General features: G+C 47.3%; 3 protein-coding genes and 2 long non-coding RNA genes across 7 annotated transcripts in view; 3 read left to right on the top strand and 2 right to left on the bottom strand.

Annotated features, from left to right (window-relative positions):
* The window catches only part of LOC135976343 (uncharacterized), a 9,550-nt gene extending 8,520 nt beyond the window's left edge, over positions 1-1,030 (top strand). The window contains exon 4 of one of the 2 annotated variants that reach the window (XR_010593495.1): positions 714-1,030. This is a non-coding gene — a long non-coding RNA (uncharacterized LOC135976343). The remainder of the gene's footprint in view (positions 1-713) is intronic. The other variant, XR_010593494.1, reaches the window with a different exon arrangement.
* Positions 1,031-12,127: 11,097 nt separating this feature from the next.
* On the top strand, positions 12,128-16,994 carry LOC135976411 (uncharacterized). Its single transcript, XM_065571849.1, has 4 exons — positions 12,128-12,341; positions 14,297-14,590; positions 15,807-15,851; positions 16,866-16,994. Exons 1-4 carry the CDS (start codon positions 12,128-12,130, stop codon positions 16,979-16,981), a joined length of 669 nt encoding a protein of 222 aa, XP_065427921.1. The 3' UTR covers positions 16,982-16,994.
* A 2,426-nt stretch (positions 16,995-19,420) lies between these two features.
* LOC135976333 (uncharacterized) lies at positions 19,421-23,568 on the bottom strand. The gene is made up of 2 exons (XR_010593488.1): positions 22,735-23,568; positions 19,421-19,836 (listed from the first exon to the last, which is right to left on the bottom strand). It is a non-coding gene; the product is annotated as an uncharacterized LOC135976333 (long non-coding RNA).
* Positions 23,569-50,754: 27,186 nt separating this feature from the next.
* LOC122173117 (uncharacterized) lies at positions 50,755-66,603 on the top strand. 2 transcript variants are annotated; one of them, XM_065571424.1, is made up of 6 exons: positions 50,755-51,172; positions 52,341-52,385; positions 55,258-55,282; positions 61,614-61,663; positions 62,655-62,686; positions 66,302-66,603. In XM_065571424.1, the coding sequence occupies exons 1-6, from the start codon at positions 50,782-50,784 to the stop codon at positions 66,371-66,373; spliced, it is 615 nt and encodes a 204-aa protein (XP_065427496.1). In that variant the 5' UTR covers positions 50,755-50,781; the 3' UTR covers positions 66,374-66,603. The 2 variants fall into 2 exon arrangements, 1 of the variants encoding a protein (XP_065427496.1); XR_010593476.1 differs by lacking the exons at positions 50,755-51,172; positions 52,341-52,385; positions 55,258-55,282 and adding an exon at positions 59,002-59,060 and having other exon boundaries at positions 66,302-66,358.
* Positions 66,604-87,891: 21,288 nt separating this feature from the next.
* Positions 87,892-113,817, bottom strand: LOC112060610 (butyrophilin-like protein 2). Its single transcript, XM_065571431.1, has 6 exons — positions 113,761-113,817; positions 108,934-109,089; positions 107,074-107,424; positions 105,196-105,543; positions 92,839-93,189; positions 87,892-88,147 (listed from the first exon to the last, which is right to left on the bottom strand). The coding sequence occupies exons 2-6, from the start codon at positions 109,052-109,054 to the stop codon at positions 88,038-88,040; spliced, it is 1,281 nt and encodes a 426-aa protein (XP_065427503.1). The 5' UTR covers positions 109,055-109,089; positions 113,761-113,817; the 3' UTR covers positions 87,892-88,037.
* Positions 113,818-143,040: the final 29,223 nt, after the last annotated feature.

Raw genomic sequence — 143,040 nt, 5'->3', positions numbered from 1 at the left:
GTCTTCTATGATTCTATGCTAACTTATCCCTTTGAGCTTTTAGTAATTGACTGTAGGACAATCTTGCAGAGATTTTTGTGACTCATGTGAATTCCAAAACTGGTTTAACCCTCTCAATATTATAGAATCATAGAATCTCAGGTTGGAAGAGACCTCAGGAGGTCATCTAGTCCAACCCCCTGCTCAAAGCAAGACCAATCCCCGGACAGATTTTACCCCAGTTTCCTAAACAGCCCTCTCAAGGATTGAACTCACAACCTTGGGTTTAGCGGGCCAATGCTCAAACCACTGGTTCTTTTGACCCAAGCTATTAGCCAATAATCTAGGTCTTGTGCATAGTAAGATTGAGAGGTGAAAGTGGTGACAGAGACAGGTATGTTCATAGATGCAACCCCATTTATTTACATAACATCACTTCCTTTGATCCCAGTTCCAAGCCTCTTTCCAGCTAGCACTCTGCCCAAAAGCTCTTTCTTTCCAACTGGGGGACAAAAAAGGGCCAGACCAAGGCTGGGGAGGGGGAAATCTGAGCTTCATGGCTCAGAGAGGTTAATGTAGGAAGTGAGGACAATGGTGTTTCCCAGCCTAGATGCCCATTAAACTGCTTGTGCTGTACATAAAGCAGTGCTGTCAGATGGACATTTTCTGGCTTCATTTCTCTGGTTTTAAGCTGGCTTAGTAGAAAAGTAACATTACTGTGTTTTATCTTAAAGCATCCACCACCCCAGAGAGAAGAGATGCCAACATACGCAGCGATCACTCTGCAGCGGGGCAGATGTCGTTAATGCTCCAGTTGCTGAAATGCAGTGCTCGTCACAGCCCAGCCACATCAAAGATCCTCCCGAAATCAGAAGCAACTGTAGCGGCCGTGCTTTGAGAAAGTGGGAGACCTTCTCTGGGGCCACAGGTAGACAATGCACAGTGACCCGAAGTGCTGTAGGACACTGGAATATTCTTAGGGCAAATGCTGCTTGTTTTCTATTTTAGAAAAAAAAGTTTCTTCCGAATAAAATTGGGAAAAATACGCAAACTCTGTATTCCTACCCCCTGACTCTTTATATCAACAGCTCAGCTCCCAAGTCCTCTCAGCTCTGTTTAGAGATTCCATTGCCAACCCAAAGCGTACAAAAATCATGAGGCAGCCACCCCAAAATCCCAAGATTGCCCTTAAGAATTCATGAGATTTTTTTTAAATTATGCATTTTGCTTGCTTTTATTTGACTTCTGGTGTTTGCCCTTTTGGAGATCAGGTTTTCCAGGTGTTCTTCACAACCAGGAGGGCTAGAAATGTACACATTTCAACAAAACCCAAGATTCTCACATAATCCCAGCACTTCAGGAGTTGGGCTTTATGAAAAACAGCAAATATTATGACATGTGCTGTGAAATCATGAGAACTGACAATAGCATCAGGGTCACCTTTGAATTTGCAGGTCTGTTTAAAGTCATGCAGCTTTGTAGGGATGTGATGAAATATAAATAACAAACAAAAAGTATTAGTCACAAGCTATGGCGTAGTGAAACTGTTTGTTAGCCTCATCCAGAGTATGCAAGAGAACGTCAGGTCAGTATTTGGCTCCATGGAAAGCAGTCACTTCATGAAGCAATTACATCGCTTTGGTGTATGGGTTTGAGCTGATATTTGGCATGCATTCTAGACTGACAGCTGTTGTCAGTAGCTACCGGTGTGGTGCTCTGCTCTTGTTCGATGATTATAACAGTCAGCTGCGAGCGTGTTCCCTCTGTGTGCTGACACAGCAAACCCCGAGTGAACCCCCAAAGACCACAGACTCTAGTAAGGTATGAAGGAACCCAAGCCAGGTTTATTGTCAAACGAAGCACAGTAATAGTTTCCCGTAGACTCTACAAGACATACTATGAATTTGTACCACCTGGCAAAGGACCAGCTCAGTCAGTGGCGGGACTTTCCACTGCCCCCTAGGCCAGACAAAGATGTGCACTCCAGGACCTACTTTTATACAGTTACAGGACAAATTACTCATCCCTACTGACGTTTTGAGGTCAGCCCCTTGACTCATTGGGGGCTGTCTCCCTCTTTGATCATGTTGTTTCAAACAAATCTATCCATCATGCTGTCCTTTTGACCCTGCCTTTAAGATGCACCTGCCTGTTCCTTGTTATCTCTGTGGAGTGTTCTGATGCTATCTTAGCACAAGTTCCTCTTATTAGCACTTATGTGTGGATGCACCTGCTTCTGGCAGCCTTCTTCTGGCCAACTTCTGTGAGTGGGGCCTGCCTCTGGCTCACAGCCCAGCTTTTGCTTAGCAATGCCTGGAAGTACTTTGGTTCAGGCTTCAGGCCTCAGACTGGGCCTTTGATACAAGAGTTTATGTTTCAGGGCCTCATCTTATTACAATGGCCAGATTTCTGTAAGTGCCAGCACCCAGCAGCTGATAAAAACTCTCATTTGAGAGACATGATTGACAGCTACTGGGTCCTGGGTGGTTTGGAAAAATCTAGCCACTGCATTTGGAGTACAATCTGGAGTACTGTGTCCAGTTTTGGGCCCCACACGACAAGAAGGATGTGGAAAAATTGGAAAGAGTCCAGCAGAGGGCAACAAAAATGATTAGGGGGCTGGAACATATGACTTATGAGGAGAGGCTGAGGGAACTGGATTGTTTAGTCTACAGAAGAGAAGAATGAGGGGGGATTTGATAGCTGCTTTCAACTACCTGAAAGGGGGTTCCAAAGAGGATGGATCTAGACTGTTCTCAGTGGTACCAGAAGACAGAACAAGGAGTGCAGTGTGGGAGGTTGCAGTGGGGGAGGTTTAGGTTGGATATTAGGAAAAACTTTTTCACTAGGAGGGTGGTGAAGCACTGGAATGGGTTCCTTAGGGAGGTGGTGGAATCTCCTTCCTTGGAGGTTTTTAAGGTCAGGCTTGACAAAGCCCTGGCTGGGATGATTTAGTTGGGACTTGGTCCTGCTTTGAGCAGGGGGTTGGACTAGATGACCTCCTGAGGTCCCTTCCAACCCTGATATTCTATGATTCTATGATTTAGGAACCTAACTGAGAGCTGATCTCCGGACAAATCTGGCCATGTTATGAGCTTTCCAATGAGCAAAATAGGCCCTGCTGCTGGTACAGTCAGCACCTGAGCAATGTCTCTGGATCATGCTGCAGACACTGGTATATTTGGGAATCATAGAGTCCTTGGGCCTGTCACTTCATCTCTCTGTGACTCAGCTCCCCATCTGTGAAATGGGGATAATAATTCTGCCTTGTCTAAAGGGACAGTTTTAAAAGTCCCTCTGGGATTTAGGAGCAGAGGTGCCTGATTCTGCTCTGTGCCCACTGCCTTGTGCTTCTAAATTCTTCAGATGCTTTTGAAAATCCTCACTTAGATTGGGAACTCTTCTGGGCAGGGGCTGTCTCTCACTAAGGGTTCATCTGCACAGGGAAATGGACCAGCAGAACTACAATAGCGTAATTGAATCACTGCAGTTTTCCTGAGATAACTCCCTGTGGGGACACTCTTCTTCCGGAATGAGAGAGCCTTGGGCAGTGTTAGTTTACATCATTTCCAAAGTGACATAAGCTAAACTGGATGAGGCCCCTCATACACTGGAATAAGAGTGTCCCCATGGGGAGTTATCCCGGGACAGCTGTAGTGGGTTAGTTGGACCAGTATAGTTCTGCTGGTCAATTTCCCCACGCAGACCAACCTTTAGTGTCTGCGCAGCACCCAGTGCAAACGGGCCCAGACTTTCGCTGGGTTCTGCAGTTGGGGCTCAGCTGACAGGTGCTGGACGAGGAGCAAGGAACAAGGTCTCTGTCCCTGCTAGAGTTGCCAACTTTCCAATTTCTGAAAACTGGACACCTCTGCTCCGCCTCCTCCCCCCACTCTTCTTCCCCTGCCCGCCAGGCCAGGGACCGCCACACTCCCCCCAAGCTACCCACGGGGGATGGGAGATTCTCTCTCCATAAGCCACAGGAGGAGCTGGGACTAAAGTCAGGAGTCCTGACCTCCACCCCACCCCCCTGCTGTAACCCATTTGCCCCCATTCCCCTCCCAAAGCAAAGGATGGAACCCAGGAGTCCTGCCTTCCGGCACCCCCTGCTCTAACCACTACACCCCAAACCTCTCCAAGAGCTAGGGAGATGGACTGTTTGGTGTATTGATTGTGGTCACAGAAGAGGCTAATGTTGTTCTGGGAAGTATTAACAGGATTGTCCTATGTGAGATATGGGAGGTCATTGTCCCGTTCTTCTGGGAACTGGTGAGGTGTGAGCTAGAGGACTGTATGCAATTCTGGGTATCACAGTTTAGGAAAGATGTGGCCAAATTAGAGAGAATCCAGAGGAGAGAAACAAAAATGATGAAAGGTTTAGAAAGCCTGACCTATGAGGAAAGGCTAAAAACACTGAGCATATTTAGTCATGAGAAAAAAAGACTGAGGGGAGACATGACACCAGTGTAGTGCTGAGATAAAGAGGACAGTGATCAATTGCTTTCAGTGCCCACTGTAGATAGTACAAGAAGTAATTGGCTAAATCTGCAGCAAGGGAGGCTTAGGTTCGATAGCAGGAAAAACTTCCTAATGATAAGGGAATTTAAGCTCTGGAACTTCCAAGGCAGGTTGTGGAATCCCCATTGTCGGAGGTTATTAAGAACAGATTGGACAAACCCCCTGTCAGGGATGGTCCAGGTTCACTTGACCCTGCCTCCGCGCAGAGGGATCGATTTGATGACATCTTGAGGTCCCTTCCAGCCTGACATGTCTATGATTGTACGATTACCAACTATTGTTTGTGTTGCTAAGTGCTGCTGGTGCTGTAGCATTAGTAATGCTGCTAGTGTTGCTGTTCTCAGAGCTCCAACATCAGCAGCACTAGCAGACAGCTCAGTGTGTTGATTCATCAAACTTTGATGTTACTTGTAAGAACGAGCACAGACTCGTTCAGTGGCGAAGATGCTCGGCCAGGTTTATTGTCAACAACACACAATCCTAGTGCCCTATAAGAACTACAGATCCACTAACACACGTATGCCTGTGACAATGTACCAGTTCAATCAGCACACCAGAGTGCTGTGTCTAGACTAGTACAAAGGTGCCTCTCCTATGACTTCTCCTTTTACACACTGATATAAAGAAGTCACGTATTCCACTTTAGATCTTCTCAGTTACTACCCTTATCACCACCGTTTCTCCTTGTTCCTGCTAGTTCAAACATCCTTATCCATTATCTTGTCATCCCCCCTTTGTCTTTAGGAGCAGTAGGTGTGTTCCTGTACCACCTCTTAAGCCTGTATTTATGGAGTTACTTTAAAACTCTGTGTGTCTCTGTACCATCCTCTCCGGTCAGGAGTGTGATTACTTGATTAGCCAATACCCAGTGTGTTACTATTCTGTCAAGGCCAGGCCTACTTTGGTTCTCAGCCTTTGGTTCATGCTGTCAGTTTTGCCTAGGGCTCCATCATGGGTGGCCTGTAATGGAGGCTGGGGGAAGCTAAGCCACCCCAAACCTCTGCTAATGCTCCCTGCCAAAGCCTGGGGCCAGGCCACGGTGAGGCTCAAAGCTCCTCCAAGTGGCTGGGGCTTAAGGCTCCTCTGGCTGGCTGGGCTGGCTGGGGCGGATTACACAGGCCAGCTGGGGAGGCTCAGGAAGGTGGGCCGGCTGGGACTCAAGGCAGTTCGGGGAGGCGGGCTGGGATAGCTTGGCCAGTAGGGCAAATGATCAGGGCAGCTGGGACGGGTGGATGGGGCGGGACTCAGGTGGCTCAGGCCGGCTGGCTGGGGTTCCTCTGGCTGTGGTGGGGGACTCAGTGCTCCTTTGGCCCTGGCGGGCAAGAGCGGGGGGCGGGTGGGCAGAAGAGATTAGGTAGGGGACTAGGATCCCTGAACGGGGTGGTTCACGTGTCGCCCATGGGCTCCAGCAAGACCTGCACCCACACGCCCACATTTGTCACACAGGCCTTCAGGTTAATCTGCATTAACCCCCAGGAGATCACAGGGGATCCTGTGGGCATAGGGCAGAACAGAGCATTGGCAGATTCTACCTGCGATTCTTGAGGGCTTAAACATCCTTGAGGGCTGGGGTGGGGCGGAAAATGGAATTTTTTCCCTGTGCAAAATTTACACAAATTTTCCTTGAAATTTTCAGCAATGAAATTTTAACTTTTAATCAAAAAAATGATAACCTGAAAACTGGCAGGCTGCGGGCAATATTAGGTTTTGGCCACTTCCAAAATATTTTGGGCTTTTGGTTTTCCAACAACAAATGAAATATGTTCAAAGAAAGGAGAGACTTCCACAAATAAAAAAGTAAAATAAAAAAAATCATTTAGTCAAAATCTAGTTTTCTATCCAAAAGAAAAGATCTTGATGTAAAATTCTCAGCTGGACCTGGTGCAGTCGTCTTTAAATGTCTTTCCTCAGTGTCATTGGTGTGCTGATGCTGTACAGTTAGGTATCATATAGCACAGTCCCTGCCCTGAAAATGTGCCATGGTTTGTCCTCTGGAGTGTTAAACTTCCCAGTATCCTTTGTTACAGTCTATCCTGGGCATGTCTGTGGCCTGGCCTAGCTTCCCAGTCAGTCTGTCAGTGTCGGGCCTTCGGTACACACCAGATCTTCATGCTACACTGAGCTTCCTGAAATTTATGTCAAGACCACATCTGGTCCCTCTTCCCCCTTCACTGTTAGGTGGTTCAGCCATCCCAGATTGTGCATCTTCTTCCCTTTCTCGGTCAGACTGTGGATCACCATCTCTGGTACCTATTGCACTTCTGCTCAGAGGGAGAGTCCCCACACCCAGACTTTGGGGCTGTCTCTATAAAAAATTCAACCAGAATCCCAAGTCCACATCCCCAGACTCTGGGGAAGGTCAGATTAGGATCCACAGCTGGAGCTAAAACTCAGGGCCCATCTCCAGTTGCTCTGTCCCAGTCCAGCATCTCCCTTCCCCCTGGTCCCCTCTTGTACTGATCAGCCACAGTCATCTTAGTGTTTAGAAATGTGAGCTTGTTTGGAGTCTTTAACCCGAGAGGGGACGTCTCTTTCTACCAGACAGGCTCTAGCTCAGCCAGAAGTTAGCAGCTCAGTGCAGGGATCCCTGGGGGAGACTCTCTGGCCTGGGCTGTGAAACTGCTCTGACTAGATGGCCCCATTTGTCCTTTCTGGCCTTTAAATGTACGACTCTGAAAATAAACTCCCCTGGAAACCTCATGAGAACAGACTAAATGGAGAGCGAGAGAGAATGAGGCAGGTTAATGTTTGAGGACAAAAATAACATTGTAAGAGCGGGTTCTTCAATCCCACATCACAGCATGTGATACACCCCCACCTACACCCCCGCCCCGCTGGGCTGCTAGATTGGGGTCAGGCCTGGGAGAGCTCACTGCTGGGCGGGGGAAGAAGAGTCTGCACAGGAGACTCTGCAGATTCTCAGGGCGCTGTCGGCTCATCCTGCGGTTCCCTCTCTGCACAGCTGCAAGAGCAGCTGATCTGTGTGTGCAGAGTCACTGAGCAGGAGCCGCTACTCAGGGCACCAACTCTCCTCTCCCTTCCCTCTTCTGAGCAGCAGCTGATCGCTCCCTAGTCCTGCTGCATCTGGCTTCATTAATATCCCCACCAGGGCTGGAGAGTCGGGCCTAATTCTCCCCTTCCTGCCCTGGGGTTTGGGCTGGCGAGAGAAAGGGAAAATCCAGCCCAGAAGCAATAGGGGATGGGACTGTCTGTGAAAGCAATTAAATCCCCTGCAGCAGATTTCTCAGCTTGTGTGTCTGATGTATTCCCTGTTTCCCAGTCCCGCCGCATCCAGGCTCTTCCCCTCTTTGGATGAAATAGCCCAGAGTCCTTGGCCTTCTAGGCAGGACCCAGGCTTTTGGGACTGCTGGGGACTAAGGGGAGGAAGAACAATCTTGTGCCTAGGGCAGTGGACGGGTGCTCAGGAGCCCTGGGTTCAACCCCTGACACAGCTGCAGACTCCTGTGTGTCCTGCGCTCAGTCACTTAGTTTCTCTCTGTGCCTCAGTTTCCCCATCTGTGAAAGGAGGATGAACTTCAGGAGTGTCTGAGGATAAACCCATTAATGATTGTGAGGGGTCAGATACTCCAGTGACAGGAGATGTACAAGGAAATGGAGAGCATTGATGGGAAGAGCATTTTATGCCAGAGCTTCTCTATAGAAAGGGAAATTTAACAGTGTAATTAAACTGCTCTAGCTTTGCTGGTGTAACTCCCACGGGGACACTCTTATTGTGGAATCAGAGTCTTTGTCAGGTTTATTCATAGATTCTAAGGCCAGAAGGGACCACTGTGATCATCTAGTCTGATCTCCTGTATAATGGAGGCCAGAGAACTGCCCCCAAATAATTCCCATTTGAACTAGAGTTTCTCTTTTAGAAAAACATCCACACTTGATTTAAAAATTGCCGGTACTGGAGAATCCACCACAGCCCCTGGTAAGTTTTTCCGATTGTTAATTATCCTCACTGTTAAAAATATACAGCTTATTGTTAATATTGCTTTCAAAACAATATAAGATAAACCAGAAAAAGGCTCTTATACCAGAACCCGGGTGTGCACAGGGACTTACACTGGTATAACTGGAGCGGTATAAATTCACCCCTTAGCTAATACTAGATAACTTAGCTGATACTAGATAACTTCCCATGAACTACTATAGCAGCAGAGGTTGTGTGTTTCATGGGCAGGTGCTGGGTCTAGTTCAGGTGCTTTGGGAACATGTCAGGGTGCCCACAGCTTTCACACAGCTGCCTCTATTGCCTCAGCAGGAAAGTTCACCCTGCAGGGAAGGTTGCAGCGGGCAGCTGAGAACTGGACTGGCTGCTAAGTGTCCGTGCAGTGTGGTTGTGCCAGAGGAGCTTTATCACAAAATCCTCATCACAACTGGCACTGATCACCCTTGACTGCAGTTTCACCCGAGGACCAAGGATAGAATGGGCCATGGGGACACAGCCCCTTGCACCCTACAGCTGGTCTCACACACAGATTTGGTACATGCATAATTGGCACAAGCAATTCTGGCCAAACCTTCCAAAATAGCCAGTGGTTTTGGGAGCCCAACGTGAGACACCTTAAGGAGTGACAGACAGACTGCACTGAGCCCCCACCTGCTGGAAATCAGCCCCTTTAAGGTGGCTTAAATGGGGTCCCCAAATTCACCTAATCGTTTTTGAAAGTCTTGGTCTCTATGCTTAACCATGTGATAAACCAAGCACGGTATTTAAAAATAATATTGTGTCTATCTACCCCCATATACATCCTCTTTCTCTTTGTCTCTTTGTCCATTGATCTATCTATCAGTCTCTCCCTCTCTATTGCAAGCTCTGTGCAGCTGATTCCTTTCTAGTCTCTATTAGCATAGAGAGGAAAGGCTGTCATTTCTTCCCTGTGTGGAGCCGTCTCTCTGCTCCTTTCAGGGTCTGTGCAGTGAGGCAGCTGCAGGGTCTGTGCAGCAGGAGGAACTCACTCTGCAGATGCTCTTGCTTCAGATATAAGCTGCATTTGCAGCTCAGGGGAGTGGGGGAGGGCAGGGTGAGTTCCTCTTCTTCACATCCCATTTTCCACTGTTCATGATCCTGTCATCAACCTCCCCTTCACCCTCCCATGATGGAGACTTTCCCTGTTCCTGTTCTTGTGGTGGGTCTGGGTTGGGGTGACTTCAAGTGACTCCGGAGCCATTTCTCTGTCACAAGAGAACCGACCCTCTTACACAGGGGCCTGATCCCAAGGCCAGTGGAGTCAGTGGAGTCTTTCCATTGACACCAAGGGGCTTTGGATCAGGCCCTTTCTGGGCAGCATTGTCTGAGCTACAAGCAGGGCCCGGCTGCCATCCAAGGGTGCCAGCAGCTCAGCCTGACCCACAGCCCCGGGGGTCACTCTGGGTTAAAGCCACCACATTGTTCTCATCGGAAAATGACAGATTTTATCAAACATTTTCATTTTACAAATTAAAAATTACAACTGTTGGGGGGAGGGTGGGTTGTAAAAACAAAACTGGAAAATTAAAATAAAAAATAAAAAAAACCAGATAATTTTTTTAGTTTTCAGGTTTTGGTTTCCCCTCCCTCCATTTTTACCATTTTGCCACCAAGAGATGGGAAAAAATATTTTTCACAAAAGGTTTTGAAACAATCATTTTAAAAAACTTGCCACAAATATTTACTCTTTTCCACACTGGCGTTTTCTGGGCACTGCTTATGACAAGTAGCGTCAGACTCTGCTCCTCTGACCCTCACCTGAGCAGTGCTGACCATCCCCAGAGCATCTGAGCTCCCCCCACGCACCCCTGTCCTGTCCAGCTGCTCTGCAGAGCTGACTCCATCCCAGGGATGAAATGTGCCCAGCCACCATCCCAGGACAATCCACTTCTGCATCAATTACTATGAAAAGTTGCTGTGCCAAACTGCACTGCTTTGTACTCCTGACAGATTTCCCTTGAAGCCCCTCTGCTACTTGGCTTCCCGCAGAGGTGTTAATGTCTGTTCACAAGACTTTCTTTCTGTAAGTGGGAAAATGGTCCTGCTATTGTGGGGAACTTTCCTAGCATATACACTACCCTGGTGGAATTGCCTAGTGAAAGGATCTGAGTCCTCGCTCCCACTCCCTTTACCCAAAGGCCTGTCTGACCTTGAGGACTCCGACTCTCCCATGTGGCAGAGACCTTGTAACCAGGACAAGGCAGGGCCCAGAATTCCTGGGGGGCTCCTGCCCAGGCCCTGGCTGTGCTGCAGGGACGGCACGGATTGGACACTTGCTCTGGCGGTGGCCACACCCCCTCAGGCTCTACGTGGCAGGACCCTTCTTCCCAGCGTCAGTCCCCCATAAGGCCTGCAAGGCCTCTTGACAGGTGGCGTCTCCCTGCGCTGGGCCCTCTGCCTAAGATTCCCCGTCGCACTCCCCAGCTGCTCACCACACCCGGCTCCAGACTCCCACAGCTCCAGCTCCAGCCGCAGCGCTGCTGTTGCTCTACCTCCTCTGGCCTCTCTGGCCCTGGTTGCTGCCCTGTCCTCTCAGCACGGATCTGCTCCTTGGGCTACTTTTCTGGCTTTTCTCCCAGCACAGAGCTGCCCCCTTGACTGCTTCTCTGGTTCTCTCTGGCTCTGGTTGGTGCAGCTCTGTCCCCAGCTCAGCTTGGGCTCCTGCTCTCTCCTTAGCTCTGCCCTACCCTGACCCAGGGCAGGTACAGTTCACATGGAGGATGGGACCTCCCCTGGCCTCCTGACTCCCTCATTAGTCTGCCTTCCCTGTCATTCAGGCTGACCTGGGGGGTTGGCCTCTCCTCACTGCTCCTGAGGTCCTGATTTTCCATCGATGCTTCTGCTTGGTATTGGGAGCTACCCAACCAAAACCCCACATCAGTTTTAGTAAGGGGCCAACAGTCCCTTACATTTCTATTGCACATTTTTCTTTGGCTTTTTCCCTGGTCCTCCACTTGTTTAATCACACTGATTTCAGCTCCTCACCTGCTCACAGGTCACTTCTGGATGTTCTTTCTCAACTGCCTTTTGTTCTTCCTTCCCTGGAAGTGGGGGGTGACTTGAGAAGGAACCAGGATAGTGGGAAGGGACATGGTGCGGGTCTCTCAGCAGGGACAGCAGACTCCTCTGCAACCCAGAATGGGGAGCAGGGGCAGTCAGGGCAGAGCCTGCAGAAGTGGCTAGAGCTGGGTGTGGAGGATGGGGTAGGTGGAGACTAAGCAGGTGGGGAAGCCAGTGTAGTCCCACGTTCAGTGTTTTTTGGGGGTGAAATTCACCCTTGTGCAGAGTGTCCAGCATCAGGCCAGACCCCATTTATGTCCCCTTAACACCAGAGGTTGAATTTCCCCCTGGGGGAGCTGGGTCCTTCTCACCAGAGACTAGAGACCAGGATGGAGGCAAAAGATTCAGACTCATCCAATATCCCAGGCCCCCCAGTCACCCAGTGACCTTTCACCCTGACCCAAATGTGCCTTTAGCCGGGGGGCTGTATCAGTCCCCAGGCAGTGAGATGGGATGGGAGCTGTTTCCTCAGTGATATGTTCAGACTCAAACAAGCAAACCAGGCCCCTTCGGTTCTCAATCTTGCAGCCCTAAATAGAGACGCTGTGGCCGGAGCACGGAAAGGGGGCGGCACAAGGCAGGAAATGGGGAGCGATGATGATTATCAGACCCAAGGAGGAGACAGAGGAGGTCAGAGAGAGGCTGCAGCATCTCTGCTGCCTGAGCCCTGCAGACCCCAGGGCCTGGAAGCAGAGAAAGGTGCTGGCTGGAGCATCCAACGCGGGGGAGCAGACGGGGGCAGATCGGAGCAGAGAGAGAGAGACCAGAGCTTCCCTTCTGCTGAAGTCAGACAGAGTAGAGGGGACAGGTGGGAGCAGGGAGCAACTGTGGATTGTACCCTCCGGACCCCATCAGAAACAGAAGCTGCTCGGCTGTTTCCATCCTGATCGGCTCCCACCACCGCCCTGATGATCCTGTCTCTGTGCCTCTTGCTTCCCAGTGAGTATGTGGGAATCCTGTGCTAATTCGCAGCAGGCTGGGGGGAAACAGAATCAAGAGCAGCCCTTGGCCGAGGCTATTGGCAAATCCTCTTCAGTGGGTGAGAAATGGGAACCAGTGTAAACACTGAGTGTGACAGTTACTGGGCCAGTTCCCCAGCTGGTGTAAATCAGTGTAGCTCCACTGGAGTCAATGCCGGTTTACACCAGCTGAGGATCTGGCCCTCTAGAGAGCTGAAGGAAAAGTTGGTCCCAGCTCAGCCAAGGTCTGTGTGTGAGCGAGGAACCTGCCATGCCCCAGATCTAACGTCCTGCCTGGTTTGCTTCTTCACCAAAACACAAATCAGGAATTTTTTCCTATTAAAGGAAGTTTTTGTCCCTAAAGAGGGACCTCAGAAAAGGGGGGGATTTTATCTCCAGCACTAACCACATGTCACCTTTCTGTTCCCAGCGCTGAGTCCCAGCAACCAGGAGATTTGCTCAGCTCCAGGTGAGTCCGTCTGTCTGTCTGTCCCCAATCTACCCATGGCATTTACCCCTCCCCCCTTGGGCCGCTCCCTGTTCACTGTGGTGCCAGCAGAAATGGCACGGGAAGGAAGACGGGGCTGTCTGGGATCTGACCAGGGTGCAGATCTCTTGGGCGACCCCTCCCTGTCCTACTACCTCTCAGCTCTGCTCTGACCCGAGGCCAGTGTGAGATGCAGGTCAGAGAGTCACATCCACAGCCCGTCTCATCCCCGGGGCACTGGCCCTGGGAAGCAGAGAACGCAACGGCTCTGACTTCAAGGGATTTAGCTTCCCATGGCACCAGCTCCCAACCCTTTCCGGGCGCAGGTCTCTGCCCTGGAACTCATCCCCCACATGGACTCAGCCTGCGCCTCATCCTTAAATGTCAGCAGCACCGTTAATAGTCAGCCCTGGGCGGGCAGGTGGCGCTCGAGAGGGTACGGCAAGAAGGGACCATTATATAATCCAGGCTGAGCTCCTGTATGAGCCAGGCCAGGGAGCTGCACCCAGCGACCCCTGTGTCCAACCCAACACGGGCTGGTGGAGCTGTTTCTTTGCTGGCTGCCTGGGCAAGGCAGGAGCAGGGGGCTCTGCGGGGGTGGGGAAGGTGTTGGGCAGATATTGACCTACCCAGAGACAGCAGCAGTTATCCTGCGAGTTCAGAGCTGGGTCCCATCGCCCTAGTGATTCCCAGGAAAGGGGGATCCGTTCCCTGCCACTTCTCCAGGACACTCCCTTAGCCTGGGCCTGGAACTGCTCCCGGTGCCTCCTGTGCCAGCTGGGGATTGGGGGTGGGAGGGGCACAAGGACAAGGAGGATGTTAGAGTTGACATCAGAGGGGCTAGGGACTGGACACGGCTCCTTGACTGTCAGTTGGTGAGTTCCATGGGGTAGGAAGTGACCTTCACTGCATGGGCTGGCAGAGCAGACTGAGGTGTTGGCCATTCCCTGCCTAGACAGCCCCTAATGGCCAGGGGCTGGCCACACTGAGGGGTCACTTCTCTCCCAGCCGTACTGCTCCAGATGGGTCAGTGGAGTGCCAGCACCAGGGCCTCTTATTCTAGGAGAGTGCGCAGCACTAGACAATGTGAACCAAGCCCAGATGAGCCTCCAGGCTCGTTCATAACCCAAATGATCCCAGGGAATAAAGCTTCCGGTCACCAGAGAGAGATTGTCCCCCAGTCTGCCCAGCTGTCTGTAATCAGAGCCTCCATCTGAGATGTGTCACAGACCCACCCACCATTTACCTCCTGGCCCATCAACAGTGCTGGGTGCCAGCAATGCCCCACTGACAGTTGTGACCCATTCGCCTTTCCAGGCACTCTCCCTGCCCCCACCCTCCACCTGAGCCAGACGTCTGCCCGGCCAGGGGACTCCGTGCAGCTCCAGTGCTCAGTGTTGTCCCAGCTCCTGGCCACCCGCGTCATCTTCTGCAAGGACAGGGAGGAGGTTTCATCCCAGAGGGGCTTGGAGAAGAAGGCCATCTACGACTATGACCATGTGGTGCCTGGAGTCAGTTCTGGGAATTACACCTGTGGGTACGAGATCAAGGACAGTGAGAACCGGGTGACCAAATCCCAGCTCAGCCCTGCCCAGCGCCTCAGCCTCACTGGTAAGGCATGTGTGTGTGTGTTCCTATGTTTTTCTGTGTGTGTGTGTGTGTGTCCATATCCTATCTCTGCCCTGCCCAGCAACTCAGCATCACACGAAATGGAGGGGAGGGGGGATGAATGGCAGAGCGAGAACAACAATTCAGTAAGAAACTCCTGAAAATCCAAATGCTGAAATTCATCAAAATCTGAAACGAAAAATTTCTAACAAAACATCTTTGTTCAAAATTTGACACAGGGAACCCCACCCCCAATTTTCACCCATCTCAGCTCAGACGGCCCAACCCTGACAGGTAGGGGATATCATAGAAATGTCAGGCGGGAAGGGACCTCAAGATTCCATCAAGTCCAGCCTCCCTTGCACTGAGGCAGAACCAAATAAACCTGGACCATCCCTGATAGGAGTTTGTCCAACCTGTTTTATAAACCTCCAATGACAGGGATTCCACAACCTGCCTTGGAAGCCTATTCCAGGGCTTCGCTAGCCCTATAGAATCATAGAATCGTAGGACCAGAAGGGACCTTGAGAGATCATCTAGTCCCATGGCCTGCACTCATGGCAGGACTAAGTATTATCTAGACCATTCCTGACAGGTGTTTCTCTAACCTGCTTTTAAAAAATCTCCAATGATGGAGATTCCACAACCTGTAGTTAGAAAGCTTTTCCTACTATCTGACCTAATACTCCCTTGCTGCAGTTTAAGCCCCTTACTGCTTATCCTACCTTCAGTGGCACTGAGAACAATTGATCCCCATCTTCTATAACTGGAATTAGCATATTTGGAGACTGTTATCAGGTTCCCCTTCAGGCTTCTTTTCTCAAGACTAAACATGCCCAGTGTTTTTAACCTTTCCTCCTAGGTCAGGTTTTCTAAACCTTTCATCATTTTTGTTGCTCTCCTCTGGACTCTCCAATATGTCCACAACTTTCCTGAAGTGTCACAACCAGAACTGGACCCTGTACTACAGCTGAGGCCTCATCAGTGCTGAGCAGAGCGGAACAATGACCTTCCGTGTCTTACATACAATGTTAGCCCTTTTCACAACTATCTTGTACTGCTCACTCAGCTTCAGTTTGTGAGTCACTCTTACCTCAGGCCCCTTTCAGCAGCACATCCACCAGCCAGTTGTTGCCCATGGTGTAGCTGAGCTAATGCAGCATATGGGCCTGGAATGGGGGCATGCTCTGCTCTGATCTCTTATGTATTTATTGCCTAGGTGATGACTCCAGCAGCGGCAGTGTCGGGGGTTCCTCCCCACAAGGTAAATGAATCTGAATCATTTCTTTATCCTGGGGATTCTATTGAAGGAAAGATGGGTCCTGGGCTGGGCAACCCCCAGTCTGAGTGTAATCGCGGTGACGATGGATGTAGAGCTAAACACACAACCACAGAACAGGGTGACAGGCTCATCCAATGCGGCGCATTCTCCCTGCAGCTCTCCCGGGCATTCACCAGCATTGCTGAGCTGGGAAACATCTTTGCAGGCAGGAAAATGGCTCTGTCAATGGGGGAATCCCAAACCCTTCTGATGGGCAAGTTTCATCTGGAGTTCACTGATTCCCTCTGCTAAATCCGCAGTCAGTGAATTATTTCCTCCCTCTGCACTCACTGTATTTGGTGTTGTTCTGGCAGGAGGCACCAGACGCATCATCACACCTGGGCTCACAAGTTCTGTCTCTCCAGGTAATTAGTTATTTATGCTCTGTGCTCCACAAACAGCATGTGGGCAAACCCCTCTTTCAGAAATCTCAGCCCTGCACCAGTGCCTGGTTCCCAGGCAGCAACCACGTCCCAGGAACTGACTTTTGCAGGACCCCAACCTGGCTGTTTGCCTCAGCTCCCCACAAAGCATTTGTATCAGCAAACCAACCCACCCTATCCTGAGGACACAGCTGGTGCCAAGGCCTCGTGCTGCCCTCTGCCCAGGGCGGGGTCGACCCCGTGGTGAACTGTCATCTACACTGGAGAGGGGCGATAGGGCCTGGGTTGCTGCGTCTGTCACTGGCTCTTGTGCGGCCGTTGCACAGAATCCTGGTGCAGCCTGAGCAAATTGGGGCAAGAATGACCCTGTGCTGGGGGAAAGGAGGAGGCTCCCCAACAACCTCCCATCAGGGGAACGTGCTCCCCTGCAGCATGATCTCCCCTGTTAGACCCAGGCCTCTGGGAGCGCACACCGGGGACCCCATTCCAGAGCTGCTGCTCTGTGTCTAGTGCTAGCACTGCAGTCCCACATGATTTGCATACGGCCCTCACCATGTCCCTTTCCATGTTGCAGGGCCAGACATGTTGTCCATCATCATCTGGGCCACTCGCTGCACCCTGGTTTTGCTCCTCCTGGTGTCTGCACCCGTCATCACCTTCATGTTGGAGAAACGGAGCCTGCAGGGCTAGAGGAGACTCGTGGGGGGAGCGTCAGCATTTTGCAGGGGGAGGTAATGGGGAATCGCCATTGATCAACTGTGAGCAGGAGGGAGGGTGAGGAGGGGGCTGGGGAGATACCAGTGACCAGTTCTGAGTGAGAGTTAGGGAGACACCATTGGTCAGTGCTGCAGAATAGGCCCCTGTGGTAACAGTTTTTGCCCAGGTAACTCTTCCAGCCCCCTTCAGTCCCTCTCCCTTCCCCCATCAGGGATGTTGTCAGTCACTGACTAGGGTTGCCAACTTTCTATTGGCTGAAAACCAGACCCCCTGCCCACTGCTTCCCCCAAGGCCCTGCCCCTTCTCTGCTTCTTCCCAGGCCCCGCCCTTTGCTTGCTCCTCTCCCACCTCCCCAAATCACTCTCTGCTCTCCCCCCCACATTTCTCATCTCTGCATCGTCTCCTGCCCCGTGCCCCGCTGGGCTCCCTCTGCTCCAGGGCTGGGCTGGGAGCTGCTGCAGCCTGAGGCAGGGCCTGCCTGCAGGTAAGAGGCAGCCCCAGCTAAGTAGAAACTGGCATGGGTTAATGACCTGGTGCCTCGCCCCCTCTTCCAGTAACTGGACCTTCAGGGTCCGGTCAGTACACCTGACTGGACACTGCTAGGTCTCCTTTTTGACCAGACATTCCAGACAAAAACTGGGCACTTGGCATTGGCAACCCCCTGCCCTGCATCCTACAGACCTCTGCTCACTCCCAGCTAGGCCAGGGCCACACCGACCTCTGTCAGATTGTTGCCAGCACAGAGTGCCCGAGGCAAAGCAACAGCGGGTCCGTTGCCCGGTGTGCTTCGCGTCAATAAACACACCAGGTGGAGAAGCAAACAAAATTTATTTGGGATCCCAAAGCGGTGCAAGGAGACAGGCACGTCTCAGATCAAGCACATTAACAGAAACAGTTTTTCTTCTTTTATACATTTTGCAGTTAAGCCTCACCCCCCCCCTTTCCCCTCTAGCCCGCCCTTTCTCCCCCCCTTTCCTCCCTCTACCCCTCCCGTCCCTGGTAATAGTTAAGTCATTCTTGGCAGCTATAAGCCTAGCTTGTTAGTAACTTCTTTAAACCGTTATCTTGTCCTTTTTCCCTTCAGCCAGAAACATGCAGGCCTCATTATTACTGCTTGAGCAGGGGGTTGCACACAGATAACTGGTTGCTTACATATTCCAATTGCACCTGGCTGTTGAGGTTGATTAGAGTTTAAACATGGGAGGATAGAGTTTGGTTCACTTAGGCCTAGTGCAGGAAGGCTTCATTGACACTTTGTGGCCTTTCACCCTCCCGAGTTACCTAGGGTGATGCCTAGTGACGTCAACAACTCCCTCCTTTGAGAATACTCAACAAGCTTTTGGCTGAGTTTTCTCATATTCTGTGGACAAGATATGATTAAGTGCTATGAAGCTGGGGTTTTCAATGAGAGGGTATGCCGGGATTTTTGAGGAACGGGGGGGCACAAAGCTTACGGAGGAGCATCTTAAAACAAGCAATCAGGAGGAGGGTGACCAGGCACAGTACCACACCGGTGAGGAGGAGACGCACAAGGCCACCGCCCAGTCCTCCTAGGTTGGGCAACCAACTTCAAAGGGAATCGAAAACTGTGGGTTTCCTTTCCTGGGCCTTCCACTGCTTGAAAGCCTGTTTGGCCGACAGGACGTGCTTGTTAATGTCCTGTGAGTTTTCCGGGACCTAAGTACAACATTCATTCCCAATAAAGGCACACACCCCGCCCTGGGAGGCTAAAACATAATTTAAGGCCTGTCTGTTTTTCAGGGACAGCAACCGGAGCTGGTATAGCTCTGAGTTAAGGCTCTTCTCTATGGCCAAGGTTTCATTGGCGAATGTGGTGAGAAACACAGAGAGCCTGCGATAAAATTGGGTTAGTCGTCCCACCCCATGGGATGGGAGGAGGATTATACCCAACCTGTCTCCTTCCTTAATGGGCTCTGAGGTGGCATACAAAGATTTACGCTGCCTGGGGCAGCCAGGGGTTGTCCCTTAATGCATACTGGGATTTAATGGTACAGTTTTGTCACAAGGGGGTACCCGAGGTATTTCTTCCCCTACTGAACCATCCCCAACAGATATCTGACCAATTTTGGGGGACCACTCTCCAGGGTAACCCTGCTGCGTGGTGCGGGATTTGGGAGCATACCCAGCAGTTAGAGAGGTTAAACTCTTGGGCAAAGCAAACCTTCAAGGACTTATATGTGTTTGTTTCCAAGTTAGTAGGGATCCCTTTCCAACCCACATGTGCCTAGGGGGAAACAGGAGGTAACGAAAGGAGTGTCCCTATGGCAAAGAGTACCACTGTGACAGACCCTGGACCTGAACTCATGCTGGGCAGGTGACCCTAGGGCCTAACAATTACAATTCCCCAAATACCCACAAAATATCAATTACCAATAGTAGGCAGATTAAAAACAAAAGGACCAGGCCACCAGGTTAGGCCGGCCCTGTGAGAGTAAACACAACCAACGCTTAGAGTTTTCACGGGGAGTGCGCTGCGACTGTCCAAAGAGACCACAGGGCATTCCCAGCAGGCCTTATTGTCTTTTGAATAACAGTTTAAGTCTCAGGTCGTCGCTGGTAGTCTTTTTCCGTAGGCTGGACGGTCCACCGTTCAGGAGCGGGCACTGCCTTCAGACGGGAGTGATTGAATCCAGTTCTTGTGTCCCTTGACCTTTGCTGCTGTGTGGGAGACCAGCAGGATGGTGTGGGGTCCCTTCCACTTCTCTTGGAGAGGCTTGTCCTTCCAGGTCCAAATGAGAACGGAATCGCCTGGCTGCAAGGAATGGACAGGGGCATCCAGAGGGAGAGGCTGCAAATCTCTGGTATACCTGTGGAGAGAACAGAGAACAGCAGACAGACAGCACATGTACTGAGATAAAAAGCCACACCCCATTTCCCACTCCCCTGCCAGAACCGGTGTACCGTTCATAGGCCATGCCCTTCCAAACATAATCTCGAAGGGACTGAGCCCTAACCTGCACTTTGGGAGAGAGCGCATGTGGAGCAAAACAAGGGGTAAGGCATCAGGCCATCCGCTGAATCGATCCACCAAGATGAAAAGGTATTTGAATCCTTGGGTCAGGGGGAACTCAGTAAAGTCTATTTGCCAAACCAGCCCCAGGCCTGGGGTAGGTTCCAGAGTGGCTGGTGGCACTGACACTCCTGGTCGAGGGTTGTTCTTTTGGCAGACTAGACATTCAGCCTGTACCTGGGAGGCCAGGGGTCTAAGAGCCTCCCTGCCAGTGTATAATTCTTTGTTTCTTCACCAGGGTCAGTTCTTAATGTCTTTTGTAGTCAGGAATTCCTGGACTTTGTGGTTTCAATGAAGCAAGTGTTCCTTCTTCTCTTTTCCTGAAACAGTGTGGTTCAGCATCATACAGAGGAGAGGTTACTAGCACATCACCCTGTCTTTAAATAGGCTTATCATCAGTTGGAGAGTCCTCCCGAGGTGGAGGGGTCTTTTTACAGTGAGAAGCCTGGGTTCAGGTGGGCAGTCCTTGGTACTTCACAGCAGTGTTGGTGGTTAACAGGACTTGGAAAGGGCCTTTCCAGTGTGGAGCCAAAGCAGTTTTTCGTTGATGGACCTTACGTAGACTCAGTCTCCTTGTTTCAATGAATGGCAGGGCTGCTAGGGTCTTTGGGTAGCACTTCTTTTATCTGTGAGAAAAGAAACCTAACACATTTCATTAATGCCTGACAGTGTTTTGCAGATCTCATAGTTGCTTGGGCACATTCAGGCCCCCCCTTTTCTTGGCTGTCGGCCAAGTCTTAGCTCTGGGCAGTGTCCTTGGATGGGCCAGCATCTAATCTTTGGACTGAGCTTGCTAGCTATATTTTTTTCCCTCAGTTAACTCGTTCTGTTCTTTTTCCTTCTCTCCTTCTTGGCTTCTTTTAACTTAGAAAGGAAACTTCCACTCTTCACTCATACACCTTTTCCCAACAATGAACACATACACGTTGCCATTATCCAGCAAAATAACTTCTATACAGAGCTTTGGAGCAACAAACCAGGACGAGCACACCCACTTTTGAGGAGTCCAACAAAGTTCAGGAGGCTTACAGTGGCTTTAAGGCAAGGGATGAGACCCACAGCAGCAATTAACAAGTCATCCACATATTGCAGGAGGAGGACCCTGTCCTCATTGTCCTGCTCCTCCAAGTCTCTGGCCAGGGCCTGGCCGAAAAGGGTGTGGGAATTTTTAAATCCCTGGGCCAACACTGTCCAGCAAAGCTGCTTTTTAACCCTCCTTTTGTCTTCCCACTTGCTCCACTCTGGGGCTTGCATGTCTGAGGGCTCAATTGCAAGGGTCATTATCCAGGCATTCTCTGCAGGTAAGGTGAGGTTTATTTCATCTTGGGTGAAATGCAGGGTGGCTCCTAAGCAACAAAGCAGGTCCCGTCCCAGTAGAGGTGTTGGACAATCGGGGAGGAAAACCAGTTTGTGAGATAGAGTTCTGTTTCCCAAAGCACATTCCGCTGGGGCATATACTGGGCACTTGGTTCCTTTCCCTGTGGCACCCACCACAGTGAGGGACTCTGACACAGGCAGCTGCAGAGGTTGGTTTACGGCTGTTCGTGCAGCTCCAGAGTCTATTAAAAAGTCTATGTCCGAATCTCCCACCCTCATGTTTACTCGGGGTTCCAGGGGCAGGATAGTCCGTCTCCCCTGACACTCCTATTCTTGATCCTCCGCTGCCATCATAGGGGTACCTTCCCTTTCGGGGCACTCATTTTTCCAATGTCCCTCCTTCCGGCATCTGGCACACTGGTTGCGACCCAGACACCTTTCCTGTGAGCCAGGGCGCCCACGTCCTCTCATTCCCTGGCCCCTTCCACCTTCCTGGAATTTTCCCCTGCCACCAGCCTGTACTGCTGCGACCATCATTTTCGCTTGCCTCTTTTCCTTTTCTTTAGACACAACCTGATTACGCTCCATCTCAGACAGCAGGGTCCGCATAAGGACATTACAATCATCCCAGTCAGGCTTACAGCTAGCCAGGCACCCTTCAAAGACTGAGATAAACTTGCTTGGGTTCGTAGAGAATTCCCCTGCCTGTGCCTTAAAGGCTGCTAGGTCCACTGGGTTAAAAGGCACATGGGTGTAAACCTGCATAGTAGTGGCCTGATTCCTATCTGAGCCATGTCTGGACACCACGGTCTCAGTGATCAACGGATAAAATTCCACTGAGGGGGCAATCTCTGGGAGCTGAGACACCTTGTCTTTATATTGTGGGGGTGTGATAGCCGAAGGGGACACCGGACCTGCCATTACAGCTGTGGGGGGGTTCTGGGGATTAACAGTAGCTACTACCGAACCTGTCGGAGTCAAATCACACTTTTGCAAAATATCTAACCTATCTCTTAGCAACATAAACAACTGTACATACAAATGTTCATTCCATTTACCCGTTTGCTGACAAAACAGAAGTAATTGAAGGATCGTGTTATAATTAAGTGATCCTTTCGGTGGCCACCTTTCCTGGTCCTCTAGCTGATATTGAGGCCAGTCTACTGTACAGAACCTTTTCAGTTTACTTTTAACCAACGGATCCGATCCAAACACTTTCCAGTTCACCAGAATGCATTCCAAGGGTGTACACCTTACCCTGCCTGCCATACTCTGTCCCTGCCCCATAGGGAGACACTGGGCGTCCCCAGGTCATAACAGGTAGACACTGGGCGTCCCCAGGTCAAGACAGATAAAGTCCCCACTGGACTGTTCCTACCTTATCCAAGGGTCCGGTTCTGCACCGTCGCCCTATCCATGGGACCGGTTCCCCACCGTCGCCCGCAGCTGCTTCTCCACTACTCAAGCGCGTTGCACCGTTGTGCCCTCCGGGGTCGACCAAACCACGTCTCCACCGAGGCCCCCGGTAAAGTCACCGGTGCGCGCTGGGCGTCGGTCGTTGCCGCAATCTGTCGACCTCCGAGAGGGGTCCGGGCAAGGCTAAATTTTAGCCTCGAGCCCCACGTTGGGCGCCAAAACTGTTGCCAGCACAGAGTGCCCGAGGCAAAGCAACAGCGGGTCCGTTGCCCGGTGTGCTTCGCGTCAATAAACACACCAGGTGGAGAAGCAAACAAAATTTATTTGGGATCCCAAAGCGGTGCAAGGAGACAGGCACGTCTCAGATCAAGCACATTAACAGAAACAGTTTTTCTTCTTTTATACATTTTGCAGTTAAGCCTCACCCCCCCCCTTTCCCCTCTAGCCCGCCCTTTCTCCCCCCCTTTCCTCCCTCTACCCCTCCCGTCCCTGGTAATAGTTAAGTCATTCTTGGCAGCTATAAGCCTAGCTTGTTAGTAACTTCTTTAAACCGTTATCTTGTCCTTTTTCCCTTCAGCCAGAAACATGCAGGCCTCATTATTACTGCTTGAGCAGGGGGTTGCACACAGATAACTGGTTGCTTACATATTCCAATTGCACCTGGCTGTTGAGGTTGATTAGAGTTTAAACATGGGAGGATAGAGTTTGGTTCACTTAGGCCTAGTGCAGGAAGGCTTCATTGACACTTTGTGGCCTTTCACCCTCCCGAGTTACCTAGGGTGATGCCTAGTGACGTCAACAAGATCTTAGCCCTGTCCCAGCCAGACAGCCCAGCCCAGCTCCTTCCTTCTCTATAAATAATCCCTCTTGCAGAGGGGCTGTAAATTTAGAGGAGGTGGATAAGCTAACGGTTAAGGTACCAAGGTAACGCTTGAAGAGGATTGAGGTTCAATTCCCAGCTCTGTTACAGAATCCTTGGGCCTGTTGGGGTCCACTAGGCATAGCTACCAGGTTACTCAAGAGAGTGGAAGGCCAGTAGTGCCGAGGAAGCTCTCTTGCTCTGGGCCTACGTGACCACAGAACTCCATCTTGTGAACTCTCACCTACTTCCATGCTAATTGCTTTGATGCTGAAGCAGAATATGTAATGGTCAGCTTTTCTAGCAGACAACTGCACTAGCAAACATAGGGGGAGGAAAAGGCCTGCTTTGTCTTAGCTTGCAAGCCTACTACGTAGAGTCTACAAGGTCAAAGATAAGCATGGGAACTTTTCTAACTGTAACTGCTTAAGGAGGGAGGGGTAAGGGGGAAAAGCCAGACAAAGCTTACACAGAAACAGTTTGGAGTATAAAAGGTAAAATTTGTTTGTATTTGTTGCGCTTGATTTGAGACATACTGGTCTCCTAGTGCCTTTTCAGAGCTCTGAATAAACTTGGCTTGCTTTCTCCCCTCGGTGTCTTTATTGGTGCCAAGCACACCGGGCAACGAATCACTGTTGTCTCCTCGGGTCCTTTGGGCTGGCAACAGTTTTGGTGTCCCTGGGTGGGCTCGAGGCTGAAATTTAGCCTTGCCCGGATCCCTCCTGGCGGCCGACGGATTACAGCGACGACCGATGCCCAGCGCGCACCGGTGACTTCATCGGGGGCCTCGGCGGAGATGTGGTTTGGTTGACCCCGGAGGGCACAACGGTGCAACGCACACAGACAGTGGAGAAGCAGCTGCGGGCGATGGTGGGGAACCGGTCCCGTGGATAGGGCGATGGTGCAGAACCGGACCCTTGGATAAGGTAGGAACAGTCCAGTGGGGACTTTATCTGTTTTGACCTGGGGATGCCCAGAGTCTCCCTGTTTTGACCTGGGGACGCCCAGGGTATCCCTAAAATATGGGGCAGGGACAGAGTACAGCCGGCAGGGTACAGTGCACACTCTTAGAATGCATTCTGGTGAACTGGAAAGTGTTTGGATCAGACCAGTTTATTAAAAGTAAATTGAAAAGGTTCTGTACAGTTGATTGGCCTCAGTACCAGGTGGAGTGCCAAGAAAGGTGGCCACCAGAAGGATCACTTAATTACAACACGATCCTTCAGTTGCTTTTGTTTTGTCAGAGAACAGGTAAATGGAATGAACATCTTTATGCGTATACATTTATGGTATTAAGAAATAGGACTGATATTTTGCTCAAGTGCCATTTGACTCCAACATACTTGGTAGTATTTGCTGCTAAACCCCAGAACCTTCCCACTATTGTAATGCCAGAATCGGTGTCCCCTTCGACTCCTCCACCCCCACAGACTTCAGAGAGTACCCCCCCGGTGGGATTGTATCCGTTGATTACTGAGAGTGTGGTAGCCCATCCAAGAACACAGGAACGGGCAGCCCAGATAGTGTCTGTATATTCACATGTACCTTTTAATCCAGTCCACCTAGCTGCATTTAAGGTAGAAGCAGGGGAATTCTCAACGAATCCAAGCAAGTTCATTTCTATCTTTGAAGGGTGTCTAGCTAGCCATAAGCCTGACTGGGATGATTGTTTCAGAGTAACAGCCGTGTTAGTCTGTATCCGCAAAAAGAAGAACAGGAGTACTTGTGGCACCTTAGAGACTAACAAATTTATTAGAGCATAAGCTTTCGTGGACTACAGCCCACTTCTTCGGATGCATATAGAATGGAACATATATTGAGGAGATATATATACACACATACAGAGAGCATAAACAGGTGGGAGTTGTCTTACCAACTCTGAGAGGCCAATCAATTAAGGGAAAAAAACCTTTTGAAGTGATAATCAAGCTAGGCCAGTACAGACATTCTGTTTATGCTCTCTGTATGTGTGTATATATATCTCCTCAATATATGTTCCATTCTATATGCATCCGAAGAAGTGGGCTGTAGTCCACGAAAGCTTATGCTCTAATAAATTTGTTAGTCTCTAAGGTGCCACAAGTACTCCTGTTCTTCTTTTTGGGATGATTGTAATATACTTATGAGAACCTTGTTGTCTGAAGTGGAGCGGAATCAGGTCATAGCCAAAGCCAGGGAGGAGGCACAAAAAAGGTATAACGAGGATAGGGAAGGCAAGCCCTTGCCAGACATCGCTGTCCCCCTAGGGGACCCCCGGTGGAATACGAATGAGGAGGGGGATTTGAGGCTGCTTAACTCCTATAAGGAACTGCTTATGCATGGTCTCCGACACTCAGCTGTCAGACATAACAATTGGGCAAAGCCTTATGAACTAATCCAGGACTCGAAAGAAAGTCCAGTGGCTTTCCTGCAGCGTATTCGGGATACCATCAGGCAAACTACTAGTGCAAACCCAGATGATCATACAACTGAGGCAATTATAAAGGGTATCTTCACCAGCCGTGCGGCCCCTGATATGAAAAGGAAATTGCAGAAAAAAGGAGGATTTAATGGGAATGTCTATGGCTCAGATTTTGGAGACTGCAAACAGGGCTTATAGCCTTAGAGAGGGAGAGAAGGAGAAGAGGCAAGTAAAAATGATGGTAGCAGCGGTGCAGGCCGGCGGCAAAGAAAGGCCACAGAAAGGTGGAAGGGGCCGGGGAATGAGAGGCCGTAGATGTGGGCGCCCTGGTCCCCAGGAAAGGCGCCTGGGTCGCAACCAGTGTGCCATATGCTGAAAGGAGGAACACTGGAAAAATGAATGCCCTGAAAGGGAAGGTACCCCTATGATGGCAGCGGAGGATCGAGATTAGGGGTGTCAGGGGAGACGGACCATCCTACCCCTGGAACCCCAAGTAAAAATGCGGGTCGGAGATGCGGACATAGATTTTTTAATAGACTCTGGAGCTGCATGAACCGCTGTAAACCAACCCCTGCAGCTGCCTGTGGCAGGTTCCCTCACTGTGGTGGGTGCCACAGGGAAAGGAACCAAGTGCCCAGTATATGCCCCAGCGGAATGTGCTTTGGGAAACAGAACTGTATCACACAAGCTGGTTTACTTCCCTGATTGTCCAACACCACTACTAGGACGGGACCTGCTTTGTTGCTTAGGTGCCACCCTGCATTTCACTCAAGATGATATAACCCTTACCTTACCCCCTGAGAATGCTTGGATAATGACCCTTGAAGTCGAACCCTCAGCTATGCAAGCCCCAGAGTGGAGTGAGTGGGAGAAGCAGGTTTTTCCTCTAGTCTGGGCATCAGGGGTCCCAGGAAAAGCAAACCGTCAAACCCCTGTGCATATTCAGCTCCTCCCAGGAAAAAGCCCAGTGCGGATCAAACAGTATCCAATTAAAAGGGAAGCCAGAGAGGGACTACAAGAGACTATAGATCGGTTCCTAGAGTGCGGTGTACTACGAGAATGCCAGTCAGCTTGGAACACCCCCATTCTGCCCATACAAAAGCCCAATGGCACGTATCAGTTGGTACAGGACCTCAGGGCAGTTAATGAGCGGGTTAAGACTCTGCACCACCTGGTTCCAAATCTGTATACATTGTTGGCCTCTATAGGGGGGCAATATACCCATTTCTCAGTCCTAGATTTAAAAGATGCTTTCTTCACGATTCCAGTTGACACCCAGTCTCAGGAGATATTCTCCTTCGAATGGGACGACAAATGAAGGGTTAAAAAGCAGCTTTGCTGGACAGTATTGGCCCAAGGATTTAAAAATTCTCCCACTCTTTTCGGCCAGGCTTTGGACAGAGACTTGGAGGAGTGGGATAATTCAGACAGAGCCCTCCTGCTGCAATACGTAGATGATTTGCTGATTGCTGATGTGGGTCTAATTCCTTGTCTCAAAGCCACTGTGAGCCTCCTAAACTTTATTGGAATGTGAGGATACAGGGTATCTCAAAGCAAAGCCCAAATTGCTCTTTCAGAGGTTCAATATCTGGGATTTCACATCAGGCAGGGAGAGAGACAGCTCTCAAATGAAAGAAAGGATGCTATCTGCCAAGTTCCCATCCCCAGCAACCCTAAACACCTCAGAGCATTTCTGGGCATGGCAGGCTTTTGCAGAATATGGATTCCAGAGTTTGGACTGTGGGCTAAACCTCTGTATGAATGTGTTAAGGGAGCGGAACATGAACCCTTTCACTGGTCCCCAGAAGCAGACGGCATTTAAAATCTTGAAAAGGAAGTTGATGGAAGCCCCAGCCCTGGGTCTGCTGGATCTATCTAAGCCATTCCAACTGTATGTGCATGAACGGAAAGGGGTAGCTTTGGGAATGCTTACCCAGCTATTAGGTGCCTGGAAATGACCGTGGCATACTTCTCTGAACAACTGGATCAAGTTTCAAAGGGATGGCCAGCCTGTTTGAGGGCGGTCGCAGCTACTGCTCTAGTGCTTCGGGAAGCTGAAAAACTGACACTGGGAGGAACTGTGCAAGTGTATGTTCCCCATATGGTCCAAGCCTTGCTGGACAGTAAGGGTGGTCTTTGGCTCACACAGGCTCGGGTTGCTCGGTACCAGGCGAAGCTGTTAGAGAATCCTGAAGTCACCCTGCAAATCTGTCCCTCCCTTAATCCAGCTACCCTGCTACCAGAGACAGAAAAGCAGGAACATGACTGACTAGAAATCATAGATGTTCAGTATTCTAGCCGCCCAGATTTAAAAGATTAACCACTCCCAAATGCTGACTTGGAATGATATACAGATGGAAGTAGTACTGTTGTGGATGGGCAAAGGAGAGCTGGTTATGCGGTTGTGTCTCTTCATGATACCTTGGAAGCTGAGAGTTTACCGTCGGGAACATCTGCCCAGCTTGCTGAACTAGTGGCCCTAGGTCGTGCACTCGAGCTGGCAAAAGACAAACGGGTCAATATCTTTACTGATTCAAAGTATGCTTTTGGGGTATTGCATGCTCACGCTGGTCTGTGGAAGCAAAGGGGAATGCTAACAGCCCAAGGCTCTCCGGTCAAGTATGGGTCTCAAATTCTCTGGCTTTTAGAAGCGGTACAACTCCCCTCAGCAGTAGCAGTGGTACATTGCAAAGCCCATCAAAGGGAAGATCAAGATGTAACCAAGGGCAATGCCAGAGCAGACAGGGAAGCCAAGCGAGCTGCTAACCTGAAATCACCACCTGAGGAGAATGCACAAATGCATACCCTCATCCCATCAGTGGGTGAGCTTGCAGCCCCTCAGTACTCCCAAGAGGACAGAAACCTGGCTGACAGTCTCAGTCTCCAGGAAAGGAGGGATGGCTTTATTCCACAGAGGGAAAAATCCTCCTGCCCAAGGGCCTAATCCGACCAGTGTTGCAAAAACTGCATCAAACCACACACACAGGCAGAGAGGCTCTTACCCAGCTTATGAATAAATATTTTCTAACCTCTGGACTTAAACCCCTAGTATCACAGGTACAAGCTGAATGTTTAATCTGCCAAAAGAACAACCCTCGACCAGGAGTAGCAGTGCCACCAGCCACCCTGGAACCTACGCCAGGCCCAGGATTGGTGTGGCAAATAGACTTTACTGAGTTTCCCAGGACCCAAGGGTACAGGTACCTTCTCGTCTTAGTGGATTGATTCAGCGGATGGCCTGAAGCCTTCCCATGTCGCAACAACACTGCCAAAACAGTGGCTCTTAAGTTTGTCAAGGAAATCATTCCTCGCTTCAGCCTCCCCCAGTGGATGGAATCTGATAACGGAACACACTTCACATCTCAAGTTGTTCAAAAAATATCAAGTGCTCTGCAAATCCCCTGGAAACTCCACACACCCTGGCGACCACAAGCCAGTGGAGTAGTGGAACGCACAAATCAGACACTCAAGCGACACCTCTCAAAGGTCTGTCAGGAGGCCTCTCTTAAGTGGCCTGATGCTTTGCCCCCTGTGTTACTTCGCATTCGTGCTTTCCCTAAGGGCAGGATAGGGCTTAGTCCCTTCGAGATTATGTTTGGAAGAGCATGGCCTATGAATGGTACCCCAGTTCTGGCAGGGGAGTGGGAAGTGGGGTGTGCTTTCTTGTCTCAGTACAAGTGCTCTCTGTCTGTTGTTCTTTCCTTTCTTCACAGGTACACCCAGGGCCGGCTTTAGGCCGATTCAGCCGATTTGGCTGAATTGGGCCCCGCGCCAAGAGGGCCCCGCGCTGCAGCTATCAACCCCGCCCCGCCCCCAGCTCACTTCCCCGGCCCCTCCTCCCCTCCCCTGAACGCCCCGCCTCCTCCCCTGCTTCCCGCGAATCAGAGATTCGCGGGAAGTCTGAGACGAAGCAGGGGCGGGCCAGCAGCACGAGGTAAGCTGGGGTGGGGGCGGGAGAAGGGCTCCGGGGAGGCGCGCCCATCCCGCAGGCCCCAGCGGCTCTGGCCCGGCTTGGCTCCAGCCCGGCCCAGTCCCCGCGGCTCGGGGCCCCCCGTTCCCCCCGCGGCGCCGCTCGTCTCGGGTCCCCCTCTCCCAGCGCAGCTTCCGCGGCGCGGCTGGGATCCCCCCATCCCCGGCCCCCCGGTGGCGCGGCTCGGGCCCCCCCCACCCCCGGCGCGGCTTCCACGGCGCGGCTGGGACCCCCGGCGCGGCCCCCGCGGCGCGGCTCGGATCCCCCCAGCACCCCGCGGCGCGGCACGGCTCGGGTCCCCCCCCCGGCGCGGCTTCCGCGGCGCGGCGCGGCTCGGGCCCCCCCCACCCCCGGCGCGGCTTCCACGGCGCGGCTGGGACCCCCGGCGCGGCCCCCGCGGCGCGGCTCGGGTCCCCCCAGCACCCCGCGGCGCGGCGCGGCTCGGGTCCCCCCCCCGGCGCGGCGTGGCTCGGGTCCCCCCCCCGGCGCGGCTTCCGCGGCGCGGCGTGGCTCGGGTCCCCCCCCCCCCCGGCGCGGCTTCCGCGGCGCGGCTGGGATCCCCCCCACCCCCGGCGCGGCTTCCGTGGCGCGGCTGGGATTCCCCCCAGCGCGGCTCCTGCGGCGCGGCTCGGGTCCCCCCGTCCCCGGCCCCCCGGCAGCACGGCGCAGCTCGGGTCCCCCCGGCGGCGCAGCGCGGCTCGGGCCCCCCACCCCACCCCTGGCGCGGCTTCTGCGGCGCGGCTGGGATCCTCCCCCCCCACCCCCGGCGCGGCTTCTGCGGCGCGGCTGGGATCCCCCCCCCTCACCCCCGGCCCCGGCCCCCCCGCGGCGCGGCTCGGGTCCCCCCGGCGGCGCGGCTCGGGTCCTGGGGGCGGGGCTTGCAGCAAGCCCCGCCCCCAGGAATCGGGCCCCGCTCTTGGTAAAGCCGGTCCTGGGTACACCAAAGATTCACAGCCTCTTCTGCTGGGGAGGAAAAGACCTGCTTTGTCTTAGCTTGCAAGCCTACTACGTAGAGTCTACAAGGTCAAAGATAAGCATGGGAACTTTTCTAACTGTAACTGCTTAAGGAGGGAGGGGTAAGAGGGAAAAGCCAGACAAAGCTTACACAGAAACAGTTTGGAGTATAAAAGGTAAAATTTGTTTGTATTTGTTGCGCTTGATTTGAGACATGCTGGTCTCCTAGTGCCTTTTCAGAGCTCTGAAAAACTTGGCTTGCTTTCTCCCCTCAGTGTCTTTATTGGTGCCAAGCACACCGGGCAAAGAACCACTATTGTCTCCTTGGGCCCTTTGGGCTGGCAACAGGCCTGTGACTTCCTCTCCTCGGACCTCAGCTCCCCATCTGTGAAATGGGGACAATAATTCTGCCTTGCCTCAGGGGAGAATTTTCAAAGCCCCTCAGGGATTTAGGAGCACAAATGCATGACTGTGCTCTGTGCCCACTGCCTTGTGTTTGCAAGGCCCTCAGGTGCTTTTGAAAATTCTCCCCTAGACTGTGAACTCTTCCAGCCGGGAACTGTCTCTCACTAAGGGTTTGTCTGCACAAGCAAATCGACCAGCAGAACTATACTCTAAATAATCACTGCAGTGATCTCGGGATAAGCCCCTGTGGGGACACCCTTATTCTGGAATTAGAGAGCCTTGGTCAGGGTTAATTTACACCATTTTCACCTTGAGGTAAACTGGAAAAAGCCCCTTATACACTGGAGTACGAGTGTCCCCACAGGGAGTTATCCCTCGATAGCTGTAGTGGTTTAGCTAGGCCAGCATAGTTGCTGGTCAATTTCCCCATGCAGAAGCATTAGTGTCTGTGCAGCACCCAGTGGAAAGGGGCCCTGACCTTGACGGGGGTCTCCAGGGGCTGCTATAATGTATATAGTCACAGTAAATTGCAAAAGGGGGCTCGGTGGACAGGAGCTAAGGAACGAGGTCTCTGTTTCTGATTTGATATTCTGTCCTGTGCATAAATTGTAAAGTCAGTGGCTTGACCACACTCTGGTTCCGTATGAAATGTATTCAGGAGCCCAAATAACCAATATCAGTCAGGTTTATTGCTCTAAGCCAACAGTAATATAGTGTGGGGAGAAGGTTCAGTAAAATACCAGTCTGTGGGAAGCCTCTTGTGCAGCGTTGTTACATTCCCCTTACACAAAAGGTGTGTTCCCCAAGCTACACCCCTAATGCCATCTTTTTATACCCTACCTGTTTACAGGTACAAGGTACTGTGTATGGCCTCTGACACTAGATTTAACCAATCAGCTTTCTACCTTCTTTTTCTGGTACTATGGTGTACCCCTTATTTATTTTTTCTAAACACATGGTACCAAAGAGCATAATGGAACCTCCTAGGTCTGTACTAGGCTGGAATAATCATATGTCTTGTCCTCTTCCTTTGACATTCCAGTACAGACCTGTAAGAGTAACTCCCTACCTGTTGCTTTGATAAAACACTAACATATACTGGTCCTGACAGTTTTCCTATTTATAAGCCAGATCTTACTTCAGGAAATGCAAGATGTGATAGGATACTTAGAACAAGTGAACAGGACTATAAAAAAAGGTGTAGGCCAACTTAGACTATATTATTGCTCTAATATTTGTGCTTAGTAATATTATTTATGCTTAATGCATACTAATGTATATTTATCTATAGAGATACATATAGATATAGATATAGTGAGGATCATACATATTGTTAATATGAGAGATATAGATGTTAGCATATATTGGTCAACAGTACCCTACTGGGATATTCTTCTGTCTCCAGTGGATGCTTGGGATTCAGATATTAGACTGTGAGCTCTTTGGAGCAGTGGCTGTCATTTGCTCTGTTTGTACAGCGCCCAGTGCAATGGGGCTCTGACCCAGTTGGTCTCTAGGTGCTACCACAATAGAAATGTTAAATCAGAGAGTGCAGAGTGTCTGAGTGAAAGGTCCCATCTCCTGTTAATTATTTGGGCTTCACTTGTTAGTTTAATTGGAGTTTATTTCCTGATCAGTGTAAAGTTCCCATCAGAGGAGTCACAGGACGATAGGCCAGAGAACAGTGACTGGGGCTAATCTGTGGGTGGATGTGGGAGCGTTTGCTATCACTGGAAGGGCACATGTCCCCTTGGATGTCTCACATCTATACAGGGTCTTCAGCGATACGCACTTGGCTGCATTTCACACCTGGAATTGTCAATGGTGCTGCCAGGGTTCCACTGTGGAGTTATTAGACAATGTGCAGTTCTTAAAGTAGTGGAACAGAGATAAGAAAAAAGCCCTGGCAATATTTCATCTCTGACCCCTGCAAGCTTGTCCTGGTGAAGGCACCTTCCCATCCACTAGATGACACTGTGCACCAATCCCAGTGGAAAACTCCATCTTACCTGAGTTGGTCCAATAAAACATCTCCTGCCTTCTCTCTTTATTTTTTCTAGTCACATATTAATCATGCCATCTACTGACCAAAGCTATAATTGCAACTGTGCACATTTGTCACAGTTTTTGTCTCTACACTCCTGCTGTCTGGTTCTGCTCCTTCAGTTCTAACCCCTCTGACATGCCCCATTCAGTGGGGAATCTCATGACAGCCTCAGCTAAAAACAGAGAGCCATGGTTGCAACCCTCCAATCTCAGCCAGAAATGAAATGGGATATGGGGCCTTTACAATAGAGGGGACTCAGGCTCTTATCCAGTCCTAAACTGGGGGAACTGGCTGACCTAGTGGGGTATGCAATAAGACACAAACTGTACAATCAATACACCAAACAATCAGAGGTTATCAAATACAATCACTACACCAAATATCAGGGTTGGAAGAGACCTCAGGAGGTCATCTAGTCCAACCCCCTGCTCAAAGCAGGACCAAGCCCCAGACAGATTTTTGCCCCAGATCCCTAAATGGCCCCCTCAAGGATTAGAGCTCACAACTTTAGGTTTAGGAGGCTAATGCTCAAACCACTGAGCTATCCCTCCCCTCAAAGAGAATTTGGCGATGATGGGGATTGAACCCAGGGCCTCATACATGCAACGCATACACTCTACTACTGAGCTACATCCCCAGCTGGGCTAAAGATGATAACCCAAGTATATGCATCATCCTTTCCATTGTCAAAACACAAATGTCTTTAACACAACCCTAGCTCATAACTACAGCTGCACCCTAATCCAAACAGATTCCAGCCCCCGCTTATATTTTGCTTCCATTCTCAAAGGTGTCACTTTCATGCACTGACAAGACATAAGACTTCCCATTGCAGAGGGTGGGAGGAGGGATCTTGGGGCTAACGCTCAAGGCTTGGTGCATTACTGGGTTTCATTCCCAGCTGTGGCACTGATTCACCTTGTGAACTTTGATCAGTTCCCCTCCTGTCTGGGTGCCCAAATTTGCACATCTAAAGCCAGGGCAAATTACATCTGTGCGCTTCATACTGGTGTTAATAACCAGAGCAAATCTGAAAGCAGACATGGAAATGAAAACAAACCATTGTGTGAGCAGAGCCAATGTCTGACTGTATAATAACAAAGCAGCATCTGCAGCCCCAGCATCGGCAAGACATCCACAATATATACAAGCCCATGTGTAGAAGAAGCAACAGTATTGGGGGGGGGGGGGGGAAATTGCAAACCAGTGCTGACATTGGCAAACACACAATAGAAATATTATTTAAAAATCCAGCATGCTCACCTCACTGTCTCTGCTCCTGCTCCTGCTCGCTGCATCCTTAAAGGTCTGGGCTGCTGCTCCCCGGCATTCCCTCACATCTTGAGTTCAAGGGCCCAGGCTTCTGCTCGGGGCACAGACTCTGGGATGGGATGTGGCCTCCTTTCCTCCAGCAGCACATTCAGGGTGTGGCCACTGCTGTGACTGCCCCTGCTCCCCTCAGTCACATGTAACAGAGTGGGGGGGTCCTAGCATGAGGGGGTACACAATAGCATTGCTCCCCCCACTATAATTGGCTTCAGCTACTCACTCTCTCTTGTCTAGGAAAACAGGGGGGCCCCTTAGGGGGCAAGGCCCAAACCCACAGACCTGCCCTTATCCCAGGCGTGGGATTTATAAAAAAAACCAACCCCCTGAGCGATGACTTTGGGGGAGACAAGGAGTTTCTGCTCTGGGACAGAGTTAGGGAAACAAAGCAGAGAAATACAGGGAGGTCTCCCCCAAACAGTGAAGTCACCTCCCCTGTCCCAATGAACAGCCTCACCCCACATGGGAATTTCACTCTGAGGAATTTACACATGAAAAAAAATGGGGATTCTCATCCCACTTAACTTGCTATTAACAACACACCCAGCATTCAAGAGTAACCTTACAATAACAATCCATTGTGACCCCAGTCCCAGCACTCACAAGCAACAATCCAGTGTGATCACAGCCTTGCACTCACAGAACACTACAAAAACAAATGACCAAGAGTGGCCCCACAGCTCATAAAAAGACCCTATGATAACAAACTAGTCTGCATGCAGCCCCAATATATGAGTAGCCTCAGTACTTATGGAAAACCCTACAATACTAATCCCACATGATGTCCCAGTGCTCATGGATGTACCTACAAAATAAATGAAAATGTTACCCCAGCAGTCCCAAACCTTCAAACAAACCCCTTTGTGTGCAGTCCTGGCACTCACAAACAATCCCACAACAAACCACTTTGCGTTCTCCGAAGTAGAGCTGGGCGAAAATTTCTGGATGAATAGTTTACTCGCTGAAGAATACAGCTTTGGCCAATGCAAAACTATACACAAATTTAACCTGATCAGTTTTAGCTGGGCAAAAGTTTTTAATACGTTGTTCAGGCTGCTTCCAAAGTGTGTGTTTGATCCCTAAACACCAGCGAATAATTTGCTATTCCTTTAACCAAAGAACATGAGAACTCCCCAGGCTGGAGATTAAGGCACGCAGGAGGTAGGAGACACTGACTCAAATCTTCTCTCTTCCTCATTCAGAGTGGGAAGGGATTTGAATTCTTAGCTCCTACTGCCCAGGTGAGCCCCTCAATTCCCAGCCTATAGAGTTTTCACTTGCTTGCTCTTTGGCCAATTAATAGTTAAGTAGTTATACAAAGTGGAAAGGCCTCCACAGGAGAGCAGCCCACCCCAGAACAGCCTGTGGCCTGGCGTTAGAATGCTGAATTCAAGACCCCCCCTTCGAAGTGGGTTGCAAATGTGAGTCTCAGAGTCCCACATCCCAGGAAAGTGCCCTCACCCCGGGGCAAAGGTTGGGAGGGGCAGACACTGTTAGGAAGCTGCCCTGAATGAAACATTTTTACTCCCCGAAGCAGACTTTCCCGATTTACCGAGAAGTTCCAAATGTGTTTGAAACCAACCTGAATATCTGCTCTGATTTTTCAGGTTGCTGCCAGCCTGAAACATCAACTATTCACCCAGCTCCACCCACAGGTGACCTGCAATAACACACAGTCGCAGTGACATCGCAGAAGTCTGTAAACACAGAACCACGATCTGCAAAACGCCCATCGGAAATGGATGAAACCCAGACACTGACCCTGGGGCTGAGGCTCCCTGAAGCCTCAGTGTTGGGGATCACCTCTTCTGAAGGCAGCATGTGTGGGGGGGGTGTCTCTGCTGTACACGTCCCACTGGCTTCCCCAGGCCTCTGCCGCTTGGGGGTCCCAGCATATCCCATGTGACATGAGAGATCTCCTGACATGGCCTCCTCTCCCTATCAGTGGATCCCTGCCCCAGGATGGGAGGAGCTGGAAAAGACGGGGCTTTAATTATGCTCTAAGGAGCAGGGTTATGTGCAGGTGCGGGAGACCCCCTGGAACCCAGGGACAAAAAGGGCGACTCCTCTGTATCCTATCTGGGCTCTCCCTGTTTCTCTTTTGCTCCTCTCCCCTCCCACATCCTGTTTCCATCCCCTGTTCTCCTCCCCATTTCTACCCCCCTTCCCCCTGCCTAACCACATGGTAAGGCATGCTGGGGCAGCAAGGGGCTGAAGAGGAAAGAGCCAGTGGCCACCACTGCCAAAGGACAGACTGGCTATCAGAACAGGTGGGATTCAAACTCACCAATGACAAATACAAAGGATCAGCCTTAACTCTCAGCCACCTCTTTACACAGTGGGGCATTTTTCACATGAGCTGTTATTTCATCCAATGGGACCATGCACACAAGTGAATGTAGAGAAGGAAACATAAACTGGCCTGCAGGCATACCAAGCCCATAGCCACATCATGCAGGATGTCTGAGTGGGTAAGGCCCTAGACTACTAATCTATTCATAGAATCATAGAATATCAGAGTTGGAAGGGACCTCAAGAGGTCATCTAGTCCAACTCCCTGCTCAAAGCAGGACCAATTCCCAGCTAAATCATCCCAGCCAGGGCTTTGTCAAGCCGGGCCTTAAAAACCTCCAAGGAAGGAGACTCCACCACCTCCCTAGGTAACGCATTCCAGTGTTTCACCACCCTCCTAGTGAAATAGTTTTTCCTGATATCCAACCTGGACTTCCCCCACCGCAACTTGAGACCATTGCTCCTTGTTCTGTCATCTGCCACCACTGAGAACAGCCGAGCTCCATCCTCTTTGGAACCCCCCTTCAGGTAGTTGAAGGCTGCTATCAAATCCCCCCTCATTCTTCTCTTCTGGAGACTAAACAATCCCAGTTCTCTCAGCCTCTCCTCATAAGTCATGTGCTCCAGACCCCTAATCATTTTTGTTGCCCTCCGCTGGACTCTTTCCAATTTTTCCACATCCTTCTTGTAGTGTGGGGCCCAAAACTGGACACAGTATTCCAGATGAGGCCTCACCAATGTCGAATAAAGGGGAAATTGTGCACTGCTGTCCCCATTGGTTGTGGGCTGTCAAATCTTCATTTTGTGGAGGAAGCTGCTGGGTCAATCTTCTGAACCTCTTCACCCAGCTAAGCTGTATGGTCACCAAAAGAAGAGTAAAAGCTCCCCACAAATTGGATGCCAATGCACTTCCTATACTAGGTAGGACTCAAACCTTGCTTAAAATAATGATAAACAAGCATGAAGCCTCTACACCACTGGTCTGCATGAAGGGCTCTCCTTCTATGTCTGCTCTAGTCTTGGGTGCCTGGCCTTGGCTAACCAAGGGACATCTGATGGGGAAGGGGCTTTTTGCCTGATCAAGTGACTGGTTAAGATGCTGGATTGCCAATCTGTTGTTGCTCTGCGTGGCTGGGTTCAAAGGGTACCAAGCACATCACAGTGGATCACAAATTGAATGCGAGTCAACAATTTGATGCGGTCACAAAAAAGGCTAATGTTATTCTGGGAAGTATTAACAGGAGTGTCGTATGTGAGATATGGGAGGTCATTGTCCCGTTCTTCTGGGAACTGGTGAGGTGTCAACCAGAGGACTGTACACAATTCTGTGTATCACACTTTAGGAAAGATGTGGCCAAATTAGAGAGAATCCAGAGCAGAGAAACAAAAATAATGAAAGATTTAGAAAGCCTGACCTAGGAGGAAAGGTTAAAAACCCTGGGCATGTTTAGTCTTGAGAAAAGAAGACTGAGGGGAGACATGATACCAGCCTCCAAATACATGTAGTGCTGTTATAAAGAGGACAGTGATCAATTGCTCTCAGTGCCCACTGAAGGTAGGACAAGAAGTAATGGGCTTAATCTGCTACAACGGAGGTTTCAGGTAGCAAGTAGGAAAAACTTTCTAATGATAAGGGAAGTTAAGCCCTGGAAGAGGCTTCCAAGGCAGGTTGTGGAATCCTCATTGTCGGAGGTTATTAACAACAGGCCAGACAAAACTCTACCAGGGACGGATTAGGTTCACTTGATCCTGCCTCCGTGCAGAGGACTGGACTTGATGACTTCTTGAGGTCCCTTCCAGCCTGACATTTCTATGACTGTATGATTACCAACTGTTCATGTTCCTAAGTACTGCTAGTGTTGCTGTTCTTGGAGCTCCAACATCAGCTGCACTAGCAGACGGCGCAGTGTGTTGACTCGACAGTGTTCAATTTTACTTGAAATAAAGACCACAGGCTCAGTTCAGTAGTGAAGATGCTCGGCCAGGTTTATTGTCAACAAAGTGCCGTCATAGTGCCCCATAGGAGCTATAGATCTATTAACACATGTATGGCTGCAACAAGGTACCAGTTCAATCAGCACACCAGAGTGCTGTGTTTAGACTAGTACAAAGATGCCTTTCCTATGACTTCTCCTTTTATACACTGATATAAAGAAGTCACGTATTCCACTTTAGATCTTCTCAGTTACTAACCTTATCACCATCCTTATCCTTGTTCCTGCTAGTTCGAACAAATATCCTTATCCATGATCGTGTCAGCCCGTCTTTATCCTTAGGAGTGGTCGGAGTATTCCTGTACCATCTCTTAAGCCTGTATTTATGGAGTTACTCAAGAACTCTGTGTGTCCCTGAACCATCCTCTCAGGTCAGGAGTGTGATTGCTTGGTCAGCCAATACCCAGTATGTTACTATTCTGTCAAGGCTTACTTTGGTTAGCAGCCTTTGGTTCATACTGTTAGTTACACCTAGGGCACCAGCATGGGCAGCACGTAATGGAGGCTGGGGGAGGCTAAGCCACCACAAACCTCTGCTAATGCTCCCTGTCACAGCCCCAGGGCTGGGCCATGGTGGGGTTCATAGCTCCTCCGGCTGGCCGTGGCTTGGGGCGCCTCCGGCTGGCTGTGATGGCTCATGCAGAGCAGCTGGGGAGGCTCAGACAGGCAGGCCGGTGCATGGGCCAGAGCTCAGGGCAGCTATGGTGGGTGGCTTGCTGGTTGGGCAGGCCGGGACTCAGGGTGGCTCAGGCCGGCTGGCCGGGGCTCCTCTGGTCGCAGTGCGGGATTTGGTGCTCTCTGGCCCTGGCAGGCAAGAACGGGGGGTGGGACCTCGGGCAGAAGGGGTGAGGTAGGGGGCTAGCCTCCCTGAACAGTGGTTTCATGCACCACCCATGGGCTCCAGTAAGACCTGCACCCACATGTCCACATTTCTGACAGAGACCTTCAGGCTAATTAACCTCTAGGAGATCACAGGGGAGTCCTGTGGGCATAGGGCAGAACAGAGAATTGGCAGATTCCACCTGCAACCCTTGAGGGCTTAAGCATGGTGCACTCTGGGGCAGGGCGGAAAATGGAATTTTTTTCCGAGTGCAAAATTTACATGAATTTCCCTTGAAATTTTCAGCAATAAAATTTTAACTTTTCATTAAAAAACTGATAACCTGATAACTGGCAGGCTGCGGGAAATACTAGGTTTTGGCCACTTCCAAAATATTTTGGGCTTTTGGTATTCCAAGAAGAAAATCAAAAAAATTCAAAGAGAGGAGAGACTTCCACAAATAAAAATGTAAAATAAAAAAAAAAATATTTAGTCAAAATCTAGTTTTCTATTTAAAAAAAAAGTCTTGACATAAAATTCTCAGCTACGCCTGCTGCAGTCGTCATTATGAATGAGTTCTTTCCTCAGTGCTACTGGTGTGCTGGTGCTGTACAGTTAAGTATCATGTAGCATGGGCCCTGCCCTGAAAATGTGTCATGGGTTATATTCTGAACCGGAGTGTTAAACTTCCCTCTATGCTTTGTTACAGTCTATCCTGGTCATGTCTGGGGCCTGGCCTAGCTGCCCAGTCAGTCTCTCAGGCCTGGTCTACACTACGACTTTAATTCGGATTTATCAGCTTTAATTCGAATTTACCCTGCAACCGTCCACACAACGACGCTATTTATTTCGATATAAAGGGCCCTTTAAATCGATTTCTGTACTCCACCTCGATGAGCGGAGTAGCGCCAAAATCGATTTTAACATTTCGAATTAGGGATAGTGTGGCCGCAATTCGATGGTATTGGCCTCCGGGAGCTATCCCACAGTGCATCATTGTGACCGCTCTGGACAGCAATCTAAACTCGGATGCACTGGCCAGGTAGACAGGAAAAGCCCCGCGAACATTTGAATTTCATTTCCTGTTTGCCCAGCGTGGAGAGCACAGGTGACCACAGATAGCTCATCAGCACAGGTAACCATGCAGGCCGATAATCGAAAAAGAGCACCAGCATGGACCGTACGGGAGGTACTGGATCTGATCGCTATATGGGGAGAGGATTCAGTGCTTGCAGAACTTCGTTCTAAAAGACGAAATGCCAAAACTTTTGAAAAAATCTCCAAGGGCATGATGGAGAGAGGCCACAATAGGGACTCAGATCAGTGCCGCGTGAAAGTCAAGGAGCTCAGACAAGCCTATCAAAAAACAAAGGAGGCAAACGGTCGCTCCGGGTCAGAGTCGCGGACATGCCGCTTCTACGCCGAGCTGCATGCAATTCTAGGGGGGGCTGCCACAACTACCCCACCTGTGATCGTGGATTCCGGGTCGGGGATAGTCTCATCAGCTACACCTGAGGATTCTGCCGATGGGGGAGAGGAGGAGGAGGAGGAGGAGGATGAGCTTGCAGAGAGCACACAGCACTCCGTTCTCCCCAACAGCCAGGATCTTTTTCTCACCCTGACTGAAGTACCCTCCCAACCCTCCCAAGCCAGTATCCAAGACCCTGACCCCATGGAAGGGACCTCAGGTGAGTTTACCTTTTAAAATACAAAACTTGTTTTAAAAGCAAACGTTTTTTAATGATTACTTTGCCCTGAGGACTTGGGATGCATTCACGGTCAGTTCAGCTACTGGAAAAGTCTGTTAACGTGTCTGGGGATGGAGCGGAAATCCTCCAGGGACATCTCCATGAAGCTCTCCTGGAGGTACTCCAAAAGCCTTGCCACAAGGTTTCTGGGCAGTGCATCCTTATTCCGTCCTCCATGGTCGGACACTTGACCACGCCATGCTTGCAGCAAGTAATCTGGTATCATTGCCTGACAAAGCCTGGCAGCGTATGGTCCCGGTGTTTGCTGGCATTCAAGCAACATCCGTTCTTTATCTTGTTGTGTAATCCTCAGGAGAGTGATATCACTCATGGTAACCTGGTTGAAATACGGGAACTTAATTAAGGGGACAGAGGTGGCCGTTCCCACTGGGCTGTTTGCCTGTGGCGGAAAATAAATCCTTCCCTGCAGTTAGCCAAGCGCAGATGGGAAATTGGCCCTGAGCTTTTCGCGTTTGGCTAGCAGGGATCTTCCCTGTTACCAGCCACGCTGTGGGGGGAGGGGTACCATGATCATCCCAGAGAATTCATGGCGGGAGGCGGGGGTGGGGTGGTTAGTTTGTTTTCTGCTGCTGCTGAATGTTAACAAAAAACCGCAGCACTCTACAGGCTATGCTTGGTATGTGGGAAAGGAGGGCGCAGAAGCTGTAAGACAATGGCTTACCATGGCCGCATGCAAGCCGAATTCTGTTGCCCAGACCTGTGATCTCTAGCAGCAAAGCCACAGGCACTCAGCATTAAGAGGCAAAATGCGACCTTGCACAGAAATCACATGTGCTATGTAATGTGAATAGTGTTGGTCACCGTGAAAGAGTATAAGCATTGTTCTGCAAAATGTATCTTTTTAAACAATTCTCTCTTTTTTTCCCCTCCCTACAGCAGCTGCAAATTCCTCAAGCCTCCCTCCTCCATCCCAAAGGCTATCACAGATAAGGCGTCGTAAAAAGAAAACGTGAGACGAGATGTTTTCAGAAATTATGGAATCCAGCCGCAGTGACAGAGCTCATCTGAATGAGTGGAAGGAAACGGTTGCAAAGTATAGGAAAGAAGCCAGTGAACATGAGGACAGGAGGGACCAACGTGAAGACATGAGGGACCAACGTGAGGACAGGAGGGACCAACGTGAGGAGAGGAGGGACCAACGTGAGGAGAGGAGAGACGCTCGAGATGAGAGGTGGCGGCAAGAAGATCAGAGGAGGCAGGATGCAACGCTGGGGCTGCTGCGTGAGCAAACAGACATGCTTCGGCGTCTGATGGAGCTTCAGGAACGGCTGCAGGAAAACAGACTGCCGCTACAGCCCCTGTTCCACCCTCCCCACTCCCCATGTTCCGTATCCTCCTCACCCAGACGTGTAAGAACGCGGGGGGGGGGCGGGGGGAGGCTCCGTACACCTTCCCATTCCACCCCAGTAGACAAGTAGACAGCCCAAGCAAAAAGGCTGTCATTTTTTTAACCTTTTTTTAGTGGCCTTTTCCTTCCCACCGATCCTCCTCCCAAATCCCACCCGGGTTCCCTCCCTCTTTTTCTAATCTATTAATAAAGAATAAATGATTTTTAAATGATAGTGACTTTATTTGGTTTGAAAGAAAGCTGGGGGAAGGGGGAGGGTGGGTTCCTTACAGAAAATGAGTCAATAAAGGGGGCGGGTTTTCATGAAGGAGAAACAAACAGATATTTCACACTGTAGCCTGGCCAGTCATGAAACTGGTTTTCAAAGCTTCTCTGATGCACAGCGCTTCCTGGTGTGCTCTTCTAATCACCCTGGTGTCTGGCTGAGCGTAATCAGCAGCCAGGCGATTTGCCTCAGCCTCCCACCCCGCCATAAAGGTCTCCCCCTTACTTTCACAGAGATTGTGGAGCATGCAGCAAGCAGAAATAACAATGGGGAGATTTCTTTGGCTGAGGTCAGAGCGAGTCAATAATGATCGCCAGCGACCTTTTAAACGGCCAAATGCACATTCTACCACCATTCTGCACTTGCTTAGCCTGTAGTTAAACAGCTCCTGACTCCTGTCCAGGCTGCCTGTGTATGGCTTCATGAGCCATGGCATTAAGGGGTAGGCTGGGTCCCCAAGAATAACTATTGGCATTTCAACATCCCCAACGGTTATTTTCTGGTCCGGAAAGTAAGTCCCTTGCTGCAGCCCTTTAAACAGAGTAGTGTTCCTGAAGACGCGAGCGTCATGAACCCTTCCCGGCCAGCCCGCGTTGATGTTGGTGAAACGTCCCTTGTGATCCACAAGTGCTTGCAGCACCATTGAAAAGTACCCCTTGCAGTTTATGTACTCGGTGGCTTGGTGCTCCGGTGCCAAGATAGGGATATGGGTTCCATCTATCGCCCCACCACAGTTAGGGAATCCCATTGCAGCAAAACCATCCACTATGGCCTGCACATTTCCCAGAGTCACTAACTTTCATAGCAGCACCTGAGTGATTGCTTTGGCTACTTGCATCACAGCAGCCCCCACAGTAGATTTGCCCACTCCAAATTGATTCCTGACTGACCGGTAGCTGTCTGGCGTTGCAAGCTTCCACAGGGCTATCGCCACGCACTTCTCAACTGTGAGGGCTGCTCTCATCTTGGTATTCTGGTGTTTCAGGGCAGGGGACAGCAAGTCACAAAGTTCCATGAAAGTGCCCTTACGCATGCGAAAGTTCCGCAGCCACTGGGAATCGTCCCACACCTGCAACACTATGCGGTCCCACCAGTCTGTGCTTGTTTCCCTTGCCCAGAATCGGCGTTCCATGGATAGAACCTGCCCCATTAACAACATGATCTCCAAAGCACCGGGGCCCGCGGTTTCACAGAATTCTGTATCCGTGTCCGTGTCCATGTCCATGTCCATGTCCTCATCATGCTTGTCGCTGCGCTGCCGCCGCCGCTGCCTCCTCGCCTCGTTTTTCTGGTCCTGGCTCAGCATAAACTCCATGAGAACGCGCGAGGTGTTTACAATGTTCATGACTGCTGTCTTGAGCTGAGCGGGCTCCATGCTTGCCGTGGTATGGAGTCTGCAGTGTTCACCCACCCAGGAAAAAAGGCGCAAAATGGTTGTCTGCCGTCCGTTGCTTTCATGCAGGGAGGGAGGGAGGGAGGAGGTGAGGCTGTACCCAGAACCACCTGCGACGATGTTTTTTGTCCCATCAGGCACTGGGATCTCAACCCAGAATTCCAATGGGCGCGGGAGACTGCGGGAACTATGGGATAGCTACCCACAGTGCAACGCTGCAGAAATCGACGCTAGCCCCGGTACTTGGACGCACACCGCCGAATTAATGTGCTTAGTGTGGCCGCATACATTTCGACTTTATACAACCTGTTTTCCAAATTCGAATTATATAAATTCGGATTAATCCCGTAGTGTAGACATACCCTCAGTGTCAGGCCTTTGGTACAAACCAGATCTGCATGCTCCACTGAGCTACCTGAAGTCTCTGCCAAGACCAACAGCTCTATCTGGCCCCTCTTGCCCATTCACTGTTAGGTAGTTCAGACATCCCAGACTGAGCATCTTCTTACCCTCTTCAGTCAGAGGACTGAACTCTGGATCATTGTATCTGGTACCTATTGCTCAGAGGGAGAGTCCCCACACCCAGACTTTGGGGCTGTCTCTAAAATAAACTCAAACCAGAACCCCAAGTCCACATCCCCAAACTCTGGGGAAGGTCAGATTAGGACCCACAGCTGGAGCTAAACCTCAGGGCCCATCTCCAGTTGCTCTGTCCCAGTCCAGAATCTCCCTTCCCCTTGGTCTCTTCTTGCACTGATCAGCCACAATCATCTTAGTGTTTAGAAATGTGAGCCGGTTTGGAGTCTTTAACCCGAGAGGGGACGTCTCTTTCTACGAGACATGCTCTAGCTCAGCCAGCAGTTAGCAGATCAATGCAGGGATCCCTGGGGGAGACTCTCTGGTCTGGGCTGTGCAGGTGCATTGACTAGATTGTTCCATTGCTCCCTTCTGGCTTTTAAATGTACGACTATGAAAATAAACTACCCTGGAAACCACATGAGAACAGAGAGAGCGAGAATGAGGCAGGTTAATGTGTGAGGACAAAAATAACACTGTGTGAGCAGGTTCTTCAATTCCACATCAGAGCGTCTGACATGCCCCCGCCCCGCTGGGCTGCTAGCTCGGGGTCAGGCCTGGGGAGAGCTCACTGCTGGGTCGGGGAGCTCACTGCAGGTTCTCAGGGCGTTGTCAGCTCATCCTGCAGTTCCCGACCTGCGCAGCTGCATGGAGCAGAGAATCTCTGAACAGGAGTCACTACTCACAGTACCAACTCTCTTCTCCCTTCCCTCTTCTGAACAGCAGCCAATGGTCTGACTCCATTAATAAACTGTGCAGGGTTGGGGAGATGGGTCTAATTCTGCCCTGCCTGCCCTGGAGTTTGGGCCAGTGGAGGGAGGCAGGATCTAGCCCAGAAGCAACAGGGGGTGGGACGCTCTGTGAGATCAATTAAATCCCCTGGGGCAGATTTCCCAGGTTGTGTTTCTGATGTTTTCCGTATTTCCCAGTCCTGTCCCAACCATGCTCTTCCCCTCTTTGGCTAAAATAGCCCAGGGTCATTGGCCTTCCAGGCAGGTACCCAGCTGGTCATTGTCACCCAGCTTTTGGGACGGCTGGGGGCTGAGGGAAGAAAGAACAATCTTGTGCCTAGGGCAGTGGACTGGTGCTCAAGAGCCCTGGGTTCAACCCCTGACTTGGCTGCAGACTCCTGTGTGCCCTGCACTCAGTCACTTAGTCTCTCCGTGTGCCTCAGTCTCCCCATCTATGAAAGGAGGATGAACTTCAGGAGTGTCTGAGGATAAACCCATTAGTGATTGTGAGGTGTCAGATACTCCAGTGACAGGAGATGTACAAGGAAATGGACACCATTGATGGCAAGAGCATTTTGTGGAATCAGAGCCTTTGTCAGGTATATTCATAGATTCTAAGGCCAGAAGGGACCACTGTGATCATCTAGTCTGACCTCCTGTATAACAGAGGCCAGAGAACTGCCCCCAAATAATTCCCATTTGAACTAGAATTTCTCTTTTAGAAAAACATCCACACTTGATTTAAAAATTGCTGCTAATGGAGAATCCACCACAGACCTTGGTAAGTTTTTCCCATTGTTAATTATCCTCACCGTTAAAAATGTACAGCTTATTGTTAATATTGTTTTCAAAACAAGCTAACATAAACCAGAAAAAGGATCTCTTATACCAGAACCCAGGTATGCACAGGGTCTTACACTGGAATAATTTGAGTGCTATAAATTCACCCCGTAGCTGATACCAGATAACTTCCCATGAAGTACTATAGCAGCAGGGACTGTGTGTTTAATGGGCAGGTGCTGGGTCAAGTCCATCTGCTTTGGGAACATGTCAGCGCTGCCCACAGGAGGAAATGATAAAAGTTCACCCTGCAGGGAAGGTTGGGGCAGCTGAGAACTGGACTGACCGCTCAGCGTCCGCACAGTGTGGTTTTGCTAGAGGAGCTTTGTCACAAAATCCCCATCAAAACTGGCACTGATCACCCTTGATTGCAGTTTGACCCGAGGGGAAGACTTTCGTTCTGTAAGTCAGGGAATGGTCCTGCTATTGTGGGGAACTTTCCTGGTGTACACACTACCCTGGTGGAATTGCCTAGCAAAAGGATCTGAGCCCTCACTCCCACTCCCTTTACCCAGAGACCTGCCTGACCTCGAGGACTCCCCTTCCACTCTCCTGTGTGGCAGAGTCCTTGTAACCCTGACAAGGCTATGCCCAGGTTTCCTGGGGGGCTGCTGCCCATGTTCTGATTGTGCCTCAGGGATGGCATGGATCAGACATTTGCTCTGGCGGTGGCCTCATGCCCTCAGGCTCTAGGTGGTGGGACCCTTCTCCCCAGCATCAGCCCCCACAACAGGGTTATGATTCCCCTCCCCCAAGTCTGGCCTGCAAGGCCACTTGATTGGTGGCATCTCCCTGCGCTGGGCCCTGTGCCCAAGGGTCCCCCTTGCTCTCCCCAGCTGCTCACCGCACCCGGCACTGGACTGCTGCAGCCCCAACTCCAGCCCCAGCGCTGCTGCTGCTCTACCTCCTCTGGCCTCTCTGACCCTGGTTGCTGCTGCTGTCCTCCTAGCATGGACCTGCTCCCTCGGCTGCTTCTCTGGTTCTCTCTGGTTCCGGTTGGTGCAGCTCTGCTCCCAGCTCAGCTCGGGCTACTGCTCTCTCCTTAGCTCTGCCCCACTCTGACCCAGGGCAGACATCAGCCTGCCCGCCCTGTCAATCAGGGTGACCTGGAGCGTTGGCCACTCCCCATTGCCCCTGGGGACTGTCAGTCTCAGGGTCCTGATTTTCCATCAACCCTTCCCCTTGGTACTGGGAGCTACCCAACCAAAAACACACATAAGTTTTAGTAAGGGTCAATAGTCCCTTACATTTCTATTCCACATGTTTCTCTTTGGCTTTTTCCCTCGTCCCCCACATCCTTAGTTACGCTGATTCCAGCTCCTCACCTGCTCAGAGGTCACTTCTGAATGCTCTTTCTCAACTGCCTTTTGTTCTTCCTTTCCTGGCAGTGGGGGTGACTTGAGAGGGAACCAGAATAGGGGGAAGGGGCCTGGTGCCGGTCTATCAGTGGGGACACCAGACTCCTCAGCAGCCCAGAATGGAGAGCAGGGGCAGTTAGGGCTTGATGGGCAGAAGTGGCTGAAGCTGGTTGCGGAGGACAGGGAGGGTGGAGACTAAGCTGGTGGGGAAGCCAGTGCAGACCTGTGGTAGGTATTCTCTGGGGGTGAAATTCACCCCTATGCAGAGGGTCCAGCACAAGGCCCAGACCCCATTTATGTCCCTTTTTAAGCCCAGAGGGTGAATTTCCCCAGCGGGGAGCTGGGTCCTTCTCACCAGGGACTAGAGACCAGGGTGGAAGCAAAAGATTCAGACTCATCCAACATCCCAGGCCCCCCAGTCACCCAGTGACCTTTCACCCTGACCCAAATGTGCCTTTAGCTGGGGGGCTGTATCAGTCCCCAGGCAGTGAGATGGGACAGGAGCTGTTTCCTCAGTGATATGTTCAGACTCAAACAAGCAAAGCCCCTTCGGTTCTCAATCTTGCAGCCGTAAATAGAGACGCTGTGGCCGGAGCACGGAAAGGGGGCGGCACAAGGCAGGAAATGGGGAGCGATGATGATTATCAGACCTAAGGAGGAGACAGAGCAGGTCAGAGAGAGGCTGCAGCATCTCTGCTGCCTGAGCCCTGCAGACCCCAGGAGCCTGGGAGGAGAGAGAGGTGCTGGCTGGAGCATCCAACGCAGGGGAGCAGACGGGGGCAGATCGGAGCAAAGAGAGAGACCGGAGCTTCCCTTCTGCTGAAGTCAGACAGAGCAGAGGGGGCAGGTGGAAGCAGGGAGTGACTGTGGATTGTACCCTCCGGACCTCATCAGAAACAGAAGCTGCTGGGCTGTTTCCATCCTGATCGGCTCCCACCACTGCCCTGATGATCCTGTCTCTGTGCCTCTTGCTTCCCAGTGAGTATGTGGGAATCCTGCGCTAATTCACAGCAGGTTGGGGGGAAACAGAACGAAGAGCAGCCCTTGGCCGAGGCTGTTGGGCAAATCCTCTTCAGTGGGAGAGAAATGGTAACCAGTGTAAACACTGAGTGTGAGAGCTACTGGGCCTGATCCCCAGTTGGTGTAAAGCAGTGTAGCTCCACTGGAGTCAATGCCGGTTTACACCAGCTGAGGATTTGGCCCTCTATAGAGCTGAAGGGAAAGTTCCCAGCTCAGCCAAGGTCTGTGTGTGCGTGAGGAACCTTCCAAGCCCCAGATCTAATATCCTACCTAGTTTGTTTCTTCAACAAAACACAAATCAGGATTTTTTTCCTATTAAAGGTATTTTTGGTTATCTCACCTCAGAAAAGGGGGAGATTTTATCTCCAGCACTAACCACACGGCACCTTTCTGTTCCCAGTGCTAAGTCCCTGCAGCCAGGAGATCTGCTCAGCTCCCGGTGAGTCCGTCTGTCTATCTGTCTCCAATCTACTCCACAGCATCCAGCCATCACCCCTTGGGCTGCTCCCTGTGGTGTCAGCGGAAATGGCACAGGAAGGCAGACGGGGCTGTGTGTAATCTGTGCAGGGTGCAGATCTCTTGGGCAACCCCTCCCAGTCCTGCTACCTCTCAGTTCTGCTCCGACCCGAGGCCAATGTGACACGCAGGTCAGAGAGTCACATCCACAGCCCATCCCACTGCCCTGGGAAGTAGAGAATGCCATGGCTCTAACCATAAGGGATTTAGCTTCCCATGGCACCAGTTCCCAGCCCTTTGCGGGCGCAGGTCTCTCCCCTGGAGCTCACCCCCCACATGGACTCAGCCTGCACCTTGTCCTTAAATGTCAGCAGCACCGTTAATAGTCAGCCCTGGGCAGGCAGGTGGTGCTTGAGAGGGTACGGCCAGAAGGGACCATTATATAACCCAGGCTGAGCTCCTGTATGAGCTGGGCCAGGGAGCTGTACCCAGCGACACAGTGTCCAGTCCAGCAGGGGCTGGCGGAGCCGTTTCTTTGCTGGCTGCGTGGGCAAGGCAGGAGCAGGGGCACTGCAGGGGCAGGGAAGGTGGTGGGAAGACACTACCCAGAGACAGCAGCAATTCCCCTGCAAGTTCAGAGCTGGGTCCCATCGCCCTGGCGATTCCTGGGAAAGGGGGATCCGGTCCCTGCCACTGCTCCAGGACCTTCCCTTAGCGCGGGCCTGGATTGCTCCCGGTGTCCCCTGTGCCAGCTGGGGATTGGGGGCAATAGGGCACAGGGACAGGGAGGATGTTAGAGCAGATGCCAGAGGAGTTAGGAACTGTACACGGCTCCTTGACTGTCAGCCAGTGAGCTCCATGGGGTAGCAAGTGGCCTTCACTGCATGGGCTGGCGGAGCAGAACGAGGTGTTGGACGTTCCCTGCCTAGACAGCCCCTAATGGCCACGGGCTGGCCACGCTGAGGGGTCTCCTCTCTCCCAGCCATACTGCTCCAGCTGGTTCAGTGTGGTGCCAGCACCAGGGCCCCTTATTCTAGGAGAGTGCGCAGCACCAGACAATGGGAACCAGGCCCAGATGAGCCTCCAGGCTCGCCCATAACCCAAATGATCCCAGGAAATAAAGCTTCCGGTCACCAGAGAGAGATTGTCCAGAGGTGAGCTGGAATCAGAGCCTCCATCTGCGACATGGCACAGACCCACCTGCCATTTACCTCCTGGCCCATCAACAGTACTGGGCACCAGCAAAGCCCCACTGACAGTTGCGACCCATTCGCCTTTCCAGGCACTCTCCCTGCCCCCACCCTCCACCTGAGCCAGACGTCTGCCCGGCCAGGGGACTCCGTGTGGCTCCAGTGCTCCGTGTTGTCCCAGCTCCTTGCCACCCGCATCATCTTCTGCGAGGACGGGGAGGAGGTTTCATCCCAGAGGGGCTTGAAGAAGAAGGCCATCTACGACTATGACCATGTGGTGTCTGGAGTCAGTTCTGGGAATTACACCTGTGGGTACGAGATCAAGGACAGTGAGAACCGGGTGACCAAATCCCAGCTCAGCCCTGCCCAGCGCCTCAACCTCACTGGTAAGGCATGTGTGTGAGTGTTCCTGTGTTTTTCTGTGTGTGTGTGTGTGTGTCCCTGCCCAGCAACTCAGCATCACATGAAATGGTGGGGGGTTTAGGGGTGAATGGCAGAGCGAGACCAACAATTCAATAAGAAACTCCTGAAAATCCACATGCTGAAATTCATCAAAATCTGAAGTGAAAAGTTTCTAACAAAACATCTTTGTTCAAAATTTCACACCGGGAACCCCATGATTTTCACCCATCTCAGCTCAGACGGCCCAACCCAGACAGGAGGGGGACAGGAATATCATAGAAATGTCAGGCGGGAAGGGACCTCAAGATTCCATCAAGTCCAGCTCCCTGCACTGAGGCAGGACCCAGTAAACCTGGACCATCCCTGATACGAGTTTGTTCAATCTGTTTAATAAACCTCCAGTGACAGGGATTCCACAACCTGCCTTGGAAGCCTATTCCAGAGCTTCACTAGCCCTATAGAATCATAGAATTGTAGGACTGGAAGGGACCTCAAGAGATCATCTAGTCCCGTGCCCTGCACTCATGGCATGTCTAAGTATTATCTAGACCATTCCTGACAGGTGTTTGTCTAAGCTGCTTTTAAAAAATCTCCAATGATGGAGATTCCACAACCTGTAGTTAGAAAGCTTTTCCTACTATCTGACCTAATCCTCCCTTGCTGCAGGTTAAGCCCATCACTGCTTATCCTACCTTCAGTGGGACTGAGAACAATTGATCCCCATCCTCTATAACTGCAATTAGCATATTTGGAGACTGTTATCAGGTTCCCCCACAGGCTTCTTTTCTCAAGACTAAACATGCCCAGTATTTTTAACCTTTCATCACTTTTGTTGCTCTCCTCTGGACTCTCCAATTTGTCCACAACTTTCCTAAAGTGTCACACCCAGAACTAGACCCTATACTACAGCTGAGGCCTCACCAGTGCGGAGCAGAGCGGGACAATGACCTCCCGTGTCTTACATACAGTGTTAGCCCTTTTCACACCTACGTCGCACTGCTGACTCAGATTCAATTTGTGAGTCACTCTAACCCCAGGCCCCTTTCAGCAGCATGGCCACCAGCCAGTTATTGCCTATGGTGTAGTTGTGCTGTGTATGGGCCTCAATTGGGGCCATACTCTGCTCTGATCTCTTGTGTATTTATTGCCTAGGTGATGACTCCACCAGCGGCAGTGTCGGGGGTTCCCCCCCACAAGGTAAATGCTTCTGAAGAGTTTCTTTATTCTGGGGACTCTATTTAGGGAAAAGTGGGTCCTGGGCTGGGCAACCCCCAATCTGAGAGTGACAACGGATGTAGAGGAAACACACAACCACAGAACAGGGTGACAGGCTCATCCAATGCGGCTCATTCTCCCTGCAGCTCTCCCAGGCTTTAACCAGCATTGCTGAGCTGGGTAACATCTTTCCAGGGCAGGAAAATGGCTCTTTCAAAGGGGGAATCCCAAACCCTTCTGATGGGCAAGAGTTTAATCTTGAGTTCACGGACCCCCTCTGCTAAACTGGCAGTCAGTGAATTATTTCCTCCCTATGTACTCACTGTATTTGGTGTTGTTCTAGAAGTAGGCACCAGATGCATCATCACACCTTACTTCAGAAGTTATTTCTCTCCATGTAATTATTTACACTCTGTGCTCCAGTCCTGGAACAGAGGTGTCACCAACAGCATGCAGGCAAACCACTCTTTAAGGAATCTCAGCCCAGCACCTTGGCAGCAACCTTGTCCCAGGAACTGACTTTAGCAGAGCCCCAAACTGACAACTCCCCCCAGAGCGCTTGCATCAACAGACAATACCCAAGGAGTATGCCTGCAAAGGCTGCATGCAGGGCTTGTACAGCAAGGAAAAGATGGTGTCAGACTTTGTGTAACAGCGCCACCTAGTGACTTCAGCCAGAACAATACTCATGTTATCTGTGCCTCAAGAGCTCCTGGGGACATGACATTTCTGTCCTGTGAGAAATCAGGATGAAAAGTCAAAATTTCAAATTTTTAATTGAACAGAAATTCAGCAACATTTTGATTCTGAAAGACTGAAGAGCCTTGTCAAAAGGTTTTGATTTTGAACAAACAGCTTTTTCTGATGGAAAACTCTTCCACTGGGTATTTTTCTACAAGCTCTGCACACGTCTCTGCATGCTGTACAGATCTCTCACCCTCACTCAGGAAAGCTCTCAAGCGTGTACTCAAATCCAACCCTAGCCAGGACAGCACCTATGTATGTGCTTAACTTTAAGCACCTGCTACATTGCTGGACCTAAAATGGTTGTTTGAAGTTAAATTTGTACCTGGGCGCTGTCCTGAATAGTGATATTTCCCTAAAGCAGGGCAGTTCCCACAGGGATGTTTCCTGCCTTGAGGAGCTCGCCCTTACAGCTGGGGGAAAATCCAGGTTTGTTGCCACAAAAAATTGTGAAGAAAACTATTTCATTCAAAACTTGTGATGGGAAATTTCAGTGTTCTGATGAAAAAATATTAATGAAGCTCAACAAAAAAATTTCATTTGGCCTCATTTTGAGTAGACAGTTTCCTTTTCTGGGGGGTTTTGGAACCAAAACGAGACAAAACTGTCAGTTCAAAATTAAACTAAATGTTGTCTTTCATTTCAAAATTGTGTTTGTGGAAAGACTAAGAAGGTCCTTGCACATGAATTGTTTCAGGGAAAGTTTTTGATTAAAGTTAAACTGCATTTTGATTTAAAAAAAAAAGTTTGGCAAAAAAAAGTTTTTGGAAAAACTTCAACGAACTTTACTCACAAAGAACAGCCAATAATGTCGCCCTGCAGATAACCGTGGGGTGAGCTCCCCGGGTATGTTCATGAGGACATTAGGGGTCTCTTACCACAGGGCTCAGCCAGCTCCAGCCAGTAGGGACTTGCCCGTGGCTGCTTGGAGGGGCCATTCACAGTGAGGTTCTTTCCTAGGGCCGGATCTGAAGGCCTCTAAACCTCTAAACCTCCTGTTGGGAATTACAATCCCTGTCGTCGTGGTTCTGGCTGTGGTGCTTTATCTGCTGGGAAAGAAAGGTGGGTATGACAGTGAGGCCAAGCAGTGTTAGCAAATCTACAGACAGACGTGGCAGAGACAACCCCTTAGATCCCCTGTACCCAGTGTGTCTGGGATGGTGGGAGAGAGATGCTCAAAGACACAGTGAAATTGATAATTTGTTTTTGGGAGGCTGACTGGGGAGAAAGATCAAAGAGAGGGGTTACCATTGTGATTAATTATTTGTATTGCAGTAGCACCCTCCCAGTCAGGGATTGGAGCCCACTGTGCTAGGTGCTGTACATTATTTATAAGGTATATTACTGTAGTGCCCTGGAGCCTCAACCAGGGATCAGGACTCCACTGTGCCAGCTGCTGCACAGATCAGTAATGAAGGGGACAATCCCTGCCCCACAGAGGGTCATAATCTAGGACTCAGCCAGGGGCATGTGTACGGATGGAATATCGACACACAGTTAACTAAGGCTGCAATTCAGGAAGGCATCCCCTAGTCAGGAAGGGCCCTTACATCTGTGCCCGCGTGTAAGTTGTTTCTTGAATCAGGATCTAACAGCTCTGGAAATAGAGCTCTGGACACAGCTCTGCCCTGCCAACCTTTCCTCACACAGCGTCCACAGCCCCAAGCTTTCAAAGAACTCGTGTCACCCCGACAATCTCAAGACTGGCTTAAAACTCATGGGATTTCCAACAAGTCACCAGTGTGGGGTCTTTGTGTTTGCCTGGGGGATTTGATCTTTGGGGGCCTTTGGGTCACATCTTCAGACTTTTCTCCCCAAACACATGGGTTATAAACTTTTTTTTTTTTTTTAATGAAAGCCGAGATTCTCAGTGAAGCCCCTGACTCTCAGACCTGTGGCTTTACCTAGAACATGAAATGCCATGAGATTGCCACTAAAATCGTTAGACTTGGCCACACCACTCCCAGGGGAAGTCAGTGCGGCTGGTGCAGGAGAGAGCTCAATATGATGATGAATTTGGGCCGTCACTCAATTTCTCTCTCTCTCTCTCTCTCTCCGTCCACGAGGAAACATGGCCACATCTCTGATCACATTGTCTTACTGCTTCCAGTTGTGTCTCTACCAAGGGATCAAAGGTAGGAGGAGATTTATTCCCTCTCCCATCTCGTTTTCTTTCTGGGTCTGTTCTCTCCACACGAAGTAAGGGCCAGTAGCCGCTCCAGGGTCCAAGTGGAGATCAGCTCTCCTGCTGCAGGAGAGGGAAGGGAGGGGGTTAAGTCTGGTTGTTGTGCAGGAATTTTTGAAAAGGCCAGAGAAGGATGGATTTTAACGAGGAAGGTCGTGGAATCTCCATCCTTAGAGGTTATTAAATCCCGGCTTGACAAAGTCCTGGCTGGGATGATTTAGTTGTGTTTGGTCATACTTTGAGCAGGGGGTTGGACTTGATGACCTTCTGAGGACTCTTCCTACCCTATTCTTCCATGTTTCTATGATTCCCTGGTCAGGATGGGATCTGGGGGTTAGGAGGAGACACTTTAAGGAAGGGGTTTGCCAAAGAGGCGTGTTCCCATCAAGTTCACCAGCAGCAGAGTGTGTTTGAAAATTGCCCTGAGGTGTTTGAAAGAATGAAAATGACCCCGTTTTACACGCAGGGGGTGTCAGGGCTACTCACCCACAAAGCAACACTGAGTGACCCAGTCAGTTCCCTAGAACCAGGTCTGTTCTTCCGGGTCGGGGCTAGGAGTGGCCATGCCTGGCTGGGAACCAAGGGTCTCCAGTCCATCCAGCTGCTGTGGGTAACATGCAATGTTAACTCCATCAGCTACAGCTGCATGGGCAGCATGTGAGTCCCCCATTCAGGGAAACTAGCCCTGGCTCTACCCCTTCCTCCCAAGGCCACACCTCCCCCCCCCCCTTCTGTCCCCATCCCCCGCTGGAGCCTTGAGCCCCCCACCATGGCCAGAGGAGCCTCTTCTCAGCCACGCTGAGTCCAGGCCCACCGGCTGGCCCAGGTCACTGTCTGACCTGCCCTAGCTGCCCCAGACTGCCAGCTGGCCCACCTGCCCTGCCCGCCCTAGGGCCTCAACCCCAGCTGGCTTCGGGGGACAGGCTGAGCGAGGGTGGGAAGAGGAGCAGCATGGGTGGGGCCATGGGGGAAGAGCAGGATGCGGGAAAAGGGCCTTGGGGAAGAGTGTGGGCGTGGCCATGCTCAGCTGTTTGGGGAGGTTTAGCCTCCCTGGTCTGATACCTGCCACCCATATGCAGCTGGTTTAGTGCCAGGCAAGGCTCGCCCATAAACACCCACAGTGGGTTCACTCACAGCATTCGTGAATTTGGTGCAGATCTGTGTGTGGGGCGGCTGAGGCGCTGCTCCCACCACACGCCTTCTGGGGAGAGCCAGGAGGCAGGGACGCCTGTCAGGGCCAGCTACAGGCACCAGCCGACCAAGCACATGCTTGGGGTGGCACCTTGGGCTGGGGCGGCACTCGGGTTTTTATTTATTTATTTATTGGTTCGTCGGGGCAGCACTGGAGGGTTTTCTTTTTGTTTCCGTGGCACGGTGCTCAGGGGACGGGGCTTCAGGCGGCACAATGCTCAAAGGGGGGGCTTCAGGTGGCGTGACGCTCAGGAGGGCGGGGGCTTGGCGCGGCGCTCAGAGCGGGGGGGGCTGGCGCGGCACGACGCTGGGGGGGTGGGAGCTGGCACGGCGCTCGGAGGGGAGAGGGGGCTTGGCGCTTGGAGGAGGGGTGGGGGTTGGCACGGTGCTCAGAGGAGGGGCTGGGGCTGGCGCTTGGAGGAGGCGTGGGGGCTGGCGCGGCGCTGGGAGGGGGCGGGGGCTTGGGGTGGCGCTGGGGGGCGGGGGTTGGCGTGGCGTGGTGCTGGGGGGGTGGGAGCTGGCGCGGCGTTCGGAGGGGGTGGGGGTTGGCGTGGTGCTTGGAGGGGGGGCGGCGCCTGGCGCGGTGCTGGGAGGCGGGGACTGGCACTCGGAGGAGGGGCGGGGGCTGGCGCGGCGCTGGGGGGGCAGGGGCTGGCGCTCGGAGGAGGGGCGGGGGCTGGTGCGGCGCGGCGCTGGGGGGGGGGCGGGGGCTGGCGCGGCGCTGGGGGGTTGGGGGCTGGCACTTGGAGGAGGGGCGGGGGTTGTCGCGGCACTCGGAGGGGGGCGGGGGCTGGCGCGGTGCTCGGAGGGGGCGTGGCTTCAGGCAGCATGGCATTCTGGGGGCGTGGCTTCAGGCGGCGTGGTGCTGGGGGGGCAGGGATTTCGGCAGCACTGGGGGGGGTACGGCGGCGCGGCGTTCGGGGGGGGGGGGCAGCACTCTTCTTTTTTGCATGGGGCGGCAAAAAAGTTAGAGCCGGCCCTGATGCCTGTGGGGGTTCAGAGCGTGCCTTACATGTGAATAACACACAGGCAGATGGGGAGCTTCCAAGTGCTCCTGGCTCCCTATCTGCCCATTACCCCTCACAGAGACCCTTCAAGGACCCTACAGAGAGTCTCTAAGGGTCACTTCCAATTGCTCTGCAGCCAGCATCTGTCACTCAGGGCTCCCCTCGACGACTGCTGCCTTCCCCCTCTGACCCTTCTGCAGCCCTCTGGGCTCGCTGCAGCCCTTATGAGGGCCACGGGGCCCATACACTCGTTCTAAGCCCTGTGGTTGGGGCAGACAGAGCCAGGTGGGAGACCAGGGAGTCCATGGGGTGCCCAGCTGCACACAGAGAGGGAAAGGTGCATGGGGAGACTTGAGGCAGTGTCCAGGCTCTGCCAGTGTCCGGCCCAGCCTGGGTTCCCAGTGCAGCGACTGGTGGGGGTAGGGGGTGTTAACTCTGTTCCCCTAAAAACCAACCCAGGGTCACACTTGTGTTAGTTTTATTATGATGCCGCTGTTGGGTCAGATAGAAAAGAGATGGAGCTTATTCATACATGCACACATTCACCGCATTCATACCCTCATGCACCCACCCACTTACACAGGCGGAGAGTTACCGGAGACAGCATGGAGACCGAGAAGCCGAAGCGTGGTTGATCTGGTGTGTCCACCTGCGGTCACGAATCCAGGCTGCTGAGCAGGTAAAGGAGCAGCAGCTGCTTGTGTGCATGGCTGCTTCCTTTCTCTGGAACTGGGTGGCTCCTGTCACATACACTGAGGTTTACTTCTGTGTCCGTCACCGAGAAGCATTCCCAGACCAGTTCCTTTCATGCATACCAGGTTCTTCTTCTCTTTACAGCACTTTGTGATTGCCTTCTCAGGGCAGATTATATCAGACACATCTGGCTCCTGTCTCTGGGCTCCTTTCTCCTTGCAGTTCCTCTCCGCCCAGTCCCACATACACTCCCTTGTTCACACTCTCTCTGATTGTGTGATGGGATACAACACAGCTTGGAAATTATACAAGTGGTAACTTGAAAAGGTTTCAGAGCTTGCAAAGGTTACAAAACTTAAAAGGCTATGCTAACAATCACTGAAGTTACAAAAACTGCAAAAAGGTTGCAGAACTTAATAACGCAAGTTACAGATCTTACAATCGCATTTGAGCAGAGGCTTTACATAACAGGGGGGACACGACACACAGACTCTCAGTACCGGGAGTCCTCTCCCCTGACTCCCAGCTGTGTATGTTCCCTGCCTGCCTCCTGCGCCCCACATCCGTCGGGCTCTGTAGCTGCCTTTCCCCAAACATTCCTTCCCTCCCTGCTCCTCTCCAGGGCTGGCTCTAGGCAGCAGCAAAGCAAGCAGGTGCTTGGAGTGGCAAACAGGGGGCTCTGGGAGCTGTAGTTCCTTGGTTAGCTCCCTGCCTATAGAGCCAATCTGAAGCAGGGAAACAACTACATTTCCCAGCATTCCCTCTGTCGTAATTAACAGGAAAGGGAGGGGGAAGGAGTGTAGAAGTGAAACCTCATGATGCAGCTTGCTGTAAATGGTAGGAACAGAGCCAGCTCTAGGTTTTTTGCTGCCCCCCACCTCAGCCCTGGGCTCTCCCCGCACCCCTGTGTTGCCCCAGCCCTGGACTCTCCCCTGCCAACATCCCCTGCCGCCCCAGCTCTGGCCCCCACCTGCATCTCCTGTCGCCCCAGTCCTGGGCTCTCCCCCCACCCGCAGCCCCTGCCACCCCAGCCCTGGGCTGTCCCCCCCACCCGCACCCCCTGCCACCCCAGCCCTGGGCTGTCCCCCCACCCGCACCCCCTGTTGCCCCAGCCCTGGGCTGTCCCCCCACCCGCACCCCCTGCTGCCCCAGCCCTGGGCTGTCCCCCCACCTGCACCCCCTGGTGCCCCAGCCCTGGGCTCTGGCCCCCACCCGCACCTCCTGCCACCCCAGCCCTGGGCTCTTCTCCCCCCCCCCTGCACACGCACCCCCTGCTGCCCCAGCTCTGGCCCCCAATGCACCCCCTGCAACCCCAGCTCTGGGCTCTTCTCTCCCCCCCCCCCCCCCGCACCCGCACTCCCTGCTGCCCCAGCTCTGGCCCCCACCTGCACCTCCTGTCGCCCCAGCCTGGGCTCTTCTCCCCCCCCCCACACCCGCATCTCCTGCCACCCCAGCCCTGGGCTCTTCTCCCCCCCCCCCACACCCGCATCTCCTGCCACCCCAGCCCTGGGCTCTTCTCCCCCCCCTGCACCCGCATCCCCTGCTGCCCCAGCTCTGGCCCCCACCTGCACCTCCTGCCACCCCAGCCCTGGGCTCTTCTCCCCCCACACACACCCACACCTCCTGCCGCCCCAGCCCTGGGCTCTCCCCCAAAGAAAGAATTGGCTGGACTAAATGGACATTGCACCTCTCTATCTGAAGCCTAGCAACGCAGGTACATGGATCCCACTAGAATTTAAAATGAAAAGTAAGGGACGTGAGGCTCTACTAGACTGGGCAGCTTTAGATACAGTACCAGGCACGTAGGAGGATTTACACTTCTGAGCCATGGAAGCAGAAATGGACTTTTCTTTTCCAGATTTAGCTAATATTCAGAAAGGGAATCTAGCACCTGCCTTCCAGATTTGAATACCCTCAAAATTCAGGCGTGCTCAAGCTCAATTTGGGCAGCTGTTACTTCATTTCTCCCAAATCAAATATACTGATCCACTGTAACTTGCTGTAGGAAAAAGTAGAATAAATTGAGCAAGAAATGCTTCCCAGTGGTTATTAGGACTGGAATTGCTATTTTCAACAGCCATTGCTTTTTTTATTAATTATTATTATTATTATTATATTTAAATTTTAGTTTTATTTGTTTAAAAGGAAGACATTGATATTGCATTGGCAAATTCCCCATAGAAACAAAGAATGGAACAAAAGAATAATAAAGGCACCTCAACTTTTCCTCATTTATGTAGGACAGTCTTATAATATGCATCCAGATATCCTCCAATCACACAAGCTGAAAATTGTTCCACTTTACTGCAGTTCTGTAACCATATGGGAACCAATCCTGTCTGTGTTCTGTGCACATCCAAAATTCCTGCTGAATGACCCACCCTGGGAGCGAGTTACTAGTGACCCAGGGCTGGGGCGGCAGGAGGGTGCAGTGGGCGGGCGGGGGCGGGCAGCCAAAATTTTTTTTGCTCGGGGCAGCAAAAAACCTAGAGCCGGCCCTGCTCCTCTCATATGACCAGTCTCTTGAATCTTCAGAGCCCCCTTTCTGGCCCAGTCTGATAACCAGCTCCTATGACCCACAGACACCCCCACCCTGCCCTCCTGGGTCATGGGAGCTGGTTATCAGACTGGGCCAGAAAGGGGGCTCTGAAGATTCAATTCCACATTATGCAAAGACATTAAAGTCGAGCCTTAAGGATGAACATTCAGCCTTTCTACATTGTGAGCAGACCGGGGTGAAAAATGCAGTTTTATTAGGGTGAAAAAATTTCAAATAAAAATTTTTCTTTGAAATTTTTCAGAGAAAATGTGGGGTTTTGACAAAAGAATTCAAAATGTCCATTCGAAAGAAAACAAAATGAACATTTTTTTAAAGTATTTTTTTTCACTGAAAATTTCATTAAATCAAACAATTTTGTCCAAACATTTGACTTTGGTTAAAATATTGTTCATGAAAAAATTTTCCGTTAAAAAAGGTCACCCACTTGTAACTTTGTGAAAACGACTGAGTTCTCTTCAACTTCTGTCCTGAGATGTCAGGGATTTTTGGTTCCCCCCAGTCTTAACTCCATGCTGACCTAGTGGGATTTTGAGTGGTTGGTTTCTTGGCCATTTTGCTGAAGTAGAACAGGATGTTCAAGTCTCAGCCTTATTAGACTTTCCCTCCATAAATAGTGAAGCTGCCGTGTTCCCTGATTATCCAGAAGTAGGGCTTGCTGCCTTTCCCCTGAGTGTGAGCTGAATGGAGATGTAAGGTCCTAGCAGCAGAACCAGCCATGGGAAGAAAACTCCTCACAGCTGGATCTCTGAAAACAGACTCAGTGTCACCAAGGTGACACACAGAGAGCACATGGCATCACTGATATCCCCTGTCCTTATTACTCCCCACAGGGAACGAGTCCAGCATGACACCAGCAACACACCTGAAGATCATATTGAATGTAAGAGCTTTTGTAGAGTATTGGGGTTACCGGGGTCACCTGCAGAAGAGGGAGAAAGGCGGGGTTTGGGGTAAATGTGTTAATTGGTAGGGGATGGACAGATCCCAGGTCAGACTGTCTGGCCAAGAGTTAAAACAACAAACTGCCTGTGATCAAAGTGAATGAGGAGAAAAAGTTCTCGGCGTCCCAGGGCTTGTGCATCTGAGTCCCTAAGGTTCCTTTGTCCCACCCTTTGCCTGTAATCCCCTGTCCTGCATTGCCATGGCTTAGGGGACTGCAGCAAATTGTTACTGCTTCGCTTCCTTCATGGAAAGGACACATCCTGGGGAAAGCTCCCATTGGAAAGTGTTCCACAGTCTTCCCTGGGAGCTGGGTGCAAGAGTGCCTCATAGGCATAGTTTAGGTGCCTCATGCGCCTGGTCTTTTCTTTGAGCTGGGCTCTCTGACTCTCCCATGATGCACCACTTTCTCCCCTCTTGGTGACGGGAAATAGTACGTCATGGGAGTCCCCGCTTGCAGTGAATCACGGGAGATGAAGCCCAGCCAGCCAGGCCAGCCTGTACAGGAGAATATGAGCATGAGGCAACTGTACTACAAGTCCCATGCAGAACCATGCTGGTATTCTGAACCAGAATATTTCTGGGTTTGGCCAAAATAGTTCAGTTTGGGGGTATTCATTTTTTGAACAAAATTTTGAAATTTTCTGCTGAAAAGCCACCTCTGTTTGTGACAAAATAGGTCTGTGGAAACCCAAACAGACAGTTTCTACTGAACATCTTCAAGAGTCGCATTAAATCCTTCTGCTTCGGTATCCTCTAGCAACCCTGATCAGGATCAGGCTCCATTGTGCTCAGTGCCGCCCACGGGGGAGCCCTGCCCTGCCTGGGGGAGAGGTGGGAGCCGGGGGGTTATAATTTGTGCTCAGCGAGGTGCCTTCCCTTAAGGGCATTTACACCCACGTGACAATGTGTAACTGTCATTCTCTCTCCAGATGCCTCCGTGAATTGGCTGGGAAGCACCAGGGTGAGTCTCAGCTTTTATTAATGACAAAATGAAGTGATAGAAAAGAGCAATTTGTTTGCCTGTTCCAGCTCGGCAGTGACCCGTGTGCTTGGGACATGGATTTACTCAGGATTCCCAGGCTTCAGGTTGTGTCTGTTACTCTGGTCTCACTGCTGGGGCCACAGATCTCCACCCAGGAGCAGGTAGATGCCTCCCATAACTGCTGTTGGCCTGGCCAGTCAGGCCCTGCCCCCCATGGACACACAGACACGCATCCAGGCAAGAGGAAAACATCCTTCCCAAACTCCACACTGCAGCAATAGGGGAGAAACCCCCATGGCCTGAAAATGTATCAGCTATAGAGGGGCTTTTCCCACCAGCCTCTGCAGTCAGACAAGTAACCAAGGCAGAGATGTTCAAGGTTAAAACTTCCCATTAAAACTCCTGGGAACTGGACATTCCAGTCCCATAGGCGGGTTTGAAAACCTCCTTTGAAATGTTACCAAGTGGGAATCGGCTCCAGTGAGACAGATCCTGTAAGTGAAGCCCCAGCACCATTTGCTGGTAACCCCCCCACCACGGGCCTCCCAAAGGGGAAGGAAGACAGGAAAGGGGTGAAATCCTGGAGTTTCACATTTACTTCAGTGGGGGCAGGATTTCCCCCTATGGGTCTCCATGTGATGGAGGTGTCAGTGGGGCGTGCACAGCCTCACACTGCTAGTAGCAGCTGTGCAGTGATGCACACACCCTGGGTATCATGTTAGTGGCAGGGAAAGCTGCTAACACAGAGCTTCCTGCCTCCAACTGCTTCCTTACGATAATTATTTGTCCATACTTCAGCTGATACTGGCAATGAATAACCTCTAAAGATGGATGGGAGGAGTTTGGGTCACTGAAGTTCAGTCCTAGTATTATTATTATTTTTAATGTGTAACATTTTATTGTGTGTTTAAAGCAGTGTCACAAAAGGAAGAGCTGTGTGCTGCTATCATGGGAGGCATAGCTGGTCTCCTTAAAGTTAAGGTTGAAGTTAGCATCCCGTTATGAGTCTGATTTTCACACACACCACCACAGATCTATTCCAGCAGTTATGAATTTTGATAACCACATCAAATGACTGTGTAGATCTTTTCCTGAAAATCTGGGGCAAAGAACTCAAGTGATCTCAGAGAGTTGGACTCTCATTCACTTTTCAGAGATTTTCCTAAAATTACTTTGGCTGTTCTTATACTAACAAACACCAATTTATTCTTTAGAGATTTTAGTAAATGATTGTAGGACAGGGTATTTTTACAGAGACATTTATGACTCCTGTGAATTCAGAAGCTGGTTTAACTCTATAAAAATTATATATATAGGTTTCCCTTTGACCCAAGCAGTTAGTCAATATTCTGGGTCTTGTGTATACTTACACTGAGAGGAGAAAGTGATGACAGAGCCAGGTATGTTTGTTGATGCAACCCTACTTATTTACATAACATCTACAAAGTCCTGTTTCCCTGAACACAACAGGAACCAAACAACAGGAGGCACTTTTCTTTGATCCCAGCTTCAAGCCTCTTTCCAGCCAGCACTCTGCCCAAAAGCTCTCTCTCTCTCAGCTTTCAGGATCCTGCTACAAGTTCTCCTCTGTTTGTGTCTGGCTTTCTTGTTGCTTCCTCTGGTTGCTTCTGAGCTGTTTCTGCTGCTTTTCTCACACAGTCTGACCCTAAGGAACCCTGAGCACATGCCCCTGCCATGCCCAGGCTTTTCTGCGGTCTACTCCTTGGACGGTGGTTTTCCATTGCTTCAGCTGAAACCAAATAAAGTGACATTTAATGGTTCCCTTATTTAGCTTGAATAGAAGGTGGTTATCACAGCCAACAATTTTAGTAAGGTACTGCGATTGCTCATAGATCAAAGACATGCTTGTTGGGAGCCAGACAATCTCCAACATAACAACAAAATAATAAAAAAGTGCTTGGAACCATTATAAATATTGTCATTAATAACATCAATCATTAAGATACCAAACTGGACAGGAAACAACTACACTGCCTGCAGCACAGATTAATCCTTATTTCGGATAAGATAAGTTGTGAAAAAGGCTAATGCAGTCCTAGAATGCATCAGGCGAGGTATTTCCAGTAGGGACAGGGAAGTGTTATTACCATTATACAAGTATCAAGGGGTAGCCGTGTTAGTCTGTATCTACAAAAACAACAAGGAGTCTGGTGGCACCTTAAAGACTAACAGATTTATTTGGGCATAAGCTTTCGTGAGTAAAAACCTCACTTCACTCTACGCATCCGAAGAAGTGAGGTTTTTACTCACGAAAGCTTAGGCCCAAATAAATCTATTAGTCTTTAAGGTGCCACCAGACTCCTTGTTGTTTACCATTATACAAGGCACTGGTGAGACCTCAGCTGGAATACTGTGTGCAGTTCTGGTCTCCCATGTTTAAGAAAGATGAATTCAGACTGGAACAGGTGCAGAGAAGGGCTACAAGGATGATCTGAGGAATGGAGAACCCACCTTCCGAGAGGAGACTCAAAGAGCTTGGCTTGTTTAGCCTAACCAAACAAAGGCTGAGGGGAGATATGATTGCTCTCTATAAATATATCAGAGGGATAAATACCAAGGAGGGAGAGGAATTATTTATGTGAAGCAAATGTGGACACAATAACAAATAGATATAAACTGGCCATCAACAAGGTTAGGCTTGAAATTAGATGAAAGTCTCTAACCATCAGAGGAGTGAAGTTCTGGAACAGCCTCCCAAGAGGAGCAATCGGGGTAAAAAACTGAACTGGCTTGATAAGTCTATGTGGGGGATGGTATGATGAGACTGCCTACAATGGCATGTCACCAATCTGCAACTGCTAGCAGCAAATATCCCCAACGGCCAGATATGGGACACTAGATAGGTCAGGCTCTGACTTACTATAAACAATTTGTTGCCAGGTGTCTGGCTGGTGGGTCTTGCCCACATGCTCAGGGTCTAACTGATCACCATATTCAGGGCCAGGAAGGAATTTTCTCCCAGGTCAGATTGGCAGAGACCATGGGGTGTTTTTGTCTTCCTCTGCAGCATGGGGCATGGGTCACTTTCAGGTTTAAAATAGTGTAAATTGTGGAGTCTCTGTAATGTGAAGTCTTTAAATCATGATTTGAGGCCTTCAGTAACTCAGCCAGAGGTTAGGGGTCTGTTACAGGAGAGGGTGGGTGATGGTCTATGGGCTGCAATCTGCAGGAGGTCAGACTAGAGGATCGTGGTGGTCCCTTCTGACCTTAAAGTCTATGAGTCTATAATAACAGCCCATCACAGGGAGAACCAGGCACTACCTCGATGGGGCAGCTGGCATGGAGAGAGGGAGAAGTGCTCCTCTGCCCAGCTGGCAGGTGTCATGGCAAAGCCCAGCTGTCTGGGGAGCAGAAAAGGGCCAGTCCAAGGCTGGGGAGGGGGAAATCTGAGCTGCCTGCCTCAGAGAGGTTGATGTAGGAAGTGAGGCCAATGGTGTTTCCCAGCCTAGATTCCCATTAGAACTGCCCCTGATGTACGTACAGCAGTGCTGTCAGACGGACATTTTCTGGCTTCATTTCTCTGGCTTCAGGCTGGCTTAGCAGAAAAATAACATTACTGTGTTTATCTTAAAGCATCCACGGCCCCAGAGAGAAGATACATCGACATACGCGACCATCGCTCTGCAGCGGGACAGATGTCATTAATGCTCCACTTGCTGAAATGCAGGAGTCGTCAGTGCGCAGCCGCATCACAGAACCTCCAAAGGGGCCGTGCAGCAAAGAATTGGGGGACCTGCTCAGGGGTCACAGCAGGACAATGCACAGCACCCAAAGTGCTGTAGGACATTGGAATATTCTCAGGGCAAATGCTGCCTGTTTTCCTTCTGGAAAAAAAGTTTCTTACAAATAAAATTGGGAAAAATACCCAAACTCTGTATTCCTGCCCCCTGCCTCTTTATATCGACAGCTCAGCTCCCAAGTCCTCTCAGCTCTGTTTAGAGATTCCATTGCCAACCCAAAGTATACAAAAATCATGAGGCAGCCCCCTCCCCCCCGCCCCGCCCCAAAACCCAAGGTTGCCTTAGAATCATAGAATCATAGAATATCAGAGTTGGAAGGGACCTCAAGAGGTCATCTAGTCCAACCCCCTGCTCAAAGCAGGACCAATTCCCAGCTAAATCATGCCAGCCAGGGCTTTGTCAAGCCGGGCCTTAAAAACCTCCAAGGAAGGAGACTCCACCACCTCCCTAGGTAACGCATTCCAGTGTTTCACCACCCTCCTAGTGAAATAGTTTTTCCTGATATCCAACCTGGACCTCCCCCACCGCAACTTGAGACCATTGCTCCTTGTTCTGTCATCTGCCACCACTGAGAACAGCCGAGCTCCATCCTCTTTGGAACCCCCCTTCAGGTAGTTGAAGGCTGCTATCAAATCCCCCCTCATTCTTCTCTTCTGGAGACCAAACAATCCCAGTTCCCTCAGCCTCTCCTCATAAGTCATGTGCTCCAGACCCCTAATCATTTTTGTTGCCCTCCGCTGGACTCTTTCCAATTTTTCCACATCATTTTGTAGTGTGGGGACCAAAACTGGACACAGTATTCCAGATGAGGCCTCACCAATGTCGAATAAAGGGGAACGATCACGTCCCTCGATCTGCTGGCAATGCCCCTACTTATACAGCCCAAAATGCCGTTAGCCTTCTTGGCAACAAGAGCACACTGTTGACTCATATCCAGCTTCTCGTCCACTGTGACCCCTAGGTCCTTTTCTGCAGAACTGCTACCTAGCCATTCGGTCCCTAGTCTGTAGCAGTGCATGGGATTCTTCCGTCCTAAGTGCAGGACTCTGCACTTGTCCTAGTGAACCTCATCAGGTTTTTTTCGGCCCAATCCTCTAATTTGTCTAGGTCCCTCTGTATCCGATCCCTACCCTCTAGTGTATCTACCACGCCTCCTAGTTTAGTGTCATCTGCAAACTTGCTGAGAGTGCAGTCCACACCATCCTCCAGATCATTAATAAAGATATTGAACAAAACCGGCCCCAGGACCGACCCTTGGGGCACTCCGCTTGAAACCGGCTGCCAACAAGACATGGAGCCATTGATCACTACCCGTTGAGCCCAACGATCTAGCCAGCTTTCTATCCACCTTACAGTCCATTCATCCAGCCCATACTTCTTTAACTTAGCGGCAAGAATACTGTGGGAGACCGTATCAAAAGCTTTGCTAAAGTCAAGGAATAACACATCCACTGCTTTCCCCTCATCCCCGGAGCCAGTTATCTCATCATAGAAGGCAATTAGGTTAGTCAGGCACGACTTCCCCTTCGTGAATCCATGCTGACTGTTCCTGATCACTTTCCTCTCCTCTAAATGTTTCATAATTGATTCCTTGAGGACCTGCTCCATGATTTTTCCAGGGACTGAGGTGAGGCTGACTGGCCTGTAGTTCCCCGGATCCTCCTCCTTCCCTTTTTTAAAGATGGGCACTACATTAACCTTTTTCCAGTCATCTGGGACCTCTCCCGATCACCATGAGTTTTCAAAAATAATGGCTAATGGCTCTGCAATCTCACCCGCCAACTCCTTTAGCACCCTCGGATGCAGCGCATCCGGCCCCATGGACTTGTGCACGTCCAGTTTTTCTAAATAGTCCCGAACCACTTCTTTCTCCACAGAGGGTTGGTCACCTTCTCCCCATGCTGTACTGCCCAGTGCAGCAATCTGGGAGCTGACCTTGTGCGTGAAGACAGAGGCAAAAAAATCATTGAGTACATTAGCTTTTTCCACATCCTCGGTCACTAGGTTGCCTCCCTCATTCAGTAAAGGGCCCACACTTTCCTTGATTTTTTTCTTGTTGCTAACATACCTGAAGAAACCCTTCTTGTTACTCTTAACATCTCTTGCTAACTGCAACTCCAAGTGCGATTTGGCCTTCCTGATTTCACTCCTGCACGCGTGAGCAATATTTTTATACTCCTCCCTGGTCATTTGTCCAATCTTCCACTTCTTGTAAGCTTCTTTTTTGCATTTAAGATCAGCAAGGATTTCACTGTTTAGCCAAGCTGGTCGCCTGCCATATTTACTATTCTTTCTACACATCGGGATGGTTTGTTCCTGCAACCTCAATAAGGATTCTTTAAAATACAGCCAGCTCTCCTGGACCCCTTTGCCCTTCATGTTATTCTCCCAGGGGATCCTGCCCATCTGTTCCCTGAGGGAGTCAAAGTCTGCTTTTCTGAAGTCCAGGGTCCGTATTCTGCTGCTCTCCTTTCTTCCTTGTGTCAGGATCCTGAACTCGACCATCTCATGGTCACTGCCTCCCAGGTTCCCATCCACTTTTGCTTCCCCTACTAGTTCTTCCCTGTTTGTGAGTAGCAGGTCAAGAAAAGCTTTGCCCCTAGTTGGTTCCTCCAGCACTTGCACCAGGAAATTGTCCCCTACACTTTCCAAAAATTTCCTGGATTGCCTGTGCACCGCTGTATTGCTCTCCCAGCAGATATCAGGGTGATTAAAGTCTCCCATGAGAACCAGGGCCTGCGATCTAGCAACTTCTGCTAGTTGCCAGAAGAAAGCCTCGTCCACCTCATCCCCCTGGTCTGGTGGTCTATAGCAGACTCCAACCACGACATCACCCTTGTTGCTCACACTTCTCAACTTTATCCAGAGACTCTCAGGTTTTTCTGCAGTTTCATACCGGAGCTCTGAGCAGTCATACTCCTCTCTTACATACAACGCAACTCCCCCACCTTTTCTGCCCTGCCTGTCCTTCCTGAACAGTTTATATCCATCCATGACAGTACTCCAGTCATGTGAGTTATCCCACCAAGTCTCTGTTATTCCAATCACATCATAGTTCCCTGACTGTGCCAGGACTTCCAGTTCTCCCTGCTTGTTTCCCAGGCTTCTTGCATTTGTGTATAGGCACTTAAGATAACTCATCGATCGTCCCTCTTTCTCAGCATGAGACAGGAGTCCTCCCCTCTTGCGTTCTCCTGCTTGTGCTTCCTCCCAGGATCCCATTTCCCCACTTACCTCAGGGCTTTGGTCTCCTTCCCCTGGTGAACCTAGTTTAAAACCCTCCTCACTAGGTTAGCCAGCCTGCTGGCGAAGATGCTCTTCCCTCTCTTCGTTAGGTGGAGCCCGTCTCTGCCTAGCACTCCTTCTTCTTGGAACACCATCCCATGGTCGAAGAATCCAAAGCCTTCTCTCCGACACCACCTGCGTAGCCATTCGTTGACTTCCTCAATTCGACGGTCTCTACCCCGGCCTTTTCCTTTCACAGGGAGGATGGACGAGAATACCACTTGCGCCTCAAACTCCTTTATCCTTCTTCCCAGAGCCACGTAGTCTGCAGTGATCCGCTCAAGGTCATTCTTGGCAGTATCATTGGTGCCCACGTGGAGAAGCAGGAAGGGGTAGCGATCCGAGGGCTTGATGAGTCTCGGCAGTCTCTCCGTCACATCGTGTATCCTAGCTCCTGGCAAGCAGCAGACCTCTCGGTTTTCCCAGTCGGGGCGGCAGATAGATGACTCAGTCCCCCTGAGGAGGGAGTCCCTGACCACCACCACCCTCCTCCTCCTTCTGGGAGTGGTGGTCGTGGAACCCCCATCCCTAGGACAGTGCATCTTTTGCCTTCCAATCGGTGGAGTCTCCTTCTGCTCCCTTCCCTCAGATGGGTCATCTAGTCCACTCTCCGCATTAGTACCTGTAGAGAGAACATGGAAATGATTGCTCACCTGTATCTCCATTGCTGGTGCATGGATGCTCCTCTTTCTCCTTCTGGAGGTCACATGCTGCCAAACCTCCTCACAATCCTTCTGTCCCTGCTGCGCCTGCTCTGAATCTTCAGAACATTGTGGCCGTAGAGGCATCTCCTGACGTCTGTCCAGGAAATCTTCATTTTCCCTTATGCAACGCAGAGTCGACACTCGTTTCTCCAGCCCTCGAACCTTCTCTTCCAATATGGAGACCAGCTTGCACTTTGTACAGACAAAGTCGCTTCTGTCCTGTGGAAGAAAGACAAACATGGCACAACCTGTGCAGGTTACAACAGCTGATCGCTCACCTTCCATATCACCGTCCTCTTAAGAGCTTCCTCAACTGCTGCAGGAACTACTCAGAGAAACCTGCAGATGAAAGCCTCAGTGCGCTCTCCCCAGGCAAACTCCCGCTGTTAGCCTCTGCTGTTCGCTGCTCAGCTGGTTCGCTGCTGACTGCCCTTATATACCAGTCAGGCCCACTCAAGGCCCACCTGGAACAAAGCACTCCCAATTCACACTTTTCAAACAAACAAGCAAGCAATCAAGCACACGGTCAAACTGACCAACTGTCCCAGCAGCAGGCACTCAGATACTCACCAACACAGCCCCCCTAATGCAGCACTTAGCGAACCTCCTCTTGGACAGCTCCCAGGCAAACTCCCGCTGTTAGCCTCTGCTGTTCGCCTTAAGAATTCATGAGATTTTTTTTAATTATTCATTTTGCTTGCATCTATTTGGCTTCTGATGTTTGACCTTTTGGAGGTCAGGTTTTCCAGGTGTTCTTCACAACCAGGAAGGCTAGAGACGTACGCATTTCAACAAAATCCAAGATTCTCACATAATCCCAGCAGATCAGCAGCTGGTCTTTAAGGAAAACAGTCAATGTTATGAGATGTGCTGTGAATGATGAGAACTGACAACAGCGTCAGGGTCCCCTTTGAATTTTCAGGTCTGTTTAATGTCATGTAGGTTTCTAGGGATGTGATGGAATATAAATGTCAAGCAAAAAGTATTAGTCACAAGCTATGGTTTGGTGAAACTTTGTTTGCCTCAGCCAGAGAGTGCAGCCATATGAATGCAAGAGAACATCATGCCAGTATTTGGCTCCCTGGAAAGCAGTCACTGCATGAAGCAATTACATCACTTTGGTGTCTGGGTTTGAGCTGATGTTTGGCAGGAATTCTAGACTGATGGCCAGGTTTCTAAGTGCCAGCACCCAGCAGCTGGCACTCATTTAGGTGCCTGAGAGCCCAACTCTGGAAAATCTGGCTATGAGCTTTGAAATGGGTGATATTGGCCCTGCTGCTGGTACAATCAGCTCCTGAGTGATGTCACTACAGACTCCTTCAGTTTCCCCCTTCCTTCCCCAGGACGGTGATGCTGTCAGTCACTCTGCCCTGCAGCCTGCAGAGCTCTGCTCACTCCCAGCTGGGCCAGGGCCACACCGAGCTCTGTCAGATCTTAGCCCCCATGAATGCCCCAGCCAGCCAGCCTGCCGAGCCCAGCCCAGCCCAGCCCAGCCCAGCCCAGCCCACTCCTTCCTTCTGAGGATGGGCTCATGGTTAAGGCACCAGCATGGGACTTCTGGGAGACAGGGATTGAATTCCCAGCTCAGCTACATGTAAGGTGACTTTTAGTCCCTTACTAAAACTCAGTGGAGATTTTTTGGTTGGGTAGCTCCCAGTACCAAGCGGAAGGGTCAATGGGAAATCAGGACCCTGAGACTGACAGTCCCCAAGGGCAATGGGGAGAGGCCAATGCTCCAGGTCAGCCTGATTGACATTGCAAGCAGGCTAATGCGGGAGTTAGGGTGCCAGGGGGTCCCATCCTCCGTGTGAGCTGGAGCTACCTGGGCCAGAGTGGGGGCAGAGCTAAGGAGAGAACAAGGAGCCATGGGTGGTGGGTGACCCAAGGGCTTGGGGAGGGTAGCCCCCAGCCGGCCCACCCCTTCTGCCTGGGGCCCCACCACTCCCCCCTTGCCCAGCCAGAGCCCAGAGGGTCCCCCCCCCACCGCATCAGTCCCAGGCTGCCCAAGCTCCAGCCCCCAGCCCAATCCCCAGAGCGGCAGGCAGACAGCTGGGCACTGCCCCCAGTACTGTGGGTGGGAGCATGGCCCCCAGCCCTGAAGCACCTTGTGGGCAGGTGGTGCGAGCACCAGATCCAGCCGCCTGGCACCTCTGGCTGCAGGCCGGCCCCCAGTAGCCCTAGCCCGATGCTAGGGCGCCGGAGCCCTCCCAAAAGTGGAGGGGGGCCGGGGACCCTTGCCTGGGTGGAGGCGAAGGCGAAGGCAGGCAGCCCTCTGCCTGTGTCCCAGGCCCCCCCGCCCAGGGCAGGTGGAGGGACCCAGGCTCCCCATAGCTGCCTGTGCAGCTCTCCCCGACCTGGCTCTGGACGGGGGCCTCGGATCCACAGCCCAGCCATGATAAGAGCTGGGCAGGCAGCGGTGGGGAGCCATGGCGGCCCCCAACCTGCCTGGGGTGTGGGCTGAGAGCAGCCCCCAGCCTGTGTCCCTGCCCGTAGTTTGCCCCCCTCTGATCTAGTCTGTCCTCCTGTATAGAACAGGCTATTGAACTTCTCCAAAATAATTCTTAGAGCAGAGCTTTTAGAAAACCATCCAATCTTGATTTAAATCTTGTCACTGATGTAGAATCCACTCTGAGCCCTGGAAAATTGTTCCAATAGTTCTGTTGTCTCACAGTTAAAAATTTACATTTTATTTCCAGTCTGAATTTCTCTCACTTTAACTTCCAGCCATTGGATCATTGTACCTTTCTCTGCTAGACTGAACAGTCTGTTGTGAAATATTTCTTCCCAATGTAGCTATCTATACACTGTGATCAAGTCATCTCTTGACCATCTCTTTGTTAAGCTAAAAAAATTGAGCTTTTCAAGCCTATCACTATGAGGTGTGATTTATAATCCTTTAATCATTTTTGTGGCTCTTCTCTGAACCCTCTTCAATTCATGAACACCATTGTTGCTTTGTGGGCACTAGAACTGGGCGCAGGATTCCAGCAGCAGTTGCTCCAATGCCAGATAAAGAGGTAAAATAGCCTATCTGCTCCTGTTCAAGATTCCGCTGTTTATGCATCCTTGGATCATGTTAGCCCTTTCTACCCATACTGGGTGCTCGTGTTCAGCTGATTATCCACAGCCACTTCCAAATCTTTTCAGAGTTGCTGCTTCCCCGGATAGAGTCCCCCAGACTGTAAGCACCTAGGAACATTCTTTGTTCCTAGGTGTATAACTTTACATTTAGCTGTATGAACACATATAGTTTGCTTGCGCCCAGTTTACCAAGCAACAGAGGTGAAAGTAAGCCAGTACAGTCCGGTACACATACCGGCAAGAGCCGGTACACAGCCGACCATACCGGCAGGGGGCAGCTTTCCCAGGCCGGCAATTTAAAAGGGCCCAGGGCTCCCGGCAATGGCCAGAGCCCCTGGCCCTTTAAATCACTGCCAGAGCCCGGTTGCCACTACTGCTGCCATCAGGCTCCGGCGGTGATTTAAAGGACCCGGGGCTCCCGGCTGCTGCAGCCAGAGCCCTAAGCCCTTTAAATCACTGCCGAAGCCCCGGGGTAATGGTGGTGATTTAAAGGGCATGGGGATTTAAAGGCCCCGCCACTTCCAACTCAGGCCCCGCCCCTTCCGGTTGAGCCTGCCCCCGCTGCGTACCAATAAGTCCCTTAAATTACTTTCACCCCTACCAAGGAATCCAGATTGTTCTGAACCACTGACCTATCTTCTTCATTATTTACCACTGCCCCAACTGTTATGTCATCTGCAAACTTGATGAGTCATGATTTTATATTTTCTTCCAGGTCTGATAAAGATGTTAAATAGTACAGGGCCAATAACTGATCTCTGTGAGACCTCACTGGAAACCCACTGGCTTGATAACAATTCCTCATTTGCAATTATATTTTGAGATCTATTAGCCAGTTGCTAATCCATTTAATATGTGCAAAGTTAATTTTGTATTCTATTTTTTAATCCAAATGTTGTGTGGTACCAAGTAAAATGCCTTATAGAAGTCTAAGTATATTATGTCACACTATTACCTCTATCAAACAAACTTGTAATGTCATAAAGAAAAACAAGATATCTTTAGCTTGACAGGATCTATTTTCCATAAACCCATATTGATTTGTATTACTGATATCAGCCTCTTCTAATTCTTTATTAATCAAGTGTTGTATCAGCCGCTCTATTATCTTTCCCAGGATTGATGTCAGGCTGACAGACCTATAATTACCAGGGTCATCACATTTACTCTTTAAAAAAATTCACTTTCTCCTGGTCTGATGGAAGTTCCCAAGTGCTCAAAGACTTATTGAAAACAAAAGAATTCATCTTACTCAGCTCTCCTGGCAGTTGCTCTGAAGCAGAACAGTACTACAGTCACTGACATTCATTTTCTTTTCTGATAATGTTTTTAAAAATCCATCAGCTCTGTAAAAAGGATGTTCAGGCAATGGGGCTCAGTCGCACAACTGTTATTTGTGCAGGTAATTCTTTAGCCATCCTAACAATCCCATTAAAGTCAATGGGATTTATCACATAAGTAAAGGCTACAGAACTGGGCTCTTATTCTCAAAAGAGTTTTGCACACAGGAAGAGTGGCAATAACATGACTATGTACGCTGTGTTTCAGTGGGAGCTGGGCACCTATTTCCCTTAAGCTCATTGGAAATATCACAGGCTAAAATGATAGAGACAGTGAAATATTACAATGACCACTATGTGCTGGGACAATCAAAGATACAAAGTAGGTAGCAATATTGGTTCACTTTATTATGTAAATTCTTCCCCAGCTGTTCATTAGCCAATTTATAGTCAATTGTCTGCATTGCAATCCCCTGCTTCACTCAGCCCTTTAGATTGCATCCAGCCAAAAGTGAGTGCTGGAGTCTGTTTATTGTGGTTGCAGTCTCAAGCACTTTATGTAAGTGACTACCTGTATCATAAACACGGGCACCATAAAGAAGTTTTGAGTTTGTATCTTAAACATCATCAAAGAATGAAAATGTGATCATGCATAGTGTGTACTAGAGCTGATCAAAAAGCTATTGATGAATAAATTATTTGCTGAATATTGTTCATCCATTTAGGAAATGACAACAAATCACAATCACAAATAAAATTACCAAAACTCATCAGATAAATGATCTATTGTGATTCTATTAGCCAGCTCTCTTGTATACTATTATTGAGTCCTGCCTCACAATTATTGTGTGATAGGGAAGTACAGGGTTGAATGTGTTCACTTATGATTGTTGTCTCTCTCCTAGAACTGATGCAAAAACTAAATGAGTCAAATTCGCACCTTCTGTAATTCCAATGACTTCAGTAGAGTTAACACACATATAACCTCTTTTAAAAATAGCACCAATGATAATAATCTCAGCATTATGTCAAGTATCCTGCATCTGACAAACTGGGTATTCACCCACGAAGGCTCATGCTCCAGTATGTCTGTTGGTCTATAAGGTGCCACAGGACTCTTTGCCGCTCAGCATTATGGTGAGTGTAAGTACAAAATACCAGATATATGAATCTATCTAAGTATAAAGATATTGTCATAAGGAAGACAGATTATTATAATGATTTTACAAGTGTGTATGTATCACCAGTGCCATCTGCTGAATGGAATCAGAACTGTTCAACTCTCCCTATATGTCTAGTAGCTATTAAAGACTTTTGTTGAGATGAAGTGTTAGGGGCCTATGCTATAGGGAGAGTAGGGTGTGGGTACCATGTCTGCTGTTGGCATGAAGATTCGATTGGCTGTGGTATGCAAGACGGTAACAAATTTGAAGTCCTTATTAGACTGGAAGCCCCTTAGAGCACAGGCTGTATTTTTGTTCTCTGTGTGTATAGCAGCTAGCACAGTGGGGGCCTTGGCCATGACTGGGGCTCCTAGTGTTACCATAATACACCTAGTAAATAGTGTACAATGTCTAGCACAATGGGGCCCTAGTCAATTTCTCAGGCACCTAGGTGATACCATAATACACCTAAAGAAGAAGAAGAAGAAGAACAAAGTGCGCACATCTTTGTTTCAATGTACTAAGCAAGACAGACTCATGATCAGGGGAGAATATTTCTCAATCCCTTGGGTGCAGGGATAGTGATCCATGTGATTTACTTGCTGAAGTAGAGACAGAGTCTCACAGGCTGGTGTTTGACCATGTTTATTGGACTTCACCCTCAAAATGCCACAGACAGATTTGCCAGAACACTCACCCTAGAGATCCAGCTGCACCTCATGGAGAACATTGTGTAAATACCTGCATTTCCGGAATCCTGATAAATCGTCACTCAGTAGTTAATAGCCGTCTGTTTTCATGACTCACTATGTTGCCCAGTTATTTCAAAGAACAGTGTGAAGAACATGTGAAGTAGTCAGGTGTTACTTATGTTTTTATTAATTATTATTATCATTATTCTTTGTAGACTGCCAGCAGCATGATCTGTGCTTTTCAGAAAATTAAGACAAATATCATCTAAATTGACAATTTCCTGTTCCATGCAAAAAATAATGTTTAAGCAGAGACATTTGGCAACTTTGTTTTACTTAGTTTCATAATTTCTCTTTAGCCACTTGTATGCTTGTTTAGTATTTATGTAATCTGATTTTCTATTTCTATGTTGTAGTGATGGTTATTTTTTTGTGTATTTAAGAATTATGAAAAAAAAATTAACGTAAAAATGATAAAATTGAAAAAAAAATGTTTGTGAAAATTGTTCCAGCTTTTTTCATGCATCTGTACTTTGAGGAGAGGACTACTTTTTATTGACTGTAAAAATGAAATGTGTTTTAAGGAGCAACTTGCAGTTAGATAGCGTGGAGTCACTTTGGATCATTGGTCTGTGAGGTGTTTGACGACAGGGGTCACATGGGAAAAAGTCATGGGTGAAAAATGGACATGAATGTTCCAGTTGCAGATGGAGCAAAGAGGTGTGTAGGGAGTGAAAAGAAACTAAACTGGAGAGGTCAGACAGGAGCTGAAAATTAGGACAAGGATCGCAGAATGCAAGAGAAACTCAGTGAAAGAATATGGAGAGAAGGGTGGACTTAGAACAGCGGATAAATCTTATTAAGCAGCATTTTGGATGGATGGAAAGATGAGGGAGTCCAGTGAGAGTCTAGGAGGTTGCAGAGATGGATGTTGTAGTAGTCAAGCTGACAGCTGGATTTTGATGGTGTCAGTGGAGTAGAAATAGCCAATTTAACTGTGGTGGTACACTGGGCAGAATCTGACACCACCATCTACCAGTGTGGGAGAAAGATAAAGAGAAGGAAAGCTGTATGGTGGGGGATAGATTAAATATGGAGGTGATGTGGTTAATAAAGAAGGGATGAACAGAGCAGGGATTTTGAGAAAAGTTGAGTTGATTTTGCATAATATTAAGTTTGAATGGCTGGTGCTCAAACTCCAAGAAGTGATGTCTGCAAGGCAGTCAGAGATGTGTGACTGAATGAAAGGGAGAGATAAGGGGTAGGGAAATTCATCCATTAATCTTTGGCTAGCAGAAGTTGTGTGTTCAAATGATGTCCCACAGTGAGATAGCAACAGTGAGAAAGCTGAACCCTGAAGGATGCCAAAGGAGATCTCCGTCCAGTCTCCAATAGGGGGGTGATGATTATGAATTCTGTAAGTAGGCAGGTATGTATGATCGACTTCTCTATTGTGCTGACACATTTACTAATAATATCGATTCAGTGATTTAAAATAAAACAGAAATGTTAGTCATTCAAAGAAAAAATATGCTACCGTTCATTTTTAGAAAGCAGCTTTTTCTCATTTATAGATGAGCTGTGTCTGTCTACACTAAGCATTTTATTTACCTGATTAATTTGCCCTTGTCTCTGAATCTAAAATAATAAGCAAATCAAAAATAAAAACAAATGCATATTACTGGGGTAATGATTGGCTTTTGTTTAGGGAGTTCATAGATTCATACAGTCCAAGGCCAGAAGGGACCTTTTTGATGATGTAGTTTGACTTCTTGAACAACACAAGCCTTAGAACTTCCCCAAAATAGTTTCTGGGTTCCAAGTTATGAAATGGGTTGTAGTAGTTTATTCCAGGGTTAAACCTGCACCCAATCTTTGGAAAATAGATATGAAAATAGCTTCTAAAATAATAACCTAGGGAATTTAAAAACAAAGATCTCCATAAAAAATGATCTGTCTTCAATTTGCTGTATTTAATCTTGGAACTGTAAACTCTCATAACAACTTGATTGAGCCTGTTAACCAGACAGTTCTTCTGGAGGCACACATACACATGCACCAGACTAATGATTAACTATAAGAGTTTTTTGCATTTTCACCTAGGGTGCTCAGCACCAGTTTTTTCCAAAATAAATCGTATTTAAATCAATGTAGAATCTCAGGCAGAACATATTTGGTACGTGTTATGGCATTTATCAAATAAACATTATAATTTACAACTATATTTCTAATTTGGTTTCAAATCATTTGGTTACAAATCAAATCATTCATATTGTGTGGGCCAAATTCTGCTCTCCATAACACTGGTGTAAATCCAGTGTAAATTCACTGATTTAATACTTGAGCACAAAACAATTATTTTTACTATATCTGAATTTTTGGATAGTTCACTGTGTGTTTATGTATAACTGAGAGCAGGCCTTGTTTATAGAGCTGGTTACAAAATATTTTTAATTTCCAATGGGTAAAAACTGAATTTTGTTGAAAAAATCAAATTTCAGAGAAAACCCAAAAGTTTTTATTTATTAGTGCTCAGTTTGTGTGACTACTATAAATTTTCCACAGAAAGTAAAAAAAAGTTTGAAAATAGTATTGTTTAGTCAAGAACCCAATTTTCTGAAGAATAGTTGATTAAAAATGTTTTACCCAACCAACCTGTTTGGCCCTTGTTGGAAAATGCAGCATTCCCAGGCTTTCAGAAACAGCTCACCTACAAACTTGGACATCAGAATAGATTTCATTGACCGAGGAATATGTCTAGGACCAAGACTGTGTCTCTACCAACAGTGCCAGAGGATATTTTAAGTCAATCTGGACAGCCTATCTACACATCTTCCACATGTTTGGTTTCTCATCCTCTCCTAGAACACAGGTCTTCTAACCCTCAGTATTGTGCCCTAACTAATAAACCACATGCATTAGAAACAGGATTTAGAACCTATCCTCTGAAATAATTTCTCATTGGTCATTAACCAGTCAACAAATATATCACTACAACACCCATGTGGACCAGTGCATGATAAATACAGCTGAATCTTACATTTTTGGGGGCAGCCTAGTGCTTGGCTAATGACAAATAAACTTCTTTGCCTCTGAATAGAGTTAGGAGTTTCATAATGTGATGGGGGAATGGGAGCATCCCATGAATAATATTGTCCAGTGAAGATGCTGTGTTGGAATTGGATATGGCATTAGAGTTGAGCCATTTCTCTGCACATTTGGGTAAATGAAGAAGTGAGTTGGGTTGCAATGAGAAATAAATATATTAGACTCTATTAAAATTAATGAAACCTTAGATTTGTTATGCCTGTGATTTTCTCTTCATCCTGGCAATGATTAATACTTCATTAAAATATGTCCAATACTGAACTTTGATTACCTCTTATTAAATAAGGTGTCTGTAGAAAAGTCAGTATCTGAATAGCTGTCATCCACTGGAATAAGGAATCCATTGCTGGGCAGACATTCAAAATACCAATATGTGAACAAACTTCTCAAAAGGCAACATGCTGGGGCAGGTATTATGATGTTCTCCCAGGGCCTTGAAAGGCAAACACAGTTTGTTTCAATGTTATTTAATTTTTTTAAAAAGGGCAATACATTAGCCAGCAATGTTGTAATCCTCATTCCTATTGACTGGCCTTTCTATTTGTTACTGTAAACCCATCCAATTTATAGTTTCTTACAGAGGTTCGGAGTTCTGCCCATGTGCTGAACAGAGCAAAAAATCATTGTTAAGAAAATGTAGTAAATGTACATGGGTCAGATCCTTAACTTGGATCAATGGGGCTATATTTACACCCCAAAACACCCCTTTGCTTGAAACAACTTCCATATACCCTTCCTGCTTAAACCTTCCCATTGAGAGGGAGTACGAACATAAAAATTTTCAAAGCACATTCAGAAGAACCTGAAAATGGCAGTGAATTATCCTCCATGCTATTTCAGATCAAGATCTGATTGTAATTCCCTAATTAAATCAGGAGCTAGACTTGCAATCATCTATCTATCTGAGATTATTTTTTCACTCAAATGTGATTTCTTACATGCACAGCAGGAAGCGGTACCTGTTTTTTGCCTTTGAGGAATCTTTGAACCTTTAAAAATGCAGTTTATTACCATTGAAGTTTGTACTTTCAGTTTACACATTTTTATAGTTACACCTCTACCTCGATATAACGCTGTCCTCGGGAGCCAAAAAATCTTACCGTGTTATAGGTGAAACTGCGTTACATCGAACTTGCTTTGATCCACCGGAGTGTGCAGCCCCGCCCACCGGAGCACTGCTTTACCACGTTATATCCGCATTCGTGTTATATCGGGTCACGTTATATCGGGGTAGAGGTGTATTTACTAACCAAATACAGTAGTAAAAATGAAAGTCATTTTACTTCAGAAAACAAGCAGGCAGCCAAGCTCACGTGTGATCTGAGTCTGTTACACCAGAATGCACAAAAAGAGACAGGTGTCTAAGTCCCTATTTTAGGCACCTAAGCCCTGGTTTCAGCACCGCTGTGATTTACTGCACCTCTTACACCCAACCAAAACCCTGCAGGTGTCTAAACTCACTTGGTACTTATGTTTCTGCAGGAAAAGTTCCCTCTGCCTCTATGTTCCTGCCTCTGGCCATGTTCACTGTGTCCTCCCTCTAGGCATGAAGAAGCCGATCCTAAGCCCCAGAGTAATTCACAAACCAGGAGAAGATAGGCGGCTGACAGCCTAAGTTGTGTGCAGGGCCTGATTGGGTGGGTGTGCTCACAGGCTACCTAATGGATCAAGTCCCTCCAGTGAACTCATACAAAATAGCCAATGGGGTAGAAGTAGGGCAACCCCCATAACTGTACGCCCAATGGTTAGGGTGCCCATCTGGGTTGTAGGAACCCCCTGGTTGAGGTCCCACATTCATCTGCAAGGCAGACGGGACTTGAGCTGGGATCTGCCACCTCTCAAGTAAGTGCTGTAACCACTGATGTATGGGATAATCTGGTGTGAGTCTCCTTCAAGTTCTCCTGTTGAAGCTTGTCCACTGATGGCTAGTAATTATTGAGTAAGTGGAGTAGGGAGACTGGATCCTGTGGAGGATTTAAAGGAAAAGGAATTCTGATGGGGTGATTGTTAGTGGTTTCTGCTCTTTTGTGTTGTTTTTAGGACTGAGGAATGGGTCCTATAAGAATTTTTCAATAAACTCTGCTGGGATAGTTGCCATAAGGAACATCACTCCTGTATTATAAAATGAGATTTTCCCTCTTCCCTACCCAGACACACACCAATTGCTGAAAATGATGCATCCTTCTTGTCAACCTTAGAATTTTCTGTGCTTGAAAAAAGCTCTTCATGGGATCTCTGCAGAGACCAATATCACTCCTCAGGGAGTTTCCCTTTCTTCTCTCTTTTCATGCTCTCCCTCACAGCCTGCCTGAGCATGCCCAGCTCCCAGTCCACTTTGTCTCCCACCTCCCCTGCCCAGTACTGCCTCCCAGCTACATACCCCACCCTCCCAACCATGAGCAGGGCCCCAGAAGCTGTGGACCGCTCAGGAGACGCAGGTTCATGCCAGACACTTTCCCGATCCTTAGACACTTTGAGTTCTGGGTGTTTGCAATCCAGACTCAGAGTGATGGGAACTGGGAAGAGAAACTACACGTATGGCAGCATGTAGGGTACACACACTGCACACACACACCCCAGCATGGGTACAAATAGCAATGTTGATGGTGAGGCACAGCTTAGGAGGAAAAGACATGCCAGAGCCTTAGGGTATATACCCTACAGGGCTCGGTACCTGCCCAGGCAATGCATCTCACATCTAGAGTGCTATGTTTAGAGTGTAGTACCCAGCTGCCTCCCTGCTGCCAGAGCCCTTCCCTGCCACAGGGAATAGCTGCGACTATGCGGAAATGCTCTGGCAGCGGGAGGCAGCAGGGAAAGCCTCCAGCAGTCTCCACTGCCGGAGCCTTTCCCCACTGCCAGAGCCTTTCACTGCCACGTGTAGCTACGCACCACAGTGTTGACACAGCCTGCTTTTCACTGCAGAGTACACCTAAGCATATCCTACATACTGTGTAGACAAGGCCTGAGAGTACGTTTGAGCAGCTTAGGCCCACTTAATGGCCAAAGGTTTCTTAGTGCTGATCTCCCAGGAAGAGCTTTTGACACAAGAAGCTGACTGGGTATTTGTTCCCCAGTGTCTGTAACCGTCACAGCTGAAACATTTGTATGAACCACAGTGTCAGGGAAAGTCTGCACGTTTCAAGATCAGAGGGTGCAGTAAACACCATCATCTCCTCTCATTAGATTATCACTCTCAGGGGGCTACATCACAGTGTTACTTGGACTCTCTCTCTCATGAGATCTTTAAGCTGAGAAATCTGGGCGGCCATTTTAAGTATAGACTGTGTGTGTGTGTGTGTGTGCAGTGTGTGTACCCTCCACGCTGCCGTATGTGTAGACATAGCCTTGGATGGGCACAATATTTCCTCTTCTGACTGAAAATCACTGCGGCTGCCACTGCAAACCCCTGACAGGGTTACAGTCTGTGCAGTTGGCAGGACTCAATGTCTAAAACAGCATCTGCTTTCTCACACATCCCTCTCTCATATCAACTCCCCATTGGACACAAATGGGCCAGCTCCCCATCTAGTGTAAATCAGATCACACCTGAGGGATTGATTAGGCTTGATGGGCAACCCATGACTGAGGACAGAGCCCAGCTGGACAGGAGCAGGCAGGGCTGTTATAGGGCTGGGAAATTAGCAGTAGAAAGCGGTTACAGGGTGGAGGTCTGCAGTTACTCCCTGGGCTTAGAGAGGTAAAGGAGGAGACCCCAGGGGAGAGGAGAAGCCCGGGATCTGGGCCCTGAAGTAAGGATAACCTCATAGGGTGCTGGAGCAGAAGCCTGAGTGATGTGGACTAAGAAATGACTCAGGGAAATGGTGGCAAGGTTTGGGACTGTAGGGTCCTTGAGCTGGGGCCCGGATTCCCCTACCAGCCACAGGGGAAGTGGCATTGCCATGGATTGGAGGGCTGCTGAGAATGATACCCAGACAGCCAGTCCAGTGAGAACTTGATACCCTGGAAAGGGAAAGCTACAGTGACCTGGCCGGAGGACCACACCAGGAAGGGGGAGCCCTACAAGTCCTGGAGCATGAGAGGGGCCACAGACTGGACAAGAGATGGAAGGGGGGCTTAGACCGGGTGGAGTTATGCCCCATACAAGCCACAAGAAGGTGCCCCAGCAGTGAGTAGAGAACCCCATGCATAACTCCTAACACTTTCAACCTGCTTGGGGTTATTTCCTGTTTGTCACTGCCCCTGGGAGGAGACACAGAGACCGTCAGCGATGGCTGGACTATTGTCATGTTTAAATCTCATTGGCCCCATGGTGGCTTCTGCCTGACCTAACTGACCCTGTGTCCCTGGCATTCAGTAGGACTGAGATGAGGGTCAGCAGGGTCAACCCCCAGCCCATATATCCAAGCTAATGCTGCCAGTACTAGGGCTGGTTTGGTCCTGGGTCAGTGCAGCTAAACACCAGCCCTTTCTCAGGGGAGCATGTACAGCTACAATCCATCCCAATGGAGCTATTCACAAAGGAAGGACTGCTCAGGGCAAGGAAAGGGAGCTGAACCTGGCCTGCATTTTATGCTGGCTGCAGAGTGGAGACCCTGGGTACAAATCTGTTCCCATTCTGCCAGTGGTGTTGGTGAGAGAAGGGTTGTGGCCTCTGCAGAGAAGGCTGGTGTGACCCAAGGCTTCTTGATGCCAGCTGGCAGAGGACATAGGGGTACGCAGAGGTGGAGGGATCCCATGTGTTCACTAAAAGGGGTGATGCAAAATCATTGCAAGATGCAGGTACGGAAAATGTGTGAGGAGTTATGTATATATGGTGAAAATTATGTTCTCTAGGCCTTGTAGTTACAGGCAGGTCACTCAAAGGCAAACTTCTCCAGACAGGGGGTGGAAGACACTTAACTCCCTGGTAGAGCACTGTGTATTGTATGTCATACAATACAAATCGATTAGCACATTGGGGAAAATTGTAATGAAGAGTTTTTCTTGACTTCAGAAGGAAATTTAGAGGAAGAGGTAAACAGCGGGGGAGGGAAGTCCCTGTTTTCAGGTGAAGATTGGATTGGGCCAAAAGAAACCTGATGAGGTTCAACAAGGACAAGTACAGGGTCCTGCACTTAGGATGGAAGAATCCCATTCACTGTTACAGACTAGGGACTGAATGGCTAGGCAGCAGTTCTGCAGAAAAGGACCTAGGGATTACAGTGGATGAGAAGCTGGATATGAATCAACAGTGTGCCCTTGTTGCCAAGAAGGCTAACGGCATTTTGGGCAGTATAAGTAGGGGCATTGCCAGCAGATCGAGGGACATGATCATTCCCCTCTATTCAACATTGGTGAGGCCAATGTGTCCAGTTTTGGGCACTACAAGAAGGATGTGGAAAAACTGGAAAGAGTCCAGCGGAGGGCAACAAAAATGATTAGGGGTCTGGAGCACATGACTTATGCGGAGAGGCTGAGGGAACTGGGATTGTTTAGTCTGCAGAAGAGACAAATGAGGGGGGATTTGATAGCTGCTTTCAACTACCTGAAAGGGGGTTCCAAAGAGGATGGATCTAGACTGTTCTCAGTGGTACCTGATGACAGAACAAGGAGTAATGGTCTCAAGTTGCAGCAGGGGAGGTTTAGGTTGGATATTAGGAAAAAGTTTTTCACTAGGAGGCTGGTGAAGCACTGGAATGGGTTACCTAGGGAGGTGGTGGAATCTCCTTCCTTAGAAGTTTTTAAGGTCAGGCTTGACAAAGCCCTGGCTGGGATGATTTAGTTGGCAATTGGTCCTGCTTTGAGCAGGGGGTTGGACTAGATGACTTCCTGAGGTCCCTTCCAACCCTGATATTCTATGATTCTAAGATCAAAAGTCTGTTCTGGTATCTGGGTGTGCAGACAGATAACCTGGCATCCTTCAGTCTGTGAGGACAAACTGCCAGTGGGCTTGATTTTATGAAAGGGGAATCTTGGCCATTATGGTTGAAAATGTTGGGAAAGGACTTGGGGTCAGCTATCCTGTAGGACACAGGGGAACGTCCTGTGAATTAAGTTTAGGCTTTAGAAAGTGGGTTATGATTTTTGTTTTATATGTAACTATTTGCTTCCAATATTCTTACTTACAATCATTTCAATCTCTGTTCTTTGATGATAGATTTATTCTTGTTCTCACTTGCTGTATATCTCAGTGCTGTGTGTTAAGCAGAGTGGTGATCCTGAGTTGAATCTTGTAAGCTGGTGTGTGCTGCTCCTTTGGAAGGAGAGGATCTGTGTGTGTCCAATGGAACAGAGGCTGGGCACTCGAGAAGGATACTCTGAGGACTCGGGGGTTGGCGTGAGCCTATCGCTAACCTGTACAGAGAGAGTGAGGCCTGTGGAGGCCTGGAAGGCCGTGATTGAGTTCCCAGAGGCTGGAGGAATCAGGGAGCTGACCCACAGTGGATACAGACAAGACTCCTTCATGCTGAGGGAAGGTGGCAGCCAGGTGCCTCGTATCCCTGGGAAGCGTCACAACTGACATTTAGACAGAGGCCAGCAACTGAGCTGTGGAAAGCTGTTTTAAAGAAGCAGTGCGGTGTTGTGGGTAGGGCTCTGAGCTGGGCCTTGGAAGGCCAGAATCCTATTCCTGGGCAAGTCACTTTTCTTTGCTGTGCCCTTATCTTCCCTCCTCCTCTATGTCTGTTGTGTATCTCTAGACACTAAAGCCCAGATCCTCAAAGGCATTCAGGTGCCTAACTCCCACTGAAATTAATACCGTGGAGGTTCTGGGCCTAAGCTCTGTGTCCTTGTGCAGTGCCCAGCATAACAGGGCCCCATTTGGTTATAGCTTCCAGGAGTTACGAAAGTATAAATAACCAAAGTGACTGCAGCTGGACCCTGATATCTTGAAGCTAAAATGCAGTGGCTCCTTTAACTCGGAACTGGTTTTGTAGCCCCTGCCTGGCAGTGAGTTATTGCCTGGACAGGCCTCCTAATAACAGACATTCAAGAGTGATGAAGTTGATGATTGAAGGAAAAATGACAGATAACATTTAATTAATATTGATAATTTATCCACAGACCCATCAGACAAAGTGCCGGTGCGGTGTGAATACTGCAAGATAGCCTCTCTCCACACTCCTAAAAAGTAGCCTCTTTGGTTCAGACATGTTTTATTCTGAATAGTGATTTGGGGTTTAGAACCAGTTCCTTTCCTCCGGGGTCCCTTTAACCTCACACTTCAACCTATTCAGTATCAGAAGTGTGGGGTTCTTTGTGCCTGTTCAGTGCCCAAATGACTGATTATTTACCATGGGAATTACCTGCTTGGGGGGCCTGTGCAACCACTAGCAAATAGCCTAGTGGCTTATGGGACTCAGCTGGGACATGGAAGGCCAAGATTCGTACCCCTGCTCTGCCTGATGTGGAGCAGGGACCCGAACTGACTTCTCATACCCCAGGTGAGTGCCCTGACCACTGGGCCATTTGCTATGTTGGGCTGTGACTCGCTTAAGCTCTCCTGTTGGAGCACACAGAGCCCTTTGAGGGGGAGGGAGGAATAGGGGCACATAGATTCCTAGTCATGGGGGGAGGGGAGAATCGGGGGCACATATAGCCCTGGCATGGTAGGGAGGTTTCAGGGCATGTGAATATTAGAAATAAAAGTTTTGAAATTGTCACAACTTTTTGTTTTGACATTTTTGAATTGACAAATTCCACTTTTCCACTGTGAAATGACTTCACATTTCCAAATGGAAACTAATTATACTAAAAAAATAAAATAAAATATTTTCAATGGTCAGACTCAAAACAAAACATTTTGAAAATATCAGAATGAAACATGTTTATTGACCCAAACCAATTTTGGGGGGGTTCACTAGCATTTCTGGGATTTTTGAATTTTGTCCAGTTTCTGGAGCTAAGAACATATGAACACTATAATGGCCATGCTGGGTCAGACCCATGGTCCATCTAGCCCAGTAGCCCTAGTCTTCCAGCTGTGGCCAGTGCCATGTGCCCCAGAGGGAATAAACAGAACAGGGCAAATATCTAGTGATCCATCCCGAGTCGTCCAGTCCCAGCATCTGGCAGTCAGAGCCTTTTTGAAATTTCAGACATTTTCATGGGGGTGGGAAAATAGTTTCCTTACCAGCTTTAGCGATAATAATCATAACAGAATCCTGAGCCTTTTGATGTGGTGCGGCCTCTGTTTATTGCATTATTGGATCAGTGTCTAACAAAACTACGAGCAATGTGACATTCGTTACACAGTGTCATTGTCCCCCTTAGTGTCAATATCCCCCAGAAGTTTCTGGCCATTCTGCTCCTCTGTTATTCTTTCCTCTCCTTCATTTTACTCTTCTTTGTTCTCTTAGCGGGGGCTTTCCTGTGACCTTGGCCATCTCTTCTGAATTCTCCTCTCCTCTGTCTGTTTCCTGTTGCTGTGAGGGGTGTAGCAATGACAGGTGTGAGAGAGAAAGTGATCTGGGCCCATAGTAGAGTCTGAGAATGTTACTTCGCTCATCACCCAGTTCTAATTAGGAGCTTATCCTGGACATGGCAAAAAAAATTAGGGCCTGAGCAAGAGATGTTTGGGAGAGAAATAAGTAGAGTTCTTCACTGAGCTACTCACTTATCAGGGCCACCCAGAGGGGGGGCAAGTGGGGTAATTTGCCCCAGGCCCCGGGCCCCGCAGGGGCCCCCATGAGAATATAGTATTCTATAGTATTGCAACTTTTTTTATGAAAGGGGCCCCTGAAATTGCTTTGCCCCAGGTCCCCTGAATCCTCTGGGCAGCACTGTCACTTATGGCTGATACTCCAGCATGGAGCTCCCTTTGTCCACCATGACATCACACCGCATATGACAACAAATTAAAGGAAACAATTCATTTGTTGCCCACAATTAACATGAATCAGTCCCAGCCCAGCCTTGGGCACCTTCACTAGCTGATGATAAGAGTGCATCTTTTGACACAGGCCTACATTCAGGGTGATTCAGGGTGACATAAAAATGGGTGAAAAACACCCAAAATGGATAATTTGGGAAAAAGTTATATTTCGGTCTGAAATGAACCAGATTTTTGGTGGGCGGGGGGGGGGGATTTTTCTGTTCAGCTCCCTGAACAGATTTTTCTAAATTGTGCAGTGAATTGAAGAACTTGAAAACAATTCATTTCAAATTAACTGAACTGTTTGTTGATTCAAAATTAATTATTTTCTGAATTTTTGCTCTAATTTGGGTATTTTAGGTGTCATATATCCTTTGTGTGTGTGTGTATTTGTTGGTTTAAAATAGCCAAATTTAAAATCCAAACACAATTTTGAATTGAAAAGTGGAAACAAAACATTTTGCCACTTTCACAAAAAATAATGTTATTTAATGTATTTTTATTTAATATTTAATGTAACTCTACTAGGCACCAAGTAAGCCCTGTTTTGAAGGCTAAGTGGGAGTTACATGGTGAATAGTTCCTGAGCTGGTTCCCTGCACTAGGGTGAATATGGAGAACAAGTGCATCTTTAAATGGGATCCTTTCCCCAAGTTCTGCTGACCTGCAAGGCACAGGTCATCCATCCCTTGCTGATTCTAAAACGTCATTCCCAGTCCTTTTGCTATTATGAAGTCGACAGGCAGGGAACCATGCTTCTACTCAACTTCTGGGCTCTGCTGAGAACACAAGCATGGTACTTCCTTTGCCTGGATCATAGATGCATAGATTCCAAGGCCAGAAGGGATCATTTGATCATTGATTCCAGTGGTTCTCACCCAGGGGTACACGTACCCTTGGATTATGCACAGGCCTTCCAGAGGGTACTCACCTCATCCAAATTAGTGTTTCTCAACCTGGAGGTTGCAACCCCCGGGGGGGTCTTGGGATGGGTTTAGGGGGATTGCAAGTGCAGGGCTGGCATTAGGGGATGGCAAGCAGGGCAATTACCCAGGTCCCACAAAGCCAAGTTACATATTTCAGCCCCATTGGCTGGGGTTCAGGCATCAGACAAGGCTCACAAGTGAAATACAGGCTCAAGCGTCACACTGAAATGTAAGTACAATATTTATTTTCCAATCAATTTATTTTATAATTATATGGCAAAAATGAGAAAGTAGGCAATGTTTCAGTAATAGTGTGCTGTGACACTTGTATTTTTATGTCTGATTTTGTAAGCAAGTAGCTTTTAAGTGAGGTGAAATTTGGAGTACGCAAGACAAATCAGATTCCTGGAAGGGGTACAGTAGTCTGGTAAGGTTGAGAACCACTGATCTATGCTGACCCCATTTATAATACTCCAGATTCACCTGTTTATCCATTCCAGGACCACATTAGGCCTTTTGGTCACAGAGTACAACTAGGAGCTCATGTTTAGTGGATTATCCACCACGACCCCCAAATCTTTATCTGAGTTATTGCTTCCTAGGATAGAGTCTCCCATCCTGTGAGTTTGACATGCATTCTTGGTTTCTAGGAGGGCAGCAGCATCAGGTTTCCTTTCCACAGGCAGATAGGTGGGGACTGTGCTTACAGAAAGTCTCAGCGCTAGATCGAAACAGCGATTTAGGGGCTTAACTGGCACTTTAGGCTCCCGACTCCAAAATCTAGAGCCTCAAAACCCGCACTGAGCCACTGCCTATCCCTGTAGGTGACGGAATTCTCCTCAGGTATTTACATGTCTGCTGATGAAGTATCCTAGGCGCCTACATTTCTGGTTGTGAGCATTTGCACACCCATCTCAGCTCTGGTGCCCAGCACCTAACTCATGTCCAGGTCCCAGCATGATCCTCAAATCTGGTTTTCTCCCACCTATCCCACCAGAACACACCTACAGGATCAGGCCCTGAACTAAAAACAGGTAGAGGAAGAGATGGTTGTGATGGGTTAGCGCACTCAGTCACAATATGGGACCCCCAGAATTCAAGTGCATGGTCCAATGGCTATTTAATTATTTATACACAGTAGAACAGCTTCAACAGCAGAGAGTGAGGGAGCCCTGGAGCCGGCCATCCCATAGGTTGAAGGAGAGGAATTATGTCCTCTGCTGACCCAGCTGAGGCACCAACTCCCTTTGACGGGTAGAACAACCCCCTCTCCTTTGTGTCTCTCATTGAGTAGCTTAGGCAGCTCCCCACTGATACCCAACTGTCCATAACTCAAGCAGGTCAAGTCTGTGCTGTGCATTAGGAGGCATTAGGTTCAAATCCTATGTGCAGCAAGTGGAGGAAAAAAATAGCATATGGTCAGGTATGAAAAACTGTACCTGCGGCTATCTGAGAATGAAGATTTGTGGGGAAAGATGCCCCTCTACCAGAAAAATCAATTGGTGGGGGCTCTGAATGTTTGTGTGCTGCTGGCATAGTTCACCAGCTCCTCTGGTGTGTGTTCCTCTTGCAATGAGAAGAAAACTCCAGCATGTATTTCTCTACAGTGCACCAGGCTACAGCACTTGGAGTTTGGCTGTGATTTTCCACACCACTTCCATTGCTGTGCATACCATCTGGGGCTGCACCAACCCCAGAGACTTCCCTATGAAGCGCCTCCTGTTGGCTGTGCATCAGTCCAGGAGCATGGGTCAGGTTTCCTAGCATTCAAACACTTACACACGTCCAGCCATAGCTCCTGTTGGCAATGCCAACGTGTCCCTCACCAGCTGTCCAGGGCAGTGGGTGCCGCCAAAGGTTCTCTGCTTGTTGTTCCCTTCTGGTTCCCTCTAACCCCTTCTGGTTCCCTCTTGCTTTGTCCCTTTGTGCTGGTCTCTGTGTCACTTTGGTTCCTCCCCTGCCCTGAGGGGAAGCCCTCCTACATAAGGCTCAGACAGACCAACGCCTTTCCCTGATAATACTGCTGCCTGATTCCCAGTGAAAGTCATGACTCTTTTTTTAAAGCAGAAGTTATGTATATATGCAGATTATCCACAAATAGAAGATTATTCCATTCAATAATTTGCATAAAGTTCCAAACATGGAGCTGCACAAAACTTGGCAGCTCCGTTCATTGATCATGGTGGTCTTCAATTAGCCTCTGTTAAGGGACACATGGAGGGATGTCACTGAGAAGAAAGATGGTCCAGAGGTTACCGTGATAGCTCTGGGCTCATAAAAGATGGTGAGGATAAAAGCATGAATGGGTGGGTGGTGCTCAGATACTATGGTGATGGAGGCCAGATTGTTTGACAAAACATTTTTTTTTCCCTCAGAAAATGCCAGTTCATCAAAATTAAAACTTTTTGCATTAAAGGGTCAAGTCTTGACAAATTTTCTGGGGAAGAAAAAAAGTTTTGAAATTGTCAAAATGAAACATTTTGACATTTTCTAAATGAAAAATTCCAGTGTTGCTGTCCACTTTTTAGTCTGAAATTTAGCTAATTAGATAGATAGATAGATAGATAGATAGATAGATAGATAGATAGATATTTCAATCTTTGAAATGGAAACAAAATATTTTGAAATTGGAAAAAAAAAAAACTTTTCATTGATCCGCACATAGGATGTTTTTTAGTTTGTTTGTTTGTTTGTTTTTGTTTAATTTTTAGTTCACAAATTTTTTCGAGGTTTTGCCTGTTATCCAGATTCATAACAGCAATTTTTTTAATGGGATGGGGAAAAACTGTTTCCTGCCCTGTTCCACAGATAGCTACCCTAGACAGAGAGTGAGTATCCAACATCTCAAAGATGGATCCCAGGAGCTGGTGAAGGAGTGAGGCTAGAAGAGGCCAGAGGAAGGAAGAGCTAGCTAAGGGCTTCTCTACACTTGAAATGCGACAGTGTCACAGCTGCTGTATCACTTCAGTGTAGATGCTATCTATGCCAATAGAAGGCACAGATAATCCACCTCCCTGAGAGGCAATAGCTACATCAATGGATGAATTGAGTTCTTGAGCAACCCAGCTATGAAGATGTAACATTTTTTCTCTGTGTTTTAGGTGCATTTCACATAACTACATGACTGAATAGACAGACCTGCTACTTGTATGACCTAGACACCCTGCTCCCAGTCCCTCGTCATTATAATTACATCAGAATCAGTGGCGTACTCCAGGGGTGGGTCTGGCACCTTTCTCTCTCTCTCCTCAAGCTTCACATTACAGGGCAGTAACAGACTCAACATTACTGCAGTGAATGAAAAGAAGGCACTGACCTGTCACCTCCAGCTCAATGGCCACCTTGTCGTACCAGTCCCCAGCTGCCACACTGCAGATATATTTCCCTCTGTCGGGGAGCTGGACATTGTTCAGCTTTAGAGACATGTTCCCCTTCGTCCACTCAGTGCTGAAGAGCTCCATGCCACCCCAGGATCTCTCATCCTGCCGGTCCTCAATGAACCTTCCGTTGTTGAAGATTTTGACTGGTTTCTTAGAGGGCTGGATGAGGATCCATTGGACAGTGATGCTTGCAGGGATAATGGTGGCTGACAGCTGGCAGGGCAGGACCACGTCCTCTCCAATTGCCCTGATAACAGGGTTACTTGGGGGAAAGATTTTGAATCGGCCTGTGTGGAGATTAGAGCTGTGCGAATAAAGGACTTTTTGGTTCTCGGAGCTGAAGAGAAAAACCACCCCAGAAAAATGTTTTAATTTGAAACTCAACATTTTTTTTCCACTTTATTCATCAGCAATAAAAACTAATAAAATAAAATAAAATAAAATAAAATAAGTAGTTTTGAATCTACCCAAATGTTGTGAGTCGACCCAAAACTTTTTGTTTTGGTTGCAGTTTTTCAATTTTCACTCGCAATTTTCAGTTTTCACACACATGCATGCATGCACACACACAGACAAAAACACTGGTGAGAGTTAGAAATTTAAAATTAAAATGCAGTTTCAAATCGAAAATTTGAAAAGAAGAGTTTAAAAACACAAAGTTCAGAATGAAATGTTGCAATACTGTTGAAAAGAAAAATTCCCAAACAAAGCTATTTGCTGAATGTGGGTCAGTGAATAGTTTCTGGAAAAAGTTTGTTTGTTTGTTGGTTTTTTTTTTTTTGGCAAAAGAATCAATTCACCAGCAGGTTTGTGTCCAGCAGTAGTGGGGATATCGATACACAGGGTCTCTGTTCAGAACAGCCCTCTGTAGAGACCCTGTGTCATTCCATATGGGACCAACACTGCACTTGCTGCCCTTAGGAGCCTTCTCAACCAGCTGAGCCTCTGAAAGCTGGTGGAACGGGGGCTGTGACTCACCCCTTGCAAGGCTCACAGGGGTTTGTGAGGCAAGATGGAGCAAGAGGACTGGGACTGTGGAGCTCTTTAAGGCTTCTTGGAGAAGAGGTCAGGGCTATGAGTGAGGGAGACTCTTCTACATGAGGTCAGGGGCTGCAAGGGCATGAGAAGTGTTGAGATATTGAAAACTGTTAAAATTACAAGCTATCACTTTAAAGATGAGGGGTTTTCGGTCCTGCTTGCAGGCTAGGGGGCCCTGTAATTAGTGTGTGATCTGGGTCTAGCCGAAGTTAGTCTGCAGATAGCCAGTGTAGAGAAAGATGGGGTGAACTGTGCCTATCTGCCTTAAGGGAACAACCTGTTTTCTCTCTCTCCGTTTTAGGTTCTTGTATGTCGGTTCTAGATTCCAAGAAATAAAGCAAGAGTATATTTTGCTTTTATCTAACTTCTCTTTGAGGAGAATCTTAACTACAAGAGCCCATGCACGTGGCTCTGTGAGCAATAGCCAGATATGGCCTGATTTATTCCTCAGCAGAAAGAATTTCTGTCACAGAGTTTGGGGGTGTTGTTGTTTCTTTGTTTTGGAGGTTTGGATTTTGTTATGTTTGGGTCTTTGTGCCCTAGATATGTGAGGCTACATTTCAAATGGGAACGTGACTCAGTAAAGAAACCTGCTACCTCCAGCACCCAGCCGGCCTGCTCCAAACTGAACTGAATTGAATTCCATTGGCTTCAGTGGAGTCATTCCAGAGATGGACTTGGCCCCCTCAGCCTCACACTGGTGGGTGATATGGATGTAAAATTTCTGGAAATTTTAAAGGCATGGGGGGAAAAAAACATGTTTTATTTGGGAAAAAAATGAATTTTTTGGAAAACTTGAAATATCCATAGTTACTTGCTTATAAAACTAAACTTCATTTACTTCTTTAAGAATGAAAAATGTATTATGTATAATTTAATTAACACATAAAAGTACTTGCTAACCTAGTGAGGAGGGCTTTAAACTAGGTTTGCTGGGGGATGGTGACCTAAACCCAGAGGTAAGTGGGGGAGTGGGATACCGGGCGGAAACACAAGAAGGAGGGTACAAGATGGGAAGCCTCCTGATTCATATTGAGAAAGTAGGGCAATCTGCTAGTTATCTTAGGTGCAGGAAGGACAGTTACGGGAGGAAAGATGGAGGAGTTGCACTGTATGTAAGAGAGCAGTATGATTGCTCTGAGCTCCAGTTTGAAACTGAAGAAAAGCCTGTTGAGAGTCTTTGGGTTAAGTTTAGAGGCAAGAGCAACAAGGGTGATATCATGGTGGGCGTGTGCTATAGACAACTGGATCAGAAGGATGAGGTAGATGAGGCTTTCTTTGGACAACTAAGTGAAGTTTCCAGATCACAGGCCCTGGTTCTAATGGGGGACTTCAATCACCCTGACATCTGCTGGGAGAGCAAAGAACAGATAATCCAGGAAGTTTTTGGATAGTGTTGGGGACAACTTCCTGGTACAAGTGCTGGAGGCTAGGGAGCCGTGTAATTAGCCTGTGATCTGGGTCTAGCAAAGTTAGTCTGCAGATAGCCAGTGCAGAGAAAGGTGGGTTGAACTGTGTTGTCTGTCTCAAGGGAGCAGTCTGTTTTTGGAGAGTGTTGGGGACAAATTCCTGGTACAAGTGCTGGAGGAACCTATCAGGGGCCAGGCTTCTCTTGACCTGCTCCTTTCAACCAGGGAAGAATTGGTAGGGGAAGTAGAAGTGGGTGGCAACCTAGGCAGCAATGACCATGAGATAGTTCAGGAGCCTGACAAAAGGAAGAAAGGAGAGTAGCAAAATACAGACACTGGACTTCAGAAAAGCAGACTTAGACTCCTTTAGGGAACTGATGGGCAGGATCCCCTGGGAAGCTAATATGAGAGGGAAAGGAGTCCAGGAGAGCTGGCTGTATTTTAAAGAAGCTTTATTGAGGGTGCGGGAACAAACCATCCTGATGTGCAGAAAGAATAGCAAATACGGCAGGCGACCAGCTTGGCTTAATAGTGAAATCTTTGGTGAACTTAAACTCAAAAAGAAAGCTTACAAAAAGTGGAAATTTGGACAGATGACTAGGGAGGAGTATAAAAATATTGATACAGCAAGCAGGGGTGTAATCAGGAAGGCCAAGGCACAACTGGAGTTGCAGCTAGCAAGGTATGTGAAGGGTAACAAGAAGGGTAACAAGAAGGGTTTCTACAGGTATGTTAGCAACAAGAAGAAGGTCAGGGAAAGTCTGGACCCCTTACTGAATGGGGGAGGCAACCTAGAGACAGATGATGTGGAAGAAGCTGAAGTACTCAATGCTTTTTTTGCCTCGGTCTTCACAGACAAGGTCAGCTCCCAGACTGCTGCACTGGGCAACACAGTATGGGGAGGAGCTTAGCAGCCCTCAGTGGTGAAAGAACAGGTTAAGGACTATTTAGAAAAGCTGGACATGCACAAGTCCATAGGTCCAGATCTAATGCATACAAGGGTGCTGAGGGAGTTTGCTGATGTGATTGCAGAGCCATTGGCCATTATCTTTGAAAATTTGTGGTGATCGGGGGAAGTCCCAGACTATTGGAAAAAGGCAAATATAATGCCCATATTTAAAAAAGGGAAGAAAGAGAATCCAGGGAACTACAGACCTCACCTCAGTCTCTGGCAAAATCATGGAGCAAGTCCTCAAAGAATCCATTTTGAAGAAATTGGAGGATAGGAAGGTGATTAGGAACAGTCAACATGGCTTCACCAAGGTCAAGTCATGCCTGACTAACCTGATTGCCTTCTATGATGAGATAACTGGCTCTGTGGATATGGGGAAAGTGGTGGATGTGATATATCTTGACTTTAGCAAAGCTTTTGATACGGTCTCCCACAGTATTCTTGCCAGCAAATTAAAGAAGTATGGATTGGATAAATGTACTATAAGGTGGATAGAAAGCTGGCTAGATTGTCAGGCTCAATGGGTATTGATCAACGGCTCGATGAGCCAGTATCTACAATTGACACTAAGCTGGGGGGAGAGGTAGATACGCTGGAGGGTAGGGATAGGGTCCAGAGTGACCTAGACAAATTGGAGGATTGGTCCAGAGTTCTACACTTCCTAAGTGCAGAACTCTGCACTTGTCCTTGTTGAACAAGGGTATTGGAGGTTCAACAAGGACAAGTGCAGAGTTCTGCACTTAGGAAGGAAGAATCCCATGCACCGCTACAGACTGGGGACTGACTGGCTAAGTAGCAGTTCTGCAGGCAAGGACCTGGGGATTACAGTGGACGAGAAGCTGGATATGAGTCAGCCTTCCCTTGTTGCGAAGAAGGTCAATGGTATATTGGGCTGTATTAGTAGGAGCATTGTCAGCAGATCGAGGGAAGTGATTATTCCCCTCTATTCGGCACTGGTGAGGCCACACCTGGAGTATTGCATCCAGTTTTGGTCCCCCCACTACAGAAAGGATGTAGACAAATTGGAGAAAGTCCAGCAAAGGGCAACAAAAATCATTAGGGGGCTGGGGACCATGATTTACGAGGAGAGGCTGATGGAAGTGGGCTTATTTAGCCTGCAGAAGAGAAGAATGAGACAGAATTTGATAGCAGCCTTCAACTACCTGAAGGGGGGTTCCAAAGAGGATGGAGCTAGACTGATCTCAGTGATGGCAAACAACAGGACAAGAAGCAATGGTGTCAAATTGCGGTGGGGGAGGTCTAGGTTGGATATTAGGAAACACTATCTAACTAGGAGGGTGGTAAAGCACTGGACTAGATTACATAGGGAGGTGGTGGAATCTCCATCTGTCAAGGCTGCTTTCCCACTCTGAACTTTAGGGTACAAATGTGGGGGCCTGCATGAAAACTTCTAAGCTTAACTACCAGCTTAGATCTGGTTCGCTGCCACCAGTCCCAAATGTGCTAATTCCCTTCCCTGGGTAGCCTTGAGAGACTCTTCACCAATTCCCTGGTGAATACAGATCCAAACCCCTTGGATCTTAAAACAAGGAGAAATTAACCATCCCCCTCCTACCTCCCACCAACTCCTGGTGGATGAAGATCCAACCCCCTTGGATCTAAAAACAAGGAAAAATCAATCAGGTTCTTAAAAAGAAGGCTTTTAACTAAAGACAAAGGTAAAAATAATCTCTGCAAAATCAGGATGGAAACTAACTTTACAGGGTAATCTAACTTAAAGAGCCCAGAGGAATCCCCTCTAGCCTTAGGTTCAAAGTTACAGCAAACAGAGATAAACACTCTATCAAAAAGGTACATTTACAAGTTGAGAAAACAAAGATAAAAAGTAACACACCTTGCCTGGCTGTTTACTTACAAGTTGGAAATATGAGAGACTTGTTCAGAAAGATTTGGAGAGCCTGGATTGATGTCTGGTCCCTCTCAGTCCCAAGAGCGAACAACCCCCAAAACAAAGAGCACAAACAAAAGCCTTCCCCCCATCAAGATTTGAAAGTATCTTGTCCCCTTATTGGTCCTTTGGGTCAGGTGTCAGCCAGGTTACCTGAGCTTCTTAACCCTTTACAGGTAAAAGGATTTTGGAGTCTCTGGCCAGAGGGATTTTATAGTACTGTACACAGGAGGGCTGTTACCCTTCCCTTTATAGTTATGACATGCCCCCCAAATCACAGATAGTGTTGGACAGCCAGTTCCACACTGGCTGTGATTTCTTCCTGGAGCTCTAGGAGAAAACAGAGTTAATAAGACACATGCACCTTTAGACATACTAATGATCATATAAAAACTAACAATATGTTCCTCATTCCAAGAACAATGTTTAACCAGTTGATTCTGGGAAACTTTCCCGGGAGAGTGCATCAGCCACTTTCTTAGAAGCTCCTGAAACGTTTTGTATTTCAAAATCGAAATCTTGGCGAGCTAAACTCCACCGAAGAAGTTTTTTGTTATTCCCCTTGGCGGTATGAAGCCACTGTAGTGCAGCATGGTCTGTTTGTACTTGGAAACGCCGTCCCCAAACATATGGGCGTAGCTTTTCCGGCGCATACACAATGGCGTAGCATTCCTTTTTGCTGATTGACCAGTGGCTTTCCCTCTCAGACAGTTTCTTGCTGAGAAACACAACAGGATGAAATTCTTGATCCGGTCCTTCCTGCATTAAAACTGCTCCCACGCCCCGCTCGGACGCATCTGTGGTTACTAGGAACTGTTTGTCAAAGACTGGGGCCCTTAGCACAGGGTCAGACATGAGTGTCGCCTTAAGCTGTTTAAAGGCCTTTTGACACTCATCAGTCCACCGAACTGCATTTGGCTGTTTCTTTCTGGTTAGGTCTCTCAGTGAGGCGGCGATTTGGCTGTAGTGTGGTACAAATCGCCTATAATATCTGGCCAAGCCTAAGAAGGATTGGACCTTTTCTTTGACTTTGGAACCGGCCACTTTTGGATAGCATCCACTTTGGCCTATAGGGGATTTATAGTTCCTTGACCCACCTGGTGCCCCAGGTAAGTCACTCTGTTTTGGCCTATTTGACACTTTTTAGCCTTAACAGTTAGTCCTGCCTGTCTGATACACTCGAAGACTTTTTCCAGGTGCTCCAGGTGCTCTGCCCATGAATCAGAAAAAATGGCCACATCATCGAGGTAGGCAACTGCAGATTCTCCCAATCCCGCTAGGAGACCATCTACAAGTCTTTGGAAGGTGGCGGGTGCATTTCGCAGCCCGAAAGGGAGTACATTAAATTCATACACCCCTGCCTGGGTGACGAAGGCTGACCTTTCCTTCGCGGGTTCATCTAGTGGTACTTGCCAGTACTCCTTGGTTAAGTCTAAGGTAGAGATGAATTGGGCATGTCCCAATTTCTCCAATAGCTCATCTGTGCATGGCATTGGATAGTTGTCAGGACGAGTTACAGCATTTAGCTTACGGTAAAAATACGCAAAAGCATATTTCCCCATCTGGTTTGGGAACTAGAACCACTGGAGATTCCCATGAACTCTTAGAGGGGCGGATTATACCCATCTGTAGCATGTCCTGGATCTCCCTTTGTATAGCAGTTTGGGCATGAGGTGACTCCCGGTAGGGTGGGGTTCTAATTGGGTGAGCATTACCTGTGTCAATGGAGTGGTATGCCCATTTGGTCCGTCCTGGGGTGGCTGAGAACATTGGCGCAAAGCTAGTGCACAGCTCCTTGATCTGCTGCCGCTGCAGACGTCCAAGGGTCGTGGGGAGGTTCACCTCTTCCATGCCACCGTCACTTTTTCCTTCATAGTAGACACCTTCAGGCCACTCCACATTATCTGTTTCCTGGGCTATAAACTGGGAAACCTTTAATTCTCTGGAATAACAGGGTTTAAGAGAGTTAACATGGTATACCTTAGGCTTTAGGTAGGAGGTGGGGGATGCTATGAGATAGTTAACAGCTCCTAGGCGCTCCTGGACCACGAATGGTCCTTCCCTCGATGCTTCCATTTTATGGGCCTGGAGCGCCTTTAAGACCATGACTTGGTCTCCTAGTTTGAAGGACCGTTCTCTGGAATGTTTATCATACCAGGCCTTTTGCTCTTCCTGAGCATCTTTTAGGTTTTCTTTAGCAAGAGCTAAAGAGTGTCGGAGGGTGCTTTGTAGGTTGCTTACAAAGTCTAGAATGTTAGTTCCTGGAGAAGGCGTAAACCCCTCCCATTGCTGCTTCACCAACTGTAATGGCCCCTTAACCTCGCGGCCATACACAAGTTCAAATGGTGAAAACCTTAAACTGGGATGTGTTACAGCCCTGTAGGCAAAAAGCAACTGCTGCAACACTAGGTCCCAATCATTGGAGTGTTCATTTACGAATTTACGTATCATGGTCCCCAAATTTCCATTAAACCTCTCCACCAGGCCATTGGTTTGATGGTGGTAAGGGGTGGCAACCAAGTGATTCACCCCATGAGCTTCTCACAGGTTTTTCATGGTCCCTGCCAGGAAATTAGTTCCCGAATCTGTAAGGATGTCAGAGGGCCAACCTACCCTGGCGAAAATGTCTGCTAATGCCTGGAACACACTTTTAGCCCTGGTGTTGCTTAAGGGTACTGCTTCCGGCCATCGGGTAGCAAAATCCATGAAAGTCAGTACGTACTGCTTTCCTCTGGGTGTCTTCTTTGGGAAAGGACCCAGAATATCCACAGCTACTCGCTGAAATGGGACCTCAATTATGGGTAGTGGCTGGAGAGAGGCTTTGACCTGGTCTTGGGGCTTTCCCACTTGTTGGCACACCTCACAAGACCGGACATAATTAGCAACGTCCTTGCCCATTCCCTCCCAGTGGAAGGACTTCCCCAACCGGTCTTTGGTTCTGTTCACCCCAGAATGGCCACTGGGATGATCATGGGCTAAGCCCAAGAGCTTTACCCGATACTTAGTGGGAACTACCAACTGTCTTTGAGGATGCCAGTCCTCCTGGTGCCCACCAGAAAGAGTCTCTTTGTATAAAAGTCCTTGTTCTACAACAAACCGGGATCGGTTAGAAGAGCTGAGAGGCGGTGGGCTGCTCTGTGCTGCCGCCCAAGCTTTCTGAAGGCTGTCATCTGCTTCCTGCTCGGCCTGGAACTGTTCCTTTGATGCTGGAGACATCAGTTCCTCCTTGGACTGTAGACTTGGGCTTGGTCCCTCTGGAAGCGATGCAGGTGCTGGGGTTGTTTCCGTTGACTGTGAATCGCTGTCCGCTGGTGCACTATGTTGTATTTCAGGCTCCGGCTGAGCCTCTTGGGTAGGGTTATCTGCTGCTTCTGCCAGTTCAGGCTCACTGGTGCCCCCTGGCGTTGGAGTTGTAGACGGGTTTGCAAACGCTGTACTCAGTGCTGGCAATGGTTCTGGCACTGGTTGTGTTGCCAGTTCTGGCGCTGGTTGTGATGCCAGTTCCGGTTCTGGGACTGGCTTTGGCTGGGTCTCTGGGATTGGATCCACTACGGCTGTTGCATTCGTTGGCAGGGGATCCGGTTCCACCACCTTTGTCTGGGTCTCTGGTAACACAGATGGGGCCCTGGTGGACGGCTCAGGAACAGGGATGGGGGTGAAAGCTTGCTTAGCCTGGCTGCGGGCGACCATTCTCACCCTCTTAGCTAGTTTCACATGGTTGGCCAAGTCTTCCCCCAGCAGCATGGGGATGGGATAATTGTCATAGACTGCAAAAGTCCACATTCCTGACCAGCCCTTGTACTGGACATACAACTTGGCTGTAGGCAAGGTTACAGACTGTGACAGGAAGGGTTGAATTGTCACTGGAGCCTCCAGGTTGATGAGTTTGGGGTCCACTAGGGAACGGTGGATAGTCGACACTTGTGCCCCAGTGTCCCTCCAAGCGATAACCTTCTTTCCGCCCACTCTCAAGGTTTCCCTTCGCTACGAGGGTATGAGAGAGGCATCTGGGCCTGGGGATCTTTGGTGCGAGTGTGGTGTAATGAACTGTAATTGGTTGGGGTTCTTGGGGCAGTGGGCCTTTATATGTCCCAGTTCATTACATTTAAAACATCACCCTGCTAAGGCATCACCGGGGCGATGTTGGTTGGTGGAGACTGGTGTGGTAGGGTGAGAAGGCGTCTGGGGTTTCCCTTGGGATGTGGGTGGGGCCTTGGGTTGTCCCCGGTGATAAGGTTTTGTTTCGGGTTGCCCCTTCTGATGTTCGCTCCAACTGCTACTAGTTTTTTTCTTTTCTGCCACCTCCACCCATTTGGCTCCAATCTCCCCTGCCTCGGTTACAGTTTTGGGCTTCCCATCTAGGATGTACCTTTCTATTTCCTCAGGAACACCCTCTAAAAACTGCTCCATTTTTACTAGGGAAACCAGATCTTCCAGAGATTTACTATTTGCTCCTGATACCCAGGCATCACAATTTTTGTCAATGTGGTAGGCATGTCGGGTAAATGACTTGTCTTGTTTACACCTTCGGTCTCTGAACCGCCGATGGGCATGCTCGGGTGTTAGCCCCATTCTGATTCTGCCTTGTTTTTAAAAAGTTCATAACTGTTCATGTGTTCCTTAGGCATTTCAGCCGCCATCTCTGCTAAGGGTCCACTGAGCTGCGGCCTCAGCTCTACCATGTACTGGTCTGTAGTGATGCTGTACCCAAGGCAGGCCCTTTCAAAATTTTCTAAGAAGGCCTCAGTATCATCGCCTGCCTTGTAGGTGGCGAATTTTCTGGGATGGGAAGTGGAACCTGGAGAGGGGTTGCTAGGATTGGCTGGTATATCCGGCCTAGCCCTTGCTAATTCCAGTTCATGCTTCCTCTCTTTTTCCCTCTCCTCCATCTCTTTTTCTTTCAGCTCCATAGCTCTCTTGTGGGCCTCCTCTTTGGCTTTCTCTTCAGCTTCTTTCTCGAGTTTTTTTAATTGAAGCAGTCTCTGATTTTTTTTTCATTTTCTTCTGCTTCTAGTCTGGCCAGTTCTAGTTTGTTAGCTACTTCTTTGGTAGTCATTTTCCTGTTTTCTTGTGCTGGGTCACACCCCCTCTGAAGTTCACTGAAACTGGGATGTACTCAGCTCAGGCTGCTCAGGTAACAGAAACTTTCTAACTAGCTATCCCCGAGAGTTAGAAAGAAGAAAAACAATTCAGCTCGTAAATTCCTTTTGCCAGTTGTTTGCTCACTGCTTGACTCCTTCTCTTAACAAAGACCCTTGTTAAAAAAACTTAACACCTCTGCCTTCAGGCAAGGAGAGATAAGATATGCATCTACCTACAGCTCTGCTTTCCAAGCAGCTAGAAAGGAGAAAAAAAAATCTTACTGGCTTTTGGTTTAAAATTATCCCACCGCTCTGCCACCATGTCACGGCTGCTTTCCCACTCTGAACTTTAGGGTACAAATGTGGGGACCTGCATGAAAACTTCTAAGCTTAACTACCAGCTTAGATCTAGTCCGCTGCCACCACTCCCAAATGTGCTAATTCCCTTCCCTGGGTAGCCTTGAGAGACTCTTCACCAATTCCCTGGTGAATACAGATCCAAACCCCTTGGATCTTAAAACAAGGAGAAATTAACCATCCCCCTCCTACCTCCCACCAACTCCTGGTGGATCAAGATCCAACCCCCTTGGATCTAAAAACAAGGAAAAATCAATCAGGTTCTTAAAAAGAAGGCTTTTAATTAAAGAAAAAGGTAAAAATCATCTCTGTAAAATCAGGATGGAAACTAATTTTACAGGGTAATCTAACTTAAAGAGCCCAGAGGAATCCCCTCTAGCCTTAGGTTCAAAGTTACAGCAAACAGAGATAAACACGCTATCAAAAAGGTACATTTACAAGTTGAGAAAACAAAGATAAAAAGTAACACGCCTTGCCTGGCTGTTTACTTACAAGTTGGAAATATGAGAGACTTGTTCAGAAAGATTTGGAGAGCCTGGATTGATGTCTGGTCCCTCTCAGTCCCAAGAGCGAACAACCCCCAAAACAAAGAGCACAAACAAAAGCCTTCCCCCCACCAAGATTTGAAAGTATCTTGTCCCCTTATTGGTCCTTTGGGTCAGGTGTCAGCCAGGTTATCTGAGCTTCTTAACTCTTTACAGGTAAAAGGATTTTGGAGTCTCTGGCCAGAGGGATTTTATAGTACTGTACATAGGAGGGTTGTTACCCTTCCCTTTATAGTTATGACACCATCCTTAGAGGTTTTTAAAGCCTGTCTTGACAAAGCCCTGGCTGGGATGATTTAGTTGGGCGTTGGTCCTGCTTTGAGCAGGGGATTGGACTAGATGACGTCCTGAGGTCTCTTCCAACCCTAATATTCTATGATTCTATGACATATGTATGAAATAAATTATTATAAATTCTTTAGTTTTGATACAAATCAGAATGTGAAATATACCTAGTATTAGGGATGGAGCTGCCTTTGTATACTAAGGTTCTAATGTGTCTTTTTTTGCCTATTGGCAAATAGAAAAAATATAAAATGTTGCAAATAGAAAGCATCAATATTGTTGTAAACGAACAGGAAGGTTTGTTCCATTGGTCTAAAATATGGTATGTAAATAGACCTGACCTGACATTATGATATAGGTCCGTCAGAAACTCAAGTTTCTAGAGAAAAAGCTCAGAAAATGAATATTGCTATCATGTAATTAGAGCACAATTATTAAGACCCAACAGTAAATTTGGCTATGTATCCAAACTTCATAGTAATACCAGATTATTTAATAGTTCATTAACACCATACATACAGAAACTCTCATAATTGTCGACAAAACTAGGCATCCTATGAACCAGTAAAATATAACTTAGACAGTTACTAATATATACTTGGAAGTGGTAGCATAGCTCAAGTTTTTCCTTCTTTTCTTCCTCTTTCACTGTTCATTCGGAGAGAAAATATTTCCTAAAACATTACTTGTCATAAACCAAGAAGCTGGTTCACTAACCTGTCACATCCAGTACAACTACCATCTCATCATACCAGCTCCCAGAATCCAGGCTGCAGACATATTCTGCTTTGTCAGAGATCTGGACATGCTTGAGTTTCAGTGACAAGTTTCCCTGAGTCATTTCAGTGATGGACAGCTCCGTTCGACCCTGATGTCTCTCCCCTTGGGTTTCTGTCTGGTTTCCTCCATTATAGGAGACCTCATGGATTAATACTGCTGGTCTAAACAGCTTCCACTGCACTTTGAAGCTTCCAGGTAACTTAGTGACTGAGAGCTGGCATGGAAGGATAACATCTGCTCCAACGACTCCAATAACCGGGTTGCTAGGAAGGATTCTATAGGGAGCTGTCAGGAGAGAGCAATACACATGTTCTTTGTGTCAGATAGTTGCCTATAAAATGCCCTTAGGGGTACACTTCCCACTCTGCACTGTAGAGAATTCTATATGAAGCTAGAAATACATAATACTCAGGGAGAAAAACAACCTATATTAAAAGAATGCTACAGGTACAAAATCAAGTATGCAAAATTTAGGCAATACAAGAATGGAGGTTTCCAGTGCACCCCTAACTCTGACCCCGGTGCATACACATGATTAATTACACAACTATATACTGTGTTCCCCACAGGACTCATTCAGTGCATGCTGTGCTCTTTTCTCTCCATACTCTTATGAGTCTCTTCACACTCTGGAGGCTAAAGAGGGTGAGGTGGGGGGACTCTGCTCTGAATTGCTCCTACCAAGGCTCACAAGGGGTGTGAATTTGGGATGTTCTCAAAGAGCCCCACAAGGCTCATAATAGGGAGCGTCCCACACAATTCCTAAACGGGGACGCTGATGAGCATCCCAGACTCACAGTGGAGAACTGATGAACTTCCTGATACTGGCAGGGGCTTATGGGGAGGCAGCAGGGAGTGGGGCAGGGCATCCTCACTGCCTGGGGACCCATTCATGGAGTCAGAGGGCAGCAGGGGAGTGAGAGGAAGATTCTTGATTCCCAAGGGCTCAAGGAGCAGCAAGAGGGGGCAGGGCTGCACAGAGATTTTTTGGGGCCTGTAACTAAATATGAAATTGGGCCACTCCCCATTCCAAAGAAATTACCAAGGGTGCAAAAACACTGAGGGGAGGCCCCAGTGGTGGTGGAGTTTGGAGAGTGAGCCCACCCCACACTACTGCTGGTTCCTGTCCCATGGGGCTGGGCCTGGATCCAGACTCCAGGCTGTGTGAAGTGGTGTGTGGGCTAGCAGTGCCAGTTTGGTTTGGTGCAGCCATCCCTCATGATGGAGGGGCAGCTGGGCCAAACCTGAGTGAGCAGCGCAGTAACCCCATGTGCAAGGTCACAACATGACTGGCCCTAGTCACGTGCCCTATCATGAGGGAGGGCAGGCCGAGCCAAATGGGAGAGGCGTTGCCACCCTGTGCACCACTGTGCAACGCCACTTGCTTTGGGGGCCCACTCCGACAGGGGCTGGGACAAACACCCCCTCCCTGCACCCCCTCCCCTCCGCGGTGGGCAGCTCTATGCGGGGTTTCTTTCAGAGACAGAGTCATTTAAGAGAGAGGTGGAATCGCCTGCCAGATTTCACTTGATTCAGGCCCCAGCTGTAGAGCAGGCCCTCAGGAATGAGTGATACATTTATTCATGTTTTGTACCCCAGACCTGTCAGTTGCATTTCCCATGGGGATTTGACTCAGTAAATGATCCTGTTGCTTTAATCACTAGGACACCCAGCTCCCAAATCACCCCTGTTACAATCCTACTGACTTCACAGGAGTTGGCCCTGGGATGGATTTGGCCTTCCTCAGTCTCCCATTTCCAGACAGTAGAAGATTCATGATTACCTTGGTGTAAACTAAGAAGTTGTTTCACTGACCTATCACATCCAGTTCAATGTAGGCTTCTCCATGCCAGTCTGAGACATCAACCTGGCAGGCATATTTCCCTTTGTCGGTGACCTGGATGTTCTTCAGCTTCAGGGAGAGGTTTCCTTTGCTCAGCTGAGATGTGAAGAACTCCGTTCGGCCCTGGTATCCCTCACCCTGCCTTTCTGTTTGTGCTCCTCCATTATAGAAGGTCACTTCTATTCTCTCCAGCGGTCTTGCAAGTGTCCACTGGACACCAGTGCTCAGAGGGACCCTTGGAGATGACAGGTAGCAAGGCAGGATAGCATCTTCTCCAGCGACTCCAATGACAATATTATCAGGGGTATGGATTGTAAACTGGCCTGTATGGACACACAGATACATCTTTGTAATATGCTTTGGGTTGTTCTCTATGGAATGCAGATGTGAATTACTATGGGGATCCCTATCCAAACCCATAGGGAGGCAGCTAGAAGATTCCACTCAAATGTGAAAACAGTTCCAACCTATGTCCCACCATTCCGGTCAGTGCTCTTTCTCTTTTCATATCACACTAAATATAATAGAAATGTATCCCGCAACCTGGGAGTCAGGAACATGTGTCCCTTGTTTAATGGGGCTGAACAGTGAGATTACCCCTCTGCTCTGATTTATTTTAGCAATTTATTATTATTTAAAGGTCAATAACATTTTAAATGTTTAAAGACAGAAAATATGTTTTCTATTTATCTTCCACATTTTCCCTATCAAAATATGAAGGGCCACATTATCTATCTATCTATCTATCTATCTATCTATCTATCTATCTATCTATCTATCTATCTATCTATCCACCATTTACTTACACACACAAACATGCAGATGCATTTTGAAGGATAAAATATTGGTGCGAGCAAGGTGCAGAGTGATAGGTGTTTGGATAATCTATCAGACAATGCATCTTTTCCTGCTGTTATTCCATCTCCAGAAGGCATTCCAAGTGCAGAATGCCTGCATGATCCAGCTTATGCCATACCATGGTTAAATTGTTATTAAACTGCGGAGAACACACACCATAAAATTCTCATAGCAACTTTTGGTCTCTGTTGTCCAACACTGGACTGAAATCAGGGATGCAGATATCTGAAGTTCTAATTATCTTCCAACACTTAAGATTTACTGTTTATATTTTTTTAGTTAATTATTGTTACTTTAAATCCAATCTGACAGTCCCTCAGTATCTAATCAGCAATAATTCCTAGTGGAATGACCTTCTCCTATTGATTGATTAGTTTAAACACATTAAACAGAATAATTTCTCTGAAAATAAAAAAAAGTTAGACTCTCATTTTCTGAAATGAAAACTCCTATTCTGAACAATAAAACAAAATACATAAGCCCATAGCTGTTAAGGCCAGACCATTTAGTCTGACCTCCTGTGTAACCCAGGCCTAAATCAAGCCAAGTATCTTGTGCATCTCATTTTATAAAGATGCCAAATCCTGACATAAAAATTTCAAGCGATGGAGAATCCACCACAGCCCCTAGTTCCAGTGATTAGTCACCCTCACAGTTACAGATTCACATCTTACTTATAGTATGAATGTTCTATGTTCGACTTCCAGCTGCTGGATACTGTTCTGGCTTTCAATACTAAAATGACCTTTGCTATCACAAATCTCCCTGCGTTACTTAGATATTTATGGATCACGGTCAAGTAACTTCTTAACCCTATTTTCATAAAGTGAAATAGATTGAGCTCCTGAAGTCACTCATTGTACGGTGTGTTTTCCAGATCTTAAACCCATCTCTTTTGGTGCTAGTGATTCTTTCCATTCCTATGTAATGATTAATTGCCTCTTAAAATTTGTCTGACACAGAATTCTCGTTACCTGTAGCCAGGTGGGGTATTTGTAGAAAAATCAGTAACTGAATAGTTGTCACTGAAGGAAATAAGGAATCCATCACTGAGCAGGATCTGGGAAAGTGGCTTTCAAAATACCAGCAGGACATCAAGGGTGCAACTTCCAGGGTCAGATCTTGTCAGCCTCCATCAGTCAGGAAATGCAAACCATGAAATGACAGCAATGAGTTTAGATAATAGCTCCAAACATTAGGAAGAACATAAAGAGAATGTTACAGAAAGAGCCCAGTGAGTGTAAAGGGAATTTTACCATTGACTTCCACAGGAACAGGATCGGGCCCTGTGTCTTGACACACACACTGAGCAAACATACAGTTACGGCAGACACTTAAGGGTCTCCCAGGGGAGTGAGCTCACCACAAGGTTATAGAGTCAGTCTCTCGCTGGCTAACTGAATATTTAATTGTTTCATCCAAAGTGGAAAAGCTTCAACAACAGAACCCCACTCTAGAATACCCAGTAGCCCACTGGCGAGGGCAGTTACCTGGGTTCACATCTCGACTACAAATCAGACAAGGTGGGAAATTGAACTTCAGTATCCCACAACCCCACTCAGCGCTCTAATCACTGGCCTATTGGCCTTCTCCTCCGTGTTTTTTTGTGGAAAAGAGCTCCCTGGCTTAGGGACCCAGCTCCAGGTGAGAGATGACAACTCAGCATCCCAAGTGGAGATAGGAGCCTTCCTCCGCCCTGGAGTTAAGGCACCTAATGACCTTTGAGTGACAGGCTTTGACCATCCCCTCTCCTCAGCACTTCCTCGTTCTAGCCTAGCCAGCTCCCCACTCAGCTTGCTGGCTTTTGTGGATCCCATTTCTACGTGCCGCTCTCTCCCCCTGTATTGTGTAGGGACCCCGGGCAGCTCACAAAGGGCTGAGGATCCCACGGGGCAGCAGGGAACCTAGCAGTTAGGTGGTGCAATGCTGAGCCGATCTCCTATTTTTGGGTCTAGCCCTCGCTGCCCTGCAGGGGCTGAGCATGCTCACTTCACAGCTCTCTCAGTCAGGGAAAATAAGAACTAAACTGATTCTCCCAAACGTTACTGCAGAACAAAATGGAGGAATATGCTGCTGAGGAACAATCCAATTGTTTTTTTGCCTGTAAATGTGAAATTATAGTAAATCAGAACTGTACCCAACTGTCTTGAACCAGTAGCAATAAAAAGTTGGCCAAGCTCTGGTTCTGTGTAGTTGCTCCCTAACTTTGCAGTATCTATTGCTAAATGAAATTTGCGCCCAAAGTTTGTTGTTACAAGGAAACAGAAATCATTTAATTCCTATGAAAGAGAAACTAAATACAGTAATTAATTAGATTGACCAAGTATTAAAACCAGTTCGCTGGTGAGATCCAGTGCACATAACTCTAGCATTTCGTTTTCATAGACACTGGGCCAGCCAGGGTTAAACAACCAGCAGGCTAAGTGACCCAAGATCAACCTTTGAAAACATATTAGAGAAGTACAGAAATGGCCTACAGGAACATTTCTTGTCGATAGTTATCAAAGCCATGTAAGTGGACTATATCCTTTGAAATGCAAACCTATATTGTCAGAGAATTAGAAGTTAATACTAATTGTATTTGTATATGTTTCTCTATATCTGTTGGGAGTTTAACAAAGTTATCTAATGAGCATGTAGATGCTAAGCTTCGGTTCCCGTCTATAATATTTCATTACTATATTCTATTGATGCACAGATCAAAAGGCAATATTAGCAATTAGATGAAACTTGGGTGCAACAATATCATTGCCTTTATTTCTCTTTGAAGTTTATAGTAAACTACCTATGAATATTTGACTGGTAAATTGCCTATGCTAATAGATGCAACTAATGACCTGTGTATACATAAGAAATAGGAATATTGCTTCAAAAGCCACAATTTGTATTACCTATTTTTCCTCCAAGGGATACCCACTGTTACCTGCTGTCAAGAAACTATCCTAACCTGTGAGAGAGAGAAAAAATAACTTTGGGACCTGATCCTTTTTTCATCTCAGATCTGCTTAAGCTTCGTCAGCGGAAAGTTAAGTCACAAGACTGAGGTCTCCGGGTACCCTGGACTGTCCCTGCAAATTCTTATGGAAGGATTTGAACAAATGCTGCACGTGGATGGCCTATTGGACTATAACCTATGGAATTGATTCTGTTAATACTTTCTGGAAATTAGCAAGCTCACCATCTCTTGTTATGAAACAGACCAAGGAACTTTCTCCATATCTGTATGTATAACAATCTTTTAACCACAATACTCTCTCTTCTCTTTTTAGGTAAATCTTAGTTTAGTTTAGTTTATAAGAATCGGCTGTAAGCGTGTATTTGGTTAAGATCGGAAATACTTATGGATCTGGTGGGAGATGTGGGACTGGCAGAACTTTATATATAGTGAACAAGATTTAAAATAATTCTCATCATATTTGACTTGTCTGTCTGGGAGGAAGGCCAGGAGAAATATGCTTTAGTTTCTTGATAACCAGTAAGGTGTTGTAGTAGCTGTTTTGTTGCTGGCTTGGTGAATCTAATTATTAGAATAAACCACCAGTTTTGGGAATCGTCTACCCCATAATTTGCAGTTTGCCCTGATTGAGCATGGCCCCTCCAGGCACCACGGTCACATAACCAGAAGAGACCATCATGATGACCTAATCTGACATCCTCCACGTTGCAGGCCACAGAACCTCATCCAGTGACTCCTGAAATATATCCCTAATCTCTGGCTGAGTTACTGAACTCCTCATGGTTTAAAGACTTCAAGTTACAGAGAAGGCACTCTTTACATTAGTTTAAACCTGCAAGTGACCCATGCCCCAGGCTGCAAAGGAAGGTGAAAACTGCCCTAGGGTCTCTGGCAATCTGACCCGGAGAAAAATTCCTTCCCATCCCCAAATATGGTGATCAGTTGGACCCTGAACATGTGGGCAAGACCCACCAGGCAGATACTTGGGAAAAAATTCTCTGCAGTAACTCAGAGCCCTCCCTATCTAGTCTTCCATCACCGGCCGTTGGAGATCTTTGCTGCTAGCAGTCACAGATTGGCTACATATCATTGTAAGCAGTCTCATTATACCATCCCCTCCATAAACTTATAAAGCTCAATCTTTCAGATATAGTTGTGGACACACGTGTTAATAATTACAGCAATTCTAATAATGTGTTGTAAGATAATTTGTATGTTAAAGGACTGGCAAAGGAAACTAGTATTGGAAAATGCCACCTTATTCTATCAAGTATAATAAGCAACACCCTCAGAAATATTATATTTCTGAAAGTTTTGAAGGGAACAATTCAATACCAATAACCTAAATTAAAAAGAGCACCTAAAAAAGCACATGCAAAGATACTAACGGGACAAAGGTTATTTTAATGGATTGTATTGTGTTGGAGGACATAGATAAGAGGATGTTAATGAGTACAAAAAATACACAAAACATTATGGCATATGTACCTATGTTGGGAAAAACAGAAAGAAGGTGACATGAAGACATGAAATGAAAATAGTGTAGATAGCAAAAAATATGTACATAGAAGCTTGGGAATGTGTATTGTACGGGTTACGGTGATCGGAGGGAAGCTAATATAAATGTAATGTGAAAAGGTATAAGAAACCAAATTAACAATGGCTGAAGTACGAGAAATACCAGGTGGGAAACTGAAGGAACCAGGCCTGAGACTGAGAAGACCATTATGAAGTGCAGGCAAGTTTCCCAGTACCACAGACCTTGGTAATTTGGGCCCCTACCACTTGTCTGTTTATTGTCTGGCATAAATATATGTTCAGCAACTACAAGTGACAATAATTCTGTCTGAAAATGTATAAATATAGGCAAAAATGTATTAAGCCTAAATTGGGTACCTTTTAAATCAGTTTCAACACCAACCCCTGATGCTATTGATTCCCACACACTTTATGCTAATCGGGGCAATAAAATTACACCAAAAGGTTGCTTCTGTTCGGAGTCTGATTCAAGCAAAAATGTTTTCAAGATTTACTTATTTGCATAATTAAGGAACATATTTCTTCTTCCCTTCCTGCACACCAACATCAATTCCCCGTTTCTAAAAAGAAAAAGCATTATTTATGAGGCTTGATTCTCCCTTCACTGACACCATGTAAATCAGGCATAACTCTGCTGAAGTCAGTATGGTAATACCGGTATAAAATAAACGAAAGCAGGAGACAACGCAGACTGATCTTTCTCTCTGGTTTCCATTTGTACTTTTCACAACCAGGAGAGAGGATTCATTTTCCACATTTGTTGAAAGATTCTCCAGAGTTGAAGAGCTCTGTGTAAGCTCAAAAGCTCGTCTCTCTCACCAACAGAACTTGGTCCAGTAAAAGATATTACCTCACCCACCTTGTCTCTCTAATATCCAGCAACCTACATGGCTACAATTCCATTGCATACAACAATTAAACAATACTCAATGAATTTGTCTTAAAAATACAGGACAGATTCTGGACACATTTATTGTACCAACCTTCCAAGCATGGAGTGCTTGCACAATTTAGTGTATGTTTACGTACAAAAATCCCAGATGGGTGAATAAAGCCATTCAATTATCAGTATTAAGCTCTTTCAAAACACTCCTTTGATTAGAAACAACCACCCTACGTCACAATGCTTAATCTCTCCAGTTGAGAGAAAAGTCTTAAATTCCGTGGAAACGAAACACAGCACACTTACCAATGGCAGTAATTCTCTGTAATGCATATTTAAATCAGGAAAGATCCGTTTTTCATTTCCAAATTAAGACAGACAGATGGGATCGTTGTTGCAAATAGGATGAATTTATTTTCTTACCTAGACAACAGGTTCCAGTGATACACCCATCACACCCTCTGTACAGCATGTGGCTCTGGGGAACCTTTGAGCCTTTTGGGATATCAGTTATAGCAGGCTGGAGAATTTACTATCATATTCTCATATGCATATAGCTATCTATTAACCAGACATCGGCACATTTGAAAACATTTTTTTCTGAAGGAGATCCAGGTAGACTTGATGTCATCTGAATCAGTGACATGCTAGGGTGTGTTAAAATTGGGATCTGCTTCTACACACAAACATAATTCCAAATATTGATGATAAATTCTAGTGATAATAACAACAGTATAATGCAGGCATCTTAACTGTTCTTTATTTAAGACTGTCATGGTGGTTCTTTATTTAATCCCTTGTTTGTTTCTTTGTTTTTGCCTTTCTCTGCAGGCATCTTAACTGTTCTTTATTTAAGAATCTTATAATGGTTCTTTATTTAATCCCTTATTTATTGGTTGGGTTGTTTGTTTATTTGTTTTTGCCTTTCGCTGCAGGATGGATTATCTGCTGGAATCATTTGGGCAACTCACCTCATCAATTCCCTGCCATTGTAAGGGCCTTAGGCATTGTTGGCCCCTCGATCTCACCTTGTCTCACCAGAGACACACAATAGTTTAGTCTCCTGAGGACTGAAATGCTTTAGTCTAACCAGTTATTGGGCTGAACGCAGGAGTTACTGGGTGAAATGTGATGGCTCTGTCACAGGAGGCCAGGCTAGATGATCTAATGATTCCTTCTGGCATTAAGCTCTATGAAACTATGGAATCTACCAAAAAAGCAGGGGTCCCCTGTATCTAGTGTATTGTGCCTAAAATTACAGCCCACAAACTGTGTGTAAAGACTGGATTTTCTGAGGATGTTCAAGTAGATATATTAATACAATTAAGTGGAATTTAATTAAACATGACCCTTTGAAGATGTGGTATATTTATTTTTATATGATAATGTTTATGGAGCCTTTCTAGGCAGAGAACCACAGTCCCAAAAGTGACAAACTGTAAAATGTTGGCTAGGCTTCAGTTGAAGAAACTAATTTTTAATGAAGTTACTAATGATTGATATACCTCAATAATATGATTATACCCAGCTAGATCAATAGCATGTCATATGTAATTGTTATGTCAGAAGGAACTCAACCAGTCATCATTGTTCTTCTCAAGTTAATATATATGCTGCAATTCTGTTGGTTGCATACTTGCAGCCAGAGAAGAGTGCCTGTGCTGAAGAGAATGCAGGAAAAAAACCTACATTCCTCATTGTGAAAAAAAAAACTTTTGAATTTTTTGGTTGCAAATCAAAATGAGATATTCATCAGAGCAGGGGATTGAACAGAAGTCTCACACCATATCTAGCAGGCTGCAGAGGCCTCTGTGTGACTTTCTCAGATTCTCCTGTTGGAACTGTTCCACTGTGTATAAATAATTAATTATTGAGCAGGCCAGAAAGAAGGTGACTGTATTGCCTAGTGATTAGGGCACTCACCTGGGAGGTAGGAGATCTGGGTTCAAATCCCTGATCCAATGAATGCTTAATCATTTATACAAAGTGGAAGAGCTCCTGTGGGAGAGACTGAGAAAAATGCACCTCAGAATACTCAATAGCCTGGTAGTTAGGACACTCACATATGATGTGGAAAAATCGATCCGCGCATTGTGTTTGGATCAGAACAAGCCTGAGGCACCTTTACTGATTACAAGCATGCAGGGGCTGACAGCTGGTGGAGAAGACCTCCCCCCACCCCGAGTCCAGCAACACAAAAACTTTTTAAAGCTTAAAACCACAGACAAATTACACATACTTCCGTATTAATTACCTTATTTGGAATACATTGCAAAATTAATATAGGTCAAAAGCAAAAATGATCATCTCTCCTTTATTTCGCTTTTCCTGTTATTCTTATTCACTTGTCTCTTCTTTTGCGGTTTAACTTTTCTAACACTAGCTGTTTGCAGTCACGTTTCGCAAGATTAGCTATGACAAATTGTTCTATTTAGGGACGTTCCACTGCTGCCTCTCTCTGCCCCTTGTACACAGAAACAAGCAGGATCTTAGTTTAAGGCCTGTAAGCAAGCTTGACCAAACTCAGGGCCTTGACTAAAGTTTAAGGCCTGCTAAATTTTCCCTCACACATAGGAGAGCTGAGTTCAAGTCCCAGGTAGAGCAAGGACTTGAACCTGGTTCTTCCATATCAGGTGAATCTGGGCCATTTGCTACCATGGGGTTGGTCTCTCTTTAGTTCTGAGCAGAAACTCCATAGTGAACTGTCAAAACTGCCACTCACATGGCAGTGGTGCTACCACTGCTGGAATGCTGTGCTCAGTTCTGGTGCCTCCAATTCAAGAAGGATGTTGATACATTGGAGAGGGTTCAGAGAAGATCCACAAAAATGATGAAAGAAATAGAAAGCCTGCCTTATTGTGATAAACTCAAGCTGCTCAATCTATTTAGTTTACCAAAGAGAAGGTTAAGGGGTGACTTGATTTATAATCTGTAATTACCTACACAAGGAACAATTTTTTAATAATGGGCTCTTCAGTCTAGCTGAGGAAGGCATAACATGATCCAATAGCTGGAAGTTGAAGCTATACAAATTCAGATTGGAGAGAAAGACTACATTTTTTACAGTGAAGATAATTGTCCATTGGAACAATTTACCAAGGGTCATGGTGGATCCTCCATCATGGACCATTTTTAAATCAAGATGGACTGTTTCTCTAAAAGATCTGCTTTAGGAATTATTTTGGGGAAGTTCTATGGCCTGCACTATACCAGAGGTTAGATTAGAGAATCACAAAGATCCCCTTAGATTCTATGAATCTATGAAAGTTTGGGGTTTCCCAAATCAGCAATTTCCAATGAAACACTCTTTATGAAAAAATTCCCAACCAGTTGTGTAGCAATGGACACACCATTTTCAGTAAGGGGCAGATGACAGAATTATCATTGCGGGGTGTGTGTGCATATAGTGGAATCTCCCAAGAGGATAACAGAACAACTTTAGTCAAATTGGGAGGGGTAATGATGGGGCTAAAAATAAACATGCACAATCATAAAATACTTTTCCTCTTGTTTGAAGTATTTGTTCTGCTAATTCTGTCCTCACTTATGTGCACTGAAGAGCTATAGTTAACAAATTAATGACTAGACAAACAGCATACTTTGAAGAGAACCATTTTTATTAACACAACTCAACATTTTATATACCACCGATAGAAATTCGATAGAAATGAAGATAAAGCTTTTATCCCAATGTATTATTATAATGTAAATAAAGCTTTTATCTGAATGTATTTTATAATGATTAAGTATTATTATTATTCATAAAGCTCCCAACCAGGAACCAGGGCCGCATTGTGTTGGGTGCTGTACAGACACAGAATGAAAGGCAGTTCCCTTCTCTATTGATTTCTATTGTTCTTTTCAGAGCAAATCCTCTACCCAGAGCTAAAAGCAGGGCAAGGAGGACTCAAGAGCACTACTGTTCCAGCAGGTCCTTCTTTTCACTTGCTCTGTCTGAATTGATAACATTCTGCATTTGGGTCTCTGTGGTCGGTCCCTTCTTCCCAAGCTTGCTAAACTCATTCCCAGGAAGCATCGCTCCTCACAATCCCATGTGCTGGAACCGTGGCCATGCTGGGAATGGTTTGGCCACACAAGGCATGCTCTCGTCAGGTGTCTATGGGGCTGTGCAGATTCTAAGCGCCTATCTGTGGGGAGGAGTCTGATGGAGGAGTCTTATGTGGGTTTCTATGCAGACGAGTCCTGAACTATGGCATTCAGATTAAAAAATGAGCACTATACAAAATCAATGAAGCACAGATTACATGGATTAAAACTATACAAAATCACTGAAACACAGATTACATGGATTAAAACTCACTGACAGTTGGATCTCTAAAAGTAATTCTCAATGGGGAACCATCACTCAATGGAGGTGTTTTTGCTGGGGCCCCATGGGGTCCAAGGCTATTCAATAGCTTTGTCAACAATCTGGAAGAACATATAAAATCCTCACTGACAAAGTTTGCAGATGACAAAAACATTGGTAGAGTTGTAAATGGTGATGGAGAAAGGTCAATTCTACAGACCAACCTGGATTGCTTCATAGGGGGGCTCATTTGAAGAACATACACAGTAATGCAGCTACATGCAACATCTAGGAATGAAGAAGAATGTAGGTCACATTGGCAAAAAGGATTTAGGAGATATGGTGTAAACCAGCTGAACATGAGATTGCAGTACGATACTATTGCTAAAAAAGCAAATGTGATCTTTGTCTGTATGAGCAGGGAACTATCAGGTAGAAATAGGAAGGTGAAATTACCACTGTAGACAAACGCTGGATGTTGACAAATTGGAGAGAGTTCAGAGAAAGGTCTGGAAAACATGCCCTACAGTTAAAGACTAAGGAAATGTTATATATTTAATTTCTCAAATCAAAGATTAAGAGGCGATTTGATCATGGTCTATAAACTACCTGGGGAAGGGGAAGAGATTTCTGGCAGCAGAAGTTGTTTAATTTCACACGCAAAGGCATAACAAATGGTTGGAAGTGGAAGCTAGACAGACTGGAAACAAGGAGCACATTTTGAAGAGTGGGGTTAGTTAACCATTGGAATAACACACCTAAGGTCGTGGTAGATTATCCAACCACTTGAAGTCCTTTGATCATAACTGGATGCCTTTTAAAAGATACGATCTAGCTCAAACAAACGTTATGGGTTTTATGGAATGAAGTTCTATGGCCTGTGTTATGAGGAGGTCAGACTGTTGGGGTATGTAAGGGTTAAGTAAAGACTTGGGTAACTGCTATTATGGTAATAGGGAGGGAGGCACAGGCAAGCACCATTTCTTTGCTTGATAGATAAAGTGCCATCCTGCCATAAAGTCCCCTTCTGCTTGTTAATGATAGATAAGTTTTGCAGCTGCATAAGGAATGTGGTTGTCTGAAGGATAAACTTTGAGTAAAGAAGTGTTATCTCCCCCTCTCTTCCTTTCCCAGCTACGCAAATGAACTTGGGGCCATGGCCCCTTCCCCGCTTCCCTGTGAACTGCTGATTAAGGGAACATGTATATTCAAGGTATAAATGTCTGTATAATATGCTTAATGCTGTAAAAAGTAAACAGGGGCAGGTATAATTATATTCAGTATATGGCTATTAATATTCATTACATGGGCATTCATATTACTAAATAAGGGTTTTGGGGGTGTTGTAGTAGATGTGGGTATTTACATATTAACTTAGATAAAAGAGTGTGATGTGATCAACTCGGGGCTTACTCGACAATTGGGTCGAGGGAAACAAGTACCGCAATAAAGAAGCCCATTTACTCAATCTGCCTCTGGGTCTTTCCATCTCTTCTTTCCATCTCTAACACTGACTAGATGGTCCTTATTGTCTCAGTATTGATAAATCTTGTACCTTTATTACAACTCTCACAATATTTAGTGTTTCTCTTAAAACTCCAGCTCCAAGAGTCATTAAAATCTCAAAAAGAAGAACAGGAGGACTTGTGGCACCTTAGAGACTAACAAATTTATTAGAGCATAAGCTTTCGTGGACTACAGCCCACTTCTTCGGATGCATATAGAATGGAACATATATTCTATATGCATCCGAAGAAGTGGGCTGTAGTCCACGAAAGCTTATGCTCTAATAAATTTGTTAGTCTCTAAGGTGCCACAAGTCCTCCTGTTCTTCTTTTTGCGGATACAGACTAACACGGCTGCTACTCTGAAACTTTTCATTAAAATCTCAGGTTTAGTTTTTTAAGTAAGTTTCGAACACTCGTAGTTGCAGAGAATAGCTTGAAACTTGATCTTAGTGAAGCCTGAAGGCTGAGGAGCCAAAAGACAATGAAAAATAAACTTATGCTTATTGTTTTTTTAATCAAATCTCATGGTTTTTCAGCCAGCCTTATTATTTTTCAAGGCCTAACTCATGATTTTGAAGGCCTGAGGTTGGCAACCCTCTGACCTTCAGCTCTATGAAATCTGTAAACCTGCCCCTCTCAGTGACCTTCCATTCCCCCCATACTTACCTCAACTCATGTCTTTTCCCCAAAAAAATCTCCTTCTCTCTCCCCTAAGTACTCCATTAGCCCCTATATAAATTGGCTTTTTGTACTGTCCCTTCCTATCTTTTTCATGTTCTTCTCCTCCTCACTGTGTCTCTCTCTCTGCCTCTTGAAAGAACAGAAGCTGATGGCTTCAGTACCATTGCAAACAATGGCAGATAGTGTCCATCATTATTAAGGACAGATTCACCAACACAGCAAAAAGCAACCTTCTTAACTGAGGGCCGCTGTGGCCTCCGTATTCATGAGAGTTATGCAGGATGGTGACCATTGTGAAACAGGGTACAACTTCACCTGTTTGTTTATAAATCATGAGATGCTTAAAAAATAATTAGAACTGTTTGAAATTGCTTTAAATCAAACACATTTTTGATTAATATGCTTTTTTTAAATACATTTTTCACAGGACATTTTAACTGGATTCAAAAATTTTAATTGTTTCAACAAAAATATTAAAATTTTAATTTCTCATTTCTATCCCCCCTTTTTCCATTTTTTCTAATTTTCCACTGGATAACAGGAGAAAAGGGAGATAAAATGTGGCGGGGGGACAGGACAAAAAACTGAAAAAACATATGTATCCGCTTCTCTTTAAAAAACTGAATAATTTTGTGGATTTATTTTTTTGACTAAAATGCATCAGAATTTTCAACAAAAAAAGGACAAATACCATTTTCTGCCCAGATGTAAAAAAACCCCAAACACCTCTTCCAAAACCCAATGCTGCAATAATATTTTGAGAGTTGGCAACTCTGACAGCCCAGACACTGGTGGCACTAGGGCTGGGGGCTGACACCTCAGGGAGGGGATGATGCCTGATATGGGGGGCTGAGGGCTGTTGACCCCTCACATTTAGGGGATGATCCCACAGCTTGGTCAGGATCCTAGTCTTTCTTCTACTCCATCAAATCTTTTCCCAGCTTCCCCCAGTGCGTTCGGACACAGCTATCCACAGGGAGCTCTTGGGTCTCAGGGGGGCCCTGTAATGTTGTGTTGCCCTGGAAACCAGCCCCATGGAGGTGGGGACTGGCACCAGGTGCCTCCAGACTCCCCAGAAGTTTGTGGTTCACTGGGGAGGGAATGCCCTGGAGTAATGGCACCAAATCCCCCATTGGTGACCCAGACTGGCTGGCCAAGAGGCAGCTGGTAAAACAGGCCTGGCCAGGGGCCCCCATTCCAGGGGAAGCCGCCTAGGATAAACCATGGTGAGGACCTAGTTACATCCTTCATTACCTACCCCCTCAGAAGGAAATCTGTCCCATTACCTGCCCCCTTAGAGGAATTCTCCTCCCAAAACTACCCCATTATGGAAGATTGGACCCCATAATTTGTCCTTTTATTCCTTTTTTAAATGCAGTGTTGTTGTAGCCATAATGGTCCCACGATATTAGAGAGACAGGCTGGGTGAGGTAATATCATTGATTGGCCCAACTTCTGCCCCCCTTCCTTAACCATTAGTTGTGTGATCAAAACTGCAAAAAAGCTTGAGCTACCGTGTTGAAGACAGAATCAAAAACACAGGGGACTTTTGTTAAATAATCATTTCAAACTTCTTCATTAATCCGTTGAATTATGTGTTGCTTGAACTGAAATACAGATTCAGGTGCACTTATATTTGTGCTGTATTGATTGGGATCAATAGAGCCAAAGCTAGCATGTTTCCCATCAGAGAATTACACACAGGTGCAGGTTCAAGTTTTACAGAGCTATTGAGCAATGCAATATAAAATATATCAAAATGGCAACAGAAAAGAATCATTCCTTGAGGTCTAGCCAGATACATGTTAAAGAGAAAGCAGACAGCGGAGAACATCCTGGGACATCCATGAAATTATTCTTTCCATAATCTTAAAGTTTCAAATCAATATAATGAAAAACCAAACACTCACTATACATCATCAGTTTAGCTGCCACACACTACAGCTAAGACACAAGACACATATTGTTGGGAGACAGGGTTTTTATTAGAAACTCAATTGTTTTCATGAGCACATGACAATTTCTGTTTAACGCTTAAGAATTAGCAACTAAAATAATTTCTACTTTCTCTTTCCTTTTGGGTAGTGTTATGTTCATGGCATACACACAGAGAAGTTAGATGAAAAACATTTTTTTTTCAGGAAGGTTACACCTCAACACTAGTTTATTGCTTAGCTCAGAGCCTAAACAATATTAACCAAAAACAGAGAGAGAGAGACAAGGCAGGCTGTTCCCTAAGGCACAGAGGCACAACTCACCCACCTTGCTACCAGAAGGGTCTTCTGTGGACGGCCCGAATCAACATGGTCACATAACTTCCTTTAGCAACCTCTACCCTCTGAAGTGAGTTTTAGTTCTCCAAAGAAACTAGATCTAATATTTCCTTTCTTGGAGGTTTTAAATGGATAGGGACTCTGATAGGGTGGATTGCCAGCAGATTCTGATTTCTTGTGCTGTTGCTAGGACTGAGGAATGGGAAAGATAAGAATTTCTCAAAAACAACGAGGAGGCCTTGTGGCACCTTAGAGACTAACAAATTTATTTGTGCATAAGCTTTCGTGGGCTAGAGCCCACTTCATCAGATGCATGAAGTGAAAAATACAGGAGGAGGTATAAATACATGAAAGGATGGGGGTTGCTTTACCAAGTGTGAGGTCAGTCTAACAAGATAAATCAATTAACAGCAGGATACCAAGGGAGGAAAAATAATTTTTGAAGTGGTAAGAGAGTGACCCATTACAGACAGTTGACAAGAAGCTGTAACATTAGGGAGAAATTAGTAATGGGGAAATTAAGTTTATGTTCTGTAATGACCCAACCACTTCCAGTCTTTATTCAGGCCTACTCTGATGGTATCCAGTTTGCAAATTAATTCCAGTTCTGCAGTTTCATATTGGAGTCTGTTTTTGAAGTTCTTTCCTTGAAGAATTGCCACTTTTAAGTCTGTTATTGAGTGACCAGAGAGACTGAAGTGTTCTCCTGCTGGTTTTTGAATGTTTTGATTCCTGATGTCAGATTTGTGTCCATTTATTCTTTTGCGTAGAGACTGTCCAGTTTGGCCAATGTACATGGCAGAGGGGCATTGCTGGCACAGGATGGCTTATATCACATTGGTAGATGTGCAGGAGAACAAGCCCTGGATGGTGTGGCTGATGTGGTTAGGTCCTATGATGGTGTCCCTTGAATAGATATGTGGACAGAGTTGACACTGGGGTTTGTAGCAGGGTTTGGTTCCTACTGTTACTCACACCAACTTGTCAACCCTCATCCTTTCATGTATTTATATCTGCTCCTGTATTTTTCACTGCATGCATCTGATGAAGTGGGCTCTAGCCCACAAAAGCTTATACCCAAATACATTTGTTAGTCTCTAAGGTGCCACAAGGACCCCTCGTTGTTTTTGCTGATACAGACTAACATGGTTACCACTCTGAAAAGAATTTCTCAGTAAAGTCTACATAGATCATTACAATGGGAAACATGCCCCTGCATCATAAAATGAGATTCTTCCCTCTTCCCAGTCCAGAAACACGCTGCACATGGTGAAAAGTTCTTTTCAATCTTAGTATTTTCTATGTTTGAAAGAAATCTCTCCCTAGGATCTTTTCAGAGACCAATATCGCTCCTCAGGGAGTTTCTCTGCCTTTTCTCTTTCTCCCTCACAGCCTGACTCAGCACCCTCAGCTCCCAGTACAGTTTGTCACCTCCCCATCAACCTCCCAGTATTCTCTCCCAGCCATAGGTGCCGACTTTCATTTTTCCCCAGGGGTACTTCACCCCTGCTCCGCCCTGAGGTCTCACCCTTGTTCTGCCCCTCCTGCAAGGTCCTGCCCTCACTCTGTCTCTTCCCGCCCCCATTCCACCCCCTCCCCGAAGCCCCCGCCTGCCGTTCACTACTCTCTGCCCTCTTTCAAGCCCCGCTGCAAGCTGCCAAACAGCTGTTTGGTGCCACCTTTGCTCAGATGTTTGGTAGCACACCTGATCAGCTGATTGGGGGCATTGCCAAACAGCTGATCGGAGGCACCTCAAAACAACTGTGGCTGGTGGACGCTGAGTACTCACTATTTTTTTCCATGGTGCTCGAGCCCCGGAGCACCCACGGAGTCGGAACCTATGCTGCCAGCAACAAGCCCCTCCTTCCCCACCACCTGCTCAGGAGATGCGGGTTCATGCCAGACTCTTTTCCCATCCTCAGACACTTTAAGTTCTGGGTGTTTGCAACCTGAATCCAGAGTGATGGGAACTGGGGAGAGAAACCGGAATAGTCCCTTGGTTAGTAAGGAGTTAGTCAGTGCCACTTGGTATGAGGAGAAGAGACAGGGAATAAACCAGGAGAGAACTGAATTTTATGTAAACATTAACAGAAGCAGTAGCGCTATGAGAGTGATTTACACACTCTGGAGGCAGAGTCCAGCCCTGGGGACCATGGGAAGCTCTTCCCCATCTTACACTCCAGTACTGGAATGAGGCAGCAGGGGCTCTGGCTAAGGTCTCTGCTGCCTTGGGGCCATGAGGAAGCAATTTCTGAACGTGAGATACAAGCTGCTCCTTTGTGAGCAGCAATAAGGAGTAATGTGGAACATATGGGCTGCGCTTCGCCCAGAACTGTCCTGTCTTGCTGTAGCTGATGGCTCCTGGACGTGCTACTCAGCTGCTTCCACCCCAGAGATCCTCTGGTGAAGAGAAGCAGTATTCTTCCTAAGTGCTGCTTTGGAAAAGTCATTTTGAAATCTACTATGGGTCCGATCCTGAGAATTGCTGAGCTCTCTGGCCCTGCAGCGCTCTGAAGAACATGAATAGCTGAACTGACAGCAACTGCTTCATTGGATTGGGTCAGAGTGCTCAGCATCTTACGGGACCAAACCCTATGTTCTGTATAACACAAACACACACAAATGTACTGAAGGGAAAATCACACAGTGCTCTGACCCATCCTAAGGCCATCACAACTGCCCAGAATGATGTGAGATTCCCAGGTAATGTTACACATCACAAGTTCTTATAAAAACTGGACTCAGTGAGTGAGTTAAAGCTGGAGTGGAAGCTCTATTCCGGAATTGCTTTATTTGTCTTTAAAGAAGAGGCTTTCCTCAGGCCTCATCTTTTGGAGTCACGGTCCATCCCAGAGCTCCCACCATGAGGGGGACTGGCAGGCAGCCCGGTCACTGAGGATGATGCGGCCTGGTCCCCTGCTGTGGCTGGAGAGATCTGGAGCTCCTCTCAGGACCCGTCTGTCCTGCTGCCAATTTAAACTCCATATTGCTAACACTGACCTCCTCTGCGTTCCTCCTGAGTCTGTCACTCTCCTTCCTTTCTCCTTTCTCCATTCCTGGTGTTAACCCTTACTCACAACCTTGGTGTTATAGTCATTTCTTTCTGTTGACAAACCTTGTCTTTCTCCACAGCAACTCAAAAATCCACCCGTCCCTTCCTATCTCTATGACTAAAATGCATCTCCAGTTCTTGGTTATCTCACGCTTCCACATTTCCCCAAACCTCCACCTCTCTCACCTCCCCAGCTTGGACCTCACATCCCAACTTTCATTTAAACTACAGTGGCTAAAGGCATATTCCCTGTCACAGATCCACAAGATCGGTGCCATAACACAGGTTCTAAAGTGTCTTGAAGGGACCCTTTCTGTGTGACAGAGCTCTTAGGGGTCCCACTCTTCACTTCAGAGTAGGCCACACGACCTCGATGCCTCCCAGACTGAGCCTCTGGGTTCCAGCGCTCCTGCTTCACACCATGAGCTGTGCCTAACGTGTCCGACTGTGATAGATTCGTGGTAGAGATTTGCACACTCTTCATACACACATGCAACTTAGCAAGTATTTTCAGTGACACCCAAGCTGCCTTTTCAAAACAGTTCAGGATTTATTAGTCAGCTGCAACACAGCATTGGAAGTCCTTAGGTTAGCACACAGAAATAAAGACTAAAGCATTGTCCATTCTGGTGAAGCCACAATTCACCAGCCAAGCTGTAAGCAACTCCATTTTGAGTCCCCATCTCTTTCTGTCTCTGTTTTCCTTAGTAAGTCCCAGTAAAGAGCCCCCAGACACCAACTCTTTGCACTCTCCTGGTCATGTCTCAGTCCTTTGTTCTCCAGGCAGGGCCACAGTGAGTTCACAGCCCCCTGGGCTGGAGTTTCTTCCTGTTGATTGTCAACTGATGAGTCATTGGAGCTTGCAGGTTCAACCAGTTGCTTAACAACTCTGTTCATTCCACTCAGACACAGTCCTGTGTTACTTAATCTTCCCTGAAAGCAAACAAACTCCTCCCCCCCCCACTGGGTAGAAATGCAAAATATATGGGAAACTGAGGTACACATAGTATTCACAAATATATTTTTTAAATTCCCACATTGTCCATTCCTCACCTGCCCTGAGTCATAGGGCCCTACCTCTCAGTCACCTTCTTTAATCCCTCCATTGTCTTCTCACTCTGCACATCAGGATCACACTTTTCATCCACGTCTTCAAGGATCTGCACGATTCAGCTAATCCTGCCTTCATTTCCCACTATTCCACCTCTTACTCCACAGTGACTCCCACCCCAACACTCCCTGTTTAGCCTTCTCCCTCTCTTCTCTTTATGGCTTCTTCCATGCTTCCCCATATACCTGAAGCTCCCTCTTCTCTTCAGGAGGAATGAAGACAAGATGTGATTTCTTGCAAATTTCTCCTTATGTAAAAGTCCTTCAGCAAAATGCTGTTATGTACCAATCTGCAAAAAGAACCACATGCTCACACAAACACACTGTTATATTATCCGACATAATCACCAGCAAGCCACAAGGCCCCACCATCACTCTGCCTCTTCCCGCCCTTCCTCCGTCCACTCCCCTGAGCCCTCCCTGCCCACCCACCGCTCACTCCTCTTCATCCCTCCCTCTGAGAAAATAATGGGGCTGGTGGGTGCTGAGCACCCCCAATTTATTTTCTGTGGGGGCTTGAGCAACAGAGCAACCCTGGAGTTGGAGCATATGCCAGCAAGGACTCATCCACTGTATATTGTGTCAGAATATTGTTTTCTCTATCTACCTAGGCCCAAGATGAGGAAATCATTTAGACACAGGCAGATGAAATTCAATGCTGAGAAGTGCAAAGTAATGAACATTAAAAAATGTAATAACAACTATACATACATACTGACGGAGTCTAAGTTAGCTGTTACCGCTCAAGAAAGAGATCTTGGAGTTATTGTGAAAAGTTCTCTGAAACCAACAGCTCAATGTGCAGTGACAGTCAAAATAATCTAACAGAATGGAACCATTAGGAAAGGGATAGATAATAAGACAGAAAATATTATAAGGCCACTTTTTAAATCCATGGTACACCCACACCTTAAATATTGTGTGCTGTTCTGGTCATCCCATCTCAAAAAAGATACATTAGGATGGGAAAAAGTCAGAGAAGGGCAACAAACATGATTGGGGGATGGAACAGCTTCCATAAGAGGACAGATTTAAAGGATTGGGACTTTTCAGCTTGGAAAAGAGACATCTAAGGGGGGATATGATAGAGGTCTATAAAATCATTAATGGTGTGGCGACAGTGAATAAGGAAGTGTTATTTACTCCTTTACATAACACACGAACTAGGGGTCACCCAATGAAATTAATAGGCAGCAGGTTTAAATGGAACAAAAGGAAGTACTTCTTCATACAACAAACAGTCATCCTGTGGAACTCGTTGCCAAGGGATGTTGTGAAGGCTAAAAGTGTAACAGGGCTCAAAAAAAAAGAGAGGATAGGTCCATCAGTGACTATTAGCCAAGATGATCGGTGATGGAACCCCATGCTCTGGGTGTCCCAAAGCCTCTGACTGCCAGAAGATGGGACAGGATGTCATGGGATGGATCACTTGATAATTGACCTGTTCTGTTCATTCTAAAGCATCTGGCATTGGCCACTGTCAGAAGACAGGATATTGGACTAGATGGACCATTCCTCTGACCCAGGCTGGACGGTCTTATGTTTTTCTAATTTTAGAGTGAGCATTGCCATTTACTTCAATGGACCTATTCACATGCTTAGAGTTATGCATGTACTTAAATACTTTGCAGGACTGGGGTCTTCAACTGTAAGCTGTTCTCAACAGGAACCACGTCTTCCTAAGTGTTTGATAACACTGATCCCATAGTTAATGCTTAAGAAATAAGTATTGTTACACAAAACAGGTAAATAAAATAGAATTGAAGGTACAGATGGATTGAAAGATATAGTATATATTCATATCACACATATTTCTAAATACAACCAGTTACTGCACAAGGAATGATTTTCATTTCACATATTAATCTTCTGAAAAAAATATCATCTCTAAAATTTATAGAAAATAAATTGACTGAATCCAGTTCAGTTTTCCAGCATAGCTCTGAGCTTTTCTGAAATCTCCAAAGGGAAAGAACAATGAATATCTTGCAAATCTATGAAAAAGTGAAATACAGTGGCGTTTAACCTCTCTTCTGTCTTCCTACACATGTGTTTATAGCACACGCATCTCCAGTCTATTTGAAACTGGTTAATATATGAACAATAATTATAATGTTCGTTGCAAGAATAACTGCTTAATTTTTATAGATTCATAGACTTCAGCCCCAGAAGGAAACACTGTGATCATCTAGTCTGATCTCCTGTATAGCATAGGTCATAGAACGTCTCCAAAATAATTCTTAGAGCAGAGCTTTTAGAAAACCATCCAATCTTGATTTAAATATTGTCACTGATATATAATCCACTCTGAGCCCTGGAAAATTGTTCCAATAGTTCCATAGTCTCAACGTTAAAAATTTACATTTTATTTCCAGTCTGAATTTCTCTAACTTTAACTTGCAGCCATTGGATCATGCTGTATCTTTCTCTGCTAGACTGAACAATCCATTGTGAAATATTTCTTCCCAACGTAGCTATCTATAGACTGTGATCAAGTCATCTCTTAACCTTCTCTTTGTTAAGCTAAATAAATTGATCTTTTTGAGCCTATCACTATGAGGAGTGATTTATAATCCTTTAATCATTCTCGTGGCTCTTCTCTGAACCCTCTCCAATTCATCGACACCATTGTTGCTTTGTGGGCACTAGAACTGGGCGCAGGATTCCAGCAGCAGTTGCTCCAATGCCAGATAGAGAGGTAAAATAGCCTATCTGCTCCTGTTCAAGATTTTGCTGTTTATGCATCCCTGGATCACGTTAGCCCTTTTTACCCATACTGGGTGCTCGTGTTCGATGATTATCCACAGCCACTATTGCTACTACCGCTACCATGGGGCTCCAGTGGTGATTTAAAGGACCCAGGACTCCCGGCCGCCGCAGCCAGATCCCCGGGGCCTTTAAATCGCTGCCAAAGCCCTGGGTTAGCGGCAGTGATTTAAAGGGCCTGGGGATTTAAAGGCCCCGCCCCTTCCGTCTGAGGCCCCACCCCCTCCGGCTGGGCTCTATGATCTTTCCCAGGATTGATGTCAGGCTGACAGACCTATAATTACCAGGGTCATCACAATATTCACTTTCTCCTGGTCTGATGGAAGTTCCCGAGTGATCAAAGACTTACTGAAAACAAAAGAATTCAGCTTACCCAACTCTCCTAACAGTTGCTCTGAAGCAGAACAGTACTACAGTCACTGACATCCATTTTTCTTTCTTTTCTGATACTGTTTTTAAAAATCCTGTGTAAAGGATGTTCAGGCAATGGGGCTCAGTCACACAACTGTTATTTGTGCAGGTAATTCTTTAGCCATGCTAACAATCCCATTAAAGTCAATGGGATTTATCACATAAATAAAGACTACAGAACTGGTCCCTTATTGTCAAAAGAGTTTTGCACGCAGGAAGAGTGGCAAAAACATGCCTATGTAAGCTGTGTTTCAGTAGGAGCTGGGCACCTATTTCCCTTAAGCTCCCTGGAAATATCACAGCCTAAAATGATAAAGGCAGTGAAATATTATAATGACCACTATGTGCTGTGACAGTCAAAGACACAAAGTAGGTAGCAATATTGGTTCACTTTATTATATAAATACTTCCCCGGCTGTGCATTAGCCAATTTATAGTCAATTGTCTTCACTGAAGTCCCCTGCTTTACTCAGCCCTTTAAATTGCATCCAGCCAAAAGTGAGTGCTGGAGTCTGTTTATTGTAGTTGTAGTCTCAAGCACTTTATGTAAGTGACTACCTGTATCATAAACACAGGCACCATAAAGAAGTTTTGAGTTTGTATCTTAAACATCATCAATGTACAAAAGAATGAAAATGTGATCATGCATATTGTGTACTAGAGCTGATCAAAAAGCTATTGATGAATAAATTATTTGCTGATTATTATTCATCCATTTAGGAAAGTGAGTGATAAATGACAAAAAGTCACAATCACAAATAAAAGTTCCCAAACTCATCAGATAAATTATCTATTGTGATTCTATTAAGCCAGCTCTCTTGTAAACTATTATTGAGTCCTGCCTCACAATTATTGCTTGATAGGGAAGTACAGGGTTGAATGTGTTCACTTGTATGATTGTTGTCTCTCTCCTAGCACTGATGCAAAAACTAAATGAGCCAAATTTGTCTCATGTGTAATTCCAATGACTTCAGTAGAGTTAAAACATGGATAACCTCTTTAAAAAAATAGCACCAATTATGATAATCTCAGCATTATGGTTAGCGTAAATACAAAATAATAGATATATGAATCCATCTAAATATAAAGATATTGTCATAAGGAAGACAGAATATTATAATGATTTTACAAGTGTTCAAGTATCACCATTGCCTTCTGCTGAATGGAATCACAACTGTTCAACTCTCCCTATACGTCTAGTAGCTATTAAAGACTTCTGTTGAAATGAAGTGTTAAGGGCCTATGTTATAGGGAGAGTAGGGTGTGGGTACCATGTCTGCTGTTGGCATGAAGATTCGGTTGGCTGTGGTATGCAGGACTGTAACAAATTTGAAGTCCTTATTAGACTGGAAGCCCCTTAGGGTAGAGGCTGTATTTTTGTTCTGTGTTTGTACAGCAGCTAGCACAGCGGGAGGCCTTGGCCATGACTAAAGCTCCTAGTGTTACCATAATACACCTAATAAATAGTGTACAGTGCCTAGCACAATGGGGTCCTAGTCAATTTCTGGGGCACCTAGGTGATACCATAATACACCTGAAGAAGAAGAAGAAGAAGAAGGAGGAGAAGAAGAAGAAGAAGAAGAAGAAGAAGAAGAAGAAGAAGGAAGTGCCCACATCTTTGTTTCAATGTACTAAGCAAGACAGACTCATGATCAGGGGAGAATATTTCTCAATCCCTTGGGTGCAGGGATAGTGATCCACGTGATTTACTTGCTGAAGAAGAGACAGAGTCTCACAGGCTGGTGTTTGACCATGTTTATTGGGCTTCACCCTCAAGATGCCACAGACAGATTCACCAGAACACTCACCCTAGAGATCCAGCTGCATCTCATGGAGAACATTGTATAAAACTAGATAGAATTCTGCTATTACACCTGCATGGCCGGAATCCTGATAAATCCTCACTCAATGTTTAATAGCCATCTGTTTTCATGACTCACTATGTTGCCCAGTTATTTGAAAGAACAGTGTGAAGAACATGTGAAGAAGCCATGTGTTACTTATGTTTTTATTATTATTATCATTATTCTTTGTAGACTGCCAGCAGCGTGCTCTGTGCATTTCAGAAAATTAAGACAACAAGGCATCTGCCAGTAAGAGCATACCATCTAAATTGATAATGTCCTGGACAGATGAAGTATTCCATGCAAGAAAGAGTGTTTAAGCAGAGACATTTGGCAACTTTGTATTACTTAGTTTCATAATTTTTCTTTAGCCGCTTGTATGCTTGTTTAACATTTATGTAATCTGATTTTGAACATTTCTATATTGTGGTGATGGTCAATTTTGTGTGTATTTAAGAATAATGAAGAAATTTTAAATGTAAAAATGATAAACTTAAAAAAAAGTGTTTGTGAAAATTGTTCCAGCTTTTTTCATGCAGCTCTACTTTGAGGAGACTAATTTTTTATTGGTTGTAAAAATGAAATGTGTTTTAAGGAGGGACTTGCAGTTAAATCACGTGGAATTACTTTGGATCATTGGTTTGTGAAGTATTTGAACAACAGGGGTCACGTGGGTGAAAAATGGACATGAATGTTCCAGTTGCAGATGGAGCAAAGAGAGATGTGGAAGGAGTGAAAAGAAACTAAACTGGAGAGGTCAGACAGGAGCTGAAAATTAGGACAAAGATCTCAGCATTGTCGCAGAATGCAAGAGAAACTCAGTGAAAGAATATGGAGAGAAGGGTGGACTTAGAACAGTGGATGAATTAAAGGTCTTATTAAGCAGCATTTTGGATGGATGGAAAGATGAGGGAGTGCAGTGAAAGTCTAGCAGGTTGCAGAGATGGATGTTGTAGTAGTCAAGCTGAGAGCTGGATTTTGATGGTGTCAATGGAGTAGACTGAGACAATTTAATTGTGGTGGTACACTGGGCAGAATCTGACACCACCATCTATCAATGTGGGAGAAAGATAAAGAGGAGAAAGAAAGCTGTATGGTGGGGGACAGACTATGTGGTGGAGGTGACAAGGGTGATAAAGAAGGGATGAACGGAGCAGGGATTTTGAGAAAAGGTGAGTTGATTTTGCATAATATTAAGTTTGAATGGCTGGTGCCCAAACTCCAAGAAGTGATGTCTGAAAGGCAGTCAGAGATGTGAGGCTGAATGAAAGGGAGAGATAAGAGGTAGGGAAATGCATCCATTAGTCTTTGGCTAGCAGAAGTTGTGTGTCCAAATGATGTCCCACAGGGAGAGAGACAACAGGAGAAGGTCAAAGCTGAGCCGTGAGGAATTCCAGTGGAGATCTCTGTCCAGTCTCTAATAGAGGGGTGATGATTATGAAGTCCGTATGGAGGCAGGTATGTATGATCTACTTCTCTATCGTGCAGACACATTTACTAATAATATCTGTTCCGTGATTTAAAATAAAACAGAAATGTTAGTCATTCAAAGAAAAAATATGCTGCCGTTCATTTTTAGAAAGCAGCTTTTTCTCATGTATAGCAGAGCTGTGTCTGTCTACACTGAGCATTTTATTTACCTGATTAATTAGTTGTTTTCTCTTAATCTAAAATAATAAGCAATTCAAAAATAAGAACAAATGCATATTACTGGGGCAGTGATTGGCTTTTGTTTAGAGAGTTCATAGATTCATGCAGTCCAAGGCCAGAAGGGACCATTTTGGTCATCCAATGTGAGCAATGCCATGAGGTGGTCTGCCTCAGTTTCTCCTTCCACACAGCAGTGTAGGTATTCTGTGGTTTCTCTGCTGTGCCAAGCTCTAAGCCTATTTACAGATATTAGCTAAGAAGCAGTATCCTTATAGGATTTCCTTGATACTACCCCAGCATGTTTAAAAGTTTTTTTCAAAAATCATGCATGTTACACCTTTTCATAGGATTTACCATCAGAACCAAATTCTTTGTCATAAGGTTTACTCTGAGCAACAAACTCTGTATTCAGAGTGGTTGCCATGTTAGTCTGTATCAGCAAAAAACACACCAACTCTGACAGACTAATCAATTAAGGTGGGCAATTATCAGAAGGAGAAAAAAAAACTTTTGTAGTGATAATCAGGATGGCCCATTTCAAACAGTTGACAAGGAGGTGTGAGTAACAATAGGGGAAAAATTAGCATGGGGAAATAGTTTTTTGGTTGTGTAGTGACCCATCCACTCCCAGTCTTTATTCAAGCCTAATGTAATGGTGTCCAGTTTGCAAATTAATTCTGCAGTTTCTCGTTGGAGTCCGTTTTTGCAAACTGGACACCATTACATTAGGCTTGAATAAAGACTGGGAGTGGATGAGTCATTACACAAACTAAAAACTATTTCCCCATGCTAATTTTCCCCCTACTGTTACTCACATCTTCTTATCAACTGTTTGAAATGGGCCATCCTGATTATCACTACAAAAGTTTTTTTTTCTCCTGCTGATAATAGCCCACCTTAATTAATTAGTCTGTCAGAGTTGGTGTGGCAACACCCATTTTTTCCTGTTCTCTGTATATATATATATCACCCTACTGTATTTTCCACTGCATGCATCTGATGAAGTGGGTTTTAGCCCATGAAAGCTTATGCCCAAATAAATTTGTTAGTATCGAAGGTGCCACAAGTACTCCTCGTTTTTAAACTCTGTATTATGAGACTTAACAGTGACAGCAAGTCTATGAGAGAGAGATGTTTCCAAGTATCTTTATCAGACTACGCCTTCTGTTTAGACAGTCTGGTTTCTTTAATACTCATTGTATCTTTCAACTCCTCCCTGAACCTTAACATGTGTTCAGTTACTGGTTTTCCTTTTCACTCAGTGTTTTTCTCAGTGACTCCTTCAGTAAGGATTTTCAGTTTAATTCTGTCTTTGGGGATGAGGTAAGGATGGGAAGGAAGTTTGCATGTTGGCTGGCCCTCTGTGGAGCTGCATGTGATCTCCAGGGCTATGCGCATGCAAAAAATCCATCTCCACCCCCACCCTTCTAGAGGGTTGTGATCTTTCAACAGCCCTTCTTTAGCTGCTTGCTGTATCTTACCTGCTTGGGAAATTGCTTCCTCCTCCCCTTTTTCAGGTTGGTTATTAGCATTTTCACTGACTCTCAGTTCTTTAGTAGGATTCCCATCCTGTCTTAAAGAGACAGAATTAGTTTCCACTAGACTAACAGACATATTGGAACATAAGCTTTTGTGGGTGAATACCCACTTTGTCAGATGCGTGCATATTCACCCACGAAAGCTTATGCTCCAATATGTCTGTTAGTCTACAAGGTGTCACAGGACTCTGTGTCCCTTTTTACAGATCCAGACTAACACGGCTACCCCTCTGATACTAGTTTACACTAGTACATCATGAACAGCATTTTGCAAAAGTGGGACCTGGACTGGGGTATTCAGTGACTTATCCTCTTCATTATTTACTGTTCTCCAATTTTCATTTTATCTGCAAACTTTATCAGTGATGATCTTATGTTTTTTCCCCAGGTCATTAATAAAAATGTTCAATAATGCAGACCCAAGAACCAGTTCCTGTGGGACCCCACTAGAAACACATTTCCTCAATGATGATACCTCATTTACAATTAAATTTATTCAATTTACGCAATGTGGCCATATCAATTTTATTTTTGCTGTGTTGTTGTAGCTGTGTTGAACCCAAGATATTAGAGAGACAAGGTAGGGGAGGTAATATCTTTTATTGGACCAACTTCTGTGGGTGAGGGAGACAAGCTTCCAGCTACACCGAGCTCTTCTTCAGGTCAAAGACCTCTGTGTAGCTCAAAAGCTTCTCTTTCACCAACAGAAGTTGGTCCAATAAAAGATATTACCTCACACCCACCTCATATTAATTTTATATCATTCTAGCTTTTTAATCCAGATGTCATGCTGTACTTAGTCAAACATCGTGCAGAAATCTAACTACATTTCTTTTGATTAGAATCAGGGGGTAGCCGTGTTAGTCTGTATCTACAAAAACAACAAGGAGTCTGGTGGCACCTTAAAGACTAACAGATTGTTAGTCTGTTAGTCTTTAAGGTGCCACCAGACTCCTTGTTGTTTTTGATTAGGAGCACACTGTCCTAACTATTTAGACATTTCAGCCACTGAGTACTAGAAAGGTGTGATTCTATAGAAGCAGTGAGCTCCCTTCCATGGTGGCAGTGCTGGAGATGGCAGTTTTGCACATGCTAAACATTGGGGTTGGACACAAAGACACTGACTTACACTGAGTGCAAATTAATGTTCCAGAGGATCAATTACTCATCCAAGAGCTTCAAAATGTTATGAAGGTTGTTTTCCAACCTTCCGTTTTCATTCTTGGTGTTAAACATCTTCTTTGCTTGATATACTAATCTCCAGGGGCATGGAATCCCCCTATCTACAGCCAGAAAGAAAAACAATGTTTTGTATTTAATCAATATACTCTATAAAGTGAGACAGACATGGAGACTTAATGACACAACGCAGTGAGGAAAATGAATAGCATTTGGGGGCTGGTTCACCACTTTGTTACATCAATTCTAGGCCAGTGTATCTCGCCTGATTTCAGCCGAGTAACACTGGTGTCAGACTGGTGTATAGCAGAGAATCAGGCCCTTACGCTTTAGGATCTATCGAAGAAAACAAGTGGTTCAGTGATGCCGAAGAATATCAGACAGGAAAGTGAGTAGGAGATTACCTTGTTTTGCACTCCTAGGATAATGCTAACAAGTTTGCACAATAGCAAAACCATTACAAACAAACAAGGCAGAATGACTGAGAAAGTTGAATTGCTGAGACTGACAACCCCATCATGACACCTACTCTGGGCTAGTGACAGAAACATCAATGAACTCAGAACTAAGGCCTGCTCACTTTCACTCACAGCTCCACTGGGAGGCTTTGCACTTTGAAAGGGCAGGCCCTCACGTCTTACTGTGGCCACCAAAATCAGTGGTCAATTTGGAAAAAAATTGGCCTGGCAAACAGGTGTCCTGACCCCAACAAGGGGTGAAATCTTGGCCACACTGAAATTAATGGGAGTTTGGCCATTGACTTTGTTGGGATTTTTCTCCAAGGCCTTTTCCATGTGACTCTCAAGAAATAAGCTTGAATCTGTACTCATCACTGGCATTTATTTTTTTAAATTGGCATAAAGCTACACTAAGCTGAGGTGATCAAACTCAAATGCAGTGGGATGGGCAGAGGGGTGTACCACAGCTCCAAAGCAAATAATAATTAATCCGATTATATTCATATTCTAAAACACACTGACACATGCCCATTACATTTCAAACTATATCTGGCTTTATAGTTTACTGATTTTTGTATCCAGTCCCTGAACATATCTGTCCACAAACTGGAAAGTATGCTAATAAGCAAAGTTGCAGCTCAAACTCATAACACATTACTTTTCTTTCTATTTCTCTGTCTACTAACTACATGTTATTCACAAGACCACATGTGAGTTTATGCTTTGTCCTTTATTAACCTGTTTCCTTACATGTTTTCTTTCATTGTTTGTACCAGGCCAACAGACTTCAGTGGGGTCAGGATTTCAGCCAAAGTTCTAATTAATATCTTAGCCTCGTTGAGGTGTCCTTATCAACACACAAACTAAGTGTCCTGAATCAGGACCTGGATCTTGATGTGCATTGGACTACTGCACTTTTCATCTGTCCAAACCCTGAGGGCCTCATTCACTCATGGACTTGCGCAGGAAGTCCAAGGAATTTGCCTCAGAAGGACAGAGTTAAAAAGAAAGACCTATGGATTCGGCCGGATTATTTTATTAGGAGTTGCTGGCACCCAGCACGTCTTGGGGTTTGGCCCATTGGGTTTGATCCTGCCCTTCTATGGGGGAAATCCCAAGGTCATTACTCAGACAAGCTGTTCCTGACTTCAGTGACAGTTTAACCTGATTAAACTTGAGTAAAGTCCTCAGGATTGGCCCGTATGCAATGGAGAGAGCTCTGCTGCACATTGACACATCAGTTACTGCAGGGAAAGTGAAAGGGCAGTGGTCAGATTTCCAAGATATGGGGGGAAAAAAACTCATTCTGGGAAGAAGGTTTGACTAAATGCAGCCTACAGTGAACAATCTTCTATCTTTGATACTGAGCTCACTGCCAGAACTTGTTCTTGTGTCACCCACTCTGAGAACAGACTTCTTTACACTCCCAGACCCGGGGGCTCTTTCACACTGCAGCATTTCATTGGCAGTTTTGCAAGAATCAAACAAGCAAAACACAGCTTGCAAAATCCTCACTGCTGGAGTGTGTTTACAGGAGATCCATACTCTACTAAGGATACATCTAGACGGCAATTGGAGGTGTTATTTCCATCTTGGGTAGACATGATTTAGTTGGGGATTGGTCCTGCTTTGAGCAGGGGATTGGACTAGATGACCTCCTCAGGTCCCTTCCAACCCTGATATTCTATGATTCTATGATACACACTAGCTATGATTGAGCTTGAATGCTAAAATAGCAGCCTACCCATGGCAGCGTGGGTGGTGCGATGGGTTAGCCACCCTGAGTACATACCCAGGGTCTCAGATGGGATTGTTCTCAGGTGGTGAGCTGATGCTGCCACCTGCAGTGCCAGATTTATGCTTCTATTTTTAGCTTGCTAACTCAATCAGAGCTAGCATGTGTAAGTTCACCCCAGAGGGATATTACACCCCCAGCTATAGTGTACGTGCCCTGAGACCATGCCCTGCCCATCAGAGCTGTGTCCTGATCTTCTATCAGAGATCCAAACTTTAGAGAGAAAGGGACTGGAAAATAGACCCCTGGAAATGCATCTAATTCCAGGGAAAACAGACATTTTACATGCAAAAAAAAGGGGGGTGTGTTAATTTAGCATACACATTAGTGTTACATTATCACCTTGTCAGAAGGACAGGACACATTTTGAACCCTATTGTGTTGACATTGAAGTTAACTCCCACTTTCTCAATATCTTTAGACACACACGAAGAGCACTGATAGTTTTCATATCTCTCCAGAAGTGTTCTACCAAATGTTGCTTTTATATGATTTTGTAACTTTAGCTCTATTCCTGTTTAAGCTGAACTAAAATGCTTTTCCAAGACAAGTGACACTGTGTGTCCTGTTTCAGTGGGTAGGGGAAATAGAGCCCTACAAGTGTTGTGGTATCTACTTAGAAGGCAGATATAACTCACCAATCTCCCTGGAGAACAGGATCTCAGATTTGGTCTGGTTGATGGCAGCACTCTCCTTTGGGTACCCGTAGGTGCAAATTAGTTTATCTGAACCTTCTATCCCCATAAAGGATAAAAAAAGTTTCAATGTTTTTCCTTAATTGCTCTTTTCTTCCTTGGAAGGCATGCCAAACTTGATAGGGATCCCTAGACTATATTTAGGAAACAAAACCAGATTCCCAGCCTGCCAAGGATCTTAGGGTTACTGCAAATAGGCTGAGAGTCAATGCATAGAGAGGGTTGCATGATCGTTCATGGAGAAGGGCAAAGGCAGAGAATGGATGGCCCATGTGTAGCTTCCTCGCTGGGAATTGACATAGCTGCCAAGTTCTGTGCAGCTCCATTGTATGCAAACTAGTTAATTAGCTTATTTGTAAGTAATCTGGGGATGGGGCAAAGCTGCAGAATGTATGTTTCATCCTGGCTGAAAAGTGAGTGTCACTGGAGACTGAATTATAAAGGGTGACAGGGGAAATTAAAACAGGATAGGGCTGTGCTTGGATGCACCCATAGTCCATTGTAATAAACCAACTTTGGGCAACACAACTTCTTCCAGAATAAGGGGGCAGCATGTGTGATTGTGATGGGTGGTGGTCATATTCCCAGAAGAAATATTCCTTCTAAATTGGAGAAAATAACTTGAAAACTTAAACTCCCGTCTCAGTCAGCCCCTCCTGAGTCTGAGCTACTGAGTAAATCTCTGGAATTATAATCTCCCATACCCCATAGCCATTACTCCTAGAGGATTTCCATTACTTCTAATGGTGGAGATACATAACAACAAGGAAATGGAAAATCCCTTTGGAATTTTCAGGTCATAGATAACTATTCCCTTGAGCACTTGGCCACTATTAACTGCCCTTTCCCCCACCCTTTGTCTGTTGATCTTTTAGTCTGTAAATGGTTTAGGACAGGGACTGGGTCTTTCTAAAAGCAGAGTGTCTTTTATGTGACACTGATTAATTCAAATAATTATAATAAAAGAGAGGCCTCCTGATTTGATCACCTGTGTTTGGTGTTCAGTTCATTCTGCCCATCATTAGAGGATGCAGCATTTGATCTTGAACACTGGCCAATATATTCTGACCTCTCCCTGATACACAGAAACACTTCATTTATACAATTCCCTTCTATTGTTCCCCTTGGGCAAACATTTCTCCTTAACCTGTTGCAATAATGTCTCCAGTGGAATGTCCCATACAAGCAAAACAGAAACACCTTGTTTCGAAGCCACACACCTAGGGTCAGACTCTACTGCCATAGATGGAGAAGGAAGTTTTGCCATCTGCCTCACTGAGAGAGCAGAGTAAACCCCTAAAATAACACACTTGGCTTTTCCTTGTGCAATATTTGTGCAATTTAGATAAGACACTTGTTTCCGAGTCATTCTGCTTTACAATGTTTTAGATAAGGCACCTAAAGTTATACAGGCAGTGGCACCTATTCCAACATCATTCAAGATATCAGAGCTTCTTACTGGAAGAGGGCGGGTGTGCAGTGCTATGTTAAAGCAAACTCTCACTCATTGATTTGCTGGCATATACCCTTGGCAGGGTCTTCCAAGGTGCTCACCTTTCTTTTTAAACACTCTGAATCTGTGCAAGTCCATCCTGGCCATCTTCATGGAGGTGCTCTCCAGCTTCTTCCTCATCTTGGGGAGAATCTCCTCCAGCTCCCACACGGTGATCTCCAGGTCCATCACCAGGCACATGAGTTGTTCCTGGGCATACTCAAAGAACGAGGAGTGGCTGCAGTTATCATGGTCATTCCTTTCTACCTGGTTTCCAGACCTGAGTGACTCACCCGCTTGGGGAAGATAATGTGCAGAAATTTGCACCTTTGTGTGAGGTCTAGAATGACTATAGCTCCATCTTCAGAAACGCGCAATCATTTTTGGCATGTTCCCCTGTAACTCAAGGGTTAACACATTATGTGTCCTGCCAACTGCACAGACTAGAACCCTGTCAGGAGTCTGCAGTGGCAGCCGCAGTGATTTTCAGTCACAAGAGAAAATATTGTGCCCGTAGAAGGTTATGTCTGCACTTACGGCGGCATGTAGAGTACATACACTGCACACATACACACACACACCCACCAGCATGGGTATACATAGCACTATTGATAGTGATGCACAGCTTAAGCAGTAAAAGACATGCCAGCAACTTAGGGTATATACCCTACATGGCTTTGTACACATCCAAGCAATGAATCTCACTCACATCTACACTGCTATGTTCAGAGTGCAGTGTCCTGCTGCCTTCCCATTGCCAGAGCCCGTCACTGCCACAGGGAAAGGCTGCGACTGTGGGAGGGAGGCAGCACCATAGACACCAACTTCCTATGAAATTAAATTAACGGGGCTTAGCACCTACTGGCAGCCAAGCTCCGCCCCCTCCCCCCAGTGCCTCTCACCTGCCGGTAGCCCCACTGATCAACTCCTCCCCCTCCCCCCCAGTGCCTCCTGCCCACAGCGATCAGCTGTTCTGTGATGTGCAGGAGGTGCTGGGAGGGAGGGGAGGATCGGGAATGGGGCGTGCTCGGGGAGGGGGTGGAAAGAGGTGGGGAAGAGGAGGGGCAGGGCGGAGTGGGGGCAAGAAGAGATGGGATGGGGGAGGAGTGGGGGCAGGAAGAGGTAGAGCAGGGGTGAGGCCTTGGGTGAAGGGGTGGAGAGGGGGCAGGGCCTGGGGTGGAGGGGCGGTTGAGCCCCTCCCAGGTAGAGAGAAAGTTGGCGCCTATGGGCATCAGGGAAAGCCTCTGGCAGTCCCCACTTCCAGAGCCTTTCCCCACTGCCGGAGGCTTTCGCTGCCACATGTAGCTATACACCACAGTGTGGACGCAGCCTGGTTTTCACTGAGGTGTGCAGCTCAGCATATCCTACATGCTGCTGCCAGTGTAGACAAGGCCTGAGCGTATGTTTGTACAGCTCAGGCCCACTTAATGGCCAAAGGTTTTCCTACTGCTGGTCTCCAAGGAGCTTTTTACACAAGTACCTGACTGGATGTTCGCTCCCCAGTGTCTGTAACCGTCACACTGCCCCTTGGCACATGGCTGAGGCATTTGTAGGAACCACAGTATTAGAGACACTCTGCACATTTCTAGACAAGAGGGTTCAGTAAAGACCACCATCTTCTCTCATTAAATTGTCAGTCTCTGGGGGCTACCTCACAGTATCACTTTGACTCTCTCTCATGGGTTCTTTAAGAGATCCATTGTACCTGAACAATCTGGGCAGCCATTTTAAGTATGGATGGATTTCCTTGATGTCTGCAACAGCATCTGCTTTCCCACACATCCCTTCCTCAGATCAACTCTCCATTGGAGACAAATGGGGCAGATGTCCAGCTGGTGTAAATCAGCCCATCACTATGGGACCTGAGCACCTTTAATGTCAAATCAGTTGTGGTAGTAGCATCCGTAGAGCCTATGGCTCCCTGCGATGGGGTGTTCACCCCACACTGGCCCAGAAAGGGTTAATATGGCTTGCAAGGGGGCTAAGTAACCTGACAGGACACATCTGAGGGAGAGACTAGGCTTGATGGTGAACCTCTGACTGAGGATAGAGCCCAGCTGGACAGGACCAGGCGGGGCTGGTAGAGGGCTGGGATGTTAACAGTAGAAAGAGGCTGTAGGGTGGAGGTCTGCAGTCACCCTCTGGGCTTAGATAGGAAGAAGAGGAGACCCTAGGGGTGAGGAGAAGGCCTGGGATCTGGGCCCTGAAGAAAGAGTTACACTGAAGGGCAGGGGAGTGGAAGCTTGAGAGAGGTGGAGAAGGAAACTTCTCAGGGAAACTGTGGCAAGGTTTGGGACTGCAGGGATTCTGAGCTGGAGCCTGAAGTAGTGGGTGGGCCTGGTTCCCCTACCAGCCACTGGGGAAGTGGCATTGCCTTAGATTGTAGGGTTGCTGGGAATGATACCCAGACAAGCAGTCCAGTGAGAATTTGATACCCTGGAAAGGGAAAGCTACAGTGACCTGGCAGGCGGGCCAAGCCAGGAAGAGGGAGCACTGCAAATCCTGGAGCATGAGAAGTGCCACAGAGCGGACAAGAGACAAAAGGGGCTATCAGACCAGATGGAGCTATTCCCCAGACAACCCACAAGGAGGTGCTGCAGCAGTGAGAAGAGATCTCCTTGACATCCCCCTTTAGGGGCAGCTCATTGCAGTTTGCACCTGTTGGGAGTTATTCCCTGTCCTCCGCTGCCCCCGGGAGGATATGCAAAGACCATCAGTGATGGTTGGAATACTGTCATGTTTAAATCTCATTGGCTCAGGATCAGGGCCGGCTCCAGCTTTTTTGCAGCCCCAAGCAGCGAAGGGAAAAAAAAAAAAAAGCCGATCAGTGGCACTTTGGCAGCAGCTCAGTCGCGCCACTTCATTCTTCTGCAGCAATTCGGCGATTAGTCCTTCAATCCCTCTCTTCCTCTTCAATTCGGTGACGAGTCCTTCAATCCCTT

Source organism: Chrysemys picta, chromosome 17 (genome assembly GCF_011386835.1).
Source record: "Chrysemys picta bellii isolate R12L10 chromosome 17, ASM1138683v2, whole genome shotgun sequence".
Classification (NCBI taxonomy): Eukaryota; Metazoa; Chordata; order Testudines; family Emydidae; genus Chrysemys; species Chrysemys picta.
The sequence above is the reverse complement of the archived record's forward strand: the minus strand, read 5'-3'. Positions and strand labels throughout refer to the sequence as shown.

Excerpts from the sequence above, each read along its gene's own strand:
- LOC135976411 (XM_065571849.1), top strand. The coding sequence starts at position 12,128 with ATGATGATTATCAGACCCAAGGAGGAGACAGAGGAGGTCAGAGAGAGG. Across the intron at positions 12,342-14,296 it reads AGACAGAGTAGAGGGGACAG|GCACTCTCCCTGCCCCCACC; the intron begins GTGGGAGCAGGG and ends TCGCCTTTCCAG. Across the intron at positions 14,591-15,806 it reads CCAGCGCCTCAGCCTCACTG|GTGATGACTCCAGCAGCGGC; the intron begins GTAAGGCATGTG and ends TTTATTGCCTAG.
- LOC122173117 (XM_065571424.1), top strand. The coding sequence starts at position 50,782 with ATGGCACAGACCCACCTGCCATTTACCTCCTGGCCCATCAACAGTACT. Across the intron at positions 52,386-55,257 it reads CGGGGGTTCCCCCCCACAAG|TTGTGTCTCTACCAAGGGAT; the intron begins GTAAATGCTTCT and ends TACTGCTTCCAG. Across the intron at positions 62,687-66,301 it reads ATTGGCTGGGAAGCACCAGG|CATCCACGGCCCCAGAGAGA; the intron begins GTGAGTCTCAGC and ends TTTATCTTAAAG.
- LOC112060610 (XM_065571431.1), bottom strand. The coding sequence starts at position 109,054 with ATGTCCTGCTGGTATTTTGAAAGCCACTTTCCCAGATCCTGCTCAGTG. Across the intron at positions 105,544-107,073 it reads CATTGAACTGGATGTGATAG|CTCCCTATAGAATCCTTCCT; the intron begins GTCAGTGAAACA and ends CTCTCCTGACAG. Across the intron at positions 93,190-105,195 it reads AGTTGTACTGGATGTGACAG|GCCGATTCAAAATCTTTCCC; the intron begins GTTAGTGAACCA and ends ATCTCCACACAG.